Consider the following 120,322-nt stretch of genomic DNA (forward strand, 5'->3'; position numbering starts at 1 on the left):
CTCTTAAAATCGATTTCGGTACTCCTCCCCGACTAGGGGATTAGCGCTGAAATCGACCATGCTGGGTCGAATTTGGGGTAGTGTGGATGCAATTTGATAGTATTGGCCTCCGGGAGCTATCCCAGAGTGCTCCATTGTGACCACTCTGGACGGCACTTTCAACTCCGATGCCTGCCAGGTCGTCAGGAAAAGCCCACGAACTTTTGAATTTCATTTCCTGTTTGGCCAGCACAGGTGATCAGCGAGGTGATCAGCACAGGTGACCAAGCAGAGCTCATCAGCACAGGTGACCATGCAGTCCCAGAATCGCAAAAGAGCTCCAGCATGGACCGAACGGGAGGTATTGGATCTGATCTCTGTATGGGGAGATGAATCCGTGCTATCCGAACTCTGTTCCAAAAGACGAAATTTGAAAAAAATCTCCAAGGGCATGAAGGACAGAGGTTATAACAGGGACCCGCAGTAGTGCCACGTGAAGCCTACCAAAGAACAAGAGAGGCAAATAGCCACTCCGGGTCAGAGCCCCAGACATGCTGCTTCTATGGTGAGCTGCATGCCATTCTAGGGGGTGCCCCTACAACTACCCCACCCCTGTGCTTCCCTCCTCCCCCACCCCTCCCGGGCTACCTTGGCAGTTATCCCCCCATTTGTGTGATGAATTAATAAAGAATGCATGAATTTGAAACAACAATGACTTTATTGCCTCTGCAAGCGGAGATCAAAGGGGGGGAGGGGAGGGGAGGGCGGTTGGCTTACAGGGAAGTAGAGTGAACCAAGGGGGCGGGTTTTCATCAAGGAGAAACAAACAGAACTTTCACACCATAGCCTGGCCTGTCATGTCATGAAACTGGTTTTCAAAGCTTCTCTGATGCACAGCGCGCCCTGCTGCGCTCTTCTAACCGCCCTGGTGTCTGGCTGCGTGTAATCAGCGGCCAGGCGATTTGCCTCAACCTTCCACCCCGCCATAAACATCTCCCCCTTACTCTCACAGATATTGTGGAGCACACAGCAAGCAGTAATAACGATGGGAATATTGGTTTCGCTGAGGTCTAACCAAGTGAGTAAACTGTGCCAGCGAGCTTTCAAAAGTCCAAAGGCACATTCTACCAGCATTATGCACTTACTCAGCATATAGTTGAACTGCTCCTTACTACTGTCCAGGCTTCATGAGCCATGGGAGCAGGTTGGGGTAGGTGCGACCGCGCGGTGCTGCCAACTGGGAGAGCAGCCTGAGGCAGAAGCCTCCAGCTGGCATGATATTCCAGGCAGGACTAAATCTCCATTAGACGAAACTTAAAGAAGAGAATGACCTGGAGTCATTCCCGTTTTTGTCCAGGCGCTCCCGACCGATCTCACCAAGGCCGGCCAGGAGCACCCATATCTGCCCAGGTGCCCCTGACCAACCTAACCAAGGTCGGCCAGGAGCACCCACGGGACAATGATGAGGGTTAGCAGTCATATTGTACCGTCTGCTGTCCGCAGTGAGCTGAGCAGGCGCCATGCTTGCCGTGGTATGTCGTCTGCACGGGTAACCCAGGAAAAGAGACGAGAAATGATTTTTTGCTGTTGCTTTCATGGAGAGAGGGGGGCCTGATGACATGTACCCAGAACCCCCCGCGACAATGTTTTTGCCCCATAGGCATTGGGAGCTCAACCCAGAATTCCAATGGGCAGCGGAGGCTGCAGGAACTGTGGGATAGCTACCACAGTGCAACGCTCCGAAAGTCGACGCTAGCCTTGGTACTGTGGACGCACACCGCCGACTTAATGCACTTAGTGGGGACACACACAATCAACTGTATCAAATTGATTTCTAAAAAATCGACTTCTATTAAATTGACCTAATTTCGTAGTGTAGACATACCCTTACAGACTAACAAATTTATTTGAGCATAAGCTTTCGTGGGCTACAGCCCACTTCATCAGATGCATAGAATGGAACATATAGTAAGAAGATATATATACACATACAGAGAACATGAAAATGGAAGTTGCCATACCAACTCTAAGAGGCTAATTAATTAAGATGAGCTATTATCAGCGGGAGAAAAAAAACTTTTGTAGTGATAATCAAGATGGCCCATTTCAGACAGTTGACAAAAAGGTGTGAGGATACTTACCATGGGGAAATAGATTCAATTTGCGTAATGACCCAGCCACTTCCAGTCTCTATTCAAGCCAAAGTTAATGGTATCTAGTTTGCATATTAATTCAAGTTCAGCAGTTTCTCATTGGAGACCGTTTTTGAAGCTTTTCTGTTGCAAAATTGCCACCTTTAAGTCTGTTACTGAGTGACTAGAGAGGTTGAAGTGTTCTCCTACTGGTTTTTGAATGTTATGATTCCTGACATCAGATTTGTGTCCATTTATTCTTTTGCGTAGAGACTGTCCGGTTTGGCCAGTATACATGGCAGAGGGGCATTGGTGGCACATGATGGCATATATCACGTTGGTAGATGTGCAGGTGAACGAGCCCCTGATGGCATGGCTGATGTGATTAGGTCCTATGATGGTGTCACTTGAATAGATATGTGGACAGAGTGGGCTTTGTTGCAAGGATAGGTTCCTGGGTTAGTGTTTTTGGTGTGTGGTTGCTGGTGAGTATTTGCGGTTGGGGGGCTGTCTGTAAGCGAGGACTGGTCTGTCTCCCAAGATCTGTGAGAGTGAGGGATCATCTTTTGGGATAGGTTGTAGATCTTTGATGATGCGCTGGAGAGGTTTTAGATGGGAGCTGAAGGTGACAGCTAGTGGCGTTCTGTTATTTTCTTTGTTGGGCCTGTACTGTAGTAGGTGACTTCTGAGTACTCTTCTGGCTCTGTCAATCTGTTTTTTCACTTCAGTAGGTGGGTCTTGTAGTTTTAAGAATGCTTGATAGAGATCTTGTAGGTGCTTGTCTCTGTCTGAGGGATTGGAGCAAATGCAGTTTTATCTTAGAGCTTGGCTGTAGACAATGGATCATGTGGCGTGTCCTGGATGGAAGCTGGAGGCATGTAGGTAAGTATAGCAGATGGAGACAAACACCTACAAGATCTCTATGGGCCATCTTGATTATCACTACAAAAGTCTCCCCCCTCCCCCCCCGCTGATAATAGCTCATCTTACTTAATTAGCCACTTAGAGTTGGTAGGGCATAGGGTTACCATACGTCCTCTTTTTCACGGACATGTCCGGCTTTTCGGCACTCAAACCCCCGTCCGGGGGGAATTGCCAAAAAGCCAAACATGTCTGGGAAAATGGCGGCTCTGCTCCTCCCCTGACTCTTCGGCTCTGTTTAAGAGCCGAGCTGCCCGAGCGCTACCGGCTTCGGGCAGCCCCCATGCCTCCGGACCCTGCGCCCCCGGCCGGGCACTTCCCCTCCCGGGCTCCGGCGGCACAGGGTCCGGAGGCATGGGGGCTGCCCGAAGCCGGTAGCGCTGGGGCAGCTCGGCTCTTAAACAGAGCCGAAGAGTCAGGGAGGAGCAGAGCCGCCATTTTCCCGGGTCCGGAGGCATGGGGCCCAAGCGCTACCGGCTTCACGGTTTGCTGGTCAGCCTCCAGACCCTGCGCCCCCGGCTGGGCGCTTCCCCTCCCGGGCTCCAGCTGCGCTGGGGAAGCGCCGGCCGGGGGCGCAGGGTCTGGGGGCTGCCTGGCAAACCGTGAAGCCCGTAGCGCTCGGGCAGCCCTTTCCGCGTGGCTGGGAGTGGGAGGGAGGAGGGGGCGGAGTTAGGGCGGGGCTGGGGGTGGGGTGGGGAAATGGGCGGGGCCAAGGCCCGTGGAGCGTCCTCTTTTTTTATTTGTTAGACATGGTAACCCTAGTAGGGCAACTTCCACCTTTTCATGTTCTCTGTATGTATATATATCTCCTCACTACATGTTCCATTCTATGCATCCGATGAAGTGGGCTGTAGCTGACGAAAGCTTTTGCTCAAATAAATTTTTGTTAGCCTCTAAGGTGCCACAAGTACTCCTGTTCTTTTTGCGGATACAGACTAACTTGGCTGCTACTCTGAAACATGGGATATGTAGTCATGGGCTGCACAGACACGCCTGGCGGCCATTTTTATCGAGTGGCCGGTGGCGCGCTGTACTGACCCATTGGAGTTGTAGTCAGTGGCCACAGTTGTAGTCAAACCATTTCCCCAATGCAACAGCGATCATAGTGACCTCGTAGGCGCGGGGTACCATGGGAGCATAGTCAAGTGGCGCTGTGCCTCATGGGAAGTGTAGTCAGGACTCGCCCACACACGCCTGGGCGGCCATTTTGAGCGGCGGGGGGGGGGAGGAGATCCCGGACAGCGTGGTGCATTATGGGACACACGCCCAGTCACCCCCTCCCCTGCCGGCTTTACCCGACATGCCTGGCGGACGTTGCTAGGTGACGGCTTGGGCGGCAAGTTCGGTTGGGGGAGGGTCGTGGGTCCTGGGGGTTGCTGGGACAGAGGGGGGAGCCCGGACGCCTGGGTTCCCAATACCCCCGCGGGCCCGCACCTCAGGGACCGGGAAGGATGGAGTCCAGGTACGGTCCCCGCGAGATCGGGCCCCGCCCCCGGGTCCTCCCGCGGCCTCTCCCGCCTCCCCAACCTCCGCCCCATGTCCCCTGGGGCGCCCTGCAGAGCTGCCTGCATCCCAGTGTGCTCAGGCCATGGGGGGGCGATGATGTCTGGTCCCGGGGTGTGTGGGGAATGGGGGGACGATGGTGTCTGGTCCCGGGGACTGGGAGGGCGATGCTGTCTGGTCCTGGGGTGTGGAGGGAATGGGGGGGAACTGGAGGGGTGATGCTGTCTGGTCCCAGGGGTGGGGTTGACGGGGGGCTGCCCTGCTAATTCCCCTTTTGCCTGCAGCACGGCTCTGTTCTCCGTCCAGGGGAGCCCCTTCGCCATGAGGAGCCCAGCCCGGAGCCACTACCACCCCTCACCTGCCCGCCTGCCCGGCCCACAGCACCAGTGCATGGTCCGGTGGGGGAGGGCGTGGGAAGGTGTTGGGGGGCTGGATGGGGGAGCGGGGTCATGCTGTGTTGTGGAGTTTGGGGGAAAGCTGGGTTGGGGTGGGGGCTGCAGGGAGGCATTGCGGGTGCTGGGAAAGGCTGTGTTTGGGGGGTTGGGGGAAGCTGGGTTGGGCTGTGGGGGGTGCTGCAGAGGGGAGCTGCGTCACATTCGGGGTCTGCAGGGGGGAGCTGGGTGAGGCAGGGGCGGCTATGGGGAAACTGGTTTGGGCTGTGGGGGCCCCATCGTGAGAGAGATGGGGGTGCAGTTTCTGCCCAGGCTGGCCTGCATCGCACCCCTGAGCTTTCTCCATTTCCCCCCAGACCCTGAGCCCGGCCCGCCTGCTGACCGGTGTCCCTGCCCTCGCCCCGCACCGATGGCGCCCCCCTGAGCCCACGGCCTCCAGCCCCCCAGACCTCAGCTTCCTGCAGGGCTCCAGCTGCCGGGGGACAGCTCTGGACTTGGACTCCACCAAACCCTTCCCCGAATCGTGGTCCTCAACCGAGCGCAGCTCCTCTAGCACCCCCCAGGAGGTGCCAGCCTTGAGGCAGTCCCTGGGCCCCCTAGCCTCAGCCCAGGATGGGGAGTCCATCATTGCCAAGTGAGCTGCTCCCAGGGCAGTGGGGTCTGGTGGTTAGGGCAGGGGATGGGAGCCAGGACTCCTGGGTGTTATCCCAGCTCTGGGAGGGGAGTGGGGTCTAGTGGCTAGAGCAGGGGAGGGGGGGGATTGGGAGCCAGGACTCTTGGTTTTAGGCCTGGCTCCGGGCAGGGAGGGTGACCATTAATACCATCTCCTTTCCCTGCAGGTACATAGAGCGTTTCCGCCACGGGCAGCCGAGGAGCCGCAACCAGCGCCAGGCGCCCCCCGTCCCCACAGCTAGGGAGTTCTGGTGGCTGGAGCCAGCACTTCCCTCTGACAGCTCCACCCCGAAAGGGGGGGCAAAGCCAGGTACCTGCCCTTGCTGGGCAGGGGTCCCCCCCTTCCCCTGCTTGAGGTCCCTGCAGGTGGGGAGCTGGTTGGTTCCTTGGCCCCTCCTTTAACTGGGCCATCTCCTTACAGACTGTGCCAAGCTGGAAGAGGCCAGGCCAGGATGGGCACTTGTCAGCCCCCCGCTGCGCCCCATGGTCAGTATGTTGCTTGCAGGGAGGCAGAGCTGGGGGGCACCGGGCAGCTACATAGCTAGGGAGAGGGGCAGGCTGGCTCTGGGGTGCCCCTGGGACCCTGCCCAGCCCCTCTCTCTCCACTCTGGGGATCTCTCTGCCCCTGGGTCCCTGTCCAGCCCCTCTCTATTCACTCTGGGGATCCTACTCCATCCCCAGGAGCCTGCCCAGGCCTTCTCTATCTGCTCTGGGGATTCCCCAACAAGACCCTGCCCAGCCCCTCTCTATCCACTCTGGGGATCCCACCCCACGCCTGGGACTCTGCCCAGCCCCTCTCTGGGGCAGCAGGGAACCATGTCCCCTGGCCAGCTTTGTGGGGGACAGTCCCTGGTGCTACCAGCCCCCTGGGGCCTGATCGTGGGGCTCTTCCCTGCACTGCACGCTCACTCTCTTCCAGGGGGGCCCCTCAGACACCTCCCCACTGGAGTCGCCTGACCCCGACAGCCACAGCCTGCAGGAGAGAGCCACCCGGCTGCTGCTGAGAAGGTACTTTCCTGACACACACACCCCGCACTGGGTATCCCTCCCCCTCCCCCCGGCAGCCCCTTCCCTGCTGTGTACACATCTCCCCGCCCCGCAACACACACCCCGTGGTACCCACTGCTGGGTACCCCCCCCATACTGGGTATTCCCCCTCCAGCCCCTCCTGCACACTGGGGAGAGGCAGGATGCCTTCCAACGGACAAACCCTCTGTCCCCTCTAAGCTTGCCTGCTCTTCCTGCAGTGAGTCCTCCCTGAGCAGCACCATCCCTGTCAGCTCTGAGGGGCTGCGCTCCACACCTCCATCCAGCACCGTGGACTCAGACCAGGCGCTTCCCTGCCCCTCTCACCTCTCCCTGCTGGAGCCCTCCCCAGGTAGGAACCGAGGTACTGGGCCTTTCCCCTCTTGGGGGCACCGGCTCCCATCTGGCCCCAGGGTGGGGACTAGCTGGCTCGAGGAGGAGAGAATGGAACACAGAGCCTTTCCCCTCCAGGGGGCACCGGCTCCCATCTGGGCCCAGAGCGGGTTATTCCCTGTCTCTTGTTCCTCCTGTGACACCCTTTATCTTCCCCCAGAGCCCCTGCCCCTTGCCTGCTGGCCTCCTGCCCATATCCCACAATGCTCCTCTTCCACTCGGCCGGAGGATGACATCCTGTTCCAGTGGCGCCTGCGTCGGAAGATGGAACAGGCAAGCCAGGCCGGCAGATCGCTGCCCCTGCCGGGCTGGAGGACTAAGCTGGCCTGGGGCCCAAGGACGGTAGGAGCCCGGGGGTGATTGGGGGGGATGATTCTGGGAGACCTGCCTCTCCCAGCGGGGATCATAGGAGCACAGCCATCTGTGGGGCTGTTCCCTGCCTGCCCTGCCCCAGAGTGTTGGGAAAGCCAATCTACCCTGGGGTCATGTCACGGACTCTCATGCCCCGTGCTCTCTCGGCTCTGTAAGGTCCCTGGGAGGAGCTCCTCTCAGCGTGACAGCCCTTCTTGTGGGTCCACACACTCTTCAGGGATTAAGCCCTGCGCTCCAGCGCCTCTTGGACCTGCACCTCTCTGAACCTTCCGCTCGCCCATGTCTCGCCATGGACCCCAGGGCCTCCACACCCAGAGAGAGCAATGCAACCCCGATCTCTACCCTGCAGTGACTCCCAGCCAACGTAATACAGGAGGGTTTATTGAGCATCTGAATCCAGCACAGGCAGTTCTCAGGGCTCTTGAGCCTAGCCAGTCTCAGTCCTGTGGGCTCAGGCTGCTCTTTGTCCCCAGCCCAGCAGCCCCCTGGCTGGAACCCAGCCACAGGGGTCCTCTCTCCTCAGCCCATTGTCCTTCCACAGGCCAGAATCGGCTGACTGCCAAGCTGGGGGGACCTACCAGTCACTAGGGGACCCAATCTCCAGGCAGTTGTCGGGGTCCTGACTGCCAGGCGAGGTAACACCTGCTCCTCTCCAGCAACAAACTCCCTCCCACCACCTCATTAAACACGTAGCACACAGGGGAACTGAGCCACAGACAGCATTCATGCAAGACACTAAGAAAATCCCCCCGCTTCATCATAGGTCACTCTACTGTCTCTGTGTAACCCCCCACTCAGAGCACCCAGCACTCGCCCTGCCACAGCACTGTCCAGCCTGTAGCCCGCCGGACCTCGCCATCCACTTCTGTGCCCACCGCTCAAGGATGAGGATAAATTGGAGGGGGACCAGAGAAGGGTTCAAGGGTTAGAAAACCCGCCTGAGAACGACAGATGGAAGCCTGGTCTGCACTACTCGGTTAGGTCGACATAGGCTGCGTTGGGTCGACCTAGCCGCGGAAGTGTCATCCCTAAGCCCTGGGCGATCAAAGGTAGCCAGCTTACGTGGGCACACAGTCGCTGTTCAGTAACTGCAGCAGCCATGTGCCAACATAAGTTAGATCAATGTCATTTTGTAGCATAGCCGCAGCTTGAGTCTATAGCTTAACGAAGGGAAGGTGAAGGGGTGACTTATCCCAGTCTGTGAGTGTCTACGTGGGGGAGGAATGTGACATCCTGGGCTCTGCCACCACGCAAGGGCTGGAAGGTGAAGCTAGTCCAGGGCAGCCTGGAAATGAGGCATACGGTGCGAGTAAGTAATCATTGGAAGGATTTCCCAAGGAGCGGGGGCATTTGCTGTCACCAACAACTTGTAGAACAAGGTGGGAGGTTTTTTTAAACACCTGTTTGTCATGGGTGCATAGGATCGGGGCTCCCACATTAGAACTGTCCCTGGGAGGAGCCCCTGCGATGCACCATACACCCAGCGACTTGCTCTTTCGTCAGGGTCAGCTGCAGCCTAGGAAGGCCTTAGGCTGGCGCAGAGAGCTCAGGGTTCAAACATAGCCAGGCCAAGCCTGTGACGAAGTGAGAATTTTCCCTTGTTATGTTGTATGAGAGTCTTACTGTTCTGCATGAATGCTGTGTGTGCCTCGATTTCCCTGTGCATTGCACCAGTGTCTAGGTGGTGGGAATAAGGGTGTGTCACTTTTGTGGGGGCTGATCTAGCTGCCTGCAGGAATGCTATGGCTGCCCCTTCGTAACCTGAGACCCAGGAGAGGGATACAACCAGGTGACTCTTGGCCCGGGGACGTGAGACAAAGGCTGGAGGAGGAGCAGTGGCAGGGCAGGGGCCAGGCAGCTGGAAGTCCCTCTCGTCTGGGCTGGCTTGGGGTGGGGGGGGACAGGACCAGAGCCCTGACTCTGGGCTCCCCTTCCCCCAAGATGGATTTGGCTGAAAGTCATGGATTTCTGTGCTAACAATTTCTGTTCTACGCTGTGTTGCTGTCAACTAATAAACCTGTTTTACGGGCTGGCTGAGAGTCACGTCTGACTGAAGTTGGGGTGCTGGACCCTCTGGCTGCCGCAGGAGCCCCGCCCAGGCGGACTTGCTGTGGGAAGTGCATGGTGTGGAAGGGGATGCTGAATGCTCCGAGGTCAGACCCAGGAAGGTGGAAGCTGTGTAAGCTTCTTGCCTTGGAGACAGTCTGCTCCAAGAGAGGAGGCTCCCCCAGAGTCCTGACTGGCTTCGTAGGGAGTAGTTCCAGAGCATCACCTGGTGACTCCATGACAAACCCCAAGCCCAGCCACATTGTAATGAACCCCACATTCCAAGCCTGTCTGTCTGAACATCCAACTGACTTGGTCAGGTCCCAGGGAGAGCCCCCAGACCCTTCCAGCAGCTCTATTCCCCCCACCTCGCACTTTCCCTGTCCTCTGTTCTCCAGCTGGGTCTCTGCTCTGCTCCCTGTGGAGATTTCAGAGTAGCAGCCGTGTTAGTCTGTAACCGCAAAAAGAACAGGAGTACTTGTGGCACCTTAGAGACTAACAAATTTATTAGAGCATAAGCTTTCGTGGACTACAGCCCACTTCTTTGGATGCATCCCTGTGGAGAGGTGGGGAAATTCCACTCTGGGGCGCAGCCGCGTCCTGCTGACGGCTTGCCATTGTCTTCTATGCTTTTCCATTGATACAGGGCCTGCCTTGGCCAGTCCTTTTGAAGGATCTGGACTCCCTTCATACCTTTGTCTCCTCTCCCAGCCCACCCTGAGAGCAAACGAGCCTTTTCCGCTGTCATGGAGTCACAGTTTGGTTGCTCTGGAACTGATCTGTATGAGGGTCAGCCCAGACTCTGGTGTAACAAGTCTCTCTGCAGGGGCCCTTCCACCAGAGCAAGAAGCATCTTCAGCTTCGGCATTTCCTGGAGCCGATCTCGGAGAGTTCAGCCCCCTGTTGACCCTGTGAGCTCCCTGCTGTGAGTCCACCTGGAAGGGACACCTGGGGACCCAAACCCCCCCCAAAGGGCCCTGCACCCCCACTCCGCAGTCACAGGGACTCAGCCAGAAGCGTGACACAGGAGGTTTATTCATCAATGGGAACACAGCGTAGGACAGATCTTGTTAGCACAGAAATCAGGAATGTTGTTTCAATAGAGTCCATGGGGGGGGGGGGGGGCAGAGCCCTAGGCTCTACCACCCCACCCCCAGTCCCAAACCAGGAGACTGACCCTTTCAGCTGCCCATTGTCCCCTCTCCTTCCTTTGTCTCTTTCCTGGGCCAGCAGGTCCCCCTGGTCTTGCACCAGCACCTCAGGCTGGTTCTTGCAGAGAAGGGGAACTGGCCATCAGTTGCCAGGATACAAGGTGCAGCCCACCAGCAGTCACACCTGCCCTCTAGGGGTCTTTGCAACGATCACACCCCCTTATCCCACCACCTAGATACTTGAGTAGTATATAGGGCAGGGGTGGGCAAACATTTTGGCCTAAGGGCCACATCTGGGTATGAAAATTGTAGGGCGGCCTATGAATACTCACGAAATTGGGGTTGGGGTGTGGGAGGGGGCAAGGGGTCCGGTTGAGGGGGTGGGCTCTGGGGTGGGCCCAGAAATGAGGAGTTCAGGTTGCGAGTGGGGGCCCCAGGCTGGGGCAGGGGGTTGGGATGCGGAAGTGGGGGAGGGCTCTGGTTGGAAGTGTGGGCTCTGGGGTGGGGCCAAGGATGAAGGGCTTGGGGTGCAGAAGGAGGCTGGGGGTGGAGCAGAGGGGTTTGGAGTATGGGAGGAGGCTCTGGGCTGGGGATGAGTGGTTTGGGGTGTAGGAGGGGGCTCTGGGCTGGGACTGAGGAGTTTGGAGGGCGGGAGGGGGATCAGGGCTGGGGTAGGGGGCTGGGGCACATGAGGTAGTACGGGGTGCAGGCTCCAGGTGGTGCTTACCTCAACCAGCTCCCGGAAGTAGCGGCATGTCCCTTCTCCGGCTCCTACGCGGAGGCGCAGCACCAGCCAGGTAGCTCTGTATGCTGCCTCATCTGCAGGTGCCTCCCTTGTGGCCAATGGGAGCTGCAGAGCCGGCGCTTGGGGCGGGGGAAGCATGCGGAGCTCCCTGGAGGGACATGCGCGGAGTGGGGCAAGCTCCTGCTCCCCGGTGGGAGCTCAAGGGCCGGATTAAAAGGTGTAACAGGCTGGTTGCGGCCCATGGGCTGTAGTTTACCCACCCCAAAAAAGGGGAAGCTGAGACACACACAGTATTCAGAGAAAACATTAAGAATGTTCCCATTTTGTCCCAACCCCCCACCGGGTAACAATGCATCATATAGGGGAAACAGAGGCACACATCGTCATAAAAATATGACAGAAAATTCCCCTGTTGCCACGCAGCTCAAGGAATTCTGCAGTGCAGGTGTCGGGTTGTGTTACACAGACGGCCAGAGTAGGTGATCACTACGGTCCCTTCTGGCCTTGGGATCTAGGAATCTGTAGCAACTCTTAGCTCCGCATAAGCAACCCCATGTCTGTGAGTCCCTCCCTTGTCCAGCTTGGGCCCCTGGGTTGGGCTTCCTGTTGCAGGTGAGCAGCTGACAGCGGGTTTCCCCTCGGGCTGCTCTGGAGGGTGCCTTCCCCGCCACCTGAGCGTCTCCTAGGCACCCCCAAGCTGGGGTTGGCTGGCCTGTTGGTTTGGAGAGCGCCTTGAAGCTTGTAGCATTTCCCAGGGTTGCCATCAGGTGCGTCTCCCAGCGAAATCACAGACGATCCCGTGGTGACACACAAACGTTTGTGTTTTTAATGCAGTGAGCTCTGGCGATACTTAATGTTATTCCAGGATATTGCAGGCAATGCCCCTTCATCGGCACACTCCTCCCCTTATTCCTGCAGGGCGATGGGGTGTGCATGGCACGTCCTGGCGTTGGACTGCTGCCAAGTGCAGTGGCATGGAGGAGCGGAGATGCTGCTGCGTTCCCAGCGCCTGCTGTCCAGACAGAAATGAGATCTGGCCCGGAGTGGGCACTAGGACCCTCTGCTCTTCGCCAAGGGATGGGGCACCCCCTGGAGGTGCCCTTCCTGAGTGCTAAGCCAGCTGTGGGGCAGAACCCCATAGCTGTCCACGTTCTGGGGCAGCTGGCATCTGCTGCCACCCCCTCCAGCACACCACAGCCTGAGGGAGATGGAGGAGGAGCTGCAGAGAGGTGGAGCTCCCAGGATGCTTGGCAGGGAATGGGACCGGCGGAACGTCCTGGCTCCCAGGATTCTCGGCGGGGAGCGGGACCGGTGGAGCAGCCCATCTCCCAGGATGCTCAGTGGGCAGCAGGACCATCGGAGCGCCCCATCTTGCAGGATGCTCGGTGGGCAGCGGGACCGGCGGAGCGGCCCGGCTCGCAGGATTCTCGGCGGGGAGCAGGACCGGCAGAGCAGCCCATCTCCCAGGATGCTCGGCGGGCAGCAGAACTGGCGGAGTGGCCCGTCTTGGAGGATGCTCGGCGGGCAGCGGGACCGGCGGAGCGGCCCGGCTCTCGGGATGCTCGGCGGGCAGCGGAACCGGCGGAGTGGCCCGGCTCTCGGGATGCTCGGCGGGCAGCGGGACCGGCGGAGCGGCCCGTCTTGGAGGATGCTCGGCGGGCAGCAGGACTGGCGGAGCGGCCCGGCTCTCGGGATGCTCGGCGGGCAGCGGGACCCGCGGAGCGGCACGGCTCTCGGGATGCTCGGCGGGCAGCGGGACCCGCGGAGCGGCACGGCTCTCGGGATGCTCGGCGGGCAGCGGGACCCGCGGAGCGGCCCGTCTTGGAGGATGCTCGGCGGGCAGCGGGACCGGCGGAGCGGCCCGGCTCTCGGGATGCTCGGTGGGCAGCGGGACCCGCGGAGCGGCACGGTTCCCGGGATGCTCAGTGGGGAGCCTGGGCAGTGGGTGTGGCACAGCACATACCTAAAGAGACCGAGCAGCCTTCCAAGCCTCAGCCGTGGCAAGACAGAGCTGCCACGAAGCCAGAGGCGACCCCCAGCTGGAGGAGGAGAGGCAGGAAGGGGGAGTCATCCATCCACAGTGCCCTGGGGCAGGTGCAGTACCCAGAGAGAGCCTGGCTGTGGGGAGTGGGATGGGGGCGTGGGCTGTGGAGGGAGCTCCTCTCCCACCAGGGGGCACTGTGGGGGGCAGGAGTGTGTGGGGAGCACCTGGCCTCCCAGCAGAGGAGGATGGGGCAGGGGTGCTGGCTGTGGGGAGTGGGGTGGGGTGGGGTGCTGGCAGGGTAGGGGAGCAGGTTTGGGGTGCAGGCTGCAGGGAGCATGATGGTGGTGCGGGCTGGGGGTGCAGAGAGCAGGGCAAGTGACCTCCCGTATCTCTCTCTCTCCCAGGTGATCTCTGAGAGGCTGTTCTCCCCCCCGGCATCCCACCTCCCCACCAGGGGACGCCAGTCAGGGGAGGGAGCAGTCTCCCCTCCAGAGCAGAGTGCAGCAGAGGAGCTCCTGGCCCCTGGCTCCCAGCACCCACAGCTGCTGCAGCTGGCGGTTCAGCTGCTAGAGGAGGCGGAGGGTGAGGGGGTGCAGGGGGTGGCTGGCAGCCTGGGTAGGAGAGAGAGAGCTGGTGGGGTGGGGGCTCAGGAAGTGGCAGCAGGAAGTGGGAGATCTGCTCAGGTCTCATTTCAGGCTGTGGGGGGAAGGGGCTCTGAGCAGGGCTAGGGAGGGATCTAGCCAGGGTCCCAGTGGAGGTGGGGGCTGGGGGGAACTGGATGGGATCTTGGGGGTGGGGGATCTTGCTGGGGTCTGAGCAGGGGTGGGGCAGGGGGTGTGAGTGGGGGCAGGTGGGATTTGGGGGGACCTGGCTGGGGTGTAAGTGGGGGCAGGTGGGATTTGGGGAGACTTGGCTGGGGTGTGAGCCGTGCTCTCTCTGTCGCCCCCAGAATCAGATGGCACTGAGTTCGAGGAGGATCCACTGCTGGAGGTGCTGCGGGTCCAGCGGGAGGATCTGCGCAGCCAGCTCCGGTAATTACCCAGCGCAACACTAGGGAGTGCTGTGGGGCAGGGCAGAGGATGGCTGCTGTCCCCATGGGCCTGCCCAGCTCAGAGATGCAGCTGTCTGGGGCACACTCAGTGCTAATTTGTGCTCTCTCACTCCCCAGGGCCGTCGACATCGCAGTGTCCAGGCTCGTGTCTCAGGGCTTGGCTGAGCCGCCCGGCCGCCCCTGCTGAGGGTCTCTGGGTCTCCCTCCCTCCAGGCCCTGCTCTGTCTGGAATCAGCCTTGGGGGGCCGTTAACAATATCCTGAGCCAGGGCGACTAGCTGTGAGTCCACGTGCCCCCATCTCAGGGCCGAGTCAGCCCAGAGCCAGAGGTGGGCGAATCTGCCAGCTCCCCTCAGGCCAGCTAGGCTACCTAGCGCCGCCTGCACCTCGCGCCCCTTGGGGGAGGGTCATTGGCTCATTGGGGGCACAGGAGGGAGCGGGGCGGGAGTGCTGGCTGTGGGTGGAGTTCCCAGCCCCCCGGCCTGGCCCAGCGGGGGGTGCTCTAGGGCACAGGTGTGCCTGGGGGAGCTGTTCCCTGGCCAGGTGTGGATGGTTTTTGCTGTTTTCTTAGGCAATGTAATAAAAGTGGGTTTGCTAATTGGCATGGGATGGGCTTGTCTGCAGCCGGCTCTGTGATGTGGAACTGGGGTCTAGGGGGTGCCAGCTCCCGTCCGGCCCCATGATGGGGGGCTGGCTGGCTCAGGGGGGCAGGACAGGGGGACCTACAGCCCCCTACCGTCCAAGCCTCCCCTCTAGAGGGCACTGGCTCCCATCTGGCCCATGGCGGGGGGCTGGCTGGCTCAGGGGGGTAGGGAATGTGGCAGGGGGCCTTTCCTCTCTAGGGAGTTTGCCCCCCCCCCCCCCCCGAAAGAGCTGGTGCTCCCTAGTGGGGAAGCCCCATGCCTCATCCTGTACCGCCTCCCAGCCCCCTGTGCCCAACTCTGCCTCTCCCTGGCCTGGGGCCAGCGCCTGTGTCAGGCCGGCAAGTGCCGGCTCCTGGCTCCCCCGGCCCCTCATAATCAGCCTTTTGTGTGTCCAGTCCTCAATAGCGGTGTGTGTGTGCTGCCCACCCCACGGCCCCCACCCCACAGGGCACCGCAAAGCTACTGCATCCTGGAACTGGTTAGTGGGGCGCTAACTGAGGGGGCTGTGAGACACTGCCTCAGCTGGGGGTGTACCCCACTGCCCCCTGTTGGAGAGTGGGGTGTGTACACATACACACACCTCACTCCCTTCTGCTGGTTGGGATACCAGCTGCATTGCTGTGTGTCCTGCACCCTGTCCCACTGGCAGCAGAGGGGAATTCTCCTCTGCTCCAGCCACCTCCAGTCCAGCAGAGTGATCCCTTCCCCCCAGCACTCTGGGGCTGGGCCCAGCTCGGCCCCGTGCTCAGGAAGTGAATGTGAGCTGGAGGCTAAATCGGGCTCCCAGCTCTTCGGCCCCAGCAGCCTGCAAACAGGAAGTGGGAGCCAGCAGCATTGGGGAGGGGGTGGGGGCAATTCCTGTCCCCACGGCTACTGGGGGGAGAAGGACAGGGGGACCTACAGCCCCCTGCCGTCCAAGCCTCCCCAGCCCTGCTGGTGCCCCTCAATCCCAACCCTCAGCACCCATTGGTGTTCTAACTTGGGGGGACTGGCTGGCTGCTGGGGGAGGAGGGGAGCTTTCCCTCTAGGGACGCCAGCCCCGATCCGGCCCCAGGGTGGGGGCTGGAAAGTTCGGTCCCATGTGCTGATGCTGCTTGTTGCCCCCAGCCCTCCATTGTGCGTGCTGCCCTGGGCAGCTCCCTGCAGGCAGCCTAGGAGGAACCGATCAGCAACTCGACTTCCCCTTTTAGCAGTGCAACAACGTGGTTTAACCTGCGGGTTCCAGCTTCCTGCGCTGGGCGGCCCGAGGCAGTGCAGATTCACTGCTCTGCCAGAGCCCCCAGGCCCCACGCTGGAGCCCCCCGCAGCCCCGGACATGGGCTCTGAGCCCCCACAGGTAGGGGGACCTGGGGGGATCCCACTAGTGCCCTGGACGCCTGGGTCCCATGGGCTCAGCAGCGCCTACTGCAGAGTCCCCTGGGGGCGGAGACACCACCTGAGTCCGAGGGATCCCGGCGCGCTTGTTCAGTGTGGGCCTTCCCGCTCTGTCGCTTCCCGGCTCGCTCCCTGCTTGCTTGGGCTGCCACCTGCACCCATTTGCACTGGCTGCCCGAGAGACTCTGGCTGCCCAGCGGGGCAGTGCCTGGTTGGTCTCCTGCCCCTCCCCACATGCCTTCTGCCCTGGGACTCTCACTGGGTCAGTGCCTGGCTGGCCTCCTTCCCATGCAGTCCTTCGCTCCCTTCTTGCACATGCCCCCTCCTGCCACCCTACCACCTACCCCCTCCATCTGTCCACCCGCGTCTCCCCATGCGCCCCATACATCTGCCCCTCCTCAAGCACCCCCACCATCCATCCACGCGCCCACTCCACCTTTGCGAGCTGGTGGGGGACGGGACTGACCCCAGAGGTCTGAAAAGGGAAACATCGCATCTGTCTGTGCATAGGGACAACCCAGGAGCTCCTAAACCACGCGGGGAGAGAGAATGGACACTCTCATTGGCCCTTAGCAGGTGGGGCATCCAGCGCACATGGATTTGTCCAGAACAAATCATGTCCCTGACCCACTCTCCTCGGATAGGGCCCAGCCTTGGGGCAAGGGCGGCGGTTGATCTGAGCTATCTCCCCTTCAGTGAGGCTGTTGATATTGTTCCACGTGACCTGCTGAGCAAACCAGGGCCATGCAGCCTCACCGAGCCTGCTAGGGGGCAGGTGCCCATTCCCAGGGAGTCGTGTGAGTGGTTGGCAGTGAGTGGGGCCCGCCAGGATCAGGCCTGGCTCCAGTTCTGGGCAGTATCTTCATCAGGGACTGGGCTAATGACAGCTTGTAGCGTTTGTGGACAGTACCCAGCCAGGTGGGGCACAAGTGCTTTGGGGGATAGGATTCGAAACCCAAGTGATCTGGAGAAATGGCCTGGGAGCCACCGGATGAAATTCACGGAGGTCACGTGGAAAATACAAGGCTAAGGCAGGTCGATGCAATGCTGCCTGGTGCCACTGAGCCGACCGGAGAGCTATGCGGCACCTCCGTGAGAGAGGTAGCGACATCCCTGGGAAGCACCCTCGGGTCGCCAGGGTGCCGTATGCACTGGGGTTAGGCTGGTGCAGCTGTCGCTCGGGTGGGGGGGAGTTCACACCCTGAGCGGCGTGGTTCTACCACTGCACAATTTGAATGTAGCCCTGGTCTGAGGGGGGAACCACTGCCCAGATCCCAGCTGGTGCTGCTAGTCTAGGAGAGTCTGCCAGAGAAGGAGCTGGGTGGAGAGTGGGTCACAAACTAGAGATGAGTCACCAGAGTAATACTAGTACCAAGACAGCCCGTCATTCTGGCTGGGTCAGCAGGGGCCTGGGAGCCAGACAGGAGCAGCCCTGTGGCTGCGCTGAGGAGGCCTCGGTTGGCGTCCTGGGTCCGGTTCTGGGCCCTGTGCAACAGGAGTGAAGCGGCCGCTGGCAAAGCCCCAAGGAAAGCAACAAGAAGGAAAGGTCTGGGCGCCTGGGCAAGGAGGAGAGACTGAAACCTGGGGCTGGGAGGCTGGAGCTGAGACACCGGCTCTGGCATGTTGTGCAGAGGGGCAGCCAGGCCTCTCGGCAGGACAAGGTGCAAAGGGTGGCGGTGCCACGAGGCCGGCTTAGGTTGCACATTGCATGCAGGGAGTTTGGCAGGTGCCATGGGGCGGGCAGGGGGCTTCTCAAAGCAGGTCAGACAAATCCCAGTCTGGGCTGGATGCCCTCTCCAGGTCCCTTCTAGCCCCACATTGCTATGGGTCTATGGTCCCTCCATCTGCCCCCCTCCACACATCTGCTATCCTCCCACCAATCTACACTGCCCCACATGCACCCTCCACCCATCCCCATCCATCTTTCCCACACCCACTCCTCCCTCCATCTGCCCCCCACATGCACCCTCCACCCCCCCATTCTTCCCCACACCCACCCCTTCCCTTGCCCACACACATCCTCTACCCCTCCATCCATCCGTCCTTCCCCACACCCAGCCCTCCATCCGCCCGTCTCTCCATCCATGCCCACATGAAGCCATCTGTCCATCTGCATGTATACTTGTACACTCCCCCATTGGCCCTGCTCCCAGATGCTGGCCAGAGCCACTCTGGCTCCTGACACAGCTTCTTGCCTCCCTGGGCCACATGGAGCCCCACTCCCTGGGACCGGGGTTTCCCTCTGCCCCACGTCTGTGCAGCTGGCACCTGTGTGTGTGCGTGTGAATACTGCCCCCCCCCCCCCGCAGGGGATGAGCCCAGCTCTGTGTGTGCTGTCCCCTGCTGGAGGGGCTGAGTCGCCCTCCCTATGTGTGTCAGTCACTCACTGACCCCCCAGCCCCTCTCCAACTCCTGCATGGGGGTCCTTTCTCCCCCAGCCTCCTGGGAAAGCCCCAGCCCATCTGCATTCCCAGTGGGTGGGGAGGGAAATCCCTTGTCCCCGCCCCACTTCCCAACACAGCCTTTTTTTTGCTCCCTCCTTTCCCACCCTCCCCACTTGCACTTCCCCCTCGGCTTGTCTCTTCCTTCTGCATTTCCCTCCCTGCCCTCCACCCAGCCTTTGTGCCCTCTGCCGCCAAGATCACCAGTAGGGAAACCGTGAATGTCAGGGACACTGGACTTTGGAGATCATGGAGGGGCAGGCCAGCTTCCCCTCCCCACTCTCAGCTGACCCAGGCAGTGTTGCAGGGTTGGTCACACGCAGGCAGCCCCCCCTTCTCCCAGCAACAGGCACAGACTCTCAGCAGACCCAGGCAGCCTCTATCCTAACCACTAAGGCCAGAAGCTTTAGCAGCCCATGAAAGCTGAAGCTCTGTGGGACGTGATGGCACCAGTACAGCCACAGACCATGTTGGAGGTGACGGAGCCAGCTCCCAACTGAGAATCTGACAACCAGCTGGCTTGGGGGGCGGGGACTGGGCATGGGACCTTTACCCTCCAGGGGGCACCAGCTTCGATCCAGCCCCAGCCTGTGCTAGGGGATGTTGCTCTCAGACCCCCGAGCCTTGCTCCATCTCTAAGCTTGGCACGGAGGGGCGCTGTGCACATGACAGTGGGACAGACCCAGCTGGGCCCACGGACATACCTGGCAGAGCCCCACAGTGCTACCACCCCAGCCCTGCTCTCTGAAACCCGCTGCCCTGCTTGGCGAGTCTCAGTCCAGCTGGGGCTGCCCTGGCGGTGATCTCGCAGCCTCGGGCTGGGCAGGGAGGCGGGTAGGAAACCTCCGGAACAGCCGGGGGGCTGCAGGGAGCAGGGTGGGGGATTAGCAGGGGGCACGCTCCCCATGCAGTGAAGGCTGGCCCCAGTGTGGCGTCCCTGGGCGTCTCCTCCTCAGCTGCCCCATCCCAGAGGTGGCTGCATCTCATCTGTGGGCGAGCCATCCCTGTGTGGAATTATTTGTCACTGTTCCCTGGCTGCCCTGCCCCAGAGGTGGCTGCATCTCAGTGCCAGGCGAGCCACCAATGTAGGCAGTGGTGCTGGACTATTGATAAAGAGGACAGTTGTGGCTAGTGCCAAAGGCAAGGGGGGATGTTCATGATGGGGGCAGAGTAGCCTCGTGCATTGGGCACAGGTGAGTGTGCCCAGGAGGATGTAGGTCAGGGGTGGGCAAACTATAGCCTGTGGGCCAGATCCGGCCTGCCAGCCGTTTTAATCTGGCCCTCGAGTTCCCCCGCTCCAGTGCTCCAGCCAGGGAGCAGGGTCGGGGGCCACTCCACATGACTCCTGGAAACAGCGGCATGGCCCCCCTCTGGCTCCTATGCATAGAGGCAGTCAGGGGGCTCTGCTCTGCACGCTGCCCCCGCCCCAAGTGCTGCACCTGCAGCTCGCATTGGCCAGGAACTGCCGCCAATGGAAGCTGCAGGGGCGGTGCCTGCAGACAGGACAGCGTGCAGAGCCGCCTGGCTGCGCCTCTGCCACTGCGTCTGGGAGCCGCTTGAGGTAAACGACACCCAGAGCCTGCACCCCTGAGCCTCCCCGCGTGCCCCAACCCCCTGCCCCAGCCCTGATCCCCCTCCTGCCCTCCAAACCCCTCGGTCCCAGCCCAGAGCCCCCTCCAACACCTCAAACTGCTCATCCCCAGCCCCACCCCAGAGCCTGCACCCCCAGCTGGAGCCCTTACTCCCCTCCACACCCCTCCACCCCAGTCCAGAGCCCCCTTCTGCACTCTGAACTCATTTCTGGCTCATACCCCCAACCAGGGCCCTCACCCCCTCCTGCACACCAACTCCAATTTTGTCAGCATTCATGGCCTGCCATACAATTTCTATTCCCAGATGTGGCCCTCGGGACAAAAAGTTTGCCCACCCCTGATGTAGGTGCACAGGGCCGGGCCAGCATGTGTGGCAGGGAGGCGCTGACGTGAGACTTGTGAGCAAGTGTGCACAAGGGGATCTCAGTGCCATGAGCACAGCCATGCCAGCCTGCACCCAGCTCACCCTTAGCTCAGAATTCAGCCCACAGATTTAGTGCCGACGGGATCTGGCGACCCCCAGCCGCTTCCTGCTGCGGTTCCCAAATGCGGGCAGGAAGCAGAAGCAGCATCTGCAGGAGCGAGATCTGATCCAGACAGCTTAGACCTCTGGGGATGCTTGCCCAGCACTGATGTGCAGTCACCTCAGGGGCAGCTGGGCAACAGCCGCACATAACACTGCACAGGGACGGCTTGCCCAGCACTGAGATGCAGCCACCTTGGGTGGGGCAGCTGGGGAACACCCGCATGTAAGGCCGCAAAGGGACCTCTCATTAGTGTCCCTGTGTGGCAGGGACCCTGGTCACAGCTGGACCCTATCATTGACCCCCTCCCTGCCTCAGGATCTCCAGCCCCCCAGCATGCTGCGCCGATTCTCCTTGGTGGACAACAGCCAGCAGAAGTGGAAGCCCCGTCTGCGCTCACTCTCCACGGTAGGGAGCAGAAAGGGAACTTGGCATCCCCCCGACCCACCATGGGGCAGTGTCTGGGGGGGCACGAGTGCTGGGGGGCAGGGCAGGGATTCCTGGAGGGGTCTGGGAGATGCACCACAATGCTGCTCCCTGATCTCTCTCCAAAGCACAGCCCCCCAACTTCTCTGCCCTGACACAGATATGCAGCCCCTCTCCTGAGGAGTCCCCCCAGATTGGTACCCCTGAATCCAGACAGTCCCCCCAACACACACAGAGCAGGCCCATCCCCCCCAGCAGGGGGCAGCAGGGACTCCCACACTGACTCGCACAGGTCCCCTTCCCCACACAGCCCCCCCAATCCCTCCTGACCCTCAATCCTTTCCCATCCCCCCACCTGTTACAGACTTCATGCCACCCCATCACTTGCAGCCACAGCCCTGCGTGGAATACCCTGACCACCCCATAGCCTCCCTCCCTCTCCCCCCACCTTCACCCTGATTAGTGTCCCCCCACAGCCCCCTACACCCCCCACCCTCACACTCCCCTTGCAGCTCCCAACCCCCTCATTGGTGTAATCCCCTCCCCACACCAAATACCCCCGGCACTGACACCCCCCACATCCTAACTCGTCCTGTTCCTCGCACTGGGCAGATAGTGGGCTGGGGGGGCTCAGGTGAGGAGGAGGAGCTGAGGGGGTCAGTCTGTGGAGAGTTGGGGCTGGGAGTCAGTCTGTGGGGGGGTTGGGGGTCAATCTGTGAGGCACTGGGGCTGGGGGGTCAATCATGTGGAGCACTGGGGGTCAGTCTGTGGGGGAAGGGGCTGAGGTCAGTCTGTGGGGGGAGGCTGGGAGGGGTTTGTGCTGTATCCTGTGCTGAGTGACATAGGAGCATCCCCCCCCCCCCATTACCAGCCCTGACACTGCCACCAAGGGCCTGGGTCTTGGGGCAGAGCTGGGAGCCAGTCCTGGCTCCGGCAGAGGAGTGGTTGGGGGTGGGGTGGGGACTGGGACTCCTGGGTTCTCTCCCTGGCTCGGGGCGGGGAGTGGGGCCTGGTGGTTAGAGGGGGTCTGGGACTCCTGGGTTCTCTCCCTGGCTCTGGGAGGGGAGTGGGGTCTGGTGGCTAGAGTGGGGGTTGGGAGCTAGGACTCCTGGGTTCTCTCCCTGCCTTGGGGAGGGGAATGGGGCCTGGTGGTTAGAGCGGGGGTTGGGAGCTGGGACTCCTGGGTTCTCTCCCTGGCGGGGGTGTCCGTGCGGCCGGGCTAACAGAAGCCCCTTTGTGCGGGTTGCCCAGCTGCTGGCGCCCGGCCCATTGTGCCTCTGCCCCTTTGCATCTCAATGGGAACGTACCAGCGGGCGCGGGGGGGCCTCTGCCCTCCCAGCCCCCCACCCCCGGGGGCGCTCCCTGGGACCCCTCCCGGTGGGGCTGGACGTGGGGGGCACCCCTGGATCCTGTCCCCGGCCCTGCTCTCCCAGGGGCTTTCCCGTTCTCTCCTTCCCCGCGCGGGGGGGGGGGGGGGGGCTGAGAGAGCGAGCGCCCCTGCTCCCCCGTCTGTCTGTCTCCGTCCGCCTCCCCCTCCACGCCCCTCCCCTCCGTCCATCGTCTGCTTGGCTCCTTCCCTCCCTCCTTCCGCTCCCCCGGTTCGTTCCCGGCTCGGAGCCCGGCTAGGCTCTGTTCTGGGCATAGGCGCTGACCTTGCGCCCGCCCGTCCCTCTGTCCGTCCGTACCCCTCCTCCCCGTGTGTGTCTCCCCTCCCCGTCTGCCGCCTTCCCGCTCTCTCCAGCTCCTTCACCCTCACGCCCCATTGTGCCGCTCTCGACCCATGGCCATTGGGAGCTGACCGCCCCCACCCACGCTCCCTCCCGGGGGGGGTCCTGCCCCCCTAGATGCCGCCCCCCTCCGCATGGCTCCGGCCCCCACCCCCGGCTTCTCCTAGTGGACCGGAGACACAATGGTGGTAAGTGGGGGGTTTATTGTCTGGGCTGACGGGGAGGGGTCCCCATTGGATTGTGCCCCCATGTTTGTTTAACTCTCTACCCACCCCAAAATGCTGCCCCCGGCGCCAACGCTCCCCTCACATGCACCTGTTCCTTAGCCCCACCCACATCCCAAACCCCATATATATATTTAGGGTCTCCTCACCTGCACCCCTAATCCCCCTTCGGGGCGTCTCTGAGATTGGGGGATCTATTCCCCATACCCCACAATGCCGCCTCGGGGCATCTCTCAGATGGGGGTTTATGGAGTTTTAGTGGTGTCTTTCCCCCCCCCATAAACCTCCCTGACCATAAAGATTTGTGGGGGATCCCCACCCCCACAGTGCACACCTCTCTCACTTTCGTGTTTGTGGGGGGGGAGAGATTTTGCAGGAAATCCCAAATTCCAAAATCCCCACACCCCCAAAATTCTCTTTTTGGGGGCCAAGGGAATCACCCCATAAATGCTCTGAGATTTGCAGTCCCACTCCCACGCTGTAGGTATTTTGGGGTGCCTGGTTTCCCTCATCAGTTTTTATTTGGGAGGGCTATAATTTTTCCAGCTGTCTTGCTCTGTATTTTGGGGTCTTGTCCCCTTTCTGCCTGAAATCACCTGGCACCCAATCTTAGCCCTCCATGAGGGGTTGTGCTCTCCACTTTTGCAGAGGAAATGGGGGGGGGTCTCTGTTAATCCAGTGGGGGGATATTCAGCCCCCTAACCCCGAATGATGCAGCTAGGTGGGGGAAATGGGGACACACACCAGAGTTGTGGGGGGAGAGAGCCCCAAACTATTGGGGTGGGTTATAAGGGGGCCAGATAGGCTGGGGGTGGGTTATGGGGAAGCAGCTCGCCGAGGGGCAGGGATTGGAGGTGCAGCTAGGTAGGGGGTGGGAGATAAGGGGGGCAGCTGGGCTGGGGGGGAGTGATCTGGGGGGCAGCCGGGCTGGGGAAGAGGGAACTGGGGTTTGGGGGGGCATCGTGTGCTTTTCCTGGGTCCCCGTGGGAGGAACTGGGCCATTGCAAGGAGCTGTTATGTAACCCCCACCACGTGTCTTAATCCCCCCCAACGTGGAGGTGGCAGGAGTGCAGGGTGTGTGTGTGTGTGTGTGTGTGCCTCCTACGCAATCCCTTGTGGGAGGAAGGGAGGCAGTTGGGGAGCAGGGATATGGCCAGGTGTTTCTGGGGGTCGGTTCCTTGGCAGGGGGATGGGATGGGAAGGAGCATGGGGGGGGTTACCCTCCGTGTCTGTCTCACCCTTTGTCTTCTTTCTCCCTCCCCCAGATCTGGTCTGTTGGGCTCTGCCCTCCCCCCCCAAGCCCAGGCACCCCCTTCCCCACATGGCATTCCCCACTCCCCCCCCCCATCCCACTCAGAGAGATGGGCCAGGCCAGAGTTCTGGGTTCTGGGCCTGACCTGGTTCTGAGGCCCTCCCCGATCAATAACCGGAGCCTCCATGCAACTGACAGAGAGGAGGTGGGCTCCGATCCAGCCCCAGGGCAGGGAACGGGGCACGGGGTCTTTCCCCTCTAGGGGGACACCAGCTCTGATGCAGCCCCAGGTTGGGTTGGATTTTGGGGTGCCATTTGGGGTTCCATATGCATTTGGGGCTGTCAGGTGCGGTGACTTCTACCCCTCGTGAGCTACCTCCGCCCGTGCCTGTACTCTTCCCTCGCCACCCCTCAACAAGGTCCTGCTCCCAAATCTGTCTGGTGGGGATAGGAGGGGAGATGTCCCTTTCCCAGCAATCCCCCAACCTCTCTGGGCAGTGTCAGGGATTTGGGGGTGATGGGAGCCTGTCTCAAAGGATAAAACGGGGAGCTGCAGGAAGAGGTGCGGGTCATGGCAAAGAATATCTAAGCAGGCAGCTCGGGTGTGAATTATTGACGGGAAACCGGATCCATGGAGATTGTTGCGCCGTGGGCTGCTAAAGCCAAAGGGGATGGGATTACATGGTGCAGGGGGGAGAACTGGGACAGTTGTCATATAGCAGGGATGCAGCCACCTCTGGGGTGGGGCAGCATCTCAGTGCTGGGTGAGCTGTCCCCATGCAGCATTATGTGCGGCTGTTCCCCAGCTGCCCCAACCCAGAGCTAGCTGCATCTCCGCACCGGACAAGTCATCCCCATGTGGTGTTATGTGCAGCTGTTCCCCAGCTGCCCTGCCCCAGAGCTGGCTGCATCTCTGCACCAGACAATCTGTCCCCGTGCAGTGTTATGTGCAGCTGCTCCCCAGCTTTCTCCCCCCCTGTGGTGGCTGCAACTCGGCTTTGGGCTCCTTTTGGGGGATGGTAAATTGGTGCTGAGGTCTGTTTGATTTGCCCTTGCAGGCCCGCAGCACGGACAGTCTGGACAGGACGGGGGATGGGCCGCTCCGCCCTCTGGGGAACACAGCCGCCAGTGTCAAGGGGAAAGCCCCCAAGAGGTAAGCAAGGGGAGCCCTGTTCCGGGAGAGGCGTTCCTAGTGGTGAGTGTGGCATGATGCGTGCCTGGCCCGTCCATGCAATTGGGGAGCAAGTGGGTTCTCTGCTGGGGTCCCCGTGAGCTGGATGGTCGCTGATGGGAGGGCAGGGCTCAGATCTCAGGCTCCCCTCTCGGGGGCACGTGTCCCATGGGAGTCCAGCTAGAGAAACAGACAATTAAAGGAACAATAGAAATGACAGCATCCTCTAATACCTGGGCTGAGATATAGCTCCAGGGGAAGGATGGGGCTATGTCTGGGTGCCAGGGGGTCCGAGGGGCTCAGGTATAGCGAGGGGCCGTGTCCGTGTCTGGGTGCTGGAAGGCTTGGGGGTCTGGGATATGGCGGGAGGGAGGGTATGTCTCGATGCTAGGGGTCCTAGGGCTGGGATATAGCCTGTGGGGAGGATGGGCTGTGTCTGGGTGCGAGGGAGTCCAGGGTGTTGGGGTATAACAAGGGGACGGGGATGTCTTGGTGCCATTAAAGCTGGGATATTGGGCGGGGGAGGCGTGTCTAGGTGCTGGGGGTCCCAGGGCTGGGATATAGAGGGGTGTGTGTCTAGGTGCTGGGGGTCTCAGGGCTGGGATATAGAGGGGCGTGTGTCTAGGTGCTGGGGGGGTCCCAGGGCTGGGATATAGAAGGAGGCAGGGGAGACACTGGGCTCTGTCTTGCTGTTGGGTAGATGGCTGTTACCTGATTAGGGTGCTTGGGGTATTCTGGGGGTGCTGTATGCTGGGTGGTTGGAGTTTGGGATATAGCAACAGAATAGTGTTTTGTCTGCGGTCGGGGTCCCCGGTTGGGGAACTGCAGAGGGGGGATGGGTTCTGTGGGGGGTTGGAGGTCCCTGGTTGTCTATAGCAGAGGGTTGGGGTACCCAGTGCTGTGTGAGTATCAGGGTGTTAGGTTACTCTGTGCTACCTGGCTTACCATGTGGGGTTGGGTACCTCATGGTGAGTAGGATACCATGGGGTGTTGGTACCCCATGTTATCTGGGTATAGCGGTGTTGGGGTACCCTGCGGGTGGGTACCTTGTGCTGTCTGGGGTACAGCAGTGTTGGGGACACCGTGCTGTGTGTGGTATCATGGGGGGTGGGTACCCCATGCTGTGTGGAGTACCATAGGGTGGGTACCCCATGCTGTGTGCTATACCATGGGGGTAGGTACCCCGTGCTGTCTGGAGTACAGCAGTGCTTGGGTATCCCGTGCTGTGTGGGGTACCATGGGGGTGGGTACCTGATGCTCTGTGGGGTACAGCAGTATTGGGGTATCACGTGCTGTGTAGGGTACCATGGGGGTGGGTACCTGGTGCTGTGTGGGGTACAGCAGTATTGGGGTATCCCATGCTGTGTGGGGTACCATGGGATGGGTACCCGGTGCTGTGTGGGGTACAGCAGTATTGGGGTATCCCATGCTGTGTGGGGTACCATGGGGGTGGGTACCCGGTGCTGTGTGGGGTACAGCAGTGTTGGAGTATCCTGTGCTGTGTCGGGTACCATCGAAGTACAAACATAAGAATGGCCAGGCTGGGGCAGCCCAGTGTCCGGTGCCTGGCAGGGGCCTGGGCCAGGGGAACAGAGCAGGGCCAGGAGCATCCAGCCCCTGGCTGCCAGTCAGCGGCTCAGGGACAGCGTGTGCCTGGCCCCTCCTCCAAGAACTTAGCTCGTTCTTTGAACCCTGTTACACTTTTGGCCCCCACCACATCCTCTGGCGGTGAGTTCCCCAGGCTGGCTGTGCGCTGAGTCCATCCTTCTGTTTGTCCGAAACCTGCTGTCTGGTAATTTCCCTGGATGCCCTTGGCCCGTGTTAGGTGAAGGGGTAAATAACACCCCCAGTCACTCCCTCCACCCCAGCCAGGCTTTTAGAGCCCTCTGGCCTACCCCCTCAATCCCTCTTTTCCAAGCTGAACAGTCCCAGGCCTTTGACTCTCTCTTTGTCCCCTGTTCCCTTTCCTGCACCTCGCCCAGGTCTCTGCTCAGTGCTGGGTCTGGGTCTGCAGGCAGGCAGTGTCCCCGGGGTAGTGTCTCCAGGCGGTGTCTGTCATGGAGTCACCGGGCGATGCTCTGGAACTACTCCCTATGAAGCCAGTCAGGACTCTGGGGGAGTCTCCTCTCTCTGAGCAGACTGTCTCCAGGGCAAGAAGCTTCGACCTTCTCGGAGCATTCAGCATCCCCTTCCTCCCCGTGCGCTTCCCGCAGTGAGTCCGCCTGGGCGGGACTCCTGGGGAAGCCAGCGGGCCCTGCACCCCACCTCTTGCAGTCAGCAGGGACTCGCAGCCAGCCAGTAAAACAGGTTTATTATTCGCGTAGAACAGAACTTGTTAGCACAGAAATCAGTGACTTTCAGCCAAATCCATTTTGGGAGTCTTGGGCCAGATGCCCTGGATTCCCCCTCTTTCAGCCCCCCAAGTACACTCCCAGCTTCCACGACCCGACCTCAGACACCCCCGTTGCTCCTCCTTGTCTTTGTCTCGCTTCCGGGCCAAAGAGTCACCTGGTTGCATCCCCCTCCTGGTCTCAGGTTAGGAAGGGCACCGGTCATAGAAGGCAGCTGGAGCAGCTTCACCTGCCCAGAGGTTCTCAGCTAAAGTCATACACCCCTATTCCCACCACCGAGGTATTGGTGCAGCACACAAGGAAACTGAGGCACACACAGTATTCATGCAAAACAGTAAAACTCACATTGGCTCACATAGAACATAACAAGGGAAAATTCCCACTTGGAGGCGATGTCCCCGGGCGGTGTCCGGGCCAGGTGCACCCGGGGTTCATATAGCGCCGGCGTTACAAGATTTTCTCTCAGATGATCTGTCCCTGTCCCAAGGGCTCGTGGTGCTGAGGCGTTTTCGCCTGCCGCTGCGCGGTGCGGGGATGTAGCAGAGAATGGCCCATGCGGATGCCTGGCTCTTGCTCAATCAAATGGGATTATTTAGAGTTGGATACCACAGCATGTTGGGGTAATCTGTGCTTTGAGGGGTACCATGAGGGGCTGGGGGTACCCAGTGCTGTGTGGGGTACAGCAGGGGTGGGGTACAGTGGGTTGCTGAGTGAGGCACACTGGGGTACAGTGGGGACAGTGGGGGTGGAGTGTTGTGTGGGGTACAGCAGAGGTGGGATGCAATGGGATGCAGTATGGGGTGCAGCGGGTTGGGAAACAGTGGGGTGCTGTGTGGGGTACAGTGGGGACAGCGGGGGTGGGGTACAGTGGGGTGCTGTGTGAGGCACACTGGGGTACAGTGGGGACAGCGGGGTGGGGTGCTGTGTGGGGTATAGTGGGGATGGGGTACAGTGGGGTGCTGTGGGGTGCAGCGGGGGTGGTGTGCTGTGTGGGGCACAGCAGGGGTGGGATACAGTGGGGTGCTCTCTGGGACACAGTGGGGGACAGTGGGGACAGCAGAGGTGTGGTGCTTTGTGGGATACAGCAGGGGTGGGGTGCTGTGTGGGGTACTGTGGGGGGCACACTGGGGGCCAGTGGGGTGAGTTACAGTGGGGTGTTGTATGGGGTGCACCAGGGGTGCGGGGCTTTGTGGGGTACAGCAGGGGTGGGGTGCTGTGTGGGGTGCAGCAGGGGTGGGGTGCTGTGGAGTGCTGTGTGGGGCACACTGGGGGACAGTGGGGACGGGGATGGGTGCTGTGGGGTACAGCAGAGGTGGGGTACAGTGGGGTCCTGTGTGAGGCACTGTGGGGTGCTGTGTGGGTTGCAGCAGGGGTAGGGTACAATAGGGTGCTGTGTGGGGCACACTGGGGTTCAGTGGGGTGTCCTTTCCCCCCAGGCTGTCCATCACCCGAGCCCATTTCCCCAAGCTGGCTGATTGCGCCCACTTCCACTACGAGGCCGTGGACTTTGGACACATCCAGGTGAGCGACCGCCGTGCCTCGCCTGGGGAGCCCCAGTCCCAGATGCCTGGGTCCCCCCCCGGGATCCCCCCTCCTGTACCCCCCCCCGCCGCCCGTAGAGTCCTCTTCCCAGACTCCCGGGTCCCATCTGGGAAATCCTCTTCCCAGGTGCTTTCTGGGTGAGGATGGCTGATCACCCGGATGCCTGGGTCCAATTTGGGGGGCTTTTCTGATTGCCTGGGTCCCATGCACAGGGACAGGTGGGGGTCATCTCCCAGACAGCTCGGTCCTTGGGGAGGTGGGTGTGTCTCGTGGCCGCGGGGCTCCTGCTGGAGCAGGAACTGGGGAGGGCTGGCCAGACATTGGGTCCCAATGGGGATCAGATGCGGGTTTGGGGACTTGAACTCCCGGACACTTGGGTTCTCTCCTGGAGTGAGAGACGACATTCAGGGGATCTGGGCTGAGCCTGCACCAAGTGATGCCTGGGTCCCACAGGGGCACCTCTCACTTGCTGTGTGCCCACAGCTCCTGCTGGCCTCCGAGCAAGGGGAGGGGCTGCCCAGTACCCTGGGGGACAGGGAGCTACTCTTCATCGTCCAGGTCACCTGCCGGGTGAGTGGGCCCCCCCCCCCAACCCTCCCATTCCCAATCTTCCCCAGGGCCCTCCTTCCTGGACCCCCCCATTCCCGACTCAGGTCCCTCCTCTCCAGCTTGGGGTCCCCTCTGCCATGCCAACTACTGTGGGGGAGAGGGGACCCCTGAACCCCCAGATCTGCCCCCTCCCCTTTCCCCTTCAATCCTCCCTTGGTCCATCCTCTTGTGCCCCACAGTGGCACCCCCACACTGTGCCACTGCTCCCCACTTTCCTTCTTTAGACCCCTCCAGATCCACCCCCTCTCTGTCCTCAGCTGCCCCAGCACCTCCCAGCCCCACCTCACCAGTGTCGTCCCCCCCCCGCCCCGAGCACCGACACCCCTCCCCCGCTGACATCCCGCTTTGCCTCCTGGCCCCCAGGGGAAGACATGGCCTGTTCACCGCAGCTACGAGGAGTTCTGCAGGCTGGACGGGCACCTGCACTGCTGCATCTTCGACCGCCGCTTCTCCCAGCTGCCCGAGCTGCCACCGCCCTGCCAGGCCCGGGGACAGGCTGAGGTGAGTCATGGGGGGCGCTGGGCAGAGCTTGTGGGAGATGCTGTGCGGCTGTTCCCGGGCTGCCCCACCCCAGAGGTGGCTGCATTTCAGTGCCAGGCAAGCCGTCCCCGGACAGCATTATGTGCAGCTGTTCCCCAGCTGCCCCGCCCCAGAGATGGCTGAATCTCAGCACCAGGCGAGCCGTCACTGTGGGGCAGACATGAGGGGAGTGGTTGCTAGGCCCTGATTCTGCTCCTGTCTCTCAGATGCTGGCCCCTGTCCTGCGGCAGTACCTGGAGAAGCTCTCGGCCATTGTGGACAGCAACATTAACTGCGGGCCTGTCCTCACCTGGATGGAGGTGAGATGGGGTGTTGGGGGGGGTGGGGGGAGAAACGGTAGGGGCTGTTCAGCACGGGCCCCTTTCCCCCCCATCTCCCATCAGACCCATGGGCCCATCCCACCCAACATCCGCCCCCACACCAGCCCCGGCCCTGTCCAGGCCGGTAACCCCACAGACCCCCATCAGACCCATGGCCCATCCCCCCAGTCATTCCCACCCCCCAATCAGACCCATGAGCCCGTCCAGCCCTGCACCTGTCCCCCCATCAGACCCACAGCCCCTCCCACCCTCCCCCCTGCCAATCAGACTTACAGTCCCCCAGCCCTGTATCCCTCCCATCAGACCTATGGCCCATCCAGCCCAGTATCCACCCCACCCCTGATCACCTACAGCCCCCTCCCCCAGATCAGATCCACACCCCATCCAGGCTGCCCCTTGCCACGTGCTCACTCTTGCACCTCCTCTGTTGCAGATCGATAATCATGGCAACCGGCTGCTGGTGAACGAGGAGGCCTCGATCAACGTCCCGGCCATTGCGGCCGCCCACGTCATCAAGCGCTACACGGCCCAGGCCCCTGACGAGCTGTCCTTCGAGGTGGGATGTGGGGGGGCCCCAGAGCCCCCTCCCCCTCCGGCTGGGGCACTGTCCTGGGGAAGCTCACAGCCCCAGAGCCCCCTCTCCCCAGATGGGGCACTGTCCTGGGGAAGCTCACAGTCCCAGAGTCCCCCTCCCCAGATGGGACACTGTCCTGGGGAAGCTCAGTCCCAGAGCCCCCTCTCCCCAGATGGGACACTGTCCTGGGGAAGCTCACAGCACCGGAGCCCTTTCCCCTGCCCCAGCTGGGGCACTGCCTGGGGAAGCTCACATCCCCGGAGCCCCTTCCTGTCCAGCTGTGGCACTGCCCTGGGGAATCTCACAGCCCCAGAGCCCCCTCTGGGGCACTGCTCTGTGGGGCTGGGGGCCCCCTGACTGTCTCTCTGCTCAGCGCAGGTTGGGGACATTGTGTCGGTAATCGACATGCCCCCCAAGGAGGAGGTCAGCTGGTGGCGAGGAAAGCACGGCTTCCAGGTGAGTGTGGAGGTTGGGGAGGGTCTGCAGGGGGCGCTCCCCACTGGGCATTGCACCCCCACGCTCGGGTCACTGGGGGGGCTCCATGGGAGAGCCGGAGGCATGGGGGGGTGGGAATGCAGGGTGGGGGGCAGCTCGGGGTGTGTGGGGTCACAGCTCCGGCTGAGCTGCCCCCCCCTGCGCCCTGGGGTCTGGGCAGTGTCCAGTCCCTGGTCCTGGCACTGGGTCTCCCCAGCACGTACCCCATGGCTGACTTTCCCCACCACGGCAGTGAGTCCCCATGGCCCAGCTGCCTGGCACCGGCTGTCTTGGAACAGGGGCAGGCCTGCCTGGGGAGTCACAGAATCATAGAATATCAGGGTTGGAAGGGACCTCAGGAGGTCATCTAGTCCAACCCCCTGCTCAAAGCAGGACCAATCTCCAACTAAATCATCCCAGCCAGGGTTTCATCAAGCCTGACCTTAAAAACCTCTAAGGAAGGTGATTCCACCACCTCTCTAGGTAACCCATTCCAGTGCTTCACCACCCTCCTTGTGAAAAAGTTTTTCCTAATATCCAACGTAAACCTCCCCCACTGCAACTTGAGACCATTGCTCCTTGTTCTGTCATCTGTTACCACTGAAAACTGTCTAGATCCATCCTCTTTGGAACCCCCTTTCAGGTAGTTGAAAGCAGCTGTCAAATCCCCCCTCATTCTTCTCTTCTGCAGACTAAACAATCCCAGTTCCCTCAGCCTCTCCTCATAAATCATGTGCTCCAGCCCCCTAAGCATTTTTGTTGCCCTCCGCCGAACTCTTTCCAATTTTTCCACATCCTTCTTGTAGTGTGGGGCCCAAAACTGGACACAGTACTCCAGATGAGGCCTCGTTTAGAGGGGAATGATCATGTCCCTCGATCTGCTGGCAATGCCCCTACTTATACAGCCCAAAATGCCGTTAGCCTTCTTGGCAACAAGGGGACACTGTTGACTCATATCCAGCTTCTCGTCCACTTTAACCCCTAGGTCCTTTTCTGCAGAACTGCTTCCTAGCCATTCGGTCCCTAATCTGTAACAGTGAATGGGATTCTTCCATCCTAAGAGCAGGACTCTGCACTTCTCCTTGTTGAACCTCATCAGATTTCTTTTGGCCCAATCCTCTAATTTGTCTAGGTCCCTCTGTACCCTAGCCCTACTCTCCAGCATATCTACCACTCCTCCTAGTTTAGTGTCATCTGCAAACTTGCTGAGAGTGCAGTCCATGCCATCCGCCAGATCATTAATGAAGATATTGAACAAAACCGGCCCCAGGACCAACCCTTGGGGCACTCCGCTTGATACCGGCTGCCAACTAGACATGGAGCCATTGATCACTACCCGTTGAGCCCGACGATCTAGCCAGCTATCTATCCACCTTACAGTCCATTCATCCAGCCCATACTTCTTTAACTTGCCGGCAAGAATACTGTGGGAGACCGTATCGAAAGCTTTGCTAAAGTTAAGGAATAACACGTCACGTGGGATTAACCATTGCTCACAACTGCCCGGGTGGACACTTGCCATCTGCACTGCAGGTGCCTGGCCCCAAGGAGGCGAACCCACTTAGCAAGGGAATGAAGCTAAACCGAATTCAGGCTGCTTTAGTTTGGGAGGAAGAACTGAATGCGGTTTAACTAGGGCTTGTTCTACACTGAAAACTGATCCCGGCTACCTCAGTCTGGGGTGTCAGATCTCCCCCCCCCAGGGCCAGAGCAGTGTAGACACAGCTGTGTCGACAGAGGAGGGCTCCCATCGGCGTGCCGTGCTGGGTGTGTATGTATGCGCGCACTTGCAGAAGAGCCTCTATTGGCGTAGGCTGCATCTACACTGGGAGCTCTGCTGGCAGAGGATCTGTCATAGCCATTGATTTAAAGTGGTTTAGGAAAGGAAATCTGGATTCACTGGTGATGGGTTAATACAGATACATTGTTAAAGTGGATTAGAAAAGGAAATCCAGATTTGCTGTTGGTGAGGTAATATACATTCACTCTAGTTGGGTTAATCCAGATGCACTGTTGGTGGGTCAATCCAGATTTGCCAGGAAAATGAATTAGGAAAGAAATCCAGATTCACTGGTGGTGGGTTAATCCTTTTTTGGTGTTAAAGTGGATTAATTAAATGGCGGTGTGGACGTTGTGATGGAGTCACAGGCCTGATGCACCAGACCTGCTCTGTATGCAGCCAGCCAGGCCTCTTGGGTGGTGTGACTCCCCTCAGGGCATGCTGTCCAGGGCAAGGAGCTGTGGCCTTCCTGGTCTGACCTCGGAGCATCCAGCAACCCTGTTCACACCATACACTTCCCTTTGGCGGGTCCAGCTGGACGGGACCCCTGAGGAAACCAGAGAGCTGCATCCCCACTCTGCAGCCAGCGGGTAACACAGAAGGTTTATTAGTCGACAGGAACACAGTGTAGAACAGAGCTTGTTAGCACAGAAATCAGTGACTGTCAGCAAAGTCTATTTTGGGGGGTCCCTTGGCTGGATTTCCTAGACTCCCTCCTCTCTGAGTCCCCCACAGCTGACTGCCCAGCTGCCAGCGACCCGAGCTCCTGGTCTTTATCTCGCTTCCCAGGCAAAGTATCACCTGGTCGCATCCCCCTCCTGGGTCTAAAGTTACAAAGGGCACCGGCCATAGAATATGTGCAGGCAGCTGGAGCCACGTCACCTGCTCCGAGGGTCTCAGCAAAAGTCACACACCCTTATTTCCACCTCCTAGGCATTGGTGCAATACACAGGGAAACTGAGGCACACACACTATTCATGCAAAACAGTAAGACTCACATAGGCTCATGTACAACATAACCAGGAGGAAAACCCCATTTAGTCACAATGTTCTTCCGAATGGGAGTGGGCAGCATCTGGGTGAGTGTCACTCCCTTTGGAAGTGGATTAGGAAGACCGCTGCCTTGGGAAGCTAAGCATCCACCCAGGGGTTTAATTCAGTTTAAGGAATGCACCTTGAGTTCACTCCTTTGGCTGCTCCGGATTCAGCCCTGGGGTCCATCGTGTCACATGGACAGATCCCCAGGCCATCCAGGGGGCAGGGCAGGAATTCACCACACAGGACGGGGGAGTGTCTCTCTCAGGGTTGCCTAGGGGGATCCCCCTGTAACAAAGCGGCCTTTGGTGGGACACTACTGAGAGTATCAATTCAGGACAAACTGCTTAGAGCAGGGCAGTTACAGCCCAAGGCTGGGTTTCCTTTGCTACTAAGGCACAGCAAACCAGCCCAACAGAGAGGACTTCGGTTTCACCCCACTGGCTAACCAGAAGTCATACAAGCAATTCCCTCAGACACTCCGGTTTCCCAGTATCACCACCAGCACCACTCCTTATGGGGATGATTGGTTATGAAAACCAACACCCCAGTAAAAGAAAAAAGGTTCTCCCGATCCCAAAGGCCCAAGCCCCAGACCCAGGTCAATATACCAGTCAGATTTTACCCACAAATCACGCTGTTGCCAATCCTTTAGAATCTAAAATCTAAAGGTTTATTCATAAAAAGAAAGAAATATAGATTAGAGTTAAAACTGGTTAAATGGAATCGATTACATACAGTAATGGCAAAGTTCTTGGTTCAGGCTTGTAGCAGTGATGGAATAAACTGCTGGCGTAAGTTAAGTCTCTGGAGTACAGCCACAGCTTGGATGGGTCATTCAGTCCTTTGTTCAGAGCTTCAGTTTGTAGCAAGGTTCCTCCAGAGGTAAGAAGCAGGATTGAAGACAAAATGGAGACGATGCAGCTGCCTTTTATAGTCTCTTGCCATGTGGCCTGTGCTTCCTTTGTTTTAAACACAAGCTGCCCAGCACATGGCTTGGAAGCCTTCGAGTCCTCTCCATAGGCAAGTCCCTGCCTGCCTTGCTGAGTCATAAGGTGTATCTGCCTTCTCTCAATGGGTCAGTTGTGTAACTAATGGTCCTTAATGGGCCATCAAGCAGGCTAGGCAGTGCTGATGCCAAACTGTCTGGGGTGTCACCCAGAAGCATAGCACAAGTTTGAAATACAGACAGTATAGAGCCAATACTTATAACTTTAAATACAAAAATGATACATGCATACTGATAGCATAATCATATCCAGCACATCATACCATTCCATAGACACCTTACTTGACCTCCTCCGTACAAGATTTGGTAGCACTATAGGCCCTTGGTTGCAACAATGATCTGTACGGTCACAGTTCATGTCAATAAGGTCACACCCCCATGTTCAGCTATTGGGGGTGGGGCAGTGGATCCTGACCCCATCTGTCTATCTCGCCAGGTCGGTTTCTTCCCCAGCGAGTGTGTTGAGCTCTTCCCGGACCGCCTGGCGCCAGAGCTCAAAGCAGGTGATGCCTGGGTCCCGCAGCTGGGGTACTGCTCCCCCACAAAGAGGTGGCCCTGGGGACTTTGGGGGGGTAGGGATCAGGGTGTTTAGGGGAAGACAGGGTGAGGGGCACAGGAGTATGGGGGATATGGGGAAGGTGTACTGGGGGCAGGGACTTGGGAGGAAATAGGGTGTTGGGGTAAGGGAGGGTGGGGCAAGGGGTGCTGGGTTGTGGGGGTAAAGAGAGGGTGGGGTGTAGGGGTAGGGCAGGGAGTGTGGGGGTACGGAGGGGACAGAGTAGGGGTATGGCAGGGGCAGTGGGGTGTGGGGGTATGGAGGGAATGGGGTGCAGGGATGTGGTAAGGGGGTGTTGGGGTACGGAAGGGACAGGGTGTGGGGTTATGGAGGGGATGGGATATAGGGGCAAGGCAGGGGACACTGGGGTGTCAGGGTACGGCGCGGATGGGGTGCAGGGGTTGGGTAAGGGGGTGTTGGGATGTGGGAGCATCCTTTCCCCCCAGCTGGGGTCTCCCCTGGGACTCCGGGGTCTCTCTGGCACTGTGCAGCATGTCTTGGGCTCTGGTGCTCAGCAGGGCCAGCCCATGTCTGCTCCATGGAGAGGTGACCCAGGGTGACCCTGTGCTGGGGCGGGGGGGGGGAGCTCTGACTCCACCATCCCAACCCCATTTCTTCCCCTCTGTTACCCCCAACAGACACAGACGGGACGGGCGCCAGCATCCCTGGGGTCCTCACGCCTCAGGGGCCCCTCTCCCCCACGTTGGGTAAGTACAGTACAGCTGGCACAGGGGTCCTAAATAAGGGAGGCAGGGGGAAACACTACAATATCATTCTGACCCCAGAGCTGGCTGCATCCCAGCGCTGGGTGAGCTATCCCCATGCGACGTTATATACAGCTGTTCCCACCTGCCCTGCCCCAGAGATGGCTGTGTCCCAGTGCTAGGCGAATCATCCCCGTGTGGATTTATGTGCGTCTGTTCCCGACTGCTCTGCCCCAAAGGTGGCTGTGTCCCAACACTGGGCGAGCTGTACCTGTGTAGTGATGTGTGCGGCTTTTGCTAGCTGCGCCACCCGAGGTGGCTGTATCCCAGCACCAGGAGAACGGTCCCCGTGAGGTGTTATGTGCACCTGTTTCCGGATGCCTGGTATCAGAGGGGTAGCCATGTTAGTCTGGATCTGTAAAAAGCAACAAAGAGTCCTGTGGCACCTTATAGACTAACAAAAGTATTGGAGCATAAGCTTTCGTGGGTGAATACCCACTTCACCAGACGCATGTGGTGGAAATTTCCAGAGGCAGGTATAAATATGCAGGCAAGAATCAGTCTAGAGATGCCCCAACCCAGAGGTGGCTGTGTCCCGGCACCGAGCAAGCTGTCTCCATGTGGTTTTATGTGTGGCTGTTCCCGGCTGTCCCACTCCGGAGGAGACTGTGTTCCAGTGCCGGGCGAGCTGTCCCCATGCGGTGTTATGTGCGGCTGTTCTCAACTGCCCTGCCCCAGAGGTGGCTGTGTCCCAGTACCAAATGAGTCGTCCCCGTGTGTTGTTACATGCATCAGTTCCACTCTGCCCTGCCCCAGTGTTGGCTGCGTCCCACCACCAGGACTGCTGTCCCCTGCTCTTTGAGCTCTGGTCAAGTGAAAAATTCTTTGTGTGGCTGTTCCCGGCTGCCCCACCCGAGAGGTGGCTGTGTTCCTGGGCCAGGAGAACTGTCCCTGTAAGGCGTAATGTGCGGCTGTTCCCAGCTGCCCCGCCCCAGAGGTGGCTGCATCCCAGCAGCGGGTGAGCTCTCCCCTTGCAGTGTTATGTGTGGCTGTTCCCGGCTGCCCCACCCCGTAGGTGGCTGCGTCCCAGTGCCAGACGAGCTGTCCCCGTGTGGTGGCATGTGATGCTGTTCCCGGCTGGCCCATCCCAGAGATGTCTGCATATCAATGCTGGACGAGCTGTCCCCATGTGGTGGCTGTCACGGACTCACAGGTCGTGCCCATTCTTGGCCCTGTACGGTCTCTGGGGGGAACCCCCTTCAATGTGACAGCCCTTCTCGGGGGTGCACTCTCTCTCGGGGGTTAAGCCCTTCCGCCGCCTGGAATCGCACCTCTCTGAGCCTTAGCACATTTGTCCCTCGCCGTGGGCCCCCTCAGGGAGGCCACTTGCTCTGGACCCCCGGGGCCTCCAGTCCCAGAGGGAATAATGCCACCCTGCTCATTAGACCAGAGCGAATCTCAGCCAGCGTAAAACAGGAGGGTTTATTGAGCGTCTGAACACAGCACAGGAAACTCTCAGGGCCCTTAGGCCTGGCCTCGCTCAGCACAGTACATCTAAGGCCTGGTCTACACTGTGGGGGGGGGGAGGGGTGTGTCGATGTATGATACACAACTTCAGCTGAAGTCGACATATCTTATTCCGACTTACCTCCTGTCCTCACAGCGCGGGATCGACGGCTGCGTCTCCCCCGTTGACTCTGCTACCGCTGCTCGCTCCAGTGGAGTTCCGGAGTCGACGGGGAGCGTGTTCAGGGATCGATATATTGCGTCTTAGTGAGAGGCGATATATTGATCCCCGATAAATCAATCGCTACCCGCCGATACAGCGGGTAGTCTGGACATACCTAAGTCTCCCCTGCATCCAGGTGGGCTCTGCCTGCTCTCTCCTCCCAGCCCAGAGACCCCCTGCTTCCAGCTGGGCATCTGATATCACCTGCCCCCAAGCCCTGCCTCTGTCCTTTGTCTTTTGTCCAGGTAAACAGGGTCTCCTGGGCCTCCTCTCCTCTCAGCCCTCCATTGTACCCCCTCTGGCTGGAACCGGTTGGTCAGCTGACCAGGGTTCTCTCTCTGCAGGCCATTGTCCTCCCACTGGCCAGAACCAGCTATGGCATCTGAGCTAGGCCTCCTGGTCACCAGGTCACCAGACGCTGGCGTATCCATTCTCCTGGTCATTGGCCGGGGTCCCAAGTTCCATCGCTGGTCCTCTGTAACATCAAACTCCCTCTCCCATCACCTCATTAAACCAGTAACACCCAGGGAAACTGAGTCCCACCCCCTCTGCATGCAAACCATTGAAAAAAACATGACAAAGTGGAGGATTTTCACATCTCTCCCCCCTTCAAGTCTGAACTTAGCCAGTGATCTGGGGAAGTTCAGGGCCCCCACCCCGTGATAAAGCATCGGCTATAACATTGGCACTCCCCCTCACATGGACCACCTCCATGTCATAACCCTGGAGGAGCAGGCTCCATCTCAGGAGCTTGGCATTAGCCTCTTTCATTTGGTGCAGCCACGTCAGGGGCGAAAGGTCAGTGTACACAGTGAAGCGCCGCCCAAATAGATATGGCTGCAGTTTTTTAAGTGCCCACTCCATGGCCAGGCATTCCTTCTCTACGGCTACATAGTGCTGCTCCCGGGGCAGCAACTTCTCGCTCAAGTACACAATGGGGTGTCTCTCCCCTTAGTATCAGTTTGCATCAGCACCGCACCCAGCCCCATGTCTGAGGCATTGGTGAACACCAGGAAGAGTTTGTTAAAATCCAGTTATACCAGCACTTGGCTTTGGATGAATGCCCCCTTTAGCGCATAGAGAGCCCTCTGGCACTGCTCGGTCCAGACCATCCTGTCTGGCTTTGCCTTCCTACAAAGTTCTGTGAGGGGAGCTGCCAGGGAGCTAAAGTGGGGCACAAACCTCCGGTAGTACCCCATCATCCCAATGAAAGCCTGTACCTGCTTCTTAGTCTGGGGAGTGGGCCAATCCTGGATTGCCTCCACTTTGGCCGGCTCCAGCTTCGGGTGGCCGCTCCCCACCTTGTGGCCTAGATATGACACCCCTGCCATCCCCACCTTGCACTTTCCAGCTTTTATGGTCAGTCTGGCATCCTGGAGGCCTCTTCACTTGGGACACATGTTCTTCCCAGGTCTGACTAAAGACACAGATGCCGTCAATATACGCTAGAGCAGGGTTAGGCAACCTATGGCACGCGTGCCGATTTTCAGTGGCACTCACACTGCCCGGGTCCTGGCCACTGGTCCAGGGGGGCTCTGCATTTTAATTTAATTTTAAATGAAGCTTCTTAAACATTTTAAAAACCTTATTTACTTTACATACAACAATAGTTTAGTTATATATTATAGACTTATAGAAAGAAACCTTCTAAAAACATTAACATGTATTACTGGCACGGGAAACCTTAAATCAAGCGTTTCCCAGAAGGTCAGTACATACTCCATCACTGATTCTCCATTGAGGTAAACCTTCCCCTCTCACTCGTCCCTCATCAAGTCCAGGGGTCCCCTCACTCTCCTCACATACAGCAACTCAAACAGGGAAAACTCTTTGGATTCCTGGGGCACTTCCCTGTATGCGAACAGCAGGTGGGGTAAATACTTGTCCCAGTCCCATAGGTGATGGTCCATTAATGTTTTCAGCATCATTTTTAGGGTCCCATTAAACCTCTCCACCAGCCCATTGGACTGAGGGTGGTACACCGAGGCCCAGGTGTGCCGGACCCCACACTTCTCCCACAAGCACTGGAGCAGAGTCGACATGAAGTTAGACCCCTGGTCTGTAAGGAACTCCTTGGGGAACCCCACTCTGCTGAAAATGGTCAGCAGTGCATCTGCCACGGTGTCTGCAAAGCGAAATCCAACACCACCAGAATGTATTTCTTCCCCGACCGGGTCACCCTGCTGAGGGGCCCTGCTATGTCCATGGCCACCTTCTGAAAAGGCTCCTCTATGATGGGCAAAGGTCTCAGAGGTACTTTCCCCGCTCTCTGACAAGAGTCACAGGACCTACAATCCTGTTGGACTGCGTCAAAAACGCCAGGCCAGTGAAAGTTCTGCAGCAGCCTCTGCCTGGTGTGCTGTACTCCCTGATGCCCTGAAAGGAGAATCATAGAATATCAGGGTTGGAAGGGATCTCAGGAGGTCATCTAGTCCAACCCCCTGCTCAAAGCAGGACCAATCTCCAACTAACTCATCCCAGCCAAGGCTTTGTCAAGTCTGACCTTAAAAACTTCTAAGGAATATCATGGGCCAAGTACAACAGTCTGCGGAGGTACCTCTGGGGAACCACCAACTGCCTCCTGACTTTCCAAGGTTTAGTTTGCCCCAAACCAGCCCATTCCCAGTACAAGAATCCCTTCTCCCAGAGGAATATATCCTGGCAGTCCTCCCCCTGGGATCCTGCACTGCTGTGGCCAGCAAGGGCCCTCAGCTTCTCTAAGGAGGGATCCTCCTGCAGCTCTGGAATTCTTATGCAACGCAGGGTTGATGCTTGATTCTCCAGACCTTGAATCTTTTCTTCCAATATGGAGACCAGCTTGCACTTTGTACAGACAAAGTCGCTTCTGTCCTGTGGAAGAAAGACAAACATGGCACATCCTGTGCAGGTCACAACAGCTGATCGCTCACAATCCATAGCACCTTCCTTCTAAGAGTTTCTTCAGCTGTTGCAGCAACTACTCAGAGGAGCCTGCAAGATGAAAGCCTCAGTGGGGCTCTCCCCAGGCGAACTCCCAGTCAAACTCCCTCTGTTAGCCGCTCAGCTGTTCGCCGCTCAGCTGGTTCACAGCTGACTGCCTTTTAGGTGATCATGCACCCCAGCCTCTTTGGATCACTCCTTACCCACCATCTGCTGTCCACAAACTCATCTGCCAGTGCACCCAGACTGCGCAGATCTTTGGGCTTCCGGTCCACTAACCACACCTTAAGGTCTGGAGAGCAGATGTCATACAGCTGCTCCAACCCCACCAGGTTATACACATCCTCTGTGGTAGTGGCCCCTGTGCCCTTCCCCCACTTACTGAGATATTCCCTCAGCAGGTTGGTCACCTCCTTGTAGGTGATGCCTGAGATCTTGTGTACACCCCGGAATCGTTTCCTGTATGCCTCGGGGGTCAGTTCAAACTTCAGCAGCAAAGCCTGTTTGAACATCCATCTCAATACCATCCATTTAGCTGAATGCCTCTATGGCCTTGGGACCCAGCAGGGGGGTTAGACAGTGGAGCCTGTCTGCGGGGTCAATCTGGTTCAGATCCCAAGCCTTCTCAAAGGCTGTGAGGTAGGCATCAATATCCCCCGCCTCCTTAAACTGAGGTAGCAGTTTGGTATCTAGATTCCCCACAAAACTGGCATCTTGGGGCCGTTTCCCACTTACCCCCAGGCAGGCCCTCTTGGCCCATGTCACGGAGTTGGGGGAGATAAGACCCTGCACCCCCGCCTTCCTGCGATTCACCGTGACTCTCAGCCAGCCAGTAAAACAGAAGGTTTATTTAGACGACAGGAACACAGTCCAAGACAGTCTTGCAGGTACAGACAACAGGACCCCCTCACTCAGGTCCATCTTGGGAGGCCAGGAGGTCTGACTGGCCTCCCCTCCATTTTCCCAACCAGCTCCAAATGGAAACTCTCCAGCCCCTCCTCTCCCTTTGTCTCTCTGTTCTCCAACACCTTCAGTTGGCACCTTTGCAGGGGAGGGGCCCAGGCTATCAGTTGCCGGGAGACAGGGTGTTGGCCATTCTCTGCGCAGACGCTTGCACACCCCTGCCCTCTAGGGCTCTGAAACAATCGCACACCCACCACCTAGATACTTAAGAAATGCATAGGGGAAACTGAGGCACCCACACAGCATTTAGAGAAAACATTAAGAACATTCCCACTTCATCACAACCCGCCTCTCCTCCAACTCGTGCTGCTCCTCCAGCTCCAGCTCCTTCACTTTCAGCTCCAACTCCAGCTTCCGTAGCTCCTCCAGGGAGTCGGGTCTGATAGACTCCCAGCTGCTACACGGACTTCCCCCCACGGCTACTCCCCAGCTCTCTGGGCATCCCCGGAGCCCCGCGGGGTCTGGAGCCTGTTCCTCAGACTGGTCATTCTCTACAAGCTGAGCAATCAGCCACTCCTTAGTGAGTCTCCCCACACTCAGCCCTCTCTCCCTGCACAGAGATGCCAGGTCCCTCTTACGGAGCTGGTTATAGACCATTTCCATGCTGGTTCCTTCAATTCCATCCTTTTATCGCTGGCAGCCACTCACTGAAAAGCGACTGTGCTCACAGCCAACCGTCTACAGGGTGCATCCACAAACCATCCTCTGCTACTACATTGTCACAGACTCACAGGTCGTGCCCACTCTTGGCCCCCGTACAGTCCCTCGGGGAAACCCCCTTCAGTGTGACAGCCCTTCTCGGGGGTCCACTCTCTCTCGGGGGTTAAGCCCCTCTGCCTCCTGGAACCACACCTCTCTGAGCCTTCATGCCTCTCTCTCACCATGGGCCCCCTCAGGGAGTCCACTCACTCTGGACCCCCGGAGCCTCCACTCCCAGAGGGAACAATGCCACCCTGTTCTCTAGACCGGAGCGACTCTCAGCCAGGGTTTATTGAGTGTCTGAATACAGCACAGGAAACTCTCAAGGCCCTCAGGCCTGGCCTCCCTCAGCACAGCACATCTAAGACTCCCCTGCATCCTGGTGGGCTCTGCCTGCTCTCTTCTCCCAGCCCAGAGACCCTGCACTTTCCAGCTGGGCATCTGATAGCACCTTCCCTTAGACCAGCCTCTGTCCAGGTAAACAGGGTCGCTTGGGCCTCCTCTCCTCTCAGCCGTCCTTTGTACCCCTCTGGCTGGAACTGGCTGGTCAGCTGACCAGGGTCCTCTCTTCACAGCCCACTGTCCTCCCTCTGGCCAGAACTGGCTGTGACTCCTGAGCTGGGCCTCCCAGTCACCAGTCGCTGGCGTATCCATTCTCCAGGCCATTGGCAGGGGTCCCTAGTTCCCTCACTGGTCCTGTGTAACAACAAACCCTCTCCCATAACCTCGTTAAACCAGTAACACCCAGGGAAACTGAGTCCCAACCCCTCTGCATGCAAACCATTGAAAAAACCATGAAAATCCCTCACTTTGTCACAGTGGTATGTGCACCTGTTCCCAGCTGCTCCACCCCAGAGGTGGCTGTGACCCACCCCCGAGCGAGCTGTGCCCTTGTAATGTTATGTGCGTCTCTTCCCCGCTGCCCCGCCCCAGACATGGCTGCATCCCAGTGCCAAGCTAGCTGTCCCTGTGTGGTGTAATATGCGGCTGTTCCCAGCTGCCCCACTCCAGAGGTGGCTGTGTCCCAGCAATGAGCGATATGTCCCCATGCAGTGTTATCTGTGGCTATAACCCGGCTGCCCCGCCCCTGAGGTGGCTTCATCCCAGCGCCGGGTGAGCTGTCCCCATGCGGTATGATATGTGGCTGTTCCCACCTGCCCCGCCCCAGAGATGGCTGTATCTCAGTATGGAGTGAGCCGTCCCCATGTGGTGTTGTGTGTGTCTGTTTCTGTCCGCCCTATCCCAGAGATGGCTGCGTCCCAGTGCCAGGCGAACCGTCCCCGTGAGGAGTTATGTGCGGCTGTTCCTGGCTGCCCTGCCCCGGAGGTGACTGTGTCCCGGCACCGCGCAAGCTGTCCCCGTGTGGTGTTATGTGCGGCTGTTCACGGCTGTGCCACCCTAGAGGTGGCTGCGTACTGGAGCCAAGCGAGCTCTCCTGGTGTGGTTTTATGTGCGGCTCTTCCCAGCTGCCCCGCCCCAGACATGGCTGAGTCCCAGTGCTGCACGAGCTCTTCCCCTGCAGTATTATGTGCGGCTGTTCCCGGCTCTCCTGCCCCAGAGGTGACTGTGTCCCAGCACCAGGTGAACTGTCCCTGAGAGGTGTTACGTGTGGCTGTTACTGGCTGCCCCGCCCCAGAGATGGCTGCATCCCAGCACCAGGCAAACCGTCCCCGTGAGGCGTTATGTGTGGCAGTTACCAGCTGCTCTGCCCCAGAGATGGCTGCATCCAAGCTCCGGGAGCGCTGTCCCCCTGCGGAGTTATGTGCAACTGTTTTCCCCTTCCCCACCCTAGAGGTGGCTGTGCTCCAGCACCTAGTGAGCAGTCCCCATGTGGAGTTATGTGTGGCTCTTCCTCTCCACCCTACTGCAGAAGTGGCTGTGACCCAGTGCCAGGCGAACCCTCCCTGTGTTGGTTTATGTGTCGCTGTTCCCAGCTGCCCCACTACAGAGGTGGCTCCATCCCAGCGCCGAGCAATATGTCCCCATGCAGTGTTATATGCAGCTGTTCCCACCTGCCCCACCCCAGAGATGGCTGTGTCTCAGTACCAAGTGAGCTGTCCCTATGTGGCATTATGTGCTCCCGTTCCTGTCTGCCCTGATCCAGAGGTGTCTGGGTCCCAGCGCCAGGCGAGCTGTCCATATGTGGCATTATGTGCTCCCATTCCCGTCTGGCCCAATCCAGAGGTGGCTGTGTCCCATTGCTGGGCGAGCAGTACCAATTTGATGTTATGTGTGGTTGTCCCCAGCTGCTCCACCCCAGAGGTGGCTGCATCCGAGCGCTGGGTGAGCTGTTGTGCTGTTATGTGCGGCTGTTCCCGGTTCTCCCGCCCCAGCGGTGGCTGTGTGCCAGGGCGGGGCGAGCTGTCCCCATGTGGTGTTATGTGTGGCTGTGTCCCAGCAATGAGCGATATGTCCCCGTGCAGTGTTATCTGTGGCTATAACCCGGCTGCCCTGCCCCTGAGGCGGCTTCGTCCCAGTGCCGGGCGAGCTGTCCCCATGCAGTGTTATGTGCAGCTGTTCCTGGTTCATGACGGTCTGTGTCCCGCAGTGTGTAAGAAGCATGGGAAGCTCCTCGGTTTTCTTCGCACCTTCATGAAGTCACGGCCCAGCAAGCAGCGACTGAAGCAGCGCGGGATCTTGCGTGAGCGCGTCTTCGGCTGCGACCTGGGGGAGCACCTCCTGAACTCGGGGCACGACGGTGAGACCCCTGGTCTATAGGGCATTGTCTCCCATCCCCCGGGCTTGCACTTTGAGGCACTGCCTCCAATCCCCCCAGCCGGACCCCGTCTCCCAGCCTGGTGCTATGAGGCGCTGCCTCCCATCCACCCTGGTCGTGCCCCATCCCCCAGCCTGGCGCTATGGGACACTGCCTCCTATCCTCCTGGCTGGACCCCATCCCCCAGCCTGGCGCTATGGGGCACTTCCTCCCATCCCCCATGGTCGTGCCCCATCCCCCAGCCTGGCGCTATAGGGCACTGCCTCCCATCCACCCCAGCTACACCCTGTCTCCCAGCCTAGCACTATGGGGCTCTGCCTCCCATCCCCCCGGCCGCACCCTGTCCTCCATCCGTGCCCCGTCTCCTGGCCTGGCGCTATGGGTCACTGCCTCCTTTCCCCCTGGCCATGCCCCGTCCCCTGGCCTCGCCTCTGCTCCCATCCTGGCACTATGGGGCACTGCCTCCTATCCCCTCCAGCCGCGCCTCCTGTCCCAGCCTGGCATTATGGGGCACTGCCTCCCATTCCCCGGCTGTGCCCTGTCCCCTGGCCACGCCTCTTCTCCCATCCTGGCGCTATGGGGCACTGCCTCCCATTTCCCTGCTCTTGCCCCATCTCCCAGCCTGGCACTATGGGGCACTGCCTCCTTTCCCTCTGGCCATGCCCCATCCCCTGGCCTTGCTTCTTCTCCCATCTCCCATTTCGGTGCTATGGGGCACTGCTTCTGATCCCCCCATCCGTGCTCCGTCCTCTGGCCGTGCCCCCTCTCCCAACCCCACACTATAGGGCACTGCCTCCCATCCTCCCCCAGCTGCACCCCATCCCCCAGCCTGGCACTATGGGTCACTGCCTGCCATCCCCCCAGCTGTGCTCCCCCCGGCCTGGCGTTGGAGGTCTTGGTGCTGCCATCTGTTCCCGTGCCCCACGCTTATCCTGTGCCTTGTGCAGTTCCCCAGGTCCTGCGCTGCTGCTCAGAGTTCATTGAGAAGCATGGCATGGTGGACGGGATCTATCGCCTCTCGGGTGTCGCCTCCAACATCCAGAAGCTGCGGTGAGGCCCGGGGATGGGGAGCTGGGGGTGCATAGCGGGGTGGGCACAGGGGAGTGGCAGGCAGCGGGGGGATTTGGGCACAGGAGAGGCGCAGGGTTTGGCGATAGGCAGGGAAGGGTGGGGGGGTGCAGGGCACTGTGTGGGGTGGTACCAGACTGGCCCCCAGGGTTAGGGGATAAGGCGAAGGGGCAGGGCAAGGGAAGAAGGGCGCAGGGGTGGGGGCAGGGCACGGAAGGCAGGGCAGCAGGGTTGGGGGGCAGAGTGTAGGGCACGGGGGTAGGGTTGGGGGCAGAGTGCAGGGCGCAGGGGGCATGGCACAGGAGAGCAGGGTTAGAAGGCAGGGTTGGTTGCCTGGGTTAGGGGGCAGGGGGCGGGGGGCAGAGTGTAGGGAGCAGGGTTGGGTGGCTGGGTTAGGGGGCAGGGCTGGCCCGGCCATACCCGCTTTCCCCTTTCCCCAGGCATGAGTTCGACAGCGAGCGGGTGCCGGAGCTGGGCCGGGCGACCTACCTGCAGGACATCCACTGCGTGAGCTCCCTGTGCAAGCTCTACTTCCGCGAGCTGCCCAACCCGCTGCTCACCTACCAGCTCTACCACAAGTTCGCGGTGAGCCCGGGGCTGCCCCCACCTGCCTCCCAACTCCCGCGTTCCCGCCCGCCCCCGCATCCCCCACATTCTCCCCCGCGTTAACGCCCGACCCCCCAACCCTGCTGCTCACCTACCAGGTCTACCACAAGTTTGCGGTGAGCCCCCGCCTACCCCCCAACCTCCTGCCTCCGCATCCCCCCGCCCCCACATTAACACCCGAGCCCCCCTGATGGCAGCCCATTTGCCCTGCAGGAAGCTGTGGCGGTGCCCGGCGAGGAGGAGCGCCTGGTGCGGGTGCATGACGTCATTCAGCAGCTGCCACCGCCCCACTACAGGTACCTGCTTCACAGGGCCAGAGGGGGGGTTGGTGCCCCGCAGAGCCGTGGGTGACAGCTGAGGGGGTTGGGGCGGTGGGTGACGCCCGGCGGGGTCAGGGCCCCACAGGGTCATGGGCGACAGCTGGTGGGGACATGGGTGACAGTGGGGGGGTTGGGATGGTGGGTGACACCCGGGGTGGTCAGGGCCCCACGGGGCCATGGGTGACAGCTGGGGGGGGTGCATGGGTGACAGCTGAGGGGGAGGTCAGGGCTCCATGGGTGACGACTGGGTGGTGGTTGAGGGCTGGGGGATCCCAAGGGGTGTGGATAACAGTTGGAGGGGTCAGAGCCCTGTGGGATTGTGGGTAATTGGAGGGCAGGCTGGGGCCGGATCCCCCTCACCAGCTGCCGCCCCTCTCAGGACCCTGGAGTTCCTACTTCGGCACCTGGCGCGGGTGGCCACACACAGCCCAGAAACCAGCATGCACGTCAAGAACCTGGCCATCGTATGGGCCCCCAACCTGCTCCGGTAAGTGCCGCCCAGCCCCCTCTGGCTCCCCTCCGGCCCCCCTGCCATCCCCCCACACCGGCTACCATCCCCCCAACCTGCTCTGGTAAGTACCCCTCATCCCCCTCTGGCTCCCCTCCGGCCCCCCTGCCATCCCCCCACACCGGCTACCATCCCCCCAACCTGCTCTGGTAAGTACCCCTCATCCCCCTCTGGCTTCCCTCCGACCCCCTGCCATCCCCCCACACCGGCTACCATCCCCCCAACCTGCTCCGGTAAGTGCTTCCGACCCCCCTCTGGCTCCCCTCCGGCCCCCCTGCCGGCCCCCCACACCGTTTACCATCCCCCCAACCTGCTCTGGTAAGTGCCTCTGACCCTCCTCCGCCCTCCCTGCGAGTCCCCCGCACTGGCTACCACCCCCCAACCTGCTCCGGGAAGTGCCTCCGACTAGTCTCTGGCTACCCTCTTGCTCCCCTCTGCCCCCCTGCCAGTCCCCCACCTACAATCCCCCCAACCTGCTCCACTTAGTTCCTCCCACTGGCCCCCACATGCTGGCTCCAATCCCTCCAGCCTGCTCTGGTGAGTGCACCCCTGCCAGGCCCCCCGCACCGGTTCCAATCCCCCAGGCTGCTCCGCTGAGCGCCCCTCTGCCCCCCAGGTCGCTGGAGCTGGAGGCTGTGGGGCTGAGCGGGGCGGAGGCCTTCCACGAGGTGCGGGTCCAGTCCGTGGTGGTCGAGTTCCTGCTCAACAACGTCCAGGTGCTGTTCAGCGACAAGTTCACCTCCATCGGCAAGGACAGCGCAGGTGGGTGTGCAAGGGGTCATGGGGGGTACAGGGGGACGTGTGGGGCAGTGCGGGGGGCGGCATGGAGAGGCAGTGTGGGGTGGACAACATGGAGAGGACAGCCTGGTGGGGCAGCATGGGGAAGGCGACTGCACAGTACAGGCTGGGGGGGGGCAGCGCTGGGAGACAGTGTGGGGTGGCGCTGGGGGTAGCACAGCACAGCCTAGGGGGGAGGTTCAGCCCAAAGGGGCAGCATGGGCATTGGGGAGGTGGAGGGCATGCAGGGGGGAGCAAGGTGCTCAGTGGTGGGGGGCATACAGAGACTGGCTGGCTGCTGAGCTGGGGGGTGGGGGCAGGCTCTGCCCTAGAGGAGGCTGGGATCTTTGTCTGCTGCCTTATTTGTGATGCTGTGCTGCTGGGCACCCCCCCACTCGGACCTGGCCCCCAGCAGCGGGGTTGGGGTGGGGCCGGGGGCTGCTGCTCCGAGGGTGGGGACCTGCCCCCAGTGGCATTGGGCAGGGTGCGTGTGGGGGGATGGCCAGCAGCAGGATTTGGGGGTGGTCTCCTTGCCTTACCCCATCTCCCCAGATCCAGCTTCATGCCCTCTTGCTGTCTTGTGGCCTTGGGGGTCTGGCAGGGAGGGGCTCGGGGGGATGGGGGCAGCAAGGGATGAAGGGAGACACATGAGGGATTCTGAGGGGTAGGGGTGGGGGGAGCTGGGGAAGGTTGGCAACAGTAGGGTTTTGAGGGGTGGAGGGGCATTGGGGAGGCTGGGGACAGTGGGGTTTGGGGGTGATGGGGCAGTTTGGGGGGTGGGGGCACTGGGGGAGGTTGGGTGCAGTGGGGTTTATTGGAATGGGGGCAGTTTGGGGGCAGTGGGTTTGGGGGGACAGTTTGGGGGCAGTAGGGTTTGAGGTCCCCGCAACAAGTCCACCTGGGGACCCTCACCCCCCCAAAGGGCCCTGCACCCCCACTCTGCAGTCACCGGGACTCAGCCAGTGTGTGACACAGGAGGTTTATTCGTCATGGGAAACGGCGTAGGACAGATCTTGTTAGCACAGAAATCAGGAACTTTCAACAGAGTCCATCTGGAGGGGTGGGGGAGGTCCAGAGCCCTCGGCTCGGTCCCCCTCTTCCCCCCAGTCCCAAACCAGGAGACTGACTCTTTCAGCTGCCCGTTGCCTCTCCTCTTTCCTTTGTCTCTTTCCTGGGCCAGCCGGTCCCCTGGTCTCTGGTCTGCACCAGCACCTCGGGCTGGTTCTTGCAGAGGAGGGGGCCTGGCCATGAGTGTGGGCCGTTCTCTGCAGCCCACCAGCAGTCACACCTGCCCTCTAGGGGTCTCTGCAAGGATCACCCCCCTTATCCCATCACCTAGATACTTGAGTAACACAGGGGAAACTGAGACACACCACAGTTTTCAGAGAAAACATTAAGAACATTCCCACTTCGTCACACTGGGGAAGGCTGGAGGCAGTGGGGTTTGGAGGGGTGGGGGGCAATGGGGCACTGGGAGAAGTTTTGGGGCAGTGTGGCATGGGGAGCTAGTGGGGCAGCCAGTGCCGGGCCCCCCCACCCCGTGCTTTGCTCCCTGTGTAGCAAGCTGGTCTGTTCTCAGCAGCTACCCCCCAGTCTCTGGCCTGGGGCTGGACCCCCCTCCCCTGCTGCATGTCAGGATCCCAGGCCCAGGGAGAGAGGGCCCTGCTCTGGGCATGGGGGTGCCCCTGGGCTCTGGTGTGCTGCCCCCCCTGGCCACCCTCTAACCCTGTTCTCTCTCCAGCCCCCCAGCCGGCGCCCCGGAAGCTGGCCTGGCCCCCCAAGACTGGCCGGCTGCTCACCCTGCCCGAAGCCCTGAGCAAGGCCCAGAGGGAGCCGGAGACGCAGCAAGACGGGGTGGGGGGTGCCCCGGAGGCACAGGGGGACTGAGGGGGCGGGGGGTCATTCACCCCCCCCCCCCCCCGATGAGATTCATGGACCTATGCACACCCTCTATCACGCCCCCTCCCTGCTGCCCACGGGCCCCTTTACCACGGTATCCCGCCCCCTCCCTGCCGTCCACGGGCCCCTCTATCCCGGTATCCCGCCCCCTTCCTGCCACCCGTGGGCCCCTCTACCCCGGTATCCCGACCCCTCCCTGCCACCCGCGGGCCCCTCTACATGGGCTGTGGGGTACCATGGCTCCGTGACCCCCACCCCCGCTCTGGTGCAGTCAGCTGCACCCCCAGATAAGCATTGATCCCAGACACTGCGGTGGGGAGGTGCCCATGGCAGGGGGTTCTGGCAGCCCAGGTTGCTGGCTGTGGAGCAGGAGCAGGGTGGCACGGCTCTCCCTGCGCGGGGCCCTGTGGGCTCTCAGGGCTGGGACAGGGTTAGTGCCCACCAGGGTAGGGAGGCTCAGGCCCTGGGTTTAACCAGCTCCTGTTGAGAACAAGAGAACATTAAATGTCCAGCTGGCAACTCCCCGCATTGGTGATTCATGGTGCCTGGCGCCCAGCGGCTCGCCCCGGGGAGACAACTGGCTGGGGGCGGGGATGGGGGGCTGACATTGACTGGGCCTGGTGGTGGGGGGACACTGAGCCCAGCAGGGGTGGGGGTGGGGGGTTGCTGAAGTGGGGGGCTGCCAAGGCAGACTGGGGAGGCAGGTGCTAGGGGGCATTGAGACAGGCTGGGGAGGGGGGTGCTGAGATGAGTGGGTGCCAATGCATGCTGGGGGGCAGCGAGGTAGGCTAGGGAAATGGGATGCTGAAGTGGGGGGGCACCGAGACAGGCAGGGGAGGCAGGTGCTTGGGGGCATTGAGACAGGCTGGGGAGGGGGGTGCTGGGGAGGGAGGTGCTGAGGTGGGGGGGTGCCCAGACAGGCTGGGGAGGAGGGTGCTGAGGCAGGTGAGGGCCTGAGGTGGGAGGTGCTGGGGGGCACCGCGGAAGGCTAGGGGGTGCCAAGGCAGGCTAGGAAAGGGGGTGCTGAGGTGGGGAGGTGCTGAGACAGGCTGGGGAGGGGGGTTCTGGGGATGCCCAGGCAGGCTGAGAGGCGCCGAAACAGGCTAGCCCTGTGGTGGGAGGGAGGGGTGGACAATCCTGCAACCGAATGCAGTGGGGTGTGGAACTTGGGGGGGGGGGAGGCATATTGTGGCTGGGCCTGGATGCTGGGGGGCTGAGGCCAAGGCCAAGGCCAACGTGAGCTGCAGTGGGGGGGGGCAACCCCCCCCCCACACACACACACACACACACCCCGGGGAAGCTGCCTTCTGTGCCTGACCAGCTGGGACCTGCGAAGCCCTGAGCCCAGCGCCCTGCCATGCTGAGGGGGCTGGGTCCTGCATTGGCACCTGGCTGCCCGCCCCTCACCCAGGTAACAACTGCCAGTGCCCAGCTGCGCTGCTGCTTCTCTGCGGGGTCGAGCCTCTCCCCTGGGCTCACAGTGCCATCGCTGGTTTCTATGGTGAGATCCCTGCAGCCTGCCAGCATGTTAAATCCTGTTATGCTGCTGGCATTAGGGGGCACCATAGTGCTTGGGGCTGAGTAGGGGGCACTGTATTGCAGGGAGAGGAGCAGGGGGCACTGTGCTGGGGGGAGCGGGGTGGGGGCTCAGCAGGGGGTGCCGTGCTGGGGGGAGCGGGGGGGGCTCAGCAGGAGGCGCTGTGCTGGGGGGAGCAGGGGGGGGTTCAGCAGGAGGCGCTGTGCTGTGGGGAGTGGGGGGGGGCTCAGCAGGAGGCGCTGTGCTGGGGGGAGCAGGGGGGGGTTCAGCAGGAGGCGCTGTGCTGCAGGGAGCGGGGGGGGGAGTTCGTGGGGGGTACCGTGCTGTGGGGAGTACCATGCTGTGGGGAGTAGGGTGGGGGAGCTGCAGAGAGGGGCTCAGCAGGGGGTGCTGTGCTGTGGGGAGCAGGGTGGGGGCTCAGAAGGGGGCGCTGTGCTGTGGGGAGTGGGAGCTCAGCAGGGGGTGCTGTGCTGTGGGGAGCGGGGCAGAGCTCAGCAGGGAGCACTGTGCTGTGGGGAGTGGGGTGGGGGCTCAGCAGGGGGTGCTGTGCTGCAGGGAGTGGGGTGGGGGGCTCAGCAGGGGATGCTGTGCTGTGGGGAGCGGGGTGGGGGCTCAGAAGGGGGCGCTGTGCTGTGGGGAGTGGGAGCTCAGCAGGGGGTGCTGTGCTGTGGGGAGCGGGGCAGAGCTCAGCAGGGGGCACTGTGCTGTGGGGAGTGGGGGCTCAGCGGGGGTGCTGTGCTGTAGGGAGCGGGGCAGAGCTTAGTAGGGGGTGCTGTGCTGTAGGGAGTGGGGTGGGGGCTCAGCAGGGGGCGCTGTGCTGTGGGGAGTGGGGCTCAGCAGGGGGTGCTGTGCTGCAGGAAACAGGGTGGGGGGCACCGTGCTGTGGGGAGTGGGGTGGGGGAGCTGCAGAGAGGGGCTTAGGGGCTCAGTAGGGGGCGCTGTGCGTCCCGCTCAGGAGGGACTGAGATTCCTGTGGGTCAGGCCCAGCTGACCCCCCCTCTGTCTGTCTCCCCATCTCCCAGGGCGCTCCTACCTCCCGCGTCCCAAGTCTCTGTTAGGCAGCTGCCCCTCGACCCGCCTGCTCTCTCTGGAGGAGGCTCAGGCCCGGACGCAGGCCCAGGCCCAGCACACGGCCCCTGGCCAGGCCAAGAGACCTGTGGCCGAGACCGGACGGGGCCCTCCAGGGAGGCTGCCCCTCATGCTGGACTCCCCCCATGACAGGTAATGGGGCCTTCTCCCACGGGGGTTGCCGGCTCCGGGGTGGGGGCTGGTGAACTCAGGGGTGATGGGGCATGGGGGCCTTTCCCCTCCCCAGGGGGTGCCAGCCTCCACCTGGACCCAGAAGGTGGTGGGCTCAGGGGTGTGTGGAATGGGGCTGGCAGGGCCATGGGTTGGGCTGACGCTGTCTCTCCACAGGCGCCAGGCGCGGGGTGGGAGCTGGAAAACCTTCTTTGCCTTGGGCAGGGCACCTGCCATCAGCCACAAGAGAGTGCAGCGCCCAGGCGGGCAGACGGGTGAGTGAACCCTGCCCCACGCAACCCCCCTGATTCCTGCCCCACGCAGCCCTATGCAGCCCCCCAGCTTCCCACAGCCTCCCAGATTCTCCCTGCCCCACGTACCCCCCATTTCCAGCCCTGCCCCACAAACCTCCCCCCAGTTCCACACCGACCTCCCAGCCCCTCATCTCTCTTCCTCCTGTTCTCTCTGTCTCTCCCCCTGCCCCATGGAGTGGGGATGGGGGGTGTATGTTCGAGTGCTTGCTCATGTCCATTCCATGCTAGGTGTGCGCATGCCCACGGGCCCGGCTGCCAGAGATTTTTCCCTTAGCAGTATCTGTGGGGCCACCCATGTAGCCCTGCACCCACACGCCGGTATATGGGGTGCCGCACCCCTCAGTTCCTTGTCTCCCTTTGTGATTCCAAAGTGCTCTGAGCGGTGTAACTTTATAGTTGTTGGATATAGTTGGATCTAGATCATGAAGTAGTTAGTTAGGTGAGTAATTAGGTTAGATCAGGGGTCGGCAACCTTTCAGAAGTGGTGTGCCGAGTCTTCATTTATTCACTCTAATTTAAGGTTTTGCGTGCCGGTAATACATTTTAACGTTTTTAGAAGGTCTCTTTCTCTAAGTCTATAATATATAACTAAACTATTGTATGTAAAGTAAACAAGGTTTTCAAAATGTTTAAGAAGCGTCATTTAAAATTAAATTAAAATGCTGATCTTACGCCACTAGCCTGCTTGGCTCACTGCCAGCCTGGGGTTCTGTTCACCTAGGCCAGCAGCAGGCTGATCAGGGCCTGCGGCTGGGACCCCAGACCTGGGGGGGGGGGTGTTTCAGGGGTCAGGGCAGAGGGCTGGGGGGCGTGGGGGGTGCAGGGCAGAAGGCTGGGGTGCTCGGCTTGTGGGGGTGCTCCCAGCCCCCTGCCCTGAAAGTCTCATGGCAGGGGACTGGAAGGGATATGCTCTGTTCCACCCCCTTCCCCTAGGCTCCGACCCTACCTCTCTCTGCGTCCTCTACGGGAGCTGTGTGCACGCTGCCGCTCTTCCCCCTCCCCCTCGCTAGGGCCATCCGCTGACCAACTCCATCCGCATCTGAAGACTGAGCTTCACAAAGTGCATGGTGGTGCTGGCCGCTTCCCTCAGGTGTCGCGGCATTCAAATCTACCCATCCCTGAGGACTGGCTGGTCAGAGGCAGGTCCCAGGCTCACATGCAGCACATGTCGGGATCTAGGCCTGCATCTCAATGACCAGAAGTTGACTCTGTCCCCCGTTCAGAGAATAGAGTTTATAGGAGCAGTGTTTGACTCCACCCATGCCAGAGCCTACCTGCCGGAGTCTTGGTTCAGGGCATGTCAGAGCCCAGTCGCTCACAACCACCCAGGTATGCCACCAGCAGCTGGGTCACATGGCGGCGTGTACCAACGTGGTGCAACATGCACGGCTGCAGCTCAGTCTCCAGATGTGGATGGAGTTGGTCTTCTCACGACCTAGAGCTAATGGTTACAGTTCTGTCGAATGTCCTGTCATCTCTGGCTCGGTGCCCAGCCCCTTCGTAGCTTCACTCCCATCGGTAACATTGGTCGGATCGGGGGTGGGGAGCCCAGCTTGGCAGCTGCAGTACCCAAGGTCTCTGGTTCTCGTCACAGAAAGGCCAGGGAGCTCAGGGCAATACGCTTGGCTTGCCATGCATTCCTCCCTATCTGAGGGGCAGAGTGGTGCAGATCTTGACGGACAATCTTGACAGCAGCAATGTTCTTCAACAAGCAAGACGAGGCCCGCTCGTCTGCCCTGTGTCGAGAGGCTCTTCGCCTGTGGGACTTCTGTGTGCAGCAGGCTGGTCATCTCAAGGCTTTGCACCTCCCGGGTGCCCAGAACACGCGGGCAGATCTCCTCAGCAGGTATTTCTCCTCTCGCCAAGAGTGGTCACTCCACCCAAAGGTCGTCAGCACGATCTTCCCCAGATGTGGGACTCCCCAGGTGCACCTATTCGTGGCCACTCAGAACAGGACGTGTCAGCAGTTGTGCTCATTTTACGGAGCTAGCCAGCAGCTCCCTGTCCGACGCTTTCCTGCGCCCTTGGATGGGGGCCCTGCTGTACGCCTTCCTGGCTTTCCTGTGCCCTTGGATGGGGGCCGTTGTACGCCTTCCCGGCTTTCCTGCGTCCTTGGATGGGGGCCTGCTGTACACCTCCCGGCTTTCCTGCGCCCTTGGACGGGGGGCGCTGTACGCCTTCCTGGCTTTCCTGCGCCTTTGGATGGGGGCCGCTGCATGCCTTCCTGGCTTTCCTGCACCCTTGGATGGGGCCCTTTGTACACCTTCCCGCTGCTACCCCCAGTTCACAAGGTCCTAGGGACAAAGCGAAGGGCATCCTGGTAGCTCCGGCGTGGTTCGGCAGGTTTTTGGATCTTTCGATGGCAACCCCACTAGCGGTCCCGCTTCGCCCAGACTTGCTCTCACAGCACCAAGGCTGTCTGCTCCATCCGAACCTAGCGTCGCTGCATCTGATGGCATGGCTTTGCATGGCTGAACGTGGAGGAACAGGCCTGCTCGGAGCAAGTCTAACACATCCTGTTGAGTAGAAGGAAGCCCTCCATCAGGGCGACCTACCTGGTCAAGTGGAAACACTTCATCTATTAAGGGCTGCGGATCGAGGTCTTTCTCCCTCCCGGTCATTGCTACAATCCATTTTGGACTACCTGCTCCCCCTCAAGCACCAGGGCCTAGCAATCAGGGTTCACTTGTCGCCCATCTCAGCCTTTCACCCGCTCCTCCAGGGCAGGTCAATCTTTGTTCATGATGTGACGATCAGGTTCCTGAAGGGTCTGGAGAAGCTATATCCACAGGTTTGGGATCCCATCCCTCCTTGGGACCTAAACCTGGTGCTAGCGAGGCTCACAGGTCCCCCTTTCGAGCTGCTGACTTCGTGTTTCTGCTGCTCCTCTTATCGGAGGTCTCCTTCCGGCGGTGATCACGTCGGCCCACAGGGTCTCCGAGATTAGAGCGTTGACGTCAGCACCCCCTTACGTGGTGTTTTACAAGGACGAGGTCCAGCTGAGCCCCCACTCAGCCTTCTTACCTACGGTGGTGTCACAGTTCACAATAATCAGGACCTCTTCCTACCGGGTTTCTTCCTTAAGCATCACAAGGCGGACAAGGAGCATCGGTTACACTCTATGGATGTTAGGCAGGCCTTAGCCTTCTGCATTGAGGGGACCAAACCCTTCCGTAAATCAGCACAGCTCCTCGTCGCAGGGCGGACAGGATGATAGGTTTGCCTGTGTCCGCTCAGAGAAGCTCCTTGTGGATAACCGCCTGCATCAGGCTCTGCTATGAGCAAGCAGAGGTGTCACTGCTGGCCATCCTGCCTGCCCATTCCACCAGAGCGTACGCTTTGTCAGTGGCCTTCCTCGCACAGGTATCCGGGATATCTGCAGAGCCGCCACCTGGTCCTCGGTCCATATGCCATCAGCCAGCAGGCCCAGGACGAGGCCAGCTTGGCAGAGCAGTGTTGCAAGCAGCACGTCCATGAACCACCTCCAGGGAGTCACCTAACTTGGAATCAACACAAGCAAGTACTCAAAGAAGGAAAAACGGTACCTCCCTCTCGTTGCAAGAAGGGACCGGTGGCTCCCCATATACCGGTGCATGGGTGCAGGACTCCAGGGGGCGCCAGAGCCGGCCCTACAGATACTGCTAAGGGAAAAATCTCCGCAGCCGGGCCCATGGGCGCGCGCACACATAGCAGGGAATGGACACGAGCAACACATCTCAAGGAGCAACAGTTAGAGAAGGTAGGGAACCGTTTTTTCTGGGAGAAGGAAGGAGTGTTGGGGGGCCTGTCTGGGGTGTTCCCAGGAGCGGAGGTGGGGACAGGGCAGTGCTGGGGGCAGGAGAGGTGGGAGTAGAAGATGTCAGTGGGGTCCAGGCAGGGGATGGATACGGGGGTGAGGGGCTGCGGGAGGACTAGGGGGGCTGATATTCTCACCCCTCCCCTCTCCCTGCAGGGCTCCGGGCCGACACTGTCACGCTGCGATCCGCCAAGAGTGAGGAGTCACTCACGTCTCAGTCCAGCACCGCGGGTATGAGGGGCAGCACCAGGGGCGGGGAGGGGACATTCAGGGGGAAGCCAACCTCAGAGGTGGCTGTGTCTCGGTGCCGGGCGAGCTGTCCCCATGCAGCGTTATGTACAGCTGTTCCCCAGCTGCCCCACCCCAGAGGTGGCTGTGTCTCGGTGCCGGGCGAGCTGTCCCCATGCAGTGTTATGTACAGCTGTTCCCCAGCTGCCTCACCCCAGAGGTGACTGTGTCCCAGTGCTGGGCGAGCAGTCCCTGTATGGTGTTGTGTGTGGCTGTTCCCCAGCTGCCCTGCCCCAGAGATGGCTGCATCTCAGTGCCAGGTGAGCTGTTCCCATGCGGCATTATGTGTGGCTGTTCCCCAGCTGCCTGCCGTCTCAGGATTGTTTACGCTGCTGTTTGTCCATCTGTCTCAAGGCCTGCACAAACTGAACCGCCTGCGGCGCCCGCGCTCCAGCAGCGACGCCTTCCCGGCCCTGCCTGGAGCCCTCCCCGGGTCCCTGCCAGCCCCCCTCAAGCCCTGCCGCTCCTGCGAGTCACTGAGCTCCTCGGCCTCCGGCGGCTACAGCGAGAGCCTGGCACCCCATCGCCGCACCTCCCTCTGGCTGGATGATGAGGGCGAGCTGGACTCGGACCCAGAGCTCAGCCCCCCCGGCTTCCTGGACTTGGACGTGCTCCCCTTCCGGCGCAGCTCCCCCCGGTGCCCCTCGCTCTCTGAGGCCTCTGACTCGGCCCCCAGCCCCACCCGCCTTCCCTTCGCCTGCAAGGTGACCCGGGCGCTGTCACCCCGCGGCCCGGAGCCTCCCACAGCTGCCCTAGAGATCTCAGAACCCGTGGCCATCTCGCTGCCTGCCAAGGTGCTGGAGATGCTGGGGGGGGGTGAGGCTGGGGGTGTGCTGAGGCCCGGACGGCGCTGGGGAACGCGCAGCCCCCCCCACATGATCTCCCGGCTGCTGCAGGCCGGCGACGGGATGCTGACTGACAGCTGCCAGCGTGAGGTTCAGCACAAACTGACCCAAGCCGAGAGCGGAAGCCTGGCCCAGAGTGAGTGCGCCAAAAGCTCCCAGCCCCCTCCAGAACTCCCCGCCAGCCAGAACCCCCCCGAACCTCCCAGCCCCCTCCAGAACTGCCCGCCAGCCAGAACCCCCCCACCAGAACCTCCCAGCCCCCTCCAGAACTCCCCGCCAGCCAGAACCCCCCCGAACCTCCCAGCCCCCTCCAGAACTGCCCGCCAGCCAGAACCCCCCCGCCAGAACCTCCCAGCCCCCTCCAGAACTCCCTGCCAGCCAGAACCCCCCCGAAATTCCCAGCCCGCTCCAGAACTCCCCGCCAGCCAGAACCCCCCCTGAACCTCCCAGCCCCCTCCAGAACTCCCCGCCAGCCAGAACCCCCCCCCCGCCAAAACCTCCCAGCCTCCTCCAGAACACCCCGCCAGCCAGAACCGCCCCCGAACCTTCCAGCCCCCTCCAGAACTCCCCGTCAGCCAGAACCCCCCCAAAAACCTCCCAGCCCCCCCCAGAACTCCCAGCCAGTCAGAAACCCCCCCCACCGCTGGAACCTCCTAGCCCCCTCCAGAACTCCCCGCCAGCCAGAATACATCCCGCCCCACCAAAACCTCCCAGCCCCCTCCAGAACTCCCCGTCAGCCAGAACCCGCCCCCGCAGGAACTTCCCAGCCCCCTCCAGAGCTCCCCGCCAGCCGAACCTCCCAGCCCCCTCCAGAACTCCCTACCAGCCAGGCCCCCCCCCCCCGCCAAAACCTCCCCGCCCTCTCCAGAACTCCCCGCCAGCCAGAACCCCCCCGAACCTCCCAGCCCCCTCCAGACCTCTCCGCCAGCCCGAACCCCCCCCCGTGAAAACCTCCCAGCCCCCTCCAGAACTCCCAGCCAGCCAGAACCCACCCCCCGCCAAAACCTCCCAGCCCCCTCCAGAACTCCCCACCAGCCAGAACCCCCCCTCCCCCACCGCTGGAACCTCCCAGTCCCCCCAGAACTCCCTGCCAGCCAGAACCCCTCCCCCCATCCAAGACCTCCCAGCCCCCTCCAGAACTCCCTGGCAGGCAGAACGCCCCCCCCCCCCCCCGAACCTCCCAGCCCCCTCAGACCTCTCCGCCAGCTAGACTCCCCCCCAGCGCCAAAACCTCCCCACCAGCTAGAAATCCCCCTCCCCCTGGAACCTCCCAGCCCACTCCAGAACTCCCCACCAGCCAGAACCTCCCAGCCCCCTCCAGAACTCCCCACCAGCCAGAAGCCCTCCCCCCAGCCGGAACCTCCCAGCCTGCCCCAGAACTCCCCGCCAGCCAAAAGTCCCCCCGCTGGAACCCCCAGGGCAGAACCATTCAGCTGAAACACCCCCCTGGCCAGAACCTCCCAGCCCCAGCCAGAATCCCCCACCAGCCAGAACTCACCCAGGCCAGAAGACCCCAGCCAGAACCCCATGCCCGGACCCCATCCCCAGCCGGAACCCCTTCAGCCGGAATTGCCCAGCTGGAACCCCCACAGCTGGAACCACCTGGCCAGAACCCCCAGTCAGAACTGCCCAGCCAGAACCATCCCCTCCCCCAGCCAACCCGCCCCCCCCCACAAACAGACCCCCCCCCCCCCCGTGTCCCCTGCTGGGGGAGTTGGGGAGCATGCAACAATGTCCCAGCCTCCTACAGCACCTCCTGCTGGGCAAGGCCAGGGCTGGAGTAGCCGGGAGCTCCCCGCACAGCCAGCACCCAGCCGCACCCCCCTACAGCGCCTCCTGCTGGGTGCTGCTGGCACTGACTACCCTCTTTTCTCCTCTCCCCCTTCAGGTCCTGAATCGGAGGCTTCCCCCCCACTGCCCGGGGCGCTGTGCCTGTTTCGGCATGTGCCGCCCCCGCCGCCCCCAAAGAACCCAGCCCGGCTGATGGCACTGGCACTGGCGGAGAGTGCACACCGGGCCGCCCGGCAGCAGCAAGGGGCGCCACGCAGGGAGCAGCGTGCCCAGTTCCAGCGCTCCCTGTCCCTGGAAGGTGGGGGGGAGGGGGCAGCAATGGGGCCGGGCACTCTGTACTCTGTGGTACGCCCTGGCCCTGCTGCCCAGCTCCCTGACCCCTCTCTGCAGCGCCAGCAGAGTGAGGGGGAATCCCGGGGCCAGCGTCAGGAGCGTGCAGGGGGCCCCCAGGTGTGTGGGGGTGGAGGGGGAGGGATCGCTGACAGGGGGGTTGGGTGGGAGGGAGTTAGGGGCATTAGACCCTTGTGGGGGGCGAATTGGTGGCTGGGTTGGGGCAGGGGTTTTTCCCAGTTTGAACAAGGAGGATTTGGGGGGCCTGGGAGGTAGGTGGTGGGGCTTGGGGGGCAGTGGGGCAAGAAAGGAGAGTTTGGGGCTGGGGGCAGTAATGGGGGTTGGGGGCAGATAGGCAGTCAGGTTGAGGTGAGGTTTGGTGGCTGGGGGGATTCAATGGGGTTGCGGCTGGATGGGGGAATAGGGGGTGCAGTGGGGGGGCTACAGTGAGGGAATTTAGGCGATTGTTGATGGATGGGGAGATTGGGGGGGCTGCAGCCGGGGCAGTTTGAAGGATTGTGGTCGGGTGGGTGGACTGGGTGGGATTGGGGGTTCAGTGGGAGGAACTGGGGGATTGGGGTGCAGTGGGGGGCTGTGGCAGGGGTTGTTCGGGGAATGCAGCTGGGTGGGGGGACAGGATTGGGGGTTCAGTGAGAGGGACTGGGGGATTGGGGTGCAGTGGGGGGTTTGGGGGTACAGTGGGCTGCTGAGGTTGGGGCTGTGATGGAAGGCTGGGGGGTCAACTAGAGGGGAGACTGTGTGTGTGTGTGTGTGTGTGTGTGTGTGTGTGTGACCCCCCCTCTCACTGACCCCCCTTCTCTCTCCTACAGGTCACATTGGCCAAGGCCCCTGCCCCAGGTGGGGAGGGGGGCAGGGCCAGCTTGGCAGCCGCCCCCCACTACAGCAAAGCCCCCCCTGACACCCACCACTGGGGCCCCGAACCCCACCTGCCCTGCCAGACCCAGCCGCTGCCCTTCCCCCGAGCACTGGACCCTGCCCCCCGCCACCCGCAGGCCCCACCCAAGCCCCCAGCCCCCCTGCACTTCCACCCCCCACCTGTGGCCTGTCTCAACACCACCCCCCAGTGGCTGGGCCCCCCCTGCACTGCCCCTCCATATCCTCCCGAGCCACAGCTGCACCAGCGCCACCACTTCCTAGCTCCCCGCCCCCCCGGCGCTGCCACACACCCCCGGCGCCCGCTGCTGGAGCCCGCAGCCGAGAACCTGTACTACGAGATCGTCCCAGAGCCGCCCGTCTACCGGCCCTGGCCCCTGGGCCCCCCGCGCCTCCCGGCACCCCGCAAGTACATGGCCACCCTCAACGCCTCCTACGGCGTCTTCCAGCAGCCCAGGCCCAACCCCTTGGCCCCAACCCCACCCTTCTGGGCCATCTTCGAGGATGGGCGCGTCCCCTACGAGCCACCGGAGCCCATCTACGTCAACATCCCCTTTGCTGGCCCTCCGGCAGGGCCAGAGGCCAGGGGGCACCGCCGCAGCAGGGCCACGCCCCCCTCATCCTCGTCCTCCGCCTCGGCCTCCCCTCCGCCGGAGGGCGGGCACCTGCGCAGCCGCTCTGAGCCTGGCGCTGCCCGCGCCGCCCTGCACCGCCCCCCGGTGCCGGCCCTGCCGCAGAAACAGAGGCAGGGCCTGCGGGCAGCACCAGGCTGGGCCTACGGATCACCATCAGTGCCCGGACTTTACCGCCAGCTACTAGACGTGCTGCCCTGTGGCGGCACCATGCTGCGGTTCTACCGCCCAGCACCACCTGGCTGGGAGCCGGCCACCGGCTGCACCCCTCCCTTCACCACCTACGCTGAGCCCTCGCCCCGGCCTCCTGCCCTCCTCAGCCCTAGCCTGCTGGACGGTTACCGGCTGGGGCCCTACTCCCCCTATGCAGAGCGCCTGCCCCCCCAGTATGGCAACGTGGAGAAGAAGGAGGGGCCACCCCCACCACCTGCGTGCCTGGCTCCCAACTGGACGGTGCACTCTGAGGGGCAGACCCGGAGCTACTGCTGATGGGGGGCCCGGGCTGGACCACGAGGGACCCTGGGTGGGGGGGCTGGAGGACCTGTGTTGAGCTCCCCAAGTGCTGACACATACCCCTGGGTGCAGGATCTGAGCATTGGCTGGGGACCATTGCTGAGAGAGTCAGGCTGTGACATCATGTGAGGCCCCAATAACGTCATCCGAGGTCTGTATGACACGCCTGAGCTGCTGCAGGGCTGGAGTGATATCACACTGGGATCATGAATGGCAGGAGGATGGGCACTGTAACATCACAATGAGGCCACCAATGGCCACAGGACTGGTACAGTGACATCGCTACAGGGCCATCAATGGTGGGATGAACACCCGATGTGACGGCAGCCCAATTGCATTGCTGCTCCCCAATGATGTAACAGCTGCTCTCCAATGACCTCAGGGCCCCTCAGTGACATCACCACATCCCATATGCTATCACTGGGCTACAATCACCATCACACCCAGTATGACATCATTGCCCACCTTGGCTAGGCCTCCACCTGCTGATGCTCAGTGACCGCCTCAGTGTGACATAGGGAGGGGGCACAGGTGACGTCAGCAAAACCATGAATGACATCACTATCTGACTCCGCCCCCCAGGGGCCAGTGTGGGGCATAAAACTATTGGGGTCTTGCCCCACTGCCAGCCCTGGTAATAGGGGGACCCTCCCTGCCCCCTGGGGGGGGGCAGGGGACGCTGTTCTATAAAGCTTTTAAAGCTGAGAAAGATTTCTAACGTTTTAACCCTTCATTAACCCAATTAAAACACCCCCACCCTGAGATGGGATCCCCCAGCGAGGGGGGGGCACCAAGGGTAGTGGAGGGAGGCTAAAGGAAAAAAATCCCTCCCCAGCCTGCCTGTCTGGCCTCCCTGGTCAGCATGACCCATGAGCTGGGGGTGGGGAGCATGTACATATCTGGCTAGATTGGGGGTGTGCCTGCTGCCCCCTGCTGGAGGAGCTGAGCCCTGCTTGGGGGGTGTGATGGTGGGTGCTTGGTTGTGTTGTGTGGCTGTGGCTGTAGTTGTCTGGTTGTGGCAGTACCGCAGTGTGTGGGGGGTATGTTATGGGGTAGCTGGAGGTGTCGGGGGCACCCCCTGCTGACCCTCCCAGTGGCTGAGAACGGCAATTCCTGGGGGTGGGCAGCATCTGACTGACTATTGCACTAACTCCCATTGTGACTTTGGGGGGTCCCCTGGGAGTTATGACCTTTGACCCCCCCCCATACCCTGAACCCCCCACCCCCGTGATAAAGGGGCAGTGCTGTGACCAGCTGGGCCCAGGGTGGGTGGGGTTGCCCTGGGAGTGCTGACCTCCGCCAATACCCTAATCCTATAACCCACCCCCAGCCAAAATCCCACAGATTGGGGGGGAAGGGCTAATCCTGGTTCACCTAATTCAGCCCCATCCCCACTGCAGGGCCCTGGGGTGCTGCTGTGACTGTTCCCCTGGTGAGTGTATTTGTTGAAGATCCTGCCCTCCCCCCATTCTGTACTAAATGGTTTAAACCAACCCCATTAACTAATAAAGACAAAAACGAAAACAAAAAACAAGTTTCCCATGTAGTTCTTCCTTCTCAGAACACAAGAACTAGGGGTCACCCAATGCAATTAAGAGGCAGCAGGTTTAAAGCAAACCAAAGGAAGGACTTCTTCACACAACACCTAGTCAACCTGTGGAACTCCTTGCCAGAGGATGGTGTGAAGGCCAAGACCACAACAGGGTTCAGAAAAGAACTAGATAAGTCCATGGAGGATAGGTCCATCAATGGCTATTAGGATGGGCAGGGATGGTGTCCCTAGCCTCTGTTTGCCAGAAGCTGGGAATGGGCGACAGGGGATTGATGATTACCTGTTCTGGTCATTCCCTCTGGGGCACCTGGCATTGGTCACTGTCGGTAGACAGGATACTGGGCTGGATGGCCCTTCAGTCTGACTCAGTCTGGCCGTTCTTATGGTCTTCAATTTGGGGGTGGGGGCTGTAAGCCAGGACTAGCCCCAGCTCCGGGAGAGGAGTGGGGTCTACAGGGTTAGAGTGGGGCTGAGTGTGATGGAGTGGGCATTCAGTTTCCCCATATGCTGCATTGCTAACTAGGTGGTGGGACAAGGTGGGTGCCTCGCTGCACAGCCCCAGTGTGATGGACACTCGGCTGGGTACACGTCTCCCTTGGGGTCCCACAGACGGACTCGCTGGAGGAAGCCCCTGGTGGGGAATAGGCAGCTGGAGGCCCCAAGGTTCAGTCCCAGGGGACGGAGAAGGGCTTCCCCTGATGGCAGAGTGAGACCATAAGGGTGGCTGGCCCACGGATGCCCACCCCCAGGGCACCAGGCCTGCGGAGCTGTGACAGCAGTGGCTGGATGGATGCTGAAGGGACTGGCAGCAGGAAATGGCCTGTAGCCAGCGCCCCCAGCTGGACTGGAAGTAAGGGGGAGGCTCAGCAAAGTGCAGCCGATTGCACAAGAAGGATGATTGCTCCAAGAAGCAGATTCCAGGCCCAAGTGGGGGGTCACAAGAAGGATGATTGCTCCGAGAAGCAGATTCCAGGCCCAAGTGGGGGGTCACAAGGCTCCAGGAGCAGCAGAGGCAGCAGTTGGGCATCCCCTGACCCCGTTCAGTGCTTCACACCCTGGCTGTCCTGCGCTGGAGTTGAGAGTGAAGGAGCTGGAGGCGCGGGAGAAGCTGGAAGCATAAACTGGAAATGGAGATGCGGAGAGGCAGAGTGACCCACCGAGGGGAAAGTTGGGAAAGGCCCCGGGATGCCACTTCCGTAGGGAACCTAGATACTGGTGGGGGGTGGAGGGGGTGGGAGGACTATAGACACCTAGCTCTTTGCTGTGGGGCAGGCCTGTGATATGACCCAGGCTGCAAATGGGGCAAGGGCGCAGGTCTTGCTAGGCCCGGGGAGGTGTGCACCTGGCTGGGTTGATGCAGCTGGGTGAGATCCGGCCTTGGGCCCTGACAATGGGGTTAGGGAGCCTGAACCCAAGGATCTGCACAGGGCAGGCAGGCGGGCAGCTGTGTTTGCGGACAGTAGGGCTGGGTATGAAAAGAGACCCGAAGGGGACTGGCCTAGGGCGGGGGGGGGGGGCTCACCCAGGGGCACCCCAGAAGTGGGAGTCAGGCAAATCCAAATCAGGGGTGATGGCCACTGGGGGCAGACCACCAAGACCTGAGCCATAATTACTATGGGCAAACAGGGCCCAAGTGGGCACAGTGTCCAAAGGCTAAAGAACTAGTGGCCAAGCAGAAGGGTTAACTGGGGAGGGAGCCCAGCCTGGGGGGGGCACCAGTTTCCCAGGTGGTGCGGCTGGCTGCGCACTGGGGGCGGCCGGGAGCACTCAATTTACAGGGTGGGCACAGGGCAGCCCCAGGGAGCAATCACTACACCCCCCACCCCCTTGAGTTGGAAGGGAGGATGGTTCTGGGGTTCCAGGCTACAGGCTCTGAGGGGATGCTGGCCTGGCCCCAGGTGGTGGACTTGGCCCAGTTAGTACCCAATGATACCTCACTCTGGGGGCAGGGGGTGGCCCCTGGTTACGGTGCCTGTAGTGAGGGTCTGAGATGGTGGGGCCAAGGAGGGGTCCAAAGAGGTTGGGGTGCAGGCGGGGCTGATGGGGACTGATCTGATGGCCTGGCTGGGTGATGTCCAGAGCACCCTGGTCCTTCCTGGAGCTAGAGCCAGAGATGGCCACCCCACCTTGGGGCCAGAGGAAGGGATCTACTGGGCTTAACAAGGCCGAGCTCAAGGCTTTGTCCTAAGTTGGGGAAACCAAGACACAGCCAGGGCCCTGACCCCAGCCCAGCGAGGAGGGACTCCCACCCGCTACCCCAGCAGCCGAATTTCAGCCTGAGCTGCAGCAGGATCCCTGCTTGGAGGAGCTGAGGGCCCTGGCTGGCTGCAGTGCGGCAGGACCCCTGAAGGAGGCCAGCAGGGCGGGATTCCTGGGGGAGAAGGGATTCCTGGAGCAGGTTCCCTGAGGAAAACTGAACTGTGGGGGATCAGGAGGCAGCCGGGGGTCCCCCAGAAGTGCCACCACTGGCTATTGTACAGGGCCTTTGACAGGACATCCGGAATCCAGCACACCCGGCAGAGGCTGCTGCAGAACGTGACACAGCCAGGCAGCACTGCAGGGCCTATGACCGCTGCCAAAGGGTGGGAAAGGGCCAGGATAAGGTAAAGCGGCCTGGAGACCCCTGCCCATCACAGAGGGACCTGTTCAGAAGGTGGCTGTGGACATAGTGGGGCCCCTCAGCATGCCGACTCGGGCCAGGAAGAAATACATTCTGGTGGCAGTAGATTTCACCACCCATCGGCAGTGGCTCTGTCCTCCAGTGAAGCAGACACGTGACAGATGCGCTGCTGACCATCTTCAGCAGAGTGGGGTTCCCCCGGGAAGTCCTTACAGACTAGGGGTCCAATTTCCTGCCAGCCCTGCTCTGGGGCTGTGGGGGAAATGTGGGGTCTGGCACATCCCCCTCAGGCCAACGGGCTGGTGGAGAGGGTTAATGGGACCCTGAAGCTGATCCTGAGGACTTTTATGGCCCAGCATCTGCAGGACTGGGACAGATACCTGCCCCACCTGCTGTTTGCACACCAGGAAGTTCCTGAGGAATCCACAGGGTTCCTGTTGAGTTGCTCTACTGGGGGAGAGTGAGGGGACTCCTGGGCTTGGTGAGTGATGAATGGGAGGGTGGAGAATTGGTGGTGGAGTATGTACTGACCTTTCAAGAAAGGCTCACTGAGGTCATGGGCTGGGCCAGGGAGAACCTAGCTTGGGCCCAAGGGAGGCAGCCCATCTGGTATGACCACACAGCATGTGTTCGCTCCTATGGCACCAGGGACCAGGGGATGGTTCTCAGCCCAGTGCGGCAGAATAAGCTACAAGCTGCCTGAGATGGGCTCTTTAAGGTCATCATAGAACTGAATGAGGTGAACTACATGGTGGCGCTGTCCAAACGGGCCTACAGCCTCCGAGTGTGCCATGTCCACATGATGAAGCCATACTGGGACAGGGAGAGGCTGGTGCTGGTTGTGTGTGGGCAGTGGGAGAAGGGGGAAGACACCCTGGTGGGTCTCAGGGCTGCGCCAGGAGCCAGCTGCCCGCTGGAATCAATCCCCTTCTCTGCCCAGCTAACCCCTGCCTGGCAGGCAGAGATCAGAGAGGTGCTGCGTTCCTACCAGCCGCTGTTCTCCAGCTGGCCTGGGCTCACTAACCTGGCTGTCCAGAGGGTGGACACAGGAGCCAACCCTCCCATCAGGTGTTCCCCATTCAGTCACTGGGAACACAGCCCAGGCCCTGGAGAGAGAGGTCAGGGACATGCTGGCCCTAGGGGTGATCCAGCGTCTACTAGCCCCTGGGCCTCTCCCGTGGTGCTGTTCCCCAAAGAAGGGTCAGTCAGATCCGGTGTGGACTAGCGGCAGCTCAGGGCCATCACTGTGTCCGACTTCTGCCCCATGCCTGGGACGGACGAGATTCCCGACAAGCTGGGGGCCCTGTTTCCTTACCGACCTGGACCTCACCACGGGCCACTGGCCTGTGCCCTTGGCTCCAGCTACCTGGCTGAAATCTGCCTTCACCACCCCAGTTGGGCTCAGTGAGTTCCTGGCTCTCCCTTTTGGCCTTCCGGGGGCACCTGCCAGTGCCAGGCGGGCTGGTCACTGAGGGGGAGGGAGGACTTGGCCTGGGCATACACTGACCCTAGCTGTACCTTAGCCAGCCTGGGAGGAACTGTCCTGACTGAAGAGGGGGCTGGGCAGAGATGTGTAATGTGGGATGGCCGAGGCGTCAGACCTGGATCACATGGGCAGCAGAGCCAGCCAAGGTGGAGATGATCAGAGCCTAGCCTCTCTTGGGCTGGTGGCACGCTCCCGGAGGTGTGTGCCCATGGGAGCAGGACAGGGCGCTCTGGCCCGAGCAGTGCCAGGGGCTCAAGCCAGGCCCCGTTCTGACACCCCCTGACTCTGCTATGCCCGTCCTGGTGTTCACAGCTGTCTCGGGGCTGGGCGTGGTGCAGACTCCAGAGTGTGAACCCAAGCAAGAACTGGCTTCCCCAGGAGCAGAGCCGTGCTGCCGGGGGCTCTGAGAGCTGCAGCAGATCGGGAATGGTGCTGCCAGCTGCTCTCCTCTGCCGCAGCTGCAGCAGCTGAACGGGGCTGATGCCAGGTTCCTGAGCTGCCAGCCCAGCCCCTCGGGATACAAAACTGAGTCACCTTAATGGGCATGGGACAGTTATAGCAGCTGCCTTGTCACCGGGGGGGGGGGGGGGTGTACAGCTGATCATCCCCCTGCCACTGGCTGAAGTGACCTCTGCTCAGACCTGGTTGGACTCAAAGAGGCTGCTCTGAGAGCGGGGGCATTTGCTCTAATATTTGGTATGAAGCCCGTGCGTGCCTCAGTTTCCCCACATGCATTGCTAGTTAGGTGGTGGAACAAGGTGGGAGCCTTGGTTCACATGCTACTTTGAACGTCCTCAACTAGACTTATGCGGATTGGAGCCTTCCAAGATCCACTGTTCGTTAAGTGTTTCTTGATTGCGCACTTAATTTGCATACTCCTTTCTCAAGAAGCTGACCAAATGCTTCACTAAGGCTACTTAGAAATCAAGCAAGTACCCAACCAATATTCATAACTTCGAACACAAAAATGATACATGCATACAAATAGGAGGAATAGATTCAGTAGATCATAACCTTTGCAGAGATATGTTACATGGCATATGTAGCATAAACATATTCCAGTTATGTCATATTTCCATTCATAAGCATATTTCCATCAAGCCTTGTAGGGTGCAACATCACACTCGCCCTCACCCCGCACTGGGCGCAGGCTCTCGACAGACTCCGGCAGCGTTGCTGAGACTGATCCCAAGCAGCTGTTTGTGGCACTGTCGCCCTGAGGCCTGGAAACGTTCATTTTACATTAATTTTACAGGGAGCTTAGCTAGTGCCTGTCCTGGAGCCCTTGTACACACGGCCCCCTTGGCCATGGCTGTGCTAGCCCCTTCCTGTAATGGATGTGTGACCCCCATGCTGCAACTTGGGAAACTGAGGCACGGGGACAATCAGGGCCACAGGGCTCCATTGGGGCCACCACATCCCGCACAGCCTCAGCATTCACAGGCTGCAAAAGCTCCTAGCCTTAGTGGTTAGGCCCAAGGTTGCCTGGGGCTGCAGCGAGCCTGCATCCATCGCTGGGAGAGGGCAAGGATGCAGCAAATGCCGGATATGAGCCCAGCGCCCTTGGTGGGGCTGAGGCTGCAGGGCCACACAATCCCCTCAGTGGGCTGGGGCAGGAAGGAACAGCTCTCACCACTAGAGGGCAGCGTGATAAGAGCTGCTGTGAGACCCAGCTCCCCCCCCCCCCCCTCCCCAGTACTGCCCTCATCTCCATTGCAGGGGCCCTGGGGCAGGCACCCTGGCTGCAGCCGGCTCAGGCAGGGCAGGGAGTGAAGCCGGTTGGACCAGCTTGTCTGGATGGGCGGCTCCGTGGGTCCCAGGGCAGGGAGGGGCCCCCTGCACCACACCCAGGTGCTGGGTCTTTTATTGCGAGCGAGGCCAGAGGGGAACCTGGCCAGGTCAGACACCCACTGTCAGGAGACATTCTTTACATAGCCCAGGAGTCCTGGCTTCCTACCTCCCCACCCTCTGCCCTAACCACCAGACTCCACTCCACTCCCCTCCCTGAGCCAGGGACACAACCCAGGAGTCCTGGCTCCCAGCCCCTCCCTGCTCTAATCCACCAGACCCCACTCCCCTCCCTGAGCCAAGGACAGAACCCTAAAGTCCTGGTTCCCAGCATGCACCCCCGTGCTCTAACCACTAGACCCCACTCCCCTGCCAAGGCCGGGCTGGAGTCAGGCAGGTGAGAGCTGTGACTCCTGTTTGACAAGTAGGGTACCAGGCAGAGCCCTGCCTTGCCTGGGGCTTGGAGCTTTGGGGCTGGATGTCACGCCACTCCCACTGCTGAGGCCTGAGGCCTGCACACACACACACCCGCTGCAAGGGGTGGGGGGCTGGCCCATACCCCCCAGCCACCACTGCCTCCCTCGAGGGACGTGAACATTCCCCTCTTTACAACATTGGTGTGGCCTCATCTGGAGCACTGTGTCCAGTTTTGGGCCCCACACTACAAGAAGGATGTGGAAAAATTGGAAAGAGTCCACCGGAGGGCAACAAAAATGATTAGAGGGCTGGAGCACATGACTTATGAGGAGAGGCTGAGGGAACTGGGATTGTTAAGTCGGCAGAAGAGAAGAATGAGGGGGGATTTGATAGCGGTTTTCAACTACCTGAAAGGGGGTTCCAAAGAGGATGGATCTAGACTGTTCTCAGTGGTACCAGATGACAGAACAAGGAGTAATGGTCTCAAGTTGCAGTGGGGGCAGTTTAGGTTGGATATTAGGAAAAACTTTTTCACTAGGAAGGTGGTGAAGCACTGGAATGGGTTACCTAGGGAGGTGGTGGAATCTCCTTCCTTAGACGTTTTTAAAGTCAGGCTTGTCAAAGCCCTGGCTGGGATGATTTAGTTGGGAATTGGTCCTGCTTTGAGCAGGGAGTTGGACTAGATGACCTCCTGAGGTCCCTTTTAACCCTGATATTCTATGTGTGATGGTGCCACCCATAAGGTTTTATGGAAATATGCATATATATATATATATATATATATATATATATATATATGCTCCATATACCAGGTAACATATCTCTATAAAGGTCAATCTACTACATCTATTAATCCTATTTGTATGCATGTATCATTTTTGTATTTGAAGTTATGAATATTGGCTGCATACTTGTTTGATTCTAAGTAGGCTGCAGTGAAGCAGTTGGTCAGTTTCCTGAAAAAAAAAAAGTATTTTCAGTTAGTGCCCCATCAAGAAACATTTAAGCCAACAATGAACTTGGAGACACCAATCCACATATGGACTTTCCCAGGAATGTGGCTTGGCTGGTAAGGAACTCAGTCATGCATGGACATGTGACTTGCCCAGGTGACTCCAAAACTCCATTTTGTAGCTGGACTTTGCATAAGAGAGAGGAGGGGGTGTCCACCCACAAGAGAAAGTCTACTTAAGCCCAGGGGAGACCCCTCCATTTTGTCTTCAGCTGGCTAAAGAGAGAGCTTCCCCACCCCCAAAGATACCTAAAAACAACTGGAACAAAGGACAGTGACTGCAAGGGGTGTGAGTGATTGCTGGACCCAAATTAAAAGGAGATTAGTCTGTAAAAGGAAGCATTCTGGAACTGGTGAGGATCTTAGCTGTATTCAGTTTCTTACTGTATTAGACAGATTTGCATGTTTTATTTTACTTAGTAATTCACTTTCTTCTCTCTGTCACTACTTGGAACCACTTAAATCCTACTTTCTGTATTTAATAAAATCACTTTTACTTATCAATTAACCCAGAGTATGTGTTAATACCTGGGTGGGCAAACAGCTGTGTATATCTCTCTATCAGTGTTATAGAGGGCAAACAATTTATGAGTTTACCCTGTATAAAAAAAACCAGATTTATTTGGGGTTAAACCCCATTGGGAGTTGGGCATCTGAGTGTTAAAGACAAGAACACCTCTGTTAGCTGCTTTCAGTCAAGCCTACAGCTGTTAGGGGATGAGATTCAGACCTGGGTCTGGGTTTGCAGCAGGCTGGCAAGTATGGCTCAAAAAAGGCAGGGCAGGGGCAGATGTAGTCTTGGATCATCAGGTGGCAGCTCCCAAGGGGGGGGGGGAGAAAAGAGAAGAGGGGGTTCTGTGTTCCAACCCGTCACTATGAAAACCAGGGCTCCGGGGTCTGATACTGCGCATTTCCCTCACACTGCCCCAGCCAGCATCCCAAACTGCACAAAGGGTCAGGGGTCCCAGCGGGCTGGGAGTCTAGCACTGGCTCCGGGAGGGGAGTGGGGTCTAGTTCATTAGAGCAGGGGTGGGGCAGGCAGGGAGCCAGGACTCCTGGGGTCTAGCCCTGACTTTTCCACAGTCTCATAACAGAATCTTTCCTGTTACTGGACCAGGGGCAGGAGGTCAGCTGTTGGCACCTCAAACTGCACCCAGAAGTAGTAGAGGACAGTGCAGACAAAGAGAGAAGAGTTTCTGGATCCCTGAGATACAGCCACCTCTGGGGCTTGACAGCTGGGGAACAGCCACACAACACCACATGGTGACAGCTCTCCCACTGCTGAGATGTAGCCACCTCTGGGGCAGGGCAACCGGCAACCAGCTACACACAGTGGTTCTGTGGCTTATGTCAGTTCCTGCTCCCTGCGGCACCACACACCCTCACCTTGCACTGCTCTCTGGGGTCATCGCTGAGCACCAGGGGAGGTGCCCCCCCCCAACCTGTAGCCTGAGGCTGCAGCCCTCTGTTGATCCCCAGCTCTGGCTGGCTCTGCTTTGCAAGGCAAGGGCCTGCCTCTAGGGCAAGGGGTGCTGACCACCCCCACCCCCCATCTTTGGGACAGGAATTAGGTAATATCTATTTAAACACTGTCCTGGGGGAGGTCCTGAGCCCCCTATGCCCTCCTACAGGCTGCATGGAGGGAGAGGGGAGTGTATTCCAGCCCCCTGGCAACTGATCCCCTGCAGGCTGACAGGGAACAGACCAGGCCCCTAGCTCACCCCACCCACCCACTCCTACCAGCCCTGGGGGTCACACCGCATCAGGGGGTGTTTAAAGAACTTGGCTGGGAAGTGGGAGGCTGCAGCCCATGCTGTAGCTATCACCCTGTAACTAGCAGCCACCTCTGCTAGGGGGCCTCACCCTGCTTAACCCCCCTTTCCAGCAGCTAGAGGAAACCCTGGGCCCCTGCACAGGCTGTAGCTAATAGGGTTATCATATTTCAGCAAGCAAAAGAGGACGGGAGGAGCCCTGCCCTAGCCCCATCCCAATCCTGCCCTAGCCCCGCCCCTCCCACTTCCCCCCCTCAGAACCCCTAACCCTTCCCCTGCTCCTTGTCCCCTGACTGCCCCCTCCTGAGACCCTCCCCCCATCCTAACTGGCCCCCTAGGTCCCTACCCCCTACCTATACCCTACTGCCCCAACCCTTATCCACACCCCCAGACAGACCCCTGGGACTCCCATGCCCCAACCAACCACTCTCCACCCCCAGACAGCCCCCCCCCCAGAACTCCAGACCCATCTAAACCCCTCTGCTCCCTGTCCCCTGACTGCTCTGATCCCACTCCCCACCCCTGCCACCTGACAGCCCCGCCCCCAGAACTCCCAACCCCCCGCCCCTTGTCCCCTGACTGCCCCCTCCTGGGACCCCTGCTCCTAACTGCCCCCCAGGACCCTACCCTCTACCTGTACCCTGACTGCCCAAAACCTTATCCACACCCCCACCATGCCCCCCCAAACTCCTGACCCCCCCCCCCTTGACTGCCCCCCTCCAAAACCTCCCTGGCCCCTTCTCCGACCCCCTGGCCCCCTTGTTGTTGGCCTTCGCCTAATGTCTCTGTGAACTTGCTCAGGAACGGCCTCAGCCATTTGTCCGGTCCAGGCAGCAGTGGGGGAGGAGCTCCAGACTGCTGGAGGCAAATGCAGGGAGTGATCTCTGGCTGTCGGAGCACCATGTAAGTGGCACCATCAGGCCGGCTGCCCTGTTAGCCGCGTGCGCTCTGCAGGGGGGTGGGGGGGAAGTCCGGACATTTACAAATTCCCCCCAGCTGCTATTTTTAGCTCAAAAAGCCGGACATGTCCAGGGGAATCCGGATGAATGGTAACCCTAGTAGCTAAATTGTCCTGACACCCTTTATTCCAATGGCAGCCAAACAGTTCAGATGCTGCCCACCAGGCCCAGGCAGAGGAGTCTCAGCTGCTCCCATCCACCTTCCCAAGAGGGGTTGAGCCCTCCTGGGTAGCACCTAGCAGCACATGGGGCAAGTGATCTGCAGTGGCAGGGCAGAAAAGGGAGCCTGGGGGAGCCAGAGCTTCTAGGCCAGCCCTCTCAAGCAAAGGGACACCCCTGGCACAAGATAGGGAGGGGGCAGCAGCCCCAACATCTTGCTGCCCGCAACTACTAGCTCTGCCCCTGGAAGTGGGGGGGGGGGTGCATGCAAATACCCCAGCCCAGCTGCAAGAGTGAGGGGCAGGACCAGCCTCATCGCAGAAGCAAAGGAGGCCCAAGGCATTGCTGAAAAATTCACAGCCCAGCTGAGGGCAGCCAAGCAGGAAGGGTATGTAAAGCCCACCTCCCCCAAACCTGCCTAACAGTATAGAAAGCAGCTGTTCCCATCCAAAGGGGCAGGGCCCCTGCTGCTGGGGGAGGGGACTTCTTCCCCCTCCCCCATGAACCAAACACCAGCACCCAGCTGTTAAGAGGCCAGGGGACATTAACAACCCCCCCCAGCATTTCCACCACCACCACCACACAGACCAAGATGGGTTCTCAGGGTGTTTAATGGAGACATTTTAAAAGATCAGAGGGCACAGGGGGTGTTTTAAACAGTGATCAGCTCCCTCTGACTGTGTCAGGAGCTGAGGGGGTTGCAGGCGGTCACCAGGCTGGTCTCCCCAGCTCTGAGACATAGGCTGGGGGTGGGGCTGACTGGCTCCCTCCCCTCACTGACTCTGCAGGTGGTGGGTCAAGGGAGCCCTGCCCCACAGCAGTGCAGGGAATGTGTGTGTTGGAGGGCATCACAGCGTGGTGTAGTGGTACATGGCCAAGAGCATCACTGGGCACTGCAGGGAGAAAGAGACCCTCAGATCATGGGCCACCAAGCTAGGTGGGCCAGTGGCCCAGGTATCCCGCCTGCCAACCCCTTCTCCCCCCAGGCCCATCTGCCTTGGTATCCCACCTGCTGAAGATTCAGAACCTCCCCCCAGGCAGGACCCCTCATTCCCACTGGCCCCCTCCCCACACTCACTTCCCCCCCTCACCCCCAGTTGGAGCCCAGACCCACCGTGAACATGAGGATAGCGAATCCGAACCAGGAAATGCCCCAGGTGTAGCTGTTGACGGCATTCTCAATGTGCTCAAAGCAGCCCTAGGGAGACAGATGCTGTGAGCCCCCCAGACAGACGTCAGGGAGGGGCTGGGAGCCAGGATTAAGGCAGAGCCAAGTAGTTGCGTGCCAAGGAACAGCAGGGGGCTGCAGGTCAGGAGTGAGGCACCGGCAGAGCTGGGGGGAGCCCGGGGCTGTGGGTCAGGGCTGAGGAGCACTCCTTACCTTGGTGTTGATATAATCCACGTGCCCCACACGACAGCCCTCCGGGCTGAGGATGACAAAGTTGGCATCGCGCTTGCAGCAGAGGAAGGGCCACGGCGCCAGCCCCTCAGGGTAGAAGGAGCGGAAGGTGGACGTATGGTTCACCCAGTCCAGGGGGCCTGTCGCGCCGCAGCACTGTTGCTGAGGGAGTGGGGGCAGGGAGAGAAGAGAAGAGATGGATAACATGGCCCAGTGTGCCTGGTCCCCTCCCAGACCCTTCTCTGCCAGGCTCCCCTCCACCCCACCAGACAGCCCTGACCCTCAGAGCCCACCATGAATATAGGGGGGACAAAGCTGAGCACAGCCCCCCCCCCCCCCCCGGATCAGGCCCCCTCCCCCATCTGCTGCAAAGGGACAAGAAAGTTAATCTAGCTCTCCTAGCCAAGGTTTTCATCCCTGGGGTGGGCATCAACCAATCAGAACACCCCCCGCCAGCCTCCCAGCCAGGGTTGCCAACTTTCTAATCCCACAAAACCGAACACCCCGACCCACTCCTCCCCCGAAGCCCCGCCTCTCCCCACCCTCACTTTCACTGGGCTGGCTCAGGGGCTGGGGTCAGGGGTGAGGGGTTTGGGGTACAGGAGGGAGCTCTGGGCTGAGGCAAGGGGTTGGGATACAGGAGGGGGTGAGGGCTCTTGGCTGGGGGTGCAGGTTCTGGGGTGGGGCCAGAAATGAGGGTTTGGAGGGTAGGACAGGGATCAGGGCTGGGGCAGGGGCACAGGAAGGTATCGGGGTGCAGGCTCTAGGTGACGCTTACCTCAGGCAGCTCCCGGAAGCAGCAGCATGTCCCCGCTCCGGCTCCTACATGGAGGCACGGCCAGGTGGCGCTGTGCGCCTCCCTGTCCACAGGCACTGCCCCCGCAGCTCCCATTGACTGTGGTTCCTGGCCAATGGGAGTTGCAGAGCCGGGACTTGGGGTGGGGGCACCATGCAGAGCCCCCTGGCTGCCCCTACATGTAGGAGCTGGATGGGGACATGCCACTGCTTCTGGGAGCCCCACAGACCCAGGGAGCCCGCCTTAGCCCTGCTGCGCCACCAACTGGACTTGTAACGGTTTAGTCAGGATCCCCAACTGGAGCCGCCAGGATCCCTTCTGACGGTCGAGACCTGGACACCTGTAGCACCCCCTGGCTGGGCCATGCCTGCTCCCCGCTGGGGGGGGGGAGGGGAGAGAAAAGAGGGGACCCGGAGCAAGTGAGCCCAGCCAGGCAGCACACCCTGCAGGTGGGAGGCTGCCCTGGGCATCCAGCAAGGGGTCAAGTCCTTTCAATGGGTGCCACACTGCAGGGGAGGGGTCACCATGGAAACGGGCTCACAGCAGCTGAAGGGAGAATGCAGGGGGCTGGCTGCCTGCCAGGGGTGGAGTCCCAAGGTGGGGCAGACTCACCTCCATCATGATCCGGTCCCACATGCGGGTCAGCTCCCGGCCTTGGGCTGTGGGGGCCGCGTAGAACGTCAGCATCTGCTTGGTAACCATCCTGTGATTGGAGACCACCTGTGGGGGCAGGAGGGACCCATGGGGGCAGGGCCAGGCTGAAACCCTCATGGGCCCATCCCCCAGCCTGTCCCCCCAGCCTCTTCCCCCCCCCCGCCCCAGCACCTCTGCCCTCTCAGAGCCAGGATAGAATCCAGACATCCTGGTTCCCCAGTCCCACAGTTCTACCCACTAGCCCGCCCAGAGGGAACCCCGGCATCCAGATGCCACACTCACAAAGTCACGGTGGGTGTAGGAGGTGATGCAGGAGGCGCATTCGAAGATGTAGACGATCAGCATCAGTACCAGGTACTTGGAGGGAGGGGAGGAAGAGAGAATAAGAGCTTGTGAGACCCTGCTGTGGGGCATGAACCCCTGAGGCCCCCCCCAGCCAGGATGCCTCATTGATTCCCCCCTCCCTGTCCCCAGGACCCTCCTCTCCCTAACCCCCCCCCTTAGGTCTCTCCCCCAGTCAGGGCTACCATGAGGCTGCCCCCACCCCACATCAGCCGCTTGCCCCACAGCACAACCCTCCTACCCGCCAGTGCCCCCCCCAGCAGCCACCTCTTGCCCCACAATGCCCCCATACAGCTTTCCCTCCCCCCACAGCAGCACCCCTCTGTACAGCTCTCCCTCCCCCACAGTCACCAGCATGAGCTGCAGGCGGCTGCCCCGGGCCAGGGCCACGATGCCGAAGACACCAAGGCAGAAGAAGGCGAAGCCGCAGAAGATGGCGATCCAGGCACCCGCATAGACATCATCTTTGCCCGACACTCCCAGGATGGGGTAAACCTTGTACTGGTCGGCCGTGACCCAAACCGTCTCTGCGTAGAGCGCGATGCCACACATCTGGGGGCAGGGTTCGGGTTGAGCTCTGGGACCCCAAACCCCATCCCAATGGGATACATCTGAGGTGGGGGGTGAACCCCAGGACCCTAAACCCCAGCCCCCCCACCACACCCATATGCTGCACATCTGGGGGGCTGGATTTGGGAGTGAGCCCTGGGACCCTGAACCCCATCCCTACACTGCAGATCTGGGGGCAGGGTGGAGGGTGAGCCCCAGGACCCCAAACCCCACCCTCATGCAGCCACCTCCCAGCACTCAGGCCACACATCTATGGGGCAGGGGTTTAGGGGAGGGGTGTGATCTCCCTAGGACCCCAAGTCTGGCCCAGCCCCCTGAATCCCCCATGGCATACAGTGCCAACCCAGCCAACTCTGTGGGGGTCCCATGAAATTCAAATCCCCAGGTCCCCCCAAATAGCCTTGCCCCCTTCCCAGAGCAGCCAACACCCCAACCCCCAGACATACCCACTCCTCTGTCTAGCAGCCCCCCAAACCTCCTCACCAGGATGATGATGTTCCCCAGAATCAGCACCCCCACAATGAAGGGGTTTCCTTTTTCCACCATGTTCTGCCTTTGGGGGGCTCTGCCAGCTCAGACCCTGCAACAGACAAGAGGGTTTAGAGTCCAAGTGCCCCCCCACCCCAATCCTGCAGGGGGAGCCTCTGGATTGGCAGGCTAATATATGCTGCTAATTTCTGCAAATGCAAGGCCCCCGCCTCAAAGCGAGCCTGGAGTTCTGTTCCCCCTCATCCCCAGGCCCAGAAGCTCCCCCAGAACAAAGACTGTCCTGCATTGAGTCCAGAACCAGCCACACCGAGCATGGCCAGACCCAGTGGAATGGGAGGGCCAGAGGCATCAAGGCCTGTCTGGGATAGCACCCCCACCACAGCACTGGCCTGGGGGTCACAGCCCCTCAAGTGGCCAGAGAGATCCCAATCCTCCCCCAACTTCACTGTCCTTGGTGTGTCCTGGGCTTTACAGGTCACTGCAGCCCCACCCCAGGGACTCACCCAGCCAGATTCTTCTGGCCCCAGGGGAGCCCAGCAGGTTTTTCCAGCTGCCCTACATTTCTCCCCCCCCCCTGAATTTTATAGATTCCCTTCTCAGGCACACTCAGCCCCCCACCCCCACCAGCCAGAGCCCCTCCTCACACTAACCATCAGCCTCCACTCCCCTCCCAGAGCCAAGGAGGGAACCCAGGAATCCTGGCTCACAGCAGAGGGCTTCCAGAGCTTAGAAGTGAGAGGTCTGCACCTTCCAAGCCCCACATGCCCACTAACACCTGTTACATGCCCCACAGCCCCCCACACCCAGTACATCCCCCTGCTATAAACTCATCAGCACCACCTGTTCCCCATACACCTGCTTCCTTACCCCCACCTGTCAGCCCCCCACCTCACACATTACCCTACCTCATCCCCCTGCCCTCTCCTCATCCCCCAATCAGCCCCACCTCACCCATTACCCTAGCTCATCCCCCTGCCCTCTCCTCATCCCCCCCACTCACATCACACATTACTCTGCTCCCAGCCCTGCTCACCCTCACCGTCACCCATTGCTCTGCCCACAGCAGCCACACCACACCAGGGCTCTAGCCCCACTCACCTGCTGCTCACTTCTGCAATAACTGGCTCCAGCCCCAGCTGGGGCCAGCCACCCCTTTATACCCACCTGGCTGGGCGGAGCCAGCAAGGGAAGCCCCATGCTGGGCTGAGAAGCCGCCAGGGGGCAGGAGGTCCAGAGTCCTGCCCACCCCAGTCAGGCTCCACCCCCAGCCCTGCAGCCCCCAAAGGGTTAATGGGTCCCTCCTTCAGTGGGTGGGCTGGGGAAGAAGCTGTGTTTGGTAGCCGGGCTGGTGCGGGGGGGCGGGTAGGGTGACCAGATAGCAAGTGTGAAAAATCGGGATGGGGGTGGGGGGTAATAGGAGCCTATATAGGAAAAAGCTTCAAATATCAGGACTGTCCCTATAAAATCTGGACATCTGGTCACCCTAGGGGGGGAGTGGCACCACTGTGGGGAGGCACCCCCATGGGGAGCCTCCCCCTGCACACCACAATGGTTCTCATGCCCCAGTCTGTCTTTAGCATGTCCGGTAGCGCTGGGAACACCCCATTGCTCTTTCCTCTGAGTCAGCCATTGCCCTGCTGTGGGACCAGCTGTCCCTAGAGGGGAAGGGCCCCGACTCTGCCCTTTCACCCTGGCACAGAACATGCCACAGCTCAGGTACAGGCCTGTTTGCAGCTAGCTGAGGAGGGGAGGTCTTGGATCCCCACCCCCAAACCCAGGGTGCTGTGTGAACGAGGATGGGTTGAGGTCTTGTAAACTCATCACACATCAGAGTAGAGGGTGGTGATCGTGGGAGGCTAATGGCAGGATAAGTACCAAGATTCATGACTGCTGAATTCAGGGCTCTTGGGTTATATCCCCTGCTCTGGGAGGGGAGTGGGGTCTAGTGCAGGGGTGGGCAAACTACGGCCCGGGGGCTGCATCTGGCCCTCCAGATGTTTTAATCCGGCCCTTGAGCTTCCACCAGGGAGCAGGGTCGGGGGCTTGCCCTGCTCCACACGTCTCCCGGAAGCAGCAGCATGTCCCCACACTGGCTCCTATGTATAGGGGCAGCCAGGGGGCTCCGCATGCTACCCCCGACCCAAGCGCTGCCCCCACAGCTCCCACTGGCCTGGAACCATGGCCAATGGGAGCTGCAGGGGTGGCACCTGCAGATGGGGCAGCGCACAGAGCCACCTGGCTGTGCCTCTGCATAGGAGCCGGAGGGACATGCTGCTGCTTCTGGGAGCTGCTTGAGGTAAGCACCCCCCAGAGCCTGCACCCTTGTCCCCCTCCTGTGCCCCAACCCCCTGCCCCACCCCAATCCCCCTCCTGCCCTCCAAACACCTGAGTCCCAGTCCAGGGCACCCTCCTGCACCCCAACCCTCAATTTTGTGAGCATTCATGGCCTGCTGTACAATTTCCATTCCCAGATGTGGCCCTTGGGCCAAAAAGTTTGCCCACCCCATGTCTAGTGGGTTGGAGCTGGGAGCCAAGACTCCTTGGTTCTATCCTGGCTCTGGCAGGGGAGTGGGCTCTAGTGGGTTAGAGCAGGGGGGGCTGGGAGTTGGGACTTAGGACTCACAAGTTTTGTCTCGGCTCTCTGAGAGCACTGCATTGTAACAGTTTGAGAAGGGGCCCAAAGCTCCTAGTCAGAGCACATCCCATCTGAAAGGTGGCACGTGGGGTGGCTCCGAGTCCGTCCTGGGCAGCAACCTCTGCGAGGACAGCAGTAGGCCATGGCTGCCTTAAGGAACAGGGGCAGGGCCTTGTCAGCGACTGGGGCTGTGGTGCTCCTGGACAGAAGACCTGCTGGCCTTAGGCTGAGCCCAGGACTCCAGGCTCCCAGCAGAAAGCGCCTTCCCCTAGGATCCAACACAACCCTAATAGCTTGAGCAGCACAACACCCCCTAGCACTGTACTGGGCCAGCAAGAGGTGAGCGAGCCTACTGAGCCCCCGTGGTGCACCCTGCCGAGCTAGGCACCCTGCAGCACGGCGCCCCCTGCTGAGCCCCCCCACCTACTCCCTGCACCACAGCACCCCTCCTGAGCCCCCCACCCCTCCCTGCACCACAGCGCCCCTCCTGAGCCCTGCCCCCCTCCTTGCACCACAGCACCCCTCCTGAGCCCCCCACCCTTGCTCCCTGCAGCACGGCATCCCCTATTGAGCCCTGCTCCTTGCACCATAGCATCCCATGCTGAGACCCCCGTCCCACTCCCTGCAGCACGATGCTCCCTATTGAGCCCCACCCCGCCCTACAACACAGGGCCCCACGTGGCAGGATCTCTCCTTGCCCAGCCTCCCCCGACTTCAAGCAGCACAGAAAGTCCAGGCACATGATGGGTTTCCGGAAGTGACTATTTTATTAGTTCGGGTGGTGGCCGGGGGGGGGGACACTCCCCCCGCTAGCAGCGGGTGATGTTCTCCATCTTGCCATTCCAACTGTGTGAGCCCCAAAGAGTGTGAAGCAGAGCGAGCAGCCTGGTACTCTGCAGTCAGGGCACAGAAGGGTTAAAGAGAAGCACGCGGGTGTGGAGGACAGAGACCTGTGGGATAGGTGTGTTTGGGGGGCAATCAACCCCCCCGTCATCCCTCCCTTCTTTAAACACAGACATGCAAAATAGCAGCATGCCAACAACTGGGGGGGCCTATATTGGGGGGGTGGAATTATCAAGGGGATCCCTCCCTCTGGGGTGTCACTGGTAGTTAGAGGGATAAGCCCCCATCATCCTTGGTTTGGCCCCCCACCTAAGGAGTGCAGATTGGAGTGCCAGCGTCACTGCAATCTCCCCCCTCCCAGAGATGAAGATAGTGTAGCTCCTGCAAACCCCATGCCCCCGCTACTCCAGGGATAAAATGGTAATCCCAAGGCAACTCCTCTACTCCAAGGGAATAAAATGGTAAATCCACAATGCAACCCCCTGCTAAAGGGGATAAGATGGTATATCCCAAAGGCACCCTTCTGCCTGAAGATGTAAAATGGTAGCTCCCGACTGTATCAACCTGTGCCCTTCTACCAGTGGCACTATGGTATATCCCGAATACCCCCAACTGCAGCAGGTGGTACGTTCTGTCAAACTCCTCCCAGCTGAACCTCTCGCCCCTCCTCCCCCCAATAAAACCGAGCCCCAGAGCAAAGAACTCCCTTGATCGCAGGACCATGGACGCTCCATTACCAATACTTAGGCTGACTAGATGTCCCCATTTTATAGGGACAGTCCTGATTTTTGGGTCTTTTTCTTATATAGGCTCCTATTACCCACCACCCCGTCCCAATTTTTCACATTTGCTGTCTGGTCACTCTACCGACACTAAACGCAGATGGAACAAAGGACAAAACCCAGGGTGCACGCAGCTTTACGCAGAGGAAATAAATTACCCTCATTTTTTATTTTGTTAACTCCCACCCCATCTTCCCCCCGCCCCCATAGGGAGTAAGGTGGTATGTCCCAAATACCTCCCCCCCCCAACGGCCAGGGACAAGGGTATATCCCAACTCCCCCCCCCCCCCCCCCCGGTGGCATGAGGATATATCCCCAATGCCCCCCTCACTGCAGGAGTTAAGGTGGTATATCCTATTTCAGCCATTTTACTGTGGGGGGGAGTTTGTGGAGTCATGTGTGGAGTTACTGGCAGGGCAAGGGGCAAGTGTAGGCTCTAGAGAGACCCAGGGCAACGCTGCCTAGTCCTGCCTGCTCCAGACACCGAACCCTCCAGTCATGGGAGGTGGATATACCCTATCCCATCCCCCAATGTGACCCTATCCCACTGCTCCCCCCCCCCAACGCCCCTCCCCAAATCAAGCATTGAAATAAATTAAGTACAGCTAAAACAACAAGGAGTCTGGGGAGATTTATTGGGTCATAAGCTTTCGTGGGTAAAAAAACACTTCTTCAGATGCGTGGAGTGAAAGTTACAGATACAGGCATTTCACTCATGCCTCTGAAGAAGTGAGGTTTTTTACCCATGAAAGCTTATGCCCAAATAAATCTGTTAGTCTTTAAGGTGCCACCGGAGTCCTCGTTTTTGTTGATACACACTAACACGGCTACCCCTCTGATACTAAGTACAGCTAGCGAGGGACATGTGTGTATGTGTGCACCTAACAGCACGTGGATTTGGACACAAGTGTTGCTGTGTGTAGGGCTGGGTGTTGGATATAGGTTATGGTGCCATGTCTGCATTGTGTGGACGTAGGTCATAGCCTTGCACATACGAGAGGGTGCACATTGGTGGGTTGCTGTGTGTAGTTACGGTCTTGTGTGCATGTGCACACATTTGAAACAAACACCCCCCACAACCCAGCTGATGTGATTGACCCCCCCACCACACCCCTGCTACAGCACACCCAAAGCCCCCCTCATTGTAGGGACATGATTCCATGGGGGCAGCGTGGGCTGTTTAGAAACCAGAATGGGAAAGGGACTGGGGGAGCACTAGGGGCAGGGTTGTGGGGGGCTGGGGAACATTGTGGGGGGACAGTGGGTGAAGGGGAGATGGGACGGGAAGGCATGAGGGGGAAGGGGGTTTAATCCTCTCCTGTCAGTGTTGGGGGAGGGGTAGCGGTTTGTAAATGCTTCACGCCATGTCCCCCCCCACTGCCCCTCCCACCCATGGTGCAGCCGGCCTCTCAGTGCATCTCCTCGAAGAATTTGTAGGTGGGGTTCTCGTAGCCGTGGTTCTGCATCTTGCTGAGCTGCCGCTCCTCGGGGCTCACCATGGGGTCCACCTGCCCCAGGGACGGATAGACAGAGACACAGAGGTTAGGGGCATAGGCGCCAACTTTCTCTAGCGCCAATCAGGGCTCGTAGTCCCTGCCCCTGCCCCGACTCCACCCTTTCCCTGCCCCTGGCCCCGCCCCCATTCCAACCCCTTCCCCAAAGTCCCCACCCCAACTCCACCCCCTCATTGCCCCTATTGGATCTCTTCCCCAAATCCCCACCCCGGCCCCACCTCTTCCCCCAGCGTGCCGTGTTCCCCCTCCTCGCCCCCTCCCTCCCTGCCCCGCGAAACAGCTGTTTCACGGCACAAGCGCTAGGAGGGAGGGAGGGAGAAGCAGGACATGGCAGCATGCTCGTGGAGGTGAGCTGGAGCAGGGGGGCGGGGCGGTGAGCTGCCGGTGGGTGCTCAGCACTCACCAATTTTTCTCTGTGGGTGCTCCAGCCCCGGAGTATCCATGGAGTCGGCACCTATAGTTAGGGGTGCTGGAGGCTCCACCCCCTTTTCCCACAAATGAAAAGATTTAGGGTGACTGCTCCCAAACCCCATCGCTAGGAGGCAGTACAGTGTGGCTGGGAGCTGTCCTAGGTCTATCCTGAGCTCTGGGAGGAAAGTGGGGTCTAGTAGGTCAGAGCAAGGCGGGGGGCTGGGAGCCAGGACACCTGGGCTCCATCTCTGGCTCTGCCTGGCTGTGCCGTGCCACCCTGTGTCCTATGAGGACAGCGGTCCCTGTGAGGGGTTGAAGGGGTCGTCACCTCGACGATGCCGTGGCTGATGGTCCCGTAGGGCTTCCGGCGAACTATCAGGAGACTGATAATGATCACCATGGCGACCGCCACTGCTACCACCAGCAGGCCAATCAGGGCACCCCTGTTAATGGTTACCAGGGTGTCCGGCTCCTGTGGGGGACAGAGAGAGTCATGTGCTCCTTCCCCTTTCTTGGTAGACTCACTGAGGGAGGCTGGGGGGCTTAGCAAGGAGGGGCAGGTCCCACAGCCCTAGAGGGAGAAGCCCCAGTTTAGGGTTCAGATTAGTTTTACCCCCCCATCCCCCGGGGGGGGGGGTGCAGGTTGTCAGGGACACCTTAGACTTTCTAGGGCTCATGATGGGGCAAGGGCAAGGTTGCAGCATCTGGGGGTGCACAGCAGAAGGACTGCGACTGCAGATGGGGAATGCACTCAGCAGTGCGTATGGGAGGAGGTGCTACTGGATGGGGATTACATCCAGTAGTGATGGAGGGGGCAAGTGAGCAGGAGGCACCATCGCGGGGGGAGGGGGAAGCAAGTTGAAGGGTGCACGCAGCTCTGGGGGCACCAATGCAAAGGGGAACATGGTGGTAGAGTGTCCATAGCTGTGTGCACGCCCAGGAATGGAGGGGTTTAAGGGTAGCGTTACCATACGTCCAGATTTTCCCGGACATGTCCGGCTTTTTGGGCCTCAAATCCCGGTCCGGGAGGAAATCCCAAAAAGCCGGACATGTCCGGGAAAATAGGGAGGGAGGGCCCGGCGGTGCTCAGCCGGGGGCCAGGGCCGGAGGTGCGGGGCCGGGGGCCGGCACCCCAGGACCCGAGCCGAGCCCAGCAGGAGACGCCGGGACCAGAGCCTCTTGGCCTGGGCCGGCCAGCCGCCAGAGGGAGTTGCTCGGCCAGGGGAGCTGGACTGGGCCGCGCCGCACCCCGCCCCAGCTTACCTGCTGCCTCCCTGTTTCAGGCTTCCGGTGAACATTTGATTTGCAGGAAGCAGGGGAGGGTGAGGAGCAGGGGGCGGAGCATTCAGGGGAAGGGGCAGAGTTGGGGCAGGGCCAGGGCCAGGGAAGGGGCTTAGTTGGGGCGGGGCCCCGTGGAGTGTCCTCCTTTTTTTAAATTAAAATATGGTAACCCTACTTAAGGGAGAACCACAGGGGGACTGCAATGCGGAGCGCACACAGCAGGGCCATGAGAAGGCAGAACTACAGGGGGATACAGTTTCAAAACGCACACGGTGGAGCGGGGCTGGAGGGTGGAAGCACTGCAGGGGGACACAGTTGCAGGCACACAGCAGAGGGGAAGCAGCACTGCAGCGGGACACAGTTGTGGGGTGCACATGGCGGTGGGGAGACAGCACTGCAGGGGGACACGGATGGGGGGTGTACATGGTGGGGTGGAGGGAGGCAGTGCTGCCGTTGCGGATGTCGCAATTGCTTACCAGCTCGTCGCGCTGGATCTCCGGGGACTTGTACACCACTTCTTTGATGTCCCCCATGGAGATGTTTACCTGGGGGTGGGGGGATGGGATACACACATTAGAGCTGAGAGGGGACACCTATCCCTCCATGGCAATAGGGTGCCAAGTATTGTGGGTAAATGGTGCTTAGCCGCATTCCCCTTACACACTGTCATCATAGTCTTGGGCCTGGTCCACACTAACCCCCCACTTCGAACTAAGATACGCAACTTCAGCTATGTGAATAACGTAGCTGAAGTCGAAGTACCTTAGTTCGAACTTACCGCAGGTCCACATGCGGCAGGCAGGCTCCCCCGTCGATTCCGCGTACTCCTCTCGCGGAGCAGGAGTACCGGCGTCGACGGCGAGCACTTCCGGGATCGATCCCAGAAGATCGATTGCTTACCGCCAGACCCAGAGGTAAGTATAGACCTACCCTTGGAGGAAATCATGTCTTCCATAATGCACTGTGCCCTCATTCCGTTCATGGGAAGTCACATCAAGCTGCTCTCCCATCATGCATTGCACCCACATCCCCAGCTGAGGGGGGTCATGTCAAGCTGTGCCCTCATTCCATCCAGGGGAAGGTCTTGTGCATCCCAGAGCGGCTGTTCCCCTCCCACCCCTACTCACTAATGTGGGGTGGCCCCCGAGTCCCCAGACCTGCTCACCCTCTGCTCATCCTTGCCCAACGGGATCTTCTCGCTGGTGAGGTAGTCATACTCCGCCGCCATCCCCGAGGCTGTGGGGAAGAAAAGAGTCACGTAGGCAGTGGGGGAAGTAGTCCTGGCGAGTAAAGGTCAAGCAGGCTGATCCCTGCGAGGGGACAGGGTGCAGTCGGCCACCCCCAGGCACTCACCTTTCTTCGCGGCTGGCTGGGAGTCTGCCGAGGAGGGGTCCCCACGGGAGTGGCGGAAGAAGACGGCCCGTGGGGTGGGGGAGCGACAGGAAGAGACACAGAGCAGAGACAACAGACATGTTGAGGTGGGGACTGGGGGGCCCATGCTGACTCCCCCCATGGAAAACAAACTGCCCCCCCCCCCCCAGCCTGGGGTAGGCACAGGCACATGGGGGGGGGGTAATCCCCTTCAAATCCCCCTCCCTGCCCCACAGCACTTCTCCCACCAGTTTTAGTTCCTTCCCTGCCCTTGGCCTGATGCTTTGGGTTCTGGCCTCATGCCATGAGTCATGGCCCCACCCTCAAAGGTTCTGGCCTTGTCCTTTCACCTTCTCTACAGTCCCAGCCCTGTAGGTTCTAGTCCTGTCCCAGCAGGTTGTGGACTCCCCATCAGTTCCTGCCCCACATGCTCTGGCCCCACCCTTATGAGATCCACCCCCACAGGCTCTGGCTCTGCCCTTGCAGGTTCTGGCCCTGCCCCCATCCCCATAGGATCCATCCCCCCAGGTTCTGGCCCCACCCCCTCACCTTCCCCCTGGAAGAAGTCCCCAGCCCCCAGGTGGTCAGGATGGTCCTCGGGGCTCAGGTCCTCACTGCTGTCCAGCGGCAGGAACTCCTCGGTGGTGCGTGTCTCGGAGATGGACGTGGTGAGCAGGCTGCTGGTCCCTGCCCGCTCTGCCCGCAGCAGCTCCTCTGAAGAGACCAGGGGACACGGGTCACAGCAGGGAGAGACCTTCCCCAGCAAGAAGCATCCCCACCACCTCTTGGGAACCTGGCCCCCTGCTCTAACCACTAGACCCCACTCCCCTCCCAGAGCTCAGGATAAAACCCAGGAATCCTGGCTCCCAGCCCCCCCACTCTAACCACTAAACCCCATGTGACATAGCATATTTTCATAAAACATATGGAGTGCAAACAAGTGTGAACATAATGTAACTGGAATATGCTTCATATAAAAGGTCTCTTGTAAGGTATAATTACAAAGTTTATAATCTGAGTGTGATCATCCTATTTCTATGTATGCATCATTTTTGTATCTAAAGCTAGAAATATGAAGTATTACTCTGAAGTCCTATTGTAACTATGCAAAATGTGGGCCATTAATGGTGGCTTGGAATCTTGATGGCTCCCATTAGCTAGGACAATTGGTTGTAAATGGCTCTGTTTACTTGTAAGCCTTACTGTGTGACAGCCAGTGATTAATGAAGTCTCACAGGACATGTGAACATGTCACATGCTACTGGAATCCATCTTAAACCTGGTGCTTTTCCATTTAGAAGGATTTAGACGGAGGGGTGGAAACCCAGAGAGAGACAAAGGATTCCCGCCTTGTGCCAAAGATATATAAGGGGGTGGAACAGAAGAAAGGGGGCTGCAGTCATGAGAAATCCCCTAGATTCCACCTGAGCTGGAACTAACAAGAAGTGTACCGGGGGAAAGGATTGGGCCCAGACTAGAAAGAAGTCTAGTCTATTAAAAAAAAGCTTATTGGAACATCTGAGGGTGAGATTTACCTGTATTCAGTTTCTTAAATGTATTAGGCTTAGACCTGCGTGTTTTGTTGTTTTGCTTGGTAACTTACTTTGTTCTGTCTGTTATTACTTGAAACCACTTAAATCCTACTTTTTATACTTAATAAAATCACTTGTTTATTAATTAACCCAGAGTAAGTGATTGATACGGGGGGGGGGCAAACAGCTGTGCATCTCTCTCTATCAGTGTTATAGAGGACAAACAATTTATGAGTTTTACTCTGTATAAACTTTATACAGAGTAAAACGGATTTATTTGGAGTTTGGATCCCATTGGGAACTAGGTGTCTGGGTGCTGGAGATAGGTGACTTGAGCAGTTTTTGGTTAAAGTCTGCAGCTTTGGGGGCATGGACCAGACCTGGGTCTGTGTTGCAGCAGACTAGCATGTTTGGCTCAACATGGCAGGGTTCTGGAGTCCCAAACTAGCAGGGAAAACGGGTTCAGAAGTAGTCTAAATACATCAGGTAAGAGTCCCAAGAGGGTCTTTGTGACCGAACCCGTCACACCCCACTCCCCTCCCAGAGCCAGGGATAGAACCAAGGAGTCCTGGCTCCCAGCCTCCCTGCTCTAACTCAATAGACCCCACTCCCCTCCCAGAGCTGAGCACGAGGGGGGCAAGGAAGTGTGAGGAGTAGGAGGCATCCCAGATGGGTGTGGGCAGAGGCGGCAGGTTTATATAATTTTTGGTGGCACCCAGAATGGGTCCAAGTCCCGCCCCACCCCCCACACACACACCCCTGCCTAAAGCTCTAGGAGAAAGTTTGGGTGTAAAGGGGTCAGGCTCTGGGAGGAAGTTTGGGTGGTGCGGGCTCTGGGCTGGGGGTTGGGGTGCAGGAGTGGGTGCGGGCTCTGGGAGGGAGTTTGGATGCAGGCTCTGGGCTGGGGGTTGGGGTGCAGGAGGGGGTGTGGGCTCTGGGAGAGAGTTTGGGAGCGGGGTCTGGGCTGGGGCAGGGGTGCAGGAGAGGATGCAGGGTGCATGAGGGGATGGGGAGGGCAGGGTCTGGGCTGGGGCAGGGGGTTGCGGTGCGGGGGAGGGTGAGGGGTACAGCACTTACCTCGGGCGGCTCCTGAAAGTGACCTGTACCCCCTCTGGCAGCAGCTCCTAGGTGGGAGGCCAGAGGGGTCTCCACGTGCTGCCGCCCGCAAGCACCACCCCCCACAGCTCCCATTGGCCATTTTGGCAGAGTCGGCGCTTGGGGTGGGGGCAGCACGCAGAGCCCCCCCATTCCCCTGGGGCCACAGAGATGTGCCAGCTGCTTCTGGAAATGGAGCGGGCTTAGCCCCAGGCCCTTTTAAATTGTCCAGGGATGGCAGGTGGGGCCGGGGAAGAGACCTGGCCCCGAACTTTGATGGAGCCGGGCCCCTGTGCTCTCATATTGGTGGAACAAGGGCACCACAGGCCCTTGCAATTTGCTGCCCCTGGGTGTGGGGTACGTATAAGCCAGCTCCCACAGCCCCTCTGAGAGCCAGGCAAGGGCAGAACACGCACCTAGTTGGTGGGGTGGGTGTCATGGGGGAGGGGTGGGGAGGGAGTATTGGGAGTGGAGTTGGCAGGGGGTACACACAGGTCCCACCGCCCCCCAAGAGCCAGGGGTGGGTGATGGGGATGTTGAGGGAGGTCGTTGGGGGAATGCAATGTAAGGGGAAGGGAGCATTGGTGGGACTGGGCCATCGGGGACACTGGCCATCAGGGGCTGGGACACTGGGGGGAGGGGTGTCAGGTGGCCATCGGAGGCAGAGGCCTTTGGGAAGCTAGGTTCAAACTAGGTTCACCGGGGGAAGGAGACCAAAGCCCTGAGGTAAGTGGGGAAATGGGATCCTGGGAGGAAGCACAAGCAGGAGAGCGCAAGAGGGGAGGACTCCTGTCTCATGCTGAGAAAGAGGGACGATCATTGAGTTATCTTAAGTGCCTATACACAAATGCAAGAAGCCTGGGAAACAAGCAGGGAGAACTGGAAGTCCTGGCACAGTCAGGGAACTATGATGTGATTGGAATAACAGAGACTTGGTGGGATAACTCACATGACTGGAGTACTGTCATGGATGGTTATAAACTGTTCAGGAAGGACAGGCAGGGCAGAAAAGGTGGGGGAGTTGCATTGTATGTAAGAGAGGAGTATGACTGCTCAGAGCTCCGGTATGATACTGCAGAAAAACCTGAGTGTCTCTGGATAAAGTTGAGAAGTGGGAGCAACAAGGGTGATGTCGTGGTTGGAGTCTGCTATAGACCACCAGACCAGGGGGATGAGGTGGACGAGGCTTTCTTCTGGCAACTAGCAGAAGTTGCTAGATCGCAGGCCCTGGTTCTCATGGGAGACTTTAATCACCCTGATATCTGCTGGGAGAGCAATACAGCGGTGCACAGGCAATCCAGGAAATTTTTGGAAAGCGTAGGGGACAATTTCCTGGTGCAAGTGCTGGAGGAACCAACTAGGGGCAAAGCTTTTCTTGACCTGCTGCTCACAAACAGGGAAGAACTAATAGGGGAAGCAAAAGTGGATGGGAACCTGGGAGGCAGTGACCATGAGATGGTCGAGTTCAGGATCCTGACACAAGGAAGAAAGGAGAGCAGCAGAATATGGACCCTGGACTTCAGAAAAGCAGACTTTGACTCCCTCAGGGAACAGATGGGCAGGATCCCCTGGGAGAATAACATGAAGGGCAAAGGGGTCCAGGAGAGCTGGCTGTATTTTAAAGAATCCTTATTGAGGTTGCAGGAACAAACCATCCCGATGTGTAGAAAGAATAGTAAATATGGCAGGCGACCAGCTTGGCTAAACAGTGAAATCCTTGCTGATCTTAAACGCAAAAAAGAGGCTTATAAGAAGTGGAAGATTGGACAAATGACCAGGGAGGAGTATAAAAATATTGCTCAGGCGTGCAGGAGTGAAATCAGGAAGGCCAAATCACACTTGGAGTTGCAGTTAGCAAGAGATGTTAAGAGTAACAAGAAGGGTTTCTTCAGGTATGTTAGCAACAAGAAGAAAATCAAGGAAAGTGTGGGCCCCTTACTGAATGAGGGAGGCAACCTAGTGACCGAGGATGTGGAAAAAGCTAATGTACTCAATGATTTTTTTGCCTCTGTCTTCACGCACAAGGTCAGCTCCCAGATTGCTGCACTGGGCAGTACAGCATGGGGAGAAGGTGACCAGCCCTCTGTGGAGAAAGAAGTGGTTCGGGACTATTTAGAAAAACTGGACGTGCACAAGTCCATGGGGCCGGATGCGCTGCATCCGAGGGTGCTAAAGGAGTTGGCGGGTGAGATTGCAGAGCCATTATTTTTGAAAACTCATGGCGATCGGGGGAGGTCCCAGATGACTGGAAAAAGGCTAATGTAGTGCCCATCTTTAAAAAAGGGAAGAAGGAGGATCCGGGGAACTACAGGCCAGTCAGCCTCACCTCAGTCCCTGGAAAAATTATGGAGCAGGTCCTCAAGGAATCAATTATGAAACATTTAGAGGAAAGGAAAGTGATCAGGAACAGTCAGCATGGATTCACGAAGGGGAAGTCGTGCCTGACTAACCTAATTGCCTTCTATGATGAGATAACTGGCTCTGTGGATGAGGGGAAAGCAGTGGATGTGTTATTTCTTGACTTTAGCAAAGCTTTTGATACTGTCTCCCACAGTATTCTTGCCACCAAGTTAAAGAAGTATGGGCTGGATGAATGGACTGTAAGGTGGATAGAAAGCTGGCTAGATCGTCGGGCTCAACGGGTAGTGATCAATGGCTCCATGTCTAGTTGGCAGCCGGTTTCAAGTGGAGTGCCCCAAGGGTCGGTCCTGGGGCCGGTTTTGTTTGATATCTTTATTAATGATCTGGAGGATGGTGTGGACTGCACTCTCAGCAAGTTTGCAGATGACACTAAACTAGGAGGCGTGGTAGATACACTAGAGGGTAGGGATCGGATACAGAGGGACCTAGACAAATTAGAGGATTGGGCAGAAAAAAACCTGATGAGGTTCAACAAGGACAAGTGCAGAGTCCTGCACTTAGGACGGAAGAATCCCATGCACTGCTACAGACTAGGGACCGAATGGCTAGGTAGCAGTTCTGCTGAAAAGGACCTAGGGGGTCACAGTGGACGAGAAGCTGGATATGAGTCAACAGTGTGCTCTTGTTGCCAAGAAGGCTAACGGCATTTTGGGCTGTATAAGTAGGGGCATTGCCAGCAGATCGAGGAACGTGATCGTTCCCCTTTATTCGACATTGGTGAGGCCTCATCTGGAATACTGTGTCCAGTTTTGGGCCCCACACTACAAGAAGGATGTGGAAAAATTGGAAAGAGTCCAGCGGAGGGCAACAAAAATGATTAGGGGTCTGGAGCATATGACTTATGAGGAGAGGCTGAGAGAACTGGGATTGTTTAGTCTCCAGAAGAGAAGAATGAGGGGGGATTTGATAGCAGCCTTCAACTACCTGAAGGGGGGTTCCAAAGAGGATGGAGCTCGGCTGTTCTCAGTGGTGGCAGATGACAGAACAAGGAGCAATGGTCTCAAGTTGCAGTGGGGGAGGTCCAGGTTGGATATCAGGAAAAACTATTTCACTAGGAGGGTGGTGAAACACTGGAATGTGTTACCTAGGGAGGTGGTGGAGTCTCCTTCCTTGGAGGTTTTTAAGGCCCGGCTTGACAAAGCCCTGGCTGGGATGATTTAGCTGGGAATTGGTCCTGCTTTGAGCAGGGGGTTGGACTAGATGACCTCTTGAGGTCCCTTCCAGCTCTGATATTCTATGATTCTATGATTCTAAGCTGGGTACATGGGGGGGGGCATTGGGAGAAGAGATGTTGGGGGGGCCAGGCCATCGGGGTTTGTACGTATCTTGTTCCTCAGTCCCATGGAGAGCCAGGGGGACTGTCAGGGGGGAGGGATGTCAGGGGCCCTGGGCCATCAGGGGGCTGCTGGGGTATGTATGTATCTGGTCCTGCAGCCCTGCAGAGAGTTGAGGGGCCTGTTGGGGGAAGGGCCATCGGGGTACTGATGTATCTGGTCCCACAGAGAGCCAGGCGATGGGGCTGTCAGGTGAGGGCCTGACGAGGTACATATGTATTTGGTGCCACAACCCTGTGGAGAGCCAGGGGGAGTGGGGACTGTCAGGGTACATATGTATCTGGTCCCGCAGCCCCACGGAGAGCTGGGGGAGAGGCTGCAGGGTACATGTGTATCTGGTCCCACAGCGAGCTGGGGGAAGGGGCCGTCGGGGTATGTACGTATCTTGTCCTGCAGCCCCATGGAGAGCCGGGGGAGGCCGATGGGGGGAGGGGCCGTTGGGGTACGTATGTATCTGGTCCCACAGCCCCGTGGAGAGCCAGGTGAAGGCCTGTCAAGGGAGGAGCCGTCGGAATACGTACGTATCTGGTCCCGCAACCCCACAGAGAGCTGAGGGTTCTTGTAGAGCAGGGCCAGGCTCTGGTTCATGCGCTCCTCAATGACGTGCAGGTGGGTATACACCTGGGGACAGATGGAGGAGGAGACAGACAGACGGGGGGGCTGTTAGGACAGGTGCTCCCCTCCCTGACCACCGGGCGTGGGGGATGGTTGAGGGCACGGGGGGGGGGGGGTGTCCCCACCTGGAACTTCATCTGCTCGGCCTTCTCGGGGTCGACGGCACGGACATGCTGGTAGTGCCGCAGCGTATGCCGCTGGTCCTTCTGCTCCGCCCGCATGTACCGCTTCAGCGCCGGCAGCACCCGCTCTGGCTGAGCAGCCAATCACAGGGGAGAAGTGGAGTCAGAGCTGGCCAATCAGCACCCCTACTCTAGAACACATTCTAGACTGGCCCACCCCTGCAAATACATTCAGCACTTGCTCTGGCTGGGCAGCCAATCGCAGGGGAGAGGCAGAGGCAATAGAAATCTGAACTTTAGAACCTGTTTGAGAACCAGTTCTAGACTGACCCACTCCCACTAATCCACACAACACTTGCTCTAACGGGGGCAGCCAAATACAGGAGAGAGGAGGAGTCAGAGCTGGCAAATCAGTGCTCCTACCCTAGAACCCCTTCTAGAACTTGTTCTAGACTGGCTCATCCCACCAACCTATGCAGCACTTTGCTGGGGCAGCCAATCCAGGGCAAACCAATTGGCACCCCTGTTCTAGAACCCATTCTAGGCTGACCTCCCCTCCCACCCCCGCTGGATCCAGGCCGCCTGGCCCACCTGCGGGCTGTCGCTCTGCACAGCGCTCAGGTAGCTCTCCAGTGCCACGCGCCGATTGTCATTGAGCACGGCCACCACCCGGGCCAGGTGTGTCTCCACCAGCTGCTGTCGCTCGCCCGCCACCTGCTCCTCCAGTGTCTGCAGGATAGACTGGAAATGCTGTGTGGGGAGGGGCCGGGGGTCAGCGGGGGCCAGGTGAGGAGCCCTCAAGGGGGCAGAGCTGAGAATCCAGGGGGAAGATTATTGGAGGTGGGGCCGGGAACCCTCCCTGGGGAGGAGCAGGGAGGCAGTGGGGCCATGGTCAAGAACACAAATGGGTGAGGCCAGGGAGGTCAGAGGAGGAGAGGCTAGTCAGTGGGGGCGGGGCCAGGAACCCATAGGGGAGAAGTGAGGGGCGCCAGTGGGGCAGGGACAAATGAGTGGGGTCCCCCAACCCCTCAGGCAGACTTGGTGCCACCCTAGGGAGGCAGTGGGACAGCCCTGGGTGTCGGGAGGGAGTGGCCAGGGAGGGGGCGGGGTCATGAACCTGTGGGGGCAGCCCCACCCTGCTCTCCCAGCAGACATGGGTCTCACCTCATTCAGCGCCTGCCGGTCAGCCTTGGGTAGCTCCTTGGCCTGGTTGTCCGCCTCGGCCCACTCCTTCATCACCTGGCGGGGACCGGGGATGAATTGGGGGGCTGGCTCTACGTCCAGCACCCTGCCTGTCGTCAGCCTGCATCCCCCAGGCTTGCAAGCTCCACAGTCCCGCTGGGGACGGGGCGCGTTCTCCATGCTCGCCGGCACACGGGCCACATACAGACATGGTAACATGCCCCCATGGCAGCAAGGGGGTCAGAACCTGACAGGACCTGCTGACAGGTGAGTTGGGGGCAGTCCTGGCCATGTGGAACTGGCCACGGAGAGACCCCTACAGACACGGATGACATGGGGGCGGAGCCCATGTGTGAGCTACCGTGCTGGGAAAAACCAAGGGGGGAGGGCAGGGTGGTGGATGTAGGGGTCGAGTCCCTCCCCCAAGCACCTTGTTAATCTGTTTCATCCTGCGCTCCTCCAGGTCCATCTTGGCTCGCAGGAAGTTGGCGTGTTCACTCCCGTCGCCTGGCATCTCGAAGTAGATATCCACGCCATCTGTGGGGTGCGGGGTAGGGCTGGCTGTGGGGAGAGGGGCTGTCAGCTCGGTACCTCCTAATGAGTCCCCATCGGGCCATGCCCCACAGCTCAGTGCCCCCCGCCGAGCCCTGCTGCCCCCACAGCTCGGTGTCCCCCACCACACTCCCCACAGCACGGCGTCCCCCGCTGAGCCCACCGCTCCCCACAGCACGGTGCACCTTGCCAAACCCCCGCCCCGTTCCCCACAGAACGGCGCACCCCGCCGAACCCCTCCCAGCAGCACAGTGCCCCCTGCTGAACCCCCACCCCACTCCACACAGCACGGCGTCCCCCGTTGAGCCCCCCACTCCCCACAGCATGGTGCACCCTGCCGATTCCCTGCCCCACTCCCCGCAGCATGGTGCACCCTGCTGAGCCCCAACCCCTGCAGCACAGCATCCCCCACTGAGCCCCTGCCCCGCAGCACTGCGCCCCCTGCTGAGCCCCCAACCCTGCAGCTGAGCGCCCCCTAGCACTGCACTGGGGCATTGGGCTGCAGTTTCTCATGAGCCCAGGCGGGGTGGAGGGTCTCCAGCGGCTGCCTCTCAGCCTGGCACAGCTGGGCACTGTGCCACGCAGAACAGGAGCCGCATTGTGATGTGAGGAGGAGATGAAAACAGCCCAGGCAGCTGAGCATCCCATCTCCCGCCCCTAATCCGCAGGTGCATCAGCTCCATGCCAGGCTGTGCCATCCCCCTTTGCCTGGGAACTCCCACCCCGCCTGAAAGGGTCAGCACAGCAGCACCCTGCCCCAGGGGATTTTGGGAAACCGCCAGCCCTCCCCCGCCACCCAGCAGTGCCTGCCCCAGGGGATTCTGGGAAACTGCCAGCAGCACCCCACTCTAGGGGATTCTGGGAAGCCCCCATCCCCTCCCCAGAAGTGCCCAGCCCCAAGAGATTGTGGGAAACTTCCAGCTCTGTCCCTGCAGTCATCTGCCCTGGAGGATTGTGGACAGCCACCTCCGCCACCCCATGCAGCTGCCCCCTGCCCGGGGACTGGGTCTCACCTTTGCCCTCCTCCTCGGTGGTCCGCGTGGTGGTGGTGATGGTGGTCTGGGTGACGCTGTCATCGTAGTAACCGGGCTCCACGAAATAGTCATCCCAGGTGGCCGGGAAGGGGTCAGTGTCGGCTGCACTGTCCCTGGGGCCTTCGTTCTCTTCCTCCTCCTCCTCAACATCCTCCTCCCCATCCCCATCTGCCTCCAGCGTCTCCTCTTCCATGGGGGCCCAGCCTGTTGGGAGCCTCTCACTACAGTGGGGTTGAGGGGCAAGAATCAGGGATGGGCTGTGAACTTCCCTCACAGTGGTGTCCTGAGCTGCATGGAATGGGGGTGCTGTGAGCTTCCCTCACAGCAGTGCCCCAAGCCGCAGAGGATGGAGGTGCTGTGAGCTTCCCTTGCAGCAGTGCCCCGAGCCGCAGGGGATGGAGGTGCTGTGAGCTTCCCTCACAGCAGTGCCCCGAGCAAAGGAGGCAGGGTGCAAGCTCCCCTATAACAGTGCCCTATACGTCCCCTCACCTGTGCTTGGGCTCTTCCTTCAGGTGGGCCATGTTGTGTGGGACCAGGGTGGGTTCCTCCAACCGGACAGGGAGGGGGAGTGAGGGGCAGCACACGTACTCCACGCCCCGGAAGCGGTCAGCCCCACAGGGCAGCAGCATCCCATAGCTGTGCAGCTCCAGTCCCTCGCTGCTGCAGGCCTGGGGGAGGTGGGGGAGCAGCATTAGACACCCCTACACAATCCAGCATTGGTATATCCACAAGCACCTCGCTGCCTACTTCCAGGGCAGTGGTATCTCCCAATAACTCCTCCTCAATAGCAATGGTATCTCCTGAGAGCTCCCCCCTCCCAACGGCAGTGGTATCTCCTAACACCCCCTAATAGCAACAATATTTTCCCCCAAATTCCCCCGACAATGGTATGTCCTGAAACCTGCCCACTCCCCTACGGCAATGGTATGTCCTCAGACTTACCCTCCCTTATGGCCATGGCATCCCACTAGACCAGTGGTTCTCAAACCTTTGTACTGGTGACCCCTTTCACATAGCAAACCACCCACCTTATAAATATATAAAAAGGTGTTTTTAATTTAACACCATTATAAAGGCTGGATGCAAAGCGGGATTTGGGGTGGAGGCTGACAGCTCATGACCCCCCATGTAATAACCTTGTGACCCCCCTGAGGGGTCCCGACTCCCAATTTGAGAACCCCTGCACTAGACCTTTCCCAGATGGCAATAATATTCCCCTTAATAGCAGTGGTATCTTCCACAAACTGCCCCCCCCCGATATCTCCCCAAAACTCCCTGCTCCCAAATGGCAATGGTATCTCCCAAGAATTCCCTCCCAGATGGGAATATTATCTCCCGAGAACCCCTTCCCCCAGATGGCAGTGGTATCTCTCAAGCCCCCCTTCCCCCAATTGTCTGTCCTGAACCCCTGCCTACCCCACATGAGAGTGGTATCTCCCAAGAAGCCCCACCCCAACTCTCCCAGAAGGTAGTGGTACACGCTGGAGTCCGCAAGGGGCGTGCACTGGCAGCCTGGGGGTGACATGGGGGTCTTCTGGCACCCCTGCCCACACTCACCTCCTTGGCCACGCCGTGCCAGTAGACATAGCTCTCGCATGAATCCATCTTCTCCTGGTGCAGGAACTTGCAGGTGTCAGGCACAAGAAGAGCTTCACTGACAAACTCACCCACTGGTGCGGGGAGGGGAGGGGTGAGAGGGGATGACACACACACACAGGGTCAACATGGCCCCCACACACCCTGTTTGCAACCCCAGCCCCTCCTTCCCTCCCAGAGCTGGGGAGAGAAACCAGCAGTGCTGGCTCTTGGCCCCCCACTCTACCCACCTCAGTCCCCTCCCAGAGTCAGGGATGGAACCCAGGCATCCTGCACCTGACCTCACTCACCCAGGCACCTGTAGGGCACCACGATGTGCCGATGCCCCGTGCACTGGGGACGTCCTTTCTTGCACCAGTTGTCGATGGTGACTGGCTGGGTGCCTTCCACTGCATTGGTGATCTGCAGCTCGGGGTACACCTGTGGGGCAGACGGGGGGCAGGCAGTTATCGCTGGTGGGGTCAATAGGGGTATAAAATCCTGCCCCTCCCCCCAAAGATGGCGGCAGACAGCAGGGGCTGAGGGGAGGAACCATGGGGCAGCAGGGATTCAATAGGGGTCTCTGCCCCTTTTTCCTCACCCCTGGGTCTCCCCCGGGGACGGATCAGTCCCCCACCTCCAAATATCTTTCAGCCCTTTGCACTGTTGTGTGAAGAACGCAGCATGGGGAGACCCCATCACTGGGGGGGAACAGACCATGGAAAAGCAGCTGTTGGGAGGGGGCAAGTGTGAGGCTGTTTGGGGTAAGGGGGTGGCAGGGAGGGTGGGAGAGAGGGGGTGGGTACCTTCTGGCAGTAGGCGAGGATCTCCTGGCAGGGTGCAAGTGCGGAGGGTGCAGGGGGAGACCATGGGTTGTGGGGGAGCCGTGGGGCAGGGGGAGCTGTGGGGCAGGTACCTCTTGGCAGTAGGCGAGGATCTCCTGGCGGTTGCGGAAGCAGCTGCGGGCGCCAGCAGCATCGGGGTCCCACCCGCCCGTCTGCAGGTTTCGATGCATGGTCAGCTTCCCACAGAACACGGCCACCTGGGGCTCGGACACAGGTGCCCCTGCCACACCCAGCGCCTGCCACAGGGGGAGGGGTTAGTGCCCATCCAGCCTCATCCCCACCATGCCCAGCACCTGCCATAGGGGGGAGGGGTTAGCACCTGGCCTGCCCCACTCCCGCCATGCCCAGTGCCAGCCACAGGGGGGAGGGGTTAGTGCCTGGACTGCTCCACCCTCGCCATGCCATGAGGGGAGGGATGAGTGCCCAGCCTGCCCTGCCCCTGCCGCACTCAACCCCACTGCACGGGCCAGACATGCCATCCCTGCCTGTCTTGCTGGGATGAGAGCAGGAGATGCCAGCTGCCTGTGGCCAGGTGGGGGAGCCCTGGTCCTGATCCTGGAGCCAGATTGGGCTCCCAGCTGATCCTGCCCCTCTTCCCCTTTGGTGTGCACTGAACAGAGGCTGAACCCGGGGCCCGGGGACGCAGGCGGTACAAGCCCGACTGCACCAGCCCAGCTGTCCCCCCACATTGTCCCCTGAGGACGGGGGCAGGATTCGGGGCCTTTCCCCTCGAGGGGGCACCAGCTGCGATCTGTTCAGGGCAGGGACTGGCTGGCTCAGGGGGGCAGGGAATGGGACACGGAGGCTTCTCCCTCTAGGTCAGCAGCTGGAGGGCTGTGGGTCAGGTTTGGGGGCTCTGTCAGAGCTGGGGGGCCCCTGGGGGTGGCTCAGTGACACATTCATGCCCCCCCCATCCATCTCTCTCTCTCTCTCCCAAGCAACCACAGGGATGTTGTTGCTGCGGTAATTGCTCCCCATGGAGTTGCCCGATCTTCCTGGTCGCCATGGAGACCGTCTCCCAGAAGGAATTTTAAATAACCCTCCCCCTATCATCCTCTCCCTCCCCCGCACATAACCCCCTTCAGGATCACCCTCCCCCATCCCAGCCCTCCCTCCCCTTACCCTCCCTCCCCCCATCCCAGCCCTTCCCCCTCTCATTCCCCCATACCCCACCATTACCACTCATCACTTCTGAGGAAATGGGATCCCCGCCCCCCATTTTCCCCAATACCCCCTATCTTTCCCAGGGAAGACAGTTCCTAGCAGGGCATGAGGGTCATTCCCCCTTCCCCATGGAGCCCTGGGACCAAGGAACCAGGTGCCATCCCTGCCCCCGCCCGGCACAGTGCCAGCCTTGGCCCTTTAACAAACCGCCTTTCACAGCCTCACCCGGCCCAACCAAAACAACAACAAAGGGCTCATTCTTGACCCTGCCAGGGTAGCCACGGGGCTGCGCACCAGCAGAGCTGGGCTATCGGGGCCTGTGGGTCGGGAGTGAGGGGCACTGGCAGAGCGGTGGGGGACAGGGCTGGGCTAGCGGGGGCTGCGGGTCGGGATTCTCTGCCCTGTTTTGTGGCACTGGGCCATAATCCCAGGGGCCTCACCCTTGCCCCGAGCTCAGATGCTCCAGGAAAGGTCAGAGACCCCAGGATTTTGGGGGGCCTCCACAGATCCCCCCATATGTATCAGGAGGGCTCTTCCTTTCTTAGCCCCCACTTGGGTAAGTATCAGGTTTCAGGGGGGAGGGGTGCAGAGTGTTTCCCTTCTCCACCCCAGTAGGGTGACCCTTATCTCTGTAAAAAGCAACAGAGGGTCCTGTGGCACCTTTGAGACTAACAGAAGTACTGGGAGCATAAGCTTTCGTGGGTAAGAACCTCACTTCTTCAGATGCAAGAAGTGCATCTGAAGAAGTGAGGTTCTTACCCACGAAAGCTTATGCTCCCAGTACTTCTGTTAGTCTCAAAGGTGCCACAGGACCCTCTGTTGCTTTTTACAGATTCAGACTAACACGGCTACCCCTCTGATCCTTATCTCTGTGTGGTGCATGGAAGATGGGGAGCACTTAGATGAGCGAGGGAAGTGGGGGGCAGGGAGCTGTGTCTCTGTGGAGGAGGTGAACTGGCGGGAGGGGCAGGGGTCTGTGTCGATGCACTGGGGGAGGAGCACTGAGGTGGGGGGGCATGTGGCTGTGTCCTGGGGAGGGGCACTGGCTGGGCAGGGACACGGGGGCAGGGGCTGTGTCTCTGTGGGGGGGAGAGGGGGCACTGGCTGGGCAGGAGGCTGTGTCTGTGCAGTGGGGGAGGGGAAGGGCTGGCGCTGGTGGGGGATGCCAGAAGGGGGTGGCCCTCGTTCAGCCCAGATTACCCCGGCTCTCCCTGGCTAAGCCGCTCACTCCGGCTTTTCAGCAGCTGCCGCGATTTAGCCTGGGCTGACTCCAGCCTCCCCCCAGCGCAGTGCCTTGGGGCAGGTGAGAAGGGGGTTAGATGCTGCATGGGGCAGCTAATGGGATGGCAGCTAATGCAGCAGGAGGGGGACAACAGAAGGAACAGAGGCTGTGAGGGTGAAAATTACAAGCTGTGCCCCCTACCCATCCCCTTCCCACCCCATCCACCCTTCCCCCTACTTTCTGTCCCTCCCTCACCCCCCTCCATCCCCGCTCCTTGTCTCCCCCTCCAGCCCATGAATTATCCATGCTACATCCATCAGTACATTAAGGCACCAGATGGCAAGCTGGGGGAGGCGGGGGCGGGTAGTAACTGGCAAGAACATAGGACCGAGGGCAGACGGAGGGATCTCCCCAAATTCATGGGGGGAGCAAAGGTAGCCACGGGGGGAGCAGCATCCCCCACTACAGAACAACCCCCTCCCCACACACACATCTGAGGTTATGGCACTCTACCCCACTCTCTTACCAGAGCTGGGATAGAACCTTGGAGTCCTGTCCCTGAGCCCTCCTGCTCTAACCCCTAGACCCCACTCCCCTCCCAGAGCCAGGGAAAGAGTCCTCGAGTCCTGGCCCCGAGCCCTCCTGCTCTAACCCCTAGACCCCACTCCCCTCCCAGAGCCAAGGAAAGAACCCAGGAGTCCTGGCTCCCCACCCAGCCCTCCTCACCTCTATCCAGTTTGGCTTTCTGGTATCAAGGGGCCCAGAGCCAAGAGACAGGACTCCTGGGTTCTATTCCAGCTCTGGGAGGGGAGGGGGGTCGGGCACCAGAACCGACCCCTCCAAAGACCAGGCCCCAACCATCAACCCAAGAGCAGCAGGGCACTGAACATGGGGGGGGGGGGGGGGGGTAAAACTCCCAGAGACAGGGCACAGCAGGGCAGAGGGACCCTGCACCAGCAGGGGGTTCCCTATCCTTCCCCTCCTGCAGCGCTCATGGGGCATTGCCCCCCCCCGGATCTGTCCCTTGGCGCTGCCTTGCATGATGGAGCATTGGGGGGGGGAAGGGGGAAATCTAGGTTCTCAGGCCCCAACTGCTCCCATTGCTCCCCTTCTTCCCAGATTGACCCAGAGCGGCTGGCATGGGCTAGAGCTGTGTGCCCAGGATGATGGGGGGGGCGGGATCCCCCCATGGCTCCATAACCCAGCGGGCATGAGGCCCACTTACCACCAGCAGCAGAACAAGCATGGCCATTGTGGTGCTGCCCCATGTGCCATGCCAGCCAGTGGCACCAGGGACATGAGTGCTAACCAGGCCTGCCTGGGGTCAGCCAGGGGCATCGCCAGAGACTGGGGGCTCCTTGGGGGAGCTCAGCAGCAGCTAATGTCCAGGGGGGCTCCCCTGTGCAGGGCTGGAGCCCCACAGGCCGGGGGGGGGGCACAGCTCAGTGATGATCATGCCATCCAAGGAAGTAGGCTCCCCTCCCCCAAACACAAGGCTGCCCCATTGGCACAGGGCACAGTGACCCTCCCCAGGAAACTCTCATGGCGGGTGAAAGGACAGCTCCAGGCCAGGCCCATCCTATGCTGTGGGGCTGCGGGGCCTGAGCACAGGGTCCCAGAACGGAGCCATGGGGAACGCCTGGGGAAAGGGGGCACTGAGACCTGGAGCCTGGAGTCCAGGGCATCACCTACTGCTGCTGCTACCCCCCTGACCACATAGCATGGGGCACCAGGCCCCTGAGAGTAGGGGCCAGGACTCTTGTGTTCTCTCCTGGCTCTGGGAGAGGAAGGGGTCTGGTGGGTTAGGGCAGGGGGTGGTGGGAGGCAGGACTCCTGGGTTCTCTCCTGGCTCAGGGAGGGGACTGGGGTCTGGTGAGTTAGAGCAGGGGGCTGGGAGCCAGGACTCTTGGATTCTCTCTCTTACTCATGGGGTGACCTTGGTAAGTCCCTCTGTGCCTCATTCCCCCCATAAACAGTCATATCTGGAAAGCTCCCGCTAAACCCATCCCCAACTACACACAGGGGCGTGGGGGGCCCTTAGCCTATGTCATGGCCTGCCCCAGGTGAGGGAAGTGGGGTGATTTATACCCCTCTTCGCTTCCCCCCGCCTCCATCTGACCCCGCCCGCCTCCAGGCCTCTCATGGCTGCCCAGAAACAACGCCCCCCCCCGCAAACCCTCCATAGGGCGCTGCCTGTGCGCCCCCAACCAAGCATCCCTCATCCCCGTCCATACTGCCCCCCATACATCCGCCCTGCCCCCCAAGCCCCGTAACCCGGGAGCCCCCACCCCCCTCACCTGGCTGGTGGCTCCGGCGCTCAGCACCAGCTGGATCCAGGCTGCCCAGAGCCCCGCGGGAAGAGCCATGGCCACGGCTCCCGGCGGGCTCCCTCGCCCGCCCGCAAGCTCGCCTCGCCGGGCTTGGAGCCGAGCCGCCGAACCTGAGCTCCCTGCGCTGGGTGTCCGCGGGCTCGCCTGCGCTCGCTTCCTCCCCACCCCAAGCTCGGCGCTCGCCCCAAGCTCGCTGCGGCTCCCTTCCGGCTGGGCTGTGACAGGAGGAGCCTGGCCCGCCAGCTGCAGCCCCCGGCAGGCCCCGCCCTTAGCCCGGGACCCCTCCCCCCGCGACAGACGCACAGAACCCCGCCTCCCCCGACAGCCAGGGAGCAGAGACCCACAGACAGGGAGCAGGGGAGACAGGGGATAAGCCCCATTCCTGGGGATCAGATTTCAGAGTAGCAGCCCTGTTAGTCTGTATCCGCAAAAAGAACAGGAGTACTTGTGGCACCTTAGAGGCTAACAAATTTATTAGAGCATAAGCTTTCGTGGACTACAGCCCCCTTCTTCGGATGCATATAGAGTGGAACATATATTGAGGAGATATATATACACACATACAGCTCTCTCATAGGGGGCACAGCTCTCTGTATGTGTGTATATATATCTCCTCAATATATGTTCCACTCTATATGCATCCGAAGAAGTGGGCAGTAGCCCACGAAAGCTTATGCTCTAATAAATTTGTTAGTCTCTAAGGTGCCATTAGTACTCCTGTTCTTATTCCTGGGGATGTGGCAGCCCAGGCGTGGAGGGACAGGCCCACGCTGGCGCAGGATGGACAGACACCCCTGCCCTCCCCTCCCTTCCCCAGGGTGGTGCAGCCCAACCCCCCTCCCCCAGGCCAGGGACACTGGTCTTAGCAACACGGACCAAGCCAGACCTGGTCTGGGAAGGTGTGTGTGGGGAGACACTGCACAGAGCGGCCCACACACGGGTCAATATGGCTCTGCGCTCTTCCCAGGACACTGAGCAAGGCCTGGCAGTGGCAGATGATTGGCACCATTGCCTTATAGGCTGTAACCCAGCAGTCCTGAGTCCCACTACACCCCCACTCCCCTCCCAGAGCCAGGGACAGAAGCCAGGCCCTAACGAGCCCCCCTTTCCCCCCTGTGGTGCACCCCCCAAGATGCCCCTCACTGAGCCCTCCCACGGTGCCTCCCCCACACCCCAGCAGCATCCTCTGAGCCTCCCCTGTTACCCTCACTGGACAAGGAAGTGCCAGAGGCTGGGGCTCAGGGTGTCATATACCCCCACAAATGCAGCTCCACAGTCCTGGGGTGGAGAACGTGGCCCGGGGCCACCCACAGGTGGTGGAGGCAGTGCAAGGAGGGATGGGGGAATGGAGCCACCTGGCACAGAGATGCAGTCATTTCTGGGTGGAGCAGCTGGGAACCAGCCACACATAACACTGCATGGGGATGGCTGGCCCGGCGCTGAAATGCAGCCAGCTTTTGGGGGGGTTGCCCCAATCAGAAGCAGAAGGAGCCATTCGGGGGTCACTGCACAGCTGTATCTAAGGGGCTCCCTTCTGCCCAGGGTCCTGCAGCTTCAGACCCCCCAGAAGTCTCTGCCCCTACTGTTCAGCCCCGTGGAAGGGTCCCCAGGACACTGGGGTAGAATTACCCCCCTGTCCCTGCGTTTCAGGGGCACTCACAGTCACCTAGTGGTTTCACAGAGCAGGGGTCAGCAGCGGAGGAGAGGAAAGGGGGCAAGTCCAGCTGGGGGAACCCCCCCAATCCCTGATGCAGCCTCCCCCAATGCACAGGCTGGGAAAATCAGAGCCCCAGCCCCAAAGAGCCCCCCATCCCAGAGAGGCCACCCAGCTCACAATCTCAGCACCCCCTTTCCCAGTGCCCTTCCAGGTGCAGTCTAGGCACCCCTCTCCCCTCCCCCATGTCCCTCTTTTTTGGGACCCCCAATGCTGTGCTCTCCGCTCCCTCCTACCCCACCGAACTCCTTTCTGGTGCAGTGATTAACCCCCCACAGCACCCTCATGCCCTAGCTCCAGCTGGCAGAATCTGGGCAATTCCCCCCCCATGCCAGCCCACTGCCCCGCCCGGGCATCTCACCCACCAGAGAGCTGGTCACTTGCGATCAATGTGCAGGGTCTGCAGCAGGCTGGCATGGTCCTGAGCGACGTCCAGCAGGGCCCCTGTGGCTGGGGGCAGGAGGTTGGCAGCAGATGCTGGCACCTCGAATTGCAGCCAGACGTAGCAGATGATGCTGCCGTTGCTGCGGGGAGAGAGAGAGATGGGTCAATGAATCCCTGAGATGCAGTCAGCTGTGGGGCAGGGCAGCTGGGAACAACCACATATAACACTATACAGGGATGTCATGCCCAGCGCTGAGATGCACCCTCTCTGGGGCAGGGCAGCTGGGGAACTCGCCTGAAGTCTGTGACAACAGAAGTTAGACCAGGGGTCTCAAACTCAAATGACCACGAGGGCCACATGAGGACTAGTACATTGGCCCGAGGGCCGCACTACTGACACGTCCCCCCGCCGCCCTCGGCCCCGCCCCCACTCCAATCCTTCCATGAGGCCCCACCCCTGCCCTGTCTCTTCCCACTCCTTCCCTGCCCCCATTCCAACCTCTTCTCCGAAATCCCCACCCCAACTCTGCCGCCTCCCTGCCCCCAGGGGGTGCAGGAGGGGTGTGGGGTGTGGCAGGGTCTCAGGGCAGGGAGTTGGGGGGTGGGGTGCAGGAGGGGTGAGGGGTGCGGCAGGGGGTCAGGGCAGGGGTGAGGGGTGCAGGAGGGGTGTGAGGTGTGTCAGGCTGCTCAGGGAAGGGGGTTGGGGTCCAGGAGTGGTGTGGGGTGCGACAGGGGGGTCAGGGCAGGGGGTCAGGGCAGTGGGTTGGGGTGCAGGAGGGGTGTGGCAGGGGGTTGGGGTGCAGGGTGCGGCAAGGGGCTCAGGGCAGGGGGTTTGGATGCAGGAGGGGTTCAAGGGGCGGGCTCTGGCCCGGCACACACCGGGGGCGGGGCGGGGCAGGGCAGGGTCCCTGTCTGCCCTGCCCCGCCCATGCCCACGCCGTTCCAGGATGTGTGTATTTCTGTTGCTTCAGGCACCGCCCCCAGCATCTCCCATTGGCCGGGAATGGGAAACCGTGGCCAATGGGAGCTGCTGGGGGCGGTGCCTGAAGCAACATCAACACACACACCAATGTGCCCCCCCTTCCCCATGTTCCGGCTGCTTCCCTGTGTGGCGCGGGGGCAGGGCAGGCTGGCAGGGAGCGTGTCAGGCTGGAGCCGCTCTAGGTAAACGCTGGGGGAGGTCGGGGTGGGGGCCGAGAGGAGCTTGCGGGCCGCAGAAAATTACTTCGCGGGCTGCATGTTTGAGACCCCTGAGTTAGATAGACCAGAGACTCTGCTGTAGGGAAGAAGTGAGGTTTTTACCCACAAAAGCTTATGCCCAAATAAATCTGTTAATCTTTAAGGTGCCACCAGACTCCTTGTTGTTTTTGTAGATACAGACTAACACGGCTACTCCCTGATACTTGCTGTAGGGATCATTCAACTGGGAACAAGATAGAAAGGAAAGTGGGTTAGATTCCATCCTCAGCACTGGAGATAGAACCCAGGAGTCCTGGCTCCCAGACCCCCTGCTCTAATCCCCTGGACCCCCCTTTCTGGTGCACAGTAGGACATGTGGGTTGGTGGCGCCCCCTACTGGCAGCCTCTCCCTGCAGGCTAAGGGTCCTAGCTACAGCCAAGCCCTGGCAAGACAACCTGGCCTCTGGGGGAGATGGTCTCCTTGGTCCCCAGATGCTTGGGCCAGAGGGGGCCCAGGGCCCCCCCCCTCTGGGTGGGCAGAGGGAGCAGGGAGTGCAGCTCACCAGCTTTCCCATGAAGTCTGCCAGCCCCCGAAAGGTGGCCGACCCAGGTTCCTCCAGCTCCGGGGACTAGCCCAGCTCGGAAAGGGTTAACCGGCCGCTGTACAGCAGGGGGGCCAGTCAGGAGGAGCCATGGGGCTAGGAACCACAGCATCTGGGGCAGGTTTAACTGGGAGGGCAGGAGACAGAGCGATGGGGTTAGGTAGGGGACCAAGCACAGGCAGCTGCTTCCCACAGCACCCCCATCTCACAGGGATCCCCTGACCACCACCAACCAAGTAGCCCCCCCATGACACCCTCCATACCCCTTTCCTCAAACCAGTAGACCCTGGCCAGTGCCCCAGCCCGACCCCTGAACTAACCACTAGACCCCACCCCCCTCCCAGAGCCAGGGAGAGAACTCATGAGTCCTGGCTCCTAGCCCCTCCGCTCCAGGTACTCCCAGAGCAGCTGCCAGACCAGGAGGCCGGCAATAAGGGATGGTGGCCAGAGCAACAAGGCTGGGCAAGAGTACCTGGACGCTGCTAGTCATGACTATGCCATCACAGACCCCACCAGGCCCCTGCCAGAGACAGAGACCACAGGGGCAGCAGCTAGACCAGGGGGCTGGCTTAGAATCGCCAACCCTCCCAGTTTGGCCGGGAGTCTCCCGGAATCGGGCTCGATTTCCCGAAGGCTACTGAAGCCAAACGGGGAGATTTTAGGCTCTAAAAGTCCAGCAGCGCAGCTGGGCTAAGGCAGGCTCCCCCCTGCCCTGGCTCCATGCCGCTCCCAGAAGCAGCCTGAATGTCCAGCAGTGGCTTCTAGGAGGAGGTGTGGCCAGGTGGTCTCCATGCGCTGCCCCCGCCCCGAGCACCGACTCCACAGCTCCCATTAGCCAGGAACGAGGAACCACGGCCAATGGGAGTTCCGAGGGCGGTGCTTGCAGGCAGGGCCAGCGCATAGAGCTGTCTGGCCACCTGTGAGCCTAGGAGCCATTGCTGGACATGCTGCCACTTCCAGGGGCCACCCAAGGTAAGTGCCGCCCGGCTGGAGCCTGCGCCCTGAACCCCCTCCCACACCCCAACCCCCTGCCCCAGCCCTGAGCCCCCTTCTGCACCCAAACTCCCTCCCAGAACCAGCACCCCGAGACCCCTCCTGCACCCCAACCCCCTGCCCCAGCCCTGAGCCCCCTCCCACACCCAAACTCCCTCCCAGAGCCTGCACCCCAAACCCATGTCTGCACCCCAACCCCCTGCCCCAGGCTTAGCCCAGAGCCCCCTCCCACACTCCAAACCTCTTGTCCTCACCCCCCCCAACCCAGAGCCTGCACCCCCTCCCACACCCCAACCCCCTTTCCCAGCCCGGTGAAAGTGAATGAGGGTGGAGGAGAGTGAGCGATGGAGGGAGGGGACGGGGTCTCGAGGAAGGGTGGGGCAGGGGAAGGGACAAGGGTGTTTGGGTTTGTGCGATTAGACAGTTGACTGCTGCCTGGGTTATGGAGATCCAGGCCAGGAAGTCTAGTTGGGCTATGGGGATAAACCAGCCCGCCCAGGGCCCCTCCAGCTCCACCCCCACAACCCCCATCAGAGCCCATCTCCAACCCCCTAAGAGAGCAGGCGCAGCCAGCCACTCCCCCTCTCACTCCCCCATGCTGAGCCCCCATGGCCAGAACATCACAACCCCCCACTAAGGCAGAGGGGGGTAGGTGGCCTGCTGTCTCCTGTGTGCCCCCCCCATACTGAGGGGGCTGGACCCCCCCATGGGGCCAGCATCCCCTATTGGAAGACAGCCATTGTGTCAGGGGGCTGCCCCCTAACTTGTACACCCCAAAACCTCAGCTGCCCCCTTAGCACCCCTACGTAGCCAGCACTGATCCCATCCGCTCTGAGAAACACAGCCACGGGGCAACAGTGCTATAGGAGCGGGGCTAAGATGGCTCCACCCACTGCCATTGGCTCCGCCCCAGGTTGGGAAATGGGGTATGAAAAGCATCTCCAGCTACAGCTGTGACAGGAACCCATCTGGGATGTGGTCCTGGCTCTGGGAGGGGAGTGGGACCTAGTGGGTTAGAACAGGGGGGGCTGAGAGCCAGGACTCCTGGGTTCTCTCCCCAGCTCTGGGGCAGAGGGTCTGTCTCTCCTGCTCTGTCCCTATCTGCTATTATTCTCTTTCTTTTCTTCCTGGGCCCCCCCTGGCACAAGCATCTGGAGACCCAAGGAGACCATCTCCCCCAGAGGCCAAGAGGCTGCCTCTGCTAACTGCAGGGGGATCCATTTAGAGTATTTGTGTGGGGGGAGTTGAGCTGACCTGGTCCTGGAGCAAATTTGCTGATGCACAAAGATTTTCCCCCTCCTTCCCTCCAACCTCTCAGATATTCCCTGGCTCTTCCCCTAACAACCATGCCGTGAACCCACATGTACTCACACTATCCTAGCCCCAGGGACATGTTCAGCCTTCTCTGAAGAGGCCCACTTGGGACAGGGTCCACTTCCTGTCCTAAATGTGTGGGAGGCTGTTCCCCAGATGCCCCACTCCAGAGGTGGCTGCATCCCAGCTCCAGGATGCAGAGCCATTGTTATCCTTATAAGAAGCACACAGGGGAAAAGGCAATACGCCACGTTTATTGAAGATACAACAATGCATATACACACACATACACACACACACACACACACTGTCCTGCCAGTTGATGTTATAGTTACCAGTCCAGAGCCGGATCAATCTAGTGGCCAGCTAGGTTGATCATGGGTAGGGAGGAGCCGGGTTCTGTTGGTCGCAACACGATGCTCCAGGGAAGTCTTGGCAAGACGAACCCAAAGTTTCATGGCAAGGCATCCTGTTTATATAGTGATTCTCTTTCATTGGGACCAATGAGTTTTGCACCATCATGTTGTAATCAACTGTTGTTTGACGAGAGCTTGTTTTCTTAAATTGTCCTTCTCATCCTTTATCTTGTTCTTTCATCAAGTCTCTCAGCGAGTTACCCCATGCTGGTTATGATCACAGCTATCTTGTCCCCATTGATAGGTGCCTGTCTCATCTTTAGAGTCGTCAATCTGCCCTCTTTTGACATTTCAGTAGGGGCGTGTTGCAATCTTCTGGCGCCCTTGTGTCTGTCCTCTGTTGGGTGATGGCCTTCACACTTACCTTCCTCATTCACACACAAAACAGAATTGATTTACACAGAACATTTGAACAGGAACATCAAGTTGCAGTGCAAAAGAAAAACAATCATGGCATTCTTTTACTTATTTTAAAATGCTAAACCTACAACAAAGTGGTGACCCTAAAAGATCTGTTACTGCCTTGAAATCAGCTCAGACACAGATTCTGGCTGATGCGTCTCTACCAGTGGCCCATTAGGCCATTCCTTTCTGCTATTCAAAAAGAGTGGCTGGCAGGATATGGTTAAATCATACGCCAATACATTTAATACATGCTACATTATTATTCTTTATCCTTCATTCTAAATTATACAAAATACAAACATAAAATCCTACTACTACACCATCCCTGTGAAGTGTTGTGTGGCGCTGAGAGTGTGGTAGGGTGTTGGTGATGTCAGGACTCCTGGGTTCTCTCCCTGGAGCTGGGAGGGGAGTGGGGTCTAGTGATTAGAGCATGGGGGCTGGGCGCAAGGACTCCTGGGTTCTAGCCTTGGCTCTGGGAGGGTAGTGGGGTTGAGCACTTGTGGGAACTATTCAGCTCTAGAAGGAACAGAACCCAGGAGTCCTGCCCCCCCTTTAAGCCTTCTCTCTCACCTTGCCCCCAGCTTTCTGTTGTTCAGACCCCACTGCATCAACATCTTAACACCCTTGTCTTGGCTCCACAGGCCCGGTGCCCGGGGGTGGGGGACATCCACGGGCCAGCCCCCCTTAGGCTCTTGCACTGTTACCAGGGGAAGCCACTTGGCTTCTCTGCCCCCTGGGACCGAACCTTGACCCCTCCAGCCCTCTGCTCCCCGCTGGGTGCTCCCTCCAGCGAGTTCACCTGTGGGACCGTGAGGGAGATGTGTACCTCCAGAGGGGGTCGTGCCCCTGCAGCATCTGCCAGGGCTCCCAGCCGGTGGGGGAAGGGCAGGCGGGTTTTTTAGGTGGCCAGGCCTTGGGCAACCCGGAGAGCAGAAAGCTGCAGCTGTCGGGTTCCCAACTCTCAGGATTTCATCAGCAGGCTTGTGACAGTTATTGTTTTCCTTAAAGCCCCAGCAACAGGAGTCCCGGGGCTCTGGGATGGTTCGGTCTTGCCAAGAACAAGGGAGTTTCTAGCCTTCCCCACAGCACCTCAGCCAGCAGGTGGCCAATACACAGCTTGTGTCTCTACAGACACTCATGGGTTCTGGAGAGCCGCACTCATGAGTCTGGAACATGTGGGGCTGGACACTGCAGCCTGGAGAGCCCCAAAGTGATGCATGTGACACAACTCCTAACGGAGGATGCGGCTCGGGATGGGCCCAGGGGTCTGATGCAGGGGGCAAAGAGGATAGGGATAATGGGCTGGTTGGGTTGGCTCCAGGGGGCAGGGAGGGGGCGGGTACCGGGTGTCATGGACTCACAGGTCATGCCCACTCCTGGCCCCATAAGGTCCCTGTGGGAAACCCCCTTCAATGTGACAGCCCTTCTCGAGGGTCCACTCTTGGGGGTTAAGCCCCTCTGCCACCTGGAACCGCACCTCTCTGAGCCTTAGCACGCCTCTGGACCCCCGGGGCCTCCATTCCCAGAGGGAATAATGCCACCCTGTTCTCTAGACCCGAGCGACTCTAAGCCGTATAAAACAGGAGGAACACAGCACAGGAACCTCTCAGGGCCTGGCCTCGCTCAGTACAGTACATCTAAGTATCTCCTGCATCCAGGTAGGCTCTGCCTGCTCCCTCTCTCCAGTCCAGAGACCTGCGCTTTCCAGTTGGGCATCCGATATCACCGGCCCCAACAGCTCCTCCCCTGTCCTTTGTCTTCCATCCCAGGTAAACAGGTCGCTGGGGCCCTCTCTCTTCAGTCCTTTGTTCCCCTCTGGCTGGAACTGGTTGGTCAGGTCACCGGGGTCCTCTCTCCTCAGCCCATTGTCCTCCCACTGGCCAGAACCAGCTGGCTGCCAAGCTGGGGTGGGCCTCTTAGTCACCAGGTCACCAGTTGTTAGGGTTCCCAATCTCCAGGCATTTGTCTGGGGGATCCCAGCTGCCGGGCGAGGTCACACCTGGTCCTCTGCAACAGCAAACCCTTTCCCAACACCTTGTTAAACATGCAGCACACAGGGAAACTGAGGAGCGCACACACTATTTATGTAAACCACTACAAAAATCCCCAACTTCATCACACCAGGCTGGATGGGTCAGATCCGGGGGGCCAGGGAGTGAGCAGGTACTGGGCTGGACGGGTTAACTCCGGGGGGGCGGGTGCTGGGCTGGATGGATCAGCTCCACAGGGCAGGGAGGGGAGGGTACCAGGTTAGAGGAGTGTGACAAAGTGGGAATATTCTTAATGTTTTCTCTGAATTCTGTGTGGGTGCCTCAGTTTCTAGGTGGTGGGATAAGGGTGTGTGATTGTTGCAGGTGTGATGCCATCTTCACAAAGAATGGCCGACACCCTGTCTCCTGGCAACTGATGGCTGGGCCCCTCCCCTGCAAGGTGCCAACTGAAGGTGCTGGAGAACAAAGAGATCAGGTGGCCTCTTTGCCCAGGAAAGAGACAAAGGCCAGAGACAGGGCTAGAGAGTGACTGAGGTTTGGCTGGTGGAAACGAGTCAGGCTGTGGTTGGGGACTCAGGGGGGAAAGGGTTCCAGGGCCCTGGGCTCTGGATGCCCTCCCCCAAGATAGACTTTGCTGAAAGTCCCTGATTCCTGTGCTAACAAGCTCTGTTCTACGCTGTGCTCCTGTCGACTAATAAACCTTCTGTTTTACAACGCTGGCTGAGAGTCACAGCTGACTGCGAGTTTGGGGAGCAGGGCCCTTCGGGAGCTCATGGTGAGAACAGGGCTGCTGAACGCTCCGAGGTCAGTCCCAGGAGGCGTCGAAGTCAAGGAGGCTTCCCCTAGCAGAGTGTGCCCTGAGGGGAGTCACACTAAAGAGGGTCCTGCCTGGGTTTGATTCAGAGCAGTTCCAGAGCACTGAGCCTGTGACCTCCGTGACATCTGGTGGCAGTGGTGGGATGACTATACCCCGTGGACGGCTGGCTACTGAGAGCACCAGGAGCGTCCTGCAGTAAGTGACTGGGGAGCAGTAAAACAAAGGGGATTAGCGAGAGACGGGCGTGCTGAAGGCTCAGTGAGATGCAGTTCCGGGAGGCGGAGGAGCCTACGGCTTAACCCCCAAGAGAGGTTGTGACCCCCGAGAAGGGCTGTCACACTGAAGGGGTTCCTCTCAGGAACCTTAGGGTGCTGAGATAGCACGGGGCCTGTGGGGCCATGACAACTTGGAAACAGCAAAGTGATGGTCTATCACCATCTCCTTAAGAAGGACATTGTAAACCTGTGCAAAAAGAGAGGGTTACGCATTGGAAAGTTCACGAAAGCACAGTTAACCATGCAGCTGGAGGACGAGGACCGCTTTAAGCAGCAGATTCCTGACCCAAATGGGGCTACAAGAGGATCTGGGAGCAGCTGGTGCGGTAGCCAGGCATCCCCAAGACTCCAGTCCCCAACCAGACGGGGGTCTTCACGATCGGGTTCCCCATCAGGGGATCTGAGCTGGATGGGATTGGAGCTGAGTCCGAGAGAGCTGGAAGACAGTGTGAAGGAGCGAGAGGACCATGAAAGACAGCGAGAGCCTGAGAAAGAGCTGCAGGAGAAGCAGCAGCAGCATAAGCTGGCGATGGTGGAGTGGAGAGGCATAGGGGATGTGACGTTGCAGTCTATATGATTTTATAAAAATATGCTAATGAGTGAATATAATGTAACTGGAATATGCTTCATGCAAAAGGTCTCTTGTAAGGTATCATTAGAAAGCTTATAATCTACTTGAGTGTGATTTGTATAAATGTATCACTCTTGTATCTAAAACTAGAAATATGAAATATAACTCTGAGGGCCTATTGTAATTATGCAAAGTGTGGGCCATTAATGGTGGTTTGGAATCTTGATGACTCCCATTAACCAGGACAATTGACTGCAGATGGCTGTGTTTTACCTGAGTTTTCCTGTATACGTGTGTGCTGGCAAGTGGGCAATGAAGTCTTGCAGTGACATGTGATCATGAGGACCCATCATGAAGAATCCCCTAGCTACCACTTGAGCTGGAACAAGAGCTGTACCAGGGGAAAGAATTGTGCACAGGCCTGGAAGGTGTCCAGTTTGAGGAAAAAAATTACTGAAGCATCTCTGAGGGTGAGATTATCTGTATTCAGTTTGATTAGACATAGATTTGCGCGTTTTATTTTATTTTGCTTGGTGACTTACTTTGTTCTGTCTGTTACTACTTGGAACCACTTAAATCCTACTTTCTGTATTTAATAAAATCACTTTTACTTATTAATTAACTCAGAGTATGTGTTAATACCTGGGGGAGCAAACAACTGTGCATATCTCTCTATCAGTGTTATAGAGGGCGAACAATTTATGAGTTTACCCTGTATAAGCTTTATAGAGGGTTAAACGGATTTATTTGGGTTTAGACCCCATTGGGAGTTGGGCATCTGACTGTTAAAGACAGGAACTCTTCTGTAAGCTGCTTTCAGGTAAACCTGCAGCTTTGGGGCAAATAATTCAGACCCTGGGTCTGTGTTGGAACAGACGGGAGTGTCTGGCTCAGCAAGACAGGGTGCTGGGGTCCTGAGCTGGCAGGGAAAGCAGGGGCAGAGGTAGTCTTGGCACATCAGGTGACAGCTCCCAAGGGGGGTTCTGTGATCCAACCCATCACAGGGGACTTCCCAGGGGTGAGTGGGGATGGACTCCAGGGTGCCAATTCCGTAGGGAACCTTCATACTAAATTGCTGCCCCTGGTTAAAGAGGGGGGGATGTGGATGCCCACCTCACTGCTTTTGAGCAGGCTAATGATTTGAACCAGGGGGACCCTGCAGAAAAGCCCCGCTATCTAGCTCCCTTGCTGCGTCCCAAGGCCATAGACGCTGTCAGCCAGATGAGTGGGGTGGTGGACAGGATCCCACTGCTGGCCCCAGCAAATATGTCTGCGTGGAGTCTCCTGGGCTCAGGCCCCTCGGACCCCCAGTGGGAGCGGAAGGTGGTGGTCAATAGGGAGACATTTCTGGGGTGGTGAGACCCTGGGACAGAGAGAACTGTTGTCAGGCCCCGGGTGGTGCAGCCTGATCAGATGCTGTAGGGCTGTGTGACCTTGTCCCTGGGTGAAGGTCCCAGGGATGAAGCCCCTTGCCCTGCCTATGGCCTGGATCCCTGTGCAGACACAGGAGGGGTCGGGCTGGCTGGTAGTTGGGTTCTCCAGGATATCGGCTGTGAGGTCCTGTTGGGGGATGACTGTGTCTTTGTGGGATAGGATCCAGGCCCTGCTCCTGTAACGGCCGAGGATTTGAATTTGAATCTAGGGAACCAATCGGCTAAGATAGAAATGGTCAGTGAAAATGCAAATGACCTGGCTGGCAGGGGGAGGAGCTGCTGGGCACAGGATACCTGCCTGCCTGTAACCAGAGCCCTGGGGCTGAGTGGGACAGAGAGATGCTCCCTGCCCCCCTGCACACTGGAAAGGGGGCTCTCTCTGGCTCTGATGCTGTGACCAAAGTAGCGAGCTTCCTGCCTACCCCCACTAAGCCTGCAAGGACAGCATGGAGCATGGTGAGAGCTGAGACCCCAGCTGAATGGGGGGACACACAGGCAGGGCAGGTCGGCTGCCAACCGGGTTTGCCTTGTCCAGAGGTGTTGCTGGGAAATGAATCCACGGCAGGGACGGGGCTACCAGGGACAGGGCTCAGCAGGGCAGTGAGCCCAGGCCCAGCCAGTGAGAGGGAACAGGTCCCACTCCCTTCCCCAGCAGCTGAATTTCAGACCAAGCTGCAGAAGGATCCCTCCTTGGAGAAGCTGAGGGAACTTGCTGGCCACAGCGCTGCAAACCCCCTCGGGGAAGGCTGCAAGGCAAGATTTGTGTGGGAGAAGGGATTCCTGTACCGGGAATGGGCTCCCCCAGGGGAATAGAACTGTGGGGAATCAGGAGGCAGCTGGTGGTGCCCCAGAAGTACCGCTGCAGGCTATTGTACCTGTCCCACGATGTCCCTCTCTCAGGACACCAGGGGATCCAGCGCAGCGCAGCAGCTGCTGCAGAACTTTTACTGGCCCGGAGTCTGTGACGCAGTCCAGCAGTACTGCAGGTCCTGTGACCCCTGCCAGAGGTCGGGGAAGGCCCAGGATAAGGTGAAGCTCCCTTGAGACCCCCACCCACCATAAAGGAACCTTTCCAGAAGGTGGCTATGGCCATAGGGGGCCCCCCAGTCAGGGAAGAAATACATTCTGGTGGTGATGGATTTCGCCACCCTCTACCAGAGGTGGTGGCTGTGTCCTCCGCCGAGGCAGACACCATGACAGACGCGCTGCTGACCATCTTCAGCAGAGTGGGGGTCCCCAGCAGAGTGGGCATCTCCAATTTCATGTCAGCCCTGCTCGGGAGTTGTGGGAGAAATGTGGGTTCTGGCCCACCTGGGCCTCTGCATATCACCCTCAGTCCAACGGGCTGGTGGAGAGATTTTATGGAACCCTGAGGATGATGCTGAGGACTTTTATGAATCAGCATCTGCAGGACTGGGACAAGTACCTGCCCCACCTGTGGTACAGGGAAGTGCCCCAGGAATCCACAGGGTTCTTCCCTTTTGAGCTGCTGTATGGTAGGAGAGTGAGGGGATCCCTGGACCTGGTAAGGGACGATTGGGAGGAGAAGGGGGAAGATCCTCTGGTGGATCTCTTCTCTGAGATGGGAGCCAATCCTCCCATCAGGTGTCCCCCGTTCAGAGTCACTGAGAAAACAGCCCAGAGCCTGGAGAGAGAGGTCAAGGACATGCTGGCTTTAGAGGCGATCCAGTCGTTCAACAGCCCATGGGCCTCACCTGTGGTGCTGGTCCCCAAAATGGATGGGTCGATCCAATTCTGTGTCGACTATCGGAAGCGTAATGTCATCATTCAATGCCTACCCCATGCCTAGGCCTGGTGAGATTCTAGACAAGCTGCGGGGGCTCATTACCTCTCTACTATGGATCTCACCAATGGTGACTGGCAGGGGCCTTTGGATCCAAATGCCAGGTTGAAATCTGCATTCACCACCCCTTTGGGTCTCTTTGAGTTCCTGGTCCTGCCTTTCGACCTCAAGGGGGTGTCGGCCACCACCCAGCGCCGGGTGGATTGGTTACTGAGGGGGATGGAGAATTTGGCCCTGGCGTACATTGATGATATCTGAGTCTTTAGCCAGACCTGGGAGGAACACGTGTCCAGGGCCGGCTTTAGCAAAAGCGGGGCCCGATTCCTGGGGGCGGGGCTTGCTGCAAGCCCCGCCCCCAGGAATCGAGCCACGCCGCGGGGGGGGAGCCACGCCGCGGGGGGGACGGAGGGGGGGGGGGACACGGGGAGACCCGAGCCGCGCCGCGGGGGGGACGGAGGGGGGGGACATGGGGAGACCCGAGCCGCGCTGCGCCGGGGACGGGGGGGGTCAGGGGGAAACCCGAGCCGCGCCGCGGGGGGAGGGGATGGGGGGGGTCAGGAGGAAACCCGAGCCGCGCCGCGGGGGGGGGGACATGGGGAGACGCGAGCCGCGCCGCGCCGCGGGGGGGGACGGGGGGACACGGGGAGACCCGAGCCGCGGGGGGAGAGACATGGGGAAACCCGAGCCGCGCCGCGGGGGGGACGGGGGGGACACAGGGAGACCCGCGCCGCGCCGCGGGGGGGTGGGACCTGAGCCGCGCCGCAGAAGCCGCGCGGGGGGGGACGGGACCCGAGCCGCAGGGACCGGGCCGGGCCGGAGCCGCTGGGGCCGCGGGAACGGGCCGCGCCTCCCCGGAGCCCTTCTCCCAACCCCACCACCCCAGCTTACTTTGTGCTGCTGGCCCGCCCCTGCTTCCTCTCAGACTTCC

At 59.9% G+C, this 120,322-nt stretch overlaps 4 protein-coding genes across 16 annotated transcripts; 2 read left to right on the forward strand and 2 right to left on the reverse strand.

The window, feature by feature from the left end:
• The first annotated feature begins 4,200 nt into the window (after positions 1 to 4,200).
• On the forward strand, positions 4,201 to 14,975 carry PROSER3 (proline and serine rich 3). Of its 8 annotated transcripts, none has more exons than XM_065574589.1 (12): positions 4,202 to 4,353; positions 4,820 to 4,928; positions 5,284 to 5,561; positions 5,767 to 5,909; positions 6,021 to 6,085; positions 6,519 to 6,607; positions 6,847 to 6,977; positions 7,179 to 7,360; positions 12,251 to 13,426; positions 13,721 to 13,898; positions 14,266 to 14,347; positions 14,485 to 14,975. In XM_065574589.1, the coding sequence occupies exons 1-12, from the start codon at positions 4,286 to 4,288 to the stop codon at positions 14,552 to 14,554; spliced, it is 2,571 nt and encodes an 856-aa protein (XP_065430661.1). In that variant the 5' UTR covers positions 4,202 to 4,285; the 3' UTR covers positions 14,555 to 14,975. The 8 variants fall into 8 exon arrangements, with proteins under 8 accessions (XP_065430665.1, XP_065430661.1, XP_065430669.1 ...); XM_065574591.1 differs by lacking the exon at positions 4,202 to 4,353 and adding an exon at positions 4,359 to 4,494; XM_065574594.1 differs by lacking the exon at positions 4,202 to 4,353 and adding an exon at positions 4,537 to 4,649.
• A 1,160-nt stretch (positions 14,976 to 16,135) lies between these two features.
• Positions 16,136 to 65,149, forward strand: ARHGAP33 (Rho GTPase activating protein 33). 4 transcript variants are annotated; one of them, XM_065574585.1, is made up of 23 exons: positions 16,136 to 16,346; positions 21,260 to 21,349; positions 25,629 to 25,723; positions 29,529 to 29,613; positions 30,118 to 30,204; positions 30,607 to 30,744; positions 30,990 to 31,082; positions 31,537 to 31,659; positions 32,056 to 32,133; positions 36,412 to 36,478; positions 37,170 to 37,238; positions 46,094 to 46,243; positions 47,209 to 47,311; positions 47,770 to 47,914; positions 48,149 to 48,231; positions 48,635 to 48,742; positions 49,380 to 49,525; positions 53,999 to 54,197; positions 54,393 to 54,490; positions 58,482 to 58,556; positions 58,968 to 59,594; positions 61,347 to 61,699; positions 62,410 to 65,149. In XM_065574585.1, exons 1-23 carry the CDS (start codon positions 16,326 to 16,328, stop codon positions 63,592 to 63,594), a joined length of 4,218 nt encoding a protein of 1,405 aa, XP_065430657.1. In that variant the 5' UTR covers positions 16,136 to 16,325; the 3' UTR covers positions 63,595 to 65,149. The 4 variants fall into 4 exon arrangements, with proteins under 4 accessions (XP_065430657.1, XP_065430658.1, XP_065430659.1 ...); XM_065574586.1 differs by lacking the exon at positions 30,118 to 30,204; XM_065574587.1 differs by lacking the exon at positions 21,260 to 21,349.
• A 10,827-nt stretch (positions 65,150 to 75,976) lies between these two features.
• UPK1A (uroplakin 1A) lies at positions 75,977 to 80,863 on the reverse strand. 2 transcript variants are annotated; one of them, XM_005311527.5, is made up of 8 exons: positions 80,732 to 80,863; positions 79,628 to 79,724; positions 78,926 to 79,126; positions 78,515 to 78,589; positions 78,191 to 78,298; positions 76,765 to 76,944; positions 76,498 to 76,581; positions 75,977 to 76,276 (listed from the first exon to the last, which is right to left on the reverse strand). In XM_005311527.5, exons 2-8 carry the CDS (start codon positions 79,688 to 79,690, stop codon positions 76,232 to 76,234), a joined length of 756 nt encoding a protein of 251 aa, XP_005311584.1. In that variant the 5' UTR covers positions 79,691 to 79,724; positions 80,732 to 80,863; the 3' UTR covers positions 75,977 to 76,231. The 2 variants fall into 2 exon arrangements, with proteins under 2 accessions (XP_005311584.1, XP_065430582.1); XM_065574510.1 differs by lacking the exon at positions 80,732 to 80,863 and adding an exon at positions 80,284 to 80,421.
• A 3,165-nt stretch (positions 80,864 to 84,028) lies between these two features.
• APLP1 (amyloid beta precursor like protein 1) lies at positions 84,029 to 105,757 on the reverse strand. 2 transcript variants are annotated; one of them, XM_005311525.5, is made up of 17 exons: positions 105,461 to 105,755; positions 100,849 to 101,013; positions 100,244 to 100,373; positions 99,915 to 100,027; positions 98,847 to 99,025; positions 98,337 to 98,578; positions 97,202 to 97,332; positions 96,754 to 96,828; positions 96,181 to 96,339; positions 95,593 to 95,721; positions 95,374 to 95,473; positions 89,020 to 89,184; positions 88,453 to 88,476; positions 88,265 to 88,335; positions 87,576 to 87,644; positions 86,147 to 86,290; positions 84,029 to 85,401 (listed from the first exon to the last, which is right to left on the reverse strand). In XM_005311525.5, the coding sequence occupies exons 1-17, from the start codon at positions 105,527 to 105,529 to the stop codon at positions 85,303 to 85,305; spliced, it is 2,064 nt and encodes a 687-aa protein (XP_005311582.2). In that variant the 5' UTR covers positions 105,530 to 105,755; the 3' UTR covers positions 84,029 to 85,302. The 2 variants fall into 2 exon arrangements, with proteins under 2 accessions (XP_005311582.2, XP_005311583.2); XM_005311526.5 differs by lacking the exon at positions 88,453 to 88,476 and having other exon boundaries at positions 105,461 to 105,757.
• Positions 105,758 to 120,322: the final 14,565 nt, after the last annotated feature.

Source organism: Chrysemys picta, chromosome 20 (genome assembly GCF_011386835.1).
Source record: "Chrysemys picta bellii isolate R12L10 chromosome 20, ASM1138683v2, whole genome shotgun sequence".
NCBI classification, from domain to species: Eukaryota; Metazoa; Chordata; order Testudines; family Emydidae; genus Chrysemys; species Chrysemys picta.

Bases quoted from the DNA above. Each gene is read 5' to 3' on its own strand.
- PROSER3 (XM_065574589.1), top strand. From the start codon at position 4,286: ATGGGACACACGCCCAGTCACCCCCTCCCCTGCCGGCTTTACCCGACA. The intron at 7,361-12,250 runs GTAGGAGCCCGG...TTATTCCTGCAG, and splicing joins TGGCCTGGGGCCCAAGGACG to GGCGATGGGGTGTGCATGGC. The intron at 14,348-14,484 runs GTAATTACCCAG...CTCACTCCCCAG, and splicing joins GATCTGCGCAGCCAGCTCCG to GGCCGTCGACATCGCAGTGT.
- APLP1 (XM_005311525.5), bottom strand. From the start codon at position 105,529: ATGGCTCTTCCCGCGGGGCTCTGGGCAGCCTGGATCCAGCTGGTGCTG. The intron at 97,333-98,336 runs GTGAGACCCAGT...CTCTCCCCACAG, and splicing joins CACCGAGGAGGAGGGCAAAG to CCAGCCCTACCCCGCACCCC. The intron at 96,829-97,201 runs GTGCTTGGGGGA...GGTCCCCGCCAG, and splicing joins GGATGAAACAGATTAACAAG to GTGATGAAGGAGTGGGCCGA.
- UPK1A (XM_005311527.5), bottom strand. From the start codon at position 79,690: ATGGTGGAAAAAGGAAACCCCTTCATTGTGGGGGTGCTGATTCTGGGG. The intron at 78,299-78,514 runs GTGAGTGTGGCA...CTGCCCCCACAG, and splicing joins CCTACACCCACCGTGACTTT to GTGGTCTCCAATCACAGGAT. The intron at 76,582-76,764 runs GTAAGGAGTGCT...CTGTCTCCCTAG, and splicing joins TGGATTATATCAACACCAAG to GGCTGCTTTGAGCACATTGA.
- ARHGAP33 (XM_065574585.1), top strand. From the start codon at position 16,326: ATGGGCTCTGAGCCCCCACAG. The intron at 29,614-30,117 runs GTGAGCGACCGC...GTGTGCCCACAG, and splicing joins TGGACTTTGGACACATCCAG to CTCCTGCTGGCCTCCGAGCA. The intron at 31,660-32,055 runs GTGGGATGTGGG...TGCTCAGCGCAG, and splicing joins CTGACGAGCTGTCCTTCGAG to GTTGGGGACATTGTGTCGGT.